Source organism: Caretta caretta, chromosome 7 (genome assembly GCF_965140235.1).
Source record: "Caretta caretta isolate rCarCar2 chromosome 7, rCarCar1.hap1, whole genome shotgun sequence".
Lineage (NCBI taxonomy): Eukaryota > Metazoa > Chordata > Testudines > Cheloniidae > Caretta > Caretta caretta.
In genome coordinates, this window is record NC_134212.1 from 52,776,311 (window position 1) to 52,908,910 (window position 132,600).

Sequence of the window (132,600 nt, forward strand, 5' to 3'; positions counted from 1 at the left end):
AAGTGGCAGGACCTCCTGCCACCTCTAGAGGGTGAGGAGCCCCGGTGGGCCAGCCTATACTCCACCCTGGTCCTGAAGCCCTCCGGGAATATCAGGCTCCTTCATGGGGCTGTGAGCACGGACATGTACTTGGCGTGGTTTACCCCTGTCCCGGACACCTGCCCCTTCTGTTTACTTGGACTGCACCAGGTTCTGGCTCCTCACAAATATTTTGTTAAGTTCCCCTCACCTCCTTATCTATGCACTCCCTATCCGAGGCCCCACAAAGCCATGGGACCTCCTGGTCAACCTCCTCCTGGACCTGGCTAAAATGGCCATCTATAAAACCAGGGAGAGGAGATTGGCCGATGGAGTCTCCTGTGACTGTAAAGCCTATTTCTGATCCTCCGTCCATTCACGCATCCAGGCAGAGTTCCTCTGGGTGGTGTCCACTGACTCCCTTGACGCTTTCGAGGAGCAGTGGGTGCTGTCGAGGGTTCTCTGCTCGGTGTCCCTTTGTTTGACCCTTTGACTGCACTCCAGTTTCTGTTATTTTATTAGTTGTGTCCCCCCCCAAAATCAGTTGGCTTCCAGGTCCTGTGGATCCCCCCATTAGGCTGGTGGGGGGATCCTTTAGCAGTGAGCAAGCTTTCACCCGACCACTTCGTGGATCCCAATGGGAACGCTCTTCTGTAGCCATCTGGCCTTACCCTGTCACAGTGGATAGAAAGCTGGCTAGGTTGTCTGGCTCAATGGGTAGTGATTAATGGCTCAATGTCTAGTTGGGAGCTGGTATCAAGCGGAGTGCCCCAGGGGTCAGTCCTGGGGCTGGTTTTGTTCAACATCTTTATTAATGATCTGGATGATGGGATTAATTGCACCCTCAGCAAGTTCACAGATGACACTTAGCTATGGGGAGAGGTAGATACGCTGGAGGGTAAGGATAGGGTCCAGAGTGACCTAGACAATTTGGAGGATTGGGCCAAAAGAAATCTGATGAGGTTCAACAAGGACAAGTGCAGAGTTCTGCACTTAGGAAGGAAGAATCCCATGCACCGCGACAGGCTGGGAACCGTCTGGCTAAGCAGCAGTTCTGCAGAAAAGAACCTGGAGATTACAGTGGACAAGAAGCTGGATATGAGTCAGCAGTGTGCCCTTTTTGCCAAGAAGGCCAATGGCATATTGGGCTGTATTAGTAGGAGCATTGCCAGCAGACTAAGGGAAGTGATTATTCTTCTCTATTTGGCACTGGTGAGGCCACACCTGGAGTATTGCTTCCAGTTTTGGTCTCTCCCCCCCCCCCCCCCCCCCCCCCCCCGGCCACTGCAGAAGGGATGTGAGCAAATTGGAGTCCAGCGGAGGGCTATAAAAATGATTAGGGGGCTGGGGCACATGACTTACAAGGAGAGGCTGAGGGAACTGGGGTTATTTAGTCTGCAGAAGAGAAGAGTGAGGGGGGATTTGATAGCAGCCTTCGATTACCTGAAGTGGGGTTCCAAAGAGGATGGAGCTAGGCTGTTCTCAGTGGTGGCAGATTACAGAATAAGAAGCAATGGTCTCAAGTTGCAGTGGGGGAGGTCTAGGTTGGATATGAGTAAAGACTATTTCACTAGGAGGGTGGTGAAGCACTGGAATGCGTTACCTAGGGAGGTGGTGGAATCTCCATCCTTAGAGGTTTTTAAGGTCAGGCTTGACAAAAGCCTTGGCTGGGATGATTTAGTTGGGGTTGATCCTGCTTTGAGCAGGGGGTTGGACTAGATGACCTCCTGAGGTCTCTTCCAACCCTGATGTTCTATGAAAGCTGCCACCAGCTCCCATTGTTTGCAGGGCATGTGAAGCCAGCTCGTGCCATGGGAAGAGGGGGGACAGAGGGGAGTGGGAGCTGTTGTGTAGTGTAACACACTCGCATGATCTGAGCATGCTCCATAACATCTGCTGAAGCCAATGCCCTTACCTGGCACCAGATTCTACTGACTGCTTTTAACTGGGATTAAAAAGGGGCAAAGGGGGCAAATGGGAGGAGGGGGTGGCCAGGGTCTGAGTGGGGGGTGGAAAATGACTGGCCAGGGCTTCAGGCAGCTAGAGGCAGGGTAAGGATAGGGGGTGAGGGGCAAAATCAGGGACAGGGTGGGGGAGAGAGGAGCCAGGGTTAGGCCCAGGGTTAGGTGGTGACAGAGGGCAAAATTCTGGCACAGGCAGGGGCAGAGGGGGTAACAGTTACCCCGGTGGACTGAGACATGAGTGCTTGCAAAAATGGGGGGGGGGGGGGGCAGAAGGACTTTTTTATTTCCCACAGGACAGGCTTCCCATACTCTCAGCATGCACTGGGCTTCCCAGGGTTGGGTTCTTAAAGGCACAGGCATTCCAATGCCTAATCACCGCAGCTCCTCTCTGTCTGATACCTACTGAGATGCTACAGGAGACTTGATTCAGTGAAATGGCTCATCCGTAAGGCTGTGATTTTGTCATGGGTATTTTTAGTAAAAGTCATGGACAGGTCACGGGCAATAAACAAAAAATCACGGAAGCTGTGACCTGTCCCTGACTTTTTCTAAAAACATCCCTGACAAAATGGGGAAGGAGGAGGATCCAGCACCCTGCCCTCTCCCGCTGCCTGCAGCAGCTAGGAGCTGCAGGGTCCCCATTGACCTGCAGGGCTGGAGCTGGGGCAGGGGGGCTGCCGGCTGTTGGGGAGCTGTGGGTGGCCCCTTCTAGCAGCTGCTGAGCAGCTCTGGGGTTCCTCTGCCACCGTCGGAGGCGCCTGGGAGATGCTGGGGCATGGGGGGGCGGCTGCATTCAGAGACTAAGCAGCTGCGGGGGGGGGGGGGTCCTGCTGGTGGTGGTGGCTGGAGAGCTCAGGAGTCTCCACCAGTGTCAGTGGCCAGTCAGTTGCAGGGTGTCCCACCGCCTGCAGGTCCACCATGGCCTGCAGAGGCTGGGCTGCTGCAGAAGTCCCCCACTGCTGGCTTCAGCATATGTTACTGAGCATGTTCAATTTGTATGAGCATACTCAGTACACCTTATGTAGCAAATTTAGTCAGGTAGCAGTTTTTCACTCTACAGGTTGGCTGGTCAGCTGCGGGGGTCCCCATTGTCATGGAGGTCACTGGAAGCAATGGATTCCGTGACTTTCGTGACATAATCGTAGTGCTTACTCATCTGCATTTGGCAGAGCACATGATGGAATTGGGGGTTGTCAGGGTTCCCTCCCCACTCTGAACTCTAGGGTACAGATGTGGGGACCCACATGAAAGACCCCCTAAGCTTATTTTTACCACCTTAGGTTAAAAACTTTCCCAAGGCACAAACTTTGCCTTGTTCTTGAACAGTATGCTGCCACCACCAAGTGATTTGGATATAGAACAGGGAAGGGACCACTTGGAGTTCCTATTTCCCCAAAATATTCCCCGAAGCCCTTACACCCCCTTTCCTGGGGAGGCTTGAGAATAAACAAGATAAGCACAAACCAGCCTTGGATTTTTAAGACCCCAAAAATCCAATCAGATTCTTAAAAATCAGAACTTTATTAGAAGAACAAAAAAAGAAAAGAGAACAACTCTGTAAGATCAGAATGGAAGATAATCTTACAGGCAGTCAGATTCAAAACATAGAGAATCGCTCTAGGCAAAACCTTAAGTTACAAAAAGACACAAAAACAGGAATACACATTTCCTTCAGCACAGCAAATTTCACAAGCCAAAACAAAGAAAACCTAATGCATTTTCTAGCTAGATTACTTACTAACTTTACAGGAGTTGGAGGGCTTGCATCCTTGATCTGTTCTGGACAAAGGTATCACAAAGACAGAGAAAAGCCTTTTCCCCCTCCTCCAGATTTGAAAGTATCTTGTCCCCTCATTGGTCATTTTGGGTCAGGTGCCAGCCAGGTTAACTGAGCTTCTTAACCCTTTACAGGCAAAAGGGCTTTGCCTCTGGCCAGGAGGGATTTTATAGCACTGTATACAGAAAAGTGGTTACCCTTCCCCTTATATTTATAACAGGGGCCTAATAATGAGAGCATTGTAAATGAAGCTGCATAATAAACGATGTTTACATGACCTCACTCTGTGAAGAGGTGATTGATACATATGTACACCAGGCAGGGTTGTTTGGAAGCTGAAGGCTTTATACTTCTATCACACAACAGTGTCAAGTTTTTTCTTTAGACACACTTTGTTGCATATAAAGGAGAGTTAGTTCAGCCCATTATGGCCAAAGTAGAGCCCATGGGCCAAATGCAATCCATAGAGTCCTACAAGGTGAGAGGTAGCAACTTTATGACAGATGCCCCATCTGTCACAATATACTACCCCGTACCAGAAGCCAGGAAAGGTGAGATGTAGCAAATTGTGATAGATGTAATTCCCCCATAGGTCACAATTAGCTATCCTGGACCAGGTGATGCTAAAGGTGAGAGGTAGCAAATTAGGACAAATCCGCAAATAACAACCTTATGTATCAGTAACTGCTACTGGTAGCAAATTATGCCTCGGCAGAAGTTCCTATCTAGGTTGCATTGAGCATGCTCAGTAACATCTGCTGAAGTTGTTGCCCTCATTCTGCCCTTACTTGGACTCGGACTCTGCTGGCTGCTCTTTAGAGGGCTTAAAAAGGGGCAAAGGGAGCAAATTGGAGTGGGGGATGGTCAGGGTCAGAGCAGGGGGTGGAAATTTACTGGCCTTAGGGGTCAAGCAGCTGTAGGTAGTGGCAGGCAGGGGCGGTAGGTTTGTATAATTTTTTATGGTGTCCAGAGAAGGTCCGAGTCCTCTCCCACACACACACCTGCCTTGTAAGCTGATATATGTTTTTTAAAATAACGTAAAAATGTGAGGGCCCTGGGGTGCGGCTGGGGATGAGGGGTGTGGGAGGGGCTTGGGCAGAGGGTTGGGTGCAGGAGTGAAGGCTGCAGGGTGGGGCTGGGGATGAGGGGTTTATGGTGCAGGAGGGGGGCTCAGGGCTGGGGCAGAGGATTGGGGGGAGCTGAGGGCTCTGGCCGGGGGTGTGGTTTCTGGGGTGGGTCAGGGCCGGGGATTAGGAGTTTGGGGTGCAGGCAGTCTGTCCCCAGCTGGGGCCAGAGAGGAGGACTCCCCCCAGCCCTCCTCCCACCGGCAGCTCTGGGGGAGGGCTCCCTCTCCACCCTGGCAGCACACTCACCCCACACCACTGACCCTGCATGTGCTCCTAGGGCCCCTCTCAGGTCCAAGAAGCCCCCTCGCCTCCCCTGTGGTGGGTGCAGGGGGTGGGCTGCCCTCATATATGTGCCTCCTCCCCTGCTGCTGCCCCTCACTATAGCCTCCCCTATGGGGGTGGGGAATGGAGCTGCCCCTTGCCCAGCGTGGGGCAGGAGTGGTGACTGCGGGCAGGGAGGCCCTCTGTGCTGGTGGAGGGTCCTGCCGGAAAAGGGAAGGGTCCATCTGAGGCGGAAGGGCAGGGTCAGGGTCAGCCTGCCCTGGCATTAGTGGTTGGGGGTTGCTAGGACCCTGTGGCAGCAGTTGATGCCAGGAGCCACAGAACGCAGCAGCGTGGATCTGCAGGGGGCCCTCTGCCCAGGGAGCAGGCAGGGATGCTTGGGGGAGGCGCATGAGGGCAGCAGGTGGAGCTGGGAGAGAGACGAGGCCCTGAACATTGGTGGAGCTAGGCCCCCGGGCCCTGAATATTGCTGGAGCATGGGCACCACGGGCCCATATAACTTGCCGCCCCTGGTAGCAGCAGAGCGGCTGAGGGGCAAAATCAGGGAGCGGGGGTAGGAGATGGGGTTAAGCCCAGTGGGAGATGCTGCCAGACGGTGGCAGAGCGCAAAACCCCCACACAGGGAGGGACAGAGGAGGTAACAGTTACCCCAGTGGGGTGAGCCACCTGTCATGTTTGCAAAAATAGGGATAGGGGGCAGAGGGGCTTTTTTACTTCCCCTCTCACAGGACACTATTTCTCAGCAGGGCCACTCTACAGTTTTTGCCACCCCAAGCAGTGAAAAAAACTGCTGCTGCAGATGGCAAAGGGGAGAAGCTGCTGCTGATTTGCTGCTGCAGACGGCGGAACAGAGAAGCTGCCGCCGAACCGCCGCCGTGGCCGGCAGGACTGAGGGGCTGCGGGCTGCTGCCAAATTGCTGCTGCCGCGGAAACACTGCCGCCCCTTGCTCACTGCCGCCCCAAGCACCTGTTTGGAATGCTGGGGCCTGGAGCCGGCCCTGCTTCTCAGCACAAGCTTTCCAGAGCACAGGCTTGCCAGGGCTGGGCTCTCAAAGGCACAGGCATCCCAATTCCTAGACTGTCAGTGCCTAGACAGAGCAGCTCCTCTCTGTCTGATATAACTTGCAGAGGTGCTACAGGAGACTTGATGCAGTGAAATATTTTACATATACCCCCTCAAAAACTATGTATCACACATTTTGAGTATTTAAAAGACTATCTTATCACTTAATGTTGACATGAAGACTCACAACAGTTCACAAATTTGTCTTATCTCCTGCTGTGATTCCCTGAGTTGTGCTCCCTTCCTTGTAATCCATTTTAATTATAGTTTTGCTCCTATTAAAAGGTTGTTTCTATTACTCTTATTACTCTGATCACGTCACCATTTATCTTTGTTATCACTGTGCAGATGCATGTCATTGTGCTATTTATTTTTATTTTAATAGCTAATGCTCATCAAAAATGTTTATAAGTAAATAGTTGCTAGTAGTTTTAGCAATTCCATCTGTGTTTCTAGCAGAGCACTTGCTATGGTTTTGACTGTGATTTATAATTTGGAGTTTTTAATTCTAACTTTTTTTCTTTTTTTTTTATAGCACACTTTTATTCTGTTGGGTCATGTGACTTCCAGTATGACTGATTTCCTTGCCTGTTGTCAAAACTTTGTTTGCATTTGATCCACCAATGGGGATTGCCTTTTGCTACAGTTATCTTGCCTCTCAATCCAGACCTTAGTGCTTTTTCACATGTCATTGCTTGTGTGTAGAACTTGATTCTCAAATATCTAATAAGAGCATTATACTGTCTCATGTTACATCCTTCCCAAGGGCAAAAATCTTCTACAACTTTTGCTGAACATAACAACGGCGATAGTGGATAAGACCAATGGTCCATCTAGCCCAGTATCCTGTCTTCCTACAGTGGCCATTGCCAGGTGCCCCAGAGGGAATGACCAGAACAGGCAATCATTGGGTGATTAGGAACATCCAGAGAATGGGGTTGCATCCCTCATCATCTTGGCTAATAACCATTGATGGACCTAGTGTGAGGAACTGATCTAATTCTTTTTTGAACCCAGTTACAGTTTTGGTCCTCGTAACATAATGAACACACATCTATAACCCCAAGATAGCTTGACAACCACAAGAATTTGAAAATCATGAGTTATACACCCACAAGTCATTAAATTATATATATATATATAAAAAGAAATAAATGATATTGGGTTCTTTTTATGTGCCTCTTTGTTCCTGAGCCTTTAGGTGTAGTAGGCCCAGTTCCACAAAAGCAGGAGCCTAAACATCTGAGTGAATCTTGGACTATCCTCATACTTTTCCTGTTACCTCTCCCAAATATTTCATATAGCTAAGACCATATCCAAACTACAAACTTACTTACATCACTATAGAATCACCACAGTTAGTATGTCACATGTGTGCATGCCTACTTGACTCCTAGTGTCAGCGCTGAGCATACTCACCAGAAATGTTTGTATCAATCCACAGTGTGGTGCATAGTGTAAGTATCCCACTGTGCAACTCGTCACCATACTGTATTTTTTGAGATTTGGCAATGCATGCTGGGGCCAAAATGGGTCACAAAGGGATCAACTTTACATAGTGCAATGTTCACCATCCCCTAATTTTATACGTATCACATACGTACAATTATACATAATTTTTGCACCTTTTTTCCTAAATCCCACAAACCCATGTGGCCCTCCTCATGCTCTGCCATCTCTGACAGAAGCATGCAACCTGCATGGCTCTGCACTATTGTCATGAGCATTGCAAGCCCAGGGTGCAGGATCCTGCAGTATTTACTGAGCCGCAAGAATATACATGGTGGAGATATTTCCATCCAGAACAGATTGCTGTGGGATATAGCAACAACCAATTCAAAATTGTTGGTGGCATTCACGGAGCAGCTGCAGATGGTGGATCTCCAGTTCTGGGTCTGAGAAACCAGTACCAACTGATGGGATCACATTGTAATGCAGGTTTGGGATGATGAGCAGTGGCTGCAGAACTTTTGGATGGACAAGGCCACATTCCTGGATCTGTGTGCCAAACTTGCCAAAATGAAAGCTGCACTGACAGTGGAGAAGCGAATATAGATTGCACTATGGGAACTTGCAACACCAGATTGCTATCGGTCAGTCGGAGGTCTCTCTACTAAACACAAGGTAGAATGGATTTCTTTATTGTAAATAAGTAGTTAGCACATATTGTAACAGGTTTCAGAGTAACAGCCGTGTTAGTCTGTATTCGCAAAAAGAAAAGGAGTACTTGTGGCACCTTAGAGACTAACCAATTTATTTGAGCATGAGCTTTCGTGAGCTACAGCTCACTTCATCGGATGCATACCGTGGAAACTGCAGAAGACATTATATACACACAGAGACCATGAAACAATACCTCCTCCCACCCCACTGTCCTGCTGGTAATAGCTTATCTAAAGTGATCATCAAGTTGGGCCATTTCCAGCACAAATCCAGGTTTTCTCACCCTCCACCCCCCCACACACAAACTCACTCTCCTGCTGGTAATAGCCCATCCAAAGTGACCACTCTCTTCACAATGTGTATGATAATCAAGGTGGGCCATTTCCTTCAGGAGGAGTCCACCTAGAATCCTTCTTTTTGTAGTGTTGGTAGGGAGGCCTCTGTGGATTAGTATGTTGTTCAGAGGTATTTTGGAAATATTCCTTGAGTCGGAGACGTCGAAAATAGGATTCTAGGTCACCACAGAACTGTATCATGTTCGTGGGGGTGGAGGGGCAGAAGGAGAGGCCCCGAGATAGGACAGCTGCTTCTGCTGGGCTGAGAGTATAGTTGGAAACAGCAGACTGGACTTCTACATAGAGTGCTTCTGCCGACATGCACGGGCTGAAATTGTGGAAAAGCAGCATCACTTGCCCCATAACCTCAGACGTGCGGAACACAATGCCATCCACAGCCTCAGAAACAACTCTGACATCATAATCAAAAAGACTGACAAAGGAGGTGCTGTTGTCATCATGAATAGGTCAGAATATGAACAAGAGGCTGCTCGGCAGCTCTCCAACACAAGTTTCTACAAGCCATTACCCTCTGATCCCACTGAGAGTTACCAAAAGCAACTACAGCATTTGCTCAAGAAACTTCCTGAAAAAGCACAAGATCAAATCCGCACAGACACACCCCTGGAACCCCGACCTGGGATATTCTATCTACTACACAAGATCCATAAACCTGGAAATCCTGGGCGCCCCATCATCTCAGGCATTGGCACCCTGACAGCAGGATTGTCTGGCTATGTAGACTCCCTCCTCAGGCCCTACGCTACCAGCACTCCCAGCTACCTTCGAGACACCACTGACTTCCTGAGGAAACTTCAATCCATCGGTGATCTTCCTGATAACACCATCCTGGCCACTATGGATGTAGAAGCCCTCTACACCAACATTCCACACAAAGATGGACTACAAGCCGTCAAGAACGCTATCCCCGATAATGTCACAGCTAACCTCGTGGCTGAACTTTGTGACTTTATCCTTACCCATAACTATTTTACATTTGGGGACAATGTATACCTTCAGATCAGCGGCACTGCTATGGGTACCCGCATGGCCCTACAGTATGCCAACATTTTTATGGCTGATTTAGAACAACACTTCCTCAGTTCTCGTCCCCTAAAGCCCCTATTCTACTTGCGCTATATTGATGACATCTTCATCATCTGGACCCATGGAAAAGAAGCCCTTGAGGAATTCCACCATGATTTCAACAATTTCCATCCCACCATCAACCTCAGCCTGGTCCAGTCCACACAAGAGATCCACTTCCTGGACACTACAGTGCTAATAAACAATGGTCACATAAACACCACCCTATACCGAAAACCTACTGACCGCTATTCCTACCTACATGCCTCCAGCTTTCACCCTGACTACACCACACGATCCATCGTCTACAGCCAAGCTCTGTGATACAACCACATTTGCTCCAACCCCTCAGACAGAGACAAACACCTACAAGATCTCTGTCAAGCTTTCTTACAACTACAATACCCACCTGCAGAAGTGAAGAAACAGATTGATAGAGCCAGAAGAGTTCCCAGAAGTCACCTACTACAGGACAGGCCCAACAAAGAAAATAACAGAACGCCACTAGCCGTCACCTTCAGCCCCCAACTAAAACCCCTCCAACGCATTATTAAGGATCTACAACCTATCCTGAAGGATGACCCAACACTCTCACAAATCTTGGGAGACAGGCCAGTCCTTGCTTACAGACAGCCCCGCAACCTAAAGCAAATACTCACCAACAACCACATACCACACAACAGAACCACTAACCCAGGAACCTATCCTTGCAACAAAGCCCGTTGCCAACTGTGCCCACATATCTATTCCGGGGACACCATCACAGGGCCTAATAACATCAGCCACACTATCAGAGGCTCGTTCACCTGCACATCCACCAATGTGATATATGCCATCATGTGCCAGCAATGCCCCTCTGCCATTTACATTGGTCAAACTGGACAGTCTCTACGTAAAAGAATAAATGGACACAAATCAGATGTCAAGAATTGTAACATTCATAAACCAGTCGGAGAACACTTCAATCTCTCTGGTCACGCAATCACAGACATGAAGGTCGCTATCTTACAATAAAAAAACTTCAAATCCAGACTCCAGCGAGAAACTGCTGAATTGGAATTCATTTGCAAATTGGATACTATTAATTTAGGCTTAAATAGAGACAGGGAGTGGCTAAGTCATTATGCAAGGTAGCCTATTTCCCCTTGTTTTCTCCTAACCCCCCCTCCCCCAGACTTTCTGGTTAAACTTGGATTTAAACTTGGAGAGTGGTCAGTTTGGATGAGCTATTGCCAGCAGGAGAGTGAGTTTGTGTGTGTGTGTGTGTGTGTTTCCGGGGGGGGGGGGGGTGAGAAGGCCTGGATTTGTGCTGGAAATGGCCCACCTTGATTATCATGCACATTGTAGGGAGAGTGGTCACTTTGGATGAGCTATTACCAGCAGGAGAGTGAGTTTGTGTGTGTATGGGGGTGGGGGGGTGAGAAAACCTGGATTTGTGCTGGAAATGGCCCACCTTGATTATCATGCACATTGTAGGGAGAGTGGTCACTTTGGATAAGCTATTACCAGCAGGAGAGTGAGTTTGTGTGTGTGGTTTTTGGAGGGGGGTGAGGGAGTGAGAGAACCTGGATTTGTGCAGGAAATGGCCCACCTTGATTATCATACACATTATGAAGAGAGTGGTCACTTTGGATGGGCTATTACCAGCAGGAGAGTGAGTTTGGGGCGGGGGGGGGGGGGGGGGCGGAGGGTGAGAAAACCTGGATTTGTGCTGGAAATGGCCCAACTTGATGATCACTTTAGATACGCTATTACCAGCAGGACAGTGGGGTGGGAGGAGGTATTGTTTCATGGTCTCTGTGTGTATATAATGTCTTCTGCAGTTTCCACGGTATGCATCGATGAAGTGAGCTGTAGCTCACGAAAGCTCATGCTCAAATAAATTGGTTAGTCTCTAAGGTGCCACAAGTACTCCTTTTCTTTTTGCACATATTGTAAGAGACCCTTTCATGTTCAGTGGCCTGTTAACACTTCTTCAGTCACAGAACAACAAAGCACTGTTAGTGGGTTTCAAACTATTGTCTCTTACAACTTTCTTAAGTTTCCTTAGCAATATTTATGAGTTGATGATTGTGATAGCCTCAAAGGTTGGAGGACACATTCTAAAAGGCTGCAAGAAAGATGTTTGCAACTCATAACTCTGTGATGCTGTGTGTCTGCACATGTGCAGAGCTATCAGTTTTCCAGAAACTGTAGGGTGATGGCAGTTAATACTCATGCCTTTCTTTTTTTTTTTTTTTTTGCATAGGCAGTTCTTGTTGTGGGCAATCCATCTTCCAGATCATTCCTGTGTAGTCATTTGATAGCTGAGCCAACCAGGTTGCAAGGCAGGGAAATGTAAGAAATCAGTCATCTTAACACAGCCAGCTCACCCAGTGGCTCTTCTTCCCTGCAGGAATAAGCACGTGTCTGCTGAGAAGGCTTAATTTGGTGACAACACTGCTGTATTTTGCAAAGAAGGAGGAGCTGATGTTGTTATAACAACTGAAGAAGCCAGGTGTGTACAGTATATTATGTCCACATTATACTGTAAGGGTGAGACCTTTTCCTGCAGCCGTATTAGGAGAGCACCAGCCATGACCGAAGAAGCACAAAGTCATATCCTCACGTTCCATCTAAAATACAGTAAAACAATGTAATATCGGGCTGTTAAGAAGGTGATCCTGTCCTAATAGCACCCACCATCACCAGATAAAAAAACAGATCTTAAGATGGTTAAAGAAAACATTGTTTGATGGCATTCTGTCTGGCAAGGAATCACTTATCAATAGTTGTGGGTGTGAAATCTTTATTGTTTTGTCTTTATGGTCCCCACTTCTCTATTGATGAGCAGTGCAAATTTATTAATTGGTTCACCACTTCATCAGTCGAAAGTCGATATACACTAGACTTTGCAAACTTGAGCAGATTTATCACACACTTCAGGCAAACTCACTGGTAAAGATAAACAGTAAAACAAATGTATTGACTACAAAAGATAGATTTTAAGTGATTATAAAATCACTTTTTATAAAAAAGGGGGGAGGGATAGCTCAGTGGTTTGAGCATTGGCCTACTAAACCCAAAGTTGTGAGTTCAATCCTTGAGGGGGGCATTTAGGGATCTGGGGCAAAAATTGGGGATTGGTCCTGCTTTGAGCAGGGGGTTGGACTAGATGACCTCCTGAGGTCCCTTCCAACCATGATATTCTATGATTCTATGATAAGTGATAGGCAAAAAGTCAGAGTTTGGGCACGTCTACACTTGCCATTTAAAGCAGAAAAAGTCCCTTTTTTTGTCCAAAAACCATGGGAGCATCTACACTTGGCAATGACCACCTCCATGAGAGGCGTACAGCTCTTACCAGTGATGCTTTTGCGGTGATGTATAAGTGAAGACACGTTCTTCCTGTTTACACAGCTTTCAGCCTCCTGAGGATATCCTACAGTGCCTAGGTGACCACTCTGACTAGCAATTCTACTGCTCTGATGCCAGGTAAACAGACATCTGCCCCTCCCCCTGTAAAGCCTCAGGAACTTTGAAATTCCCCTTCCTGTTTTCTTGGCAAGTGCTCATTTATCATCTGGCCAGGTGACAATGCCTGTTCCACAGAGCAAACGATCCCCTGCTTGGAGCAATGCTGAGCTACTGGAGCTGATCAGTGTTTGGGGAGAGGAGGCTGTGCAGGGGCCCAGGATGCCCTGCAATCACACATCCACCTTCCCACAAGACCATCAAAATGGAAAGAGCTGCACTGTGGGATAGCTGCCTTAGAGCGCCGCTTTCATCGGGGATAGAAGTGCTGCTAATGTAAACACTCTCTGACACCTGAGGAATTAAGTGAGTACACAAACCAGCGCTTTACTTTCACCGGTTCCCTATCACCAGTGAAACTTACAGTGCAAAAACTCTGCAAGTGTAGACATACCCTTAGTTACCAAAATAAAATAAAATATAAAGCATGGAATCTAAACTCTCAACCCTATTAGACTGGGCAACATCTAGATTAAGCAGTTTTTCTCACCCCACTGAATTTTGCAGTCCTTAATATACAGGTTTGTCCCTTAAACCTGGGCCAGTCTCCTCTGTTGGAGTCTTCAGTCTTCTGAGTGTCTTTGTTGCTTGCAACACAGGTGGGGGCAGGAGAAAGACCAAGCATAGACAGGGCCGGATTAACCTTTTGTCGGCCCACCTCCAAACATATTTGTGGACCCCAATGGAGCATGGCACGGGGAAGTCAGTCCCCGGAGCGAGGGGCCAGCCAGAGACAATGAGGCATGGCATGGGAGGGGCGGCCCTGCTCCACCCAATGTGAGGGCACTGTTTACAAACTGGCAGTTGCCAGACGCACAGTGGCCTCCCAGGCCCTGTGCTGCAAGGATGCCCCTTCCCCTCAGGGACAGGCCCACGCAATGCAGCCCCCCCACCCAACACTCCCCAACTGCCTATGGCCAGAGGCCTCCCAGACCCACTATGCCCAGTGCTCCCCCAGAGCCACCCACAAATGCACAGCACCATGCACAACACCACCCCTGCCCACAGCCCCACCACAACTGCCCAGCATCCCCTACAGAACCCCCACTCCCTAGTGCCCCAACACACACAGATCCTCCTCAGCCCTTCACAACCCAGCACGCCCCCATAGTCCCCACAGACCCTATCCCCCAAGCCCTGTCTTCTGGCCACACTCACTGGCCTTGCTGGGAGGTGACTGTGTATGCAGGGCTGAGCTGGCAGCACAGCCGGGGCTGGTCCTAGGGCCTGGAATCGCTCTGGCCCCTCTGGAGTGGCACGATCAGCCAGACCAGGGCCAGCCCCGGCCGGGCTCCCTCAAGACGCACTTGCCTGGAGGCGCCCAGCCAAGCCCTCTGCACTGTCTCCCCCCACACCTGGCCAAGACTGGCCAGGCTTCTGCACCAGTGCCAGGTGGCTCAGCTCCAGGGAGACAGGTGGGGCCCCACAGGTGGTGGGAAGCAGAGACTGCCCAGAGCCGGAGGTGCTGGAGTCCAGCCAGGGGGCTGAGAGGAGCAGGGGGTGGAGCAGTTAGGGGGCAGAGATGAGTTCTCAGCCAGCCGGCAGGCAGGCCAAGAGGAAAAAGTGGGGCGTGGGGGGAGCCAGCGGGGTCTCAGGGTGCAGTGCAAGCGGAGCAGGCCAGGGCCCCTTCTCAGCATGGGCCCAGCTCCCTGGAGCCACTGGAGCCATTGTAAACCCAGCATGGAGCATGGGGCCCCTGTGTTCTGTTTTATACCCTCAGTCCCATGTGCTTGGAGAACACAAGTCTAGGCATGTCTGGTGGGCATTGCTGAGTCCCCAGGCAAGGTTGAGCAATTCCCCTGGTGTGGCCTTGTGCAAGTGAGTCATTGTGTTGGGGACACTGGGGCATGGCCACTGGGTAACTCGAGGGGATGGAAGACCACGAGTGTCGATGAAGCCCCCTCGCACTAGGCCCAGGTGTCCTTGGCGCCCCCCCCCCCCCCCCGCCTGGAGGCACTCGCAGCAGCTCTGCATACTCGGCCCAAGTGTCCTTGGCCCCCCCTCACACACAGCAGTTATGCTGAGAATCTGCAACACTATGTTGCAGAGTCAAACTGCCTAAAACTAAGCAAGGCCACACAGAAAAAATATAAAAAAACAATGCTGAATAAAGCAGCTTTGTGTATAGTTTAACAAATAATACAAAAAACCAGGGAACTAGCTGGGAACTGGATTGGCTAGCTATATGGATACTTAGGGCAGCTTGCTATTAAATAAGTATGCTAAAAAAAAGAATGTATAAAAGCCTGTGTAACTTCCTGCTCTGGGTACAGGATTTGAGATTCAAATCTCCCTGAACCTTTTTGAAGCTTCAAATAAACTTTTCTGCTTCTCCACCCTGTTGTGATTATTGGGTGTAGCACACCGGGTAGCAAACCAACTCAAGCTGTTGTTCAGCCTCTCGGCACTGGGTGCTGGCAACAGCTTTTGGCGTCCCTGGGTGGGCAGAGGCTGCAATTTAGCCTTGCCCAGACCCCTCCTGGAGGTCAAGAATTGCGGCGAGAACCAACGCCCAGCGCGCACTGGTGAGTTCATCGGGGGCCTCGGAGGAGACGTGATTTGATCGACCCCGGAGGGCACAACAGTGCAACGCACTCATATAGTGGAGAAGCAGTTGTGGTGGACGACAGTAAAGAACTGGTCCCTTGCAGTTGTGGACGCCGGTGAAGAACTGGTCCCTTGAATAAGGTAGGAATCTTTTGAAATCCGGATTGTATGCTCTGTTGGAACCTGGGGACGCCCAGAGTTACCCTGTAGGTATGGGACAGGGACAGAGCTCAGGGGTTAGGGCACGGTGTACGCCCCTAGAGTGCATTCTAGCAAACTGGAAGGTATTTGGTGCGGATCCAATGACTAAAAGCCAATTAAAACAATTCTGTACAGTTGACTGGCCTCAATATCAACTAGAGGACCAGGAGTTTAGGGGAGTTTGGGGGAGGTTTAGATTGGATATTAGGAAAAACTTTTTCACTATGAGGGTGGTGAAACACTGGAATGCGTTACCTAGGGAGGTGGTAGAATCTCCTTCCTTAGAGGTTTTTAAGGTCAGGCTTGACAAAGCCCTGGCTGGGATGATTTAACTGGGAATTGGTCCTGCTTCGAGCAGGGGGTTGGACTAAATGAACTTCTGAGGTCCCTTCCAACCCTGATATTCTATGATTCTATGAGTGGTGGCCACCAGGAGGGTCAATTAATTACAACATGATCCTTCAGTTACTCCTGTCAAAAAACAAAAAAATGGAATGAACATATGTGTGCGCATTTGTTTCTGACTTTATGTACTCAACCAGATATTTTACAGCACTGTATTCTGACTCTGACTGGTTCGGTAGCAGCTAATGTTAGTCCCCAGACCCCCACCCCCACTGTAATGGCAGAGCCGGAGTCCCCTTTGGCCCCCACACCCCCACCTTATAAGGGTAGGATGCCTTGGGTTACAGAAATTGCCCCCTCGGTGGGACTCTATCCTTTGCTTACCGAGACTGTTGTGGCTTGCCCAGGGGCAGACAGACGTCAGGCTACCACTATGCAAGTTTACACCCATGTGCCATTCAATCCAATAGACTTAGCAGCTTTTAAAACACAGGCTGGGGGATTCTCAACGAACCCAAGCAGGTTTATATCAGTCTTTGAGGAGTGCCTCAATAGTCACAAGCCGGATCGGGACAACTGTAATATCCTCCTGAAAACTCCGTTGTCTAAGGTAAAGGAATCAAGTTACCGCTAAGGCAAGGGGAGTGTCAGCTTTCAAGCAAAAGAAAGGAAGCTATCTGTCAAGTTCCTACCCTAAGTAATCATAAGCGGCTCAGGGCATTTCTGGGTATGGCAGGCTTTTGCAGGATCTGGATCCCAGAGTTTGGACTGTGGGCTAAACCCCTGTATGACTGTGTAAAAGGAGAAGATCATGACCCCTTCTATTGGACCCCAGAGGCTGACAGGGCATTTAAAATCCTGAAAAGAAAACTGATGGAAGCCCCGGCTCTGGGCCTGCCGGATCTCTCTAAGCCGTTTCAGTTGTACATGAACGAAGGGCGGTGGCCCTAGGAGTGCTTACACAGCTGTTAGGAGCATGGAGACATCCCGTGGCTTATTTTTCTAAGCAATTGGATCAGGTTGCAAAGGGTTGGCCGGCATGTTTACAGGCGGTCGCAGCTACTGCCCTCGTGCTTGAGGAAGCCGAGAAGCTAACATTAGGAGGGGTTATGCAAATCTATACTCCCCATATGGTCTGAGCCTTATTGAATGCGAAGGGAGGGCTTTGGCTCACCCAGGCTTGAATTGCTCGGTACCAGGCTAAGCTGTTAGAGAACTCTGAAGTCACCTTACAGCCTTGCCCCTCCCTTAACCCAGCCACTCTCTTGCCAGAAGCAGAGGAACAGAAACATAACTGTTTAGAAATCATAAATGTCCAGTACTCCAGCCGTCCGGATTTAAAGGATGTACCCCTCCCAAATGCAGATTATGAGTGGTACACTAATGGTAGCAGTACTGTAATAGATGGACAAAGGAGGGCGGGTTATGCTGTTGTGACCCTCCATGACACTGTGGAAGCTGAAGGTTTGCCTGCTGGGACCTCTGCCCAGCTTGCCGAACTGATAGCCCTGACCCGTGCACTCGAAGTGTCAAAAGAAAAGTGGGTCAACATTTTTACTGATTCAAACTATGCTTTTGGTGTGCTGCATGCTCATGCTGGCCTATGGAAGCAAAGGGGAATGCTGACAGCCCAAGGCTCCCCAGTCAAATACGGGCCCCAAATCCTCCGGCTCCTAGAAGCCATACAACTTCCCTTGGAAGTGGCGGTGGTACACTGTAAAGCCCATCAAAGGGAGGATCAAGATGTGGCCAGAGGTAATGCCCGGGCAGATAGAGAGGCTAAGCATGCTGCCACCCTGCCATCCCCTCAGACTGAGAACGCCCATATGCATGCCCTTATCCCATCAGTAGGGGAGCTTCCAACCCCTCAGTACTCTGGGGAGGAGAGACAGCTAACTGACAAACTCGGTCTCCGGGAAAAGAAGGGATGGCTCCATTCCCCAGAAGGGAAGGTCCTCTTACCAAAGGGCCTAATCCGGCCAGTGCTGCAGAAACTACATCAAACCACTCATGTTGGCAGGGAAGCACTTATCCAACTAATGGGAAAATACTTTATCACTTCCGGACTCCGACCCCTGGCTGCCCAGGTACAAGCAGACTGCTTAGTCTGCCAAAAGAATAACCCCCGACCGGGACATCCTGTGCCACCAGCTGCCCTAGAACCCACTCCGGGCCCCGGACAAGTGTGGCAAATAGACTTTACTGAGTTTCCCCGGACCCAAGGGTTCAAATATCTCCTTGTCATAGTGGATCGGTTCAGCGGATGGCCAGAAGCCTTCCCATGCCATAACTGCACTGCCAGAACAGTGGCCCTCAAGTTTGTTAAGGAGATCAGTCCTCGCTTTGGACTCCCCCTGTGGATGGAATCTGACAATGGGACACACTTCACGTCAAAAATCATTCAAAGCATCTCACATGCCTTACAGATCCCCTGGAAACTCCATACACCCTGGAGACCGCAAGCCAGTGGTGTAGAGGAGCATATCAATCAGACCCTTAAACGGCATCTCTGAAAAGTTTGCCAAGAAGCCTCACTGCGATGGCCTGATGCTTTGCCCTTCATCCTACTCCGTATCCACGTTCTCCCAAAGGGTAAATTAGGACTCAGTCCCTTTAAAATTATGTTTAGAAGGGCATGGCCTATGAATGGAACCCCGGTTCTGTCAGGGGAATGGGAGTTGGGTAATGTTTTTTTGTCACAGTATATGTGTTCCCTGTCTGCTGTTCTCTTGTCTCTTCACAGGTATACCAAGGATTCCCAGCCTCTCCCCTTGGACACTTCCGTCCACTCCTTACAGCCTGGTGACTCTGTGCTTGTTCGCACCTGGAAAGACGAGCCTCTCCAGGAAAAGTGAAAAGGACCCTATACCGTCCTGCTGATCTCCCATACAGCGGCAAAGATCAAGGGACACAAAAACTGAATCCATCACTCTCGTCTGAAGGCAGTACCCACCCCCTCGTCAGCAGAACAGTGGACCATCCAACCTGCTGACTCCTCATCTAGTGACGATCTCGGGCTAAAGCTACTGTTTAAAAGACACAAATAGCAGGCACCTTAATGCTAAAATGGGCCCACCCAGGTACTGGAGGCCCTGGGTTAAAAAAACTCTGGTAATAATTAATTGGGTAACATTGTTATTCTCTGTATTAGTATTTCCAAATTGTGCATATCGGGAGCATAACTCCTTTGTTTCGCTTGCGCACCATGTTGCTACTTTAACAAACCAGATTGATTGCTGGGTATGTGCTCCAACTCCACTGTCCCCCAAAACGGGAATGCCCCTTGACATGCTGCCCCTGACCCTAGCAGAATTAGCCGCCACCAAAGAGCAGGAAAGAACGGACTCGCCGTTCTGGAATAAGACCTCTTTACAGCAAGCCACCTATCAGGACCGGGAGTATTCAGTTGCAGTACTCACTGAGAGAGTGCTATGTTTTACCCGAAACCAATCTGATCACTATGGGCGTCCTGTGGGAAAAAGCTCCTGTGTTATTACACAGTGGGCTAATAAGTATTAAATAAAGACCAACAGGGGAGGCCAACAGTGTGGGTGTAATGATTCCTCCCCTTTTAGAAAAATTCTTACAAATAATCTTACCATAAAAGAGGGGTTTGGAAATATAACTTGCCGTCCAGTTAATATCTCCAATGTAACAAGCCAATGGTGGGTTTGTAGTGGTCCCTATGGCGAGTGTAATTTGAACGGCACAATTAAAAACGCCCCCACTTGTACCCAATCAGGAGGATAAGATGTCCCCTTAGGGGCATAAAAACTGTTTAAAAAAGCAGCCTTAAATATCCCAGGAATCCCCTTAAGAAACAGTCCTTACTGGGCCCTACAGGGTCACTATTTTGTATGTGGCCGAGAGGCTTACAAGGTGCTGCCAGCCAACTGGACAGGTAGCTGTTATATAGCTCATGGAGTTCCTCATCTTTCCATAACTGCCACACTGCCCAAAAAAAAAATTAGAAATGCCCAAGACACCTCTGTTGAGTCACAAAAAAAGACCCTGCGGCGACTGACTACAGCATTGGAGGGCAATATGAAAAATTCCCTCACAACCGAGAAGCTTGTAGGGTGCTCTGTACTGGGAATAGCGCCACTGTTTTCTGGGCCAGCCATGGCATGCATAGGCCGCTATACTGTAAGGCTGCAAATGGTACGTAAAAAAGTAGCCTTAAAATTAAAGAACTCGGTTAGTAATTTAAAAGTCAGCAATAAAAACATTAAATAAAAAGGTACAACAGCTCAGGACGTTTTCCCTCCAAAACAGGCTGGCTTTGGACTATCTCTTGGCATCCCAAGGAGGGGTTTGTGCTCTCGTCGGGCCCCAATGTTATATATATGTAAATAATAGCAGTTATAAAATCTATAAAAAGGTGGTACAGGCTGAGGCCCATGCCCGAGCCGGAGCACAGGTTGCCTATACTGCCCCCGAGAGCGATTGGTTGCAAACCTTGTTTTCAGGCTAGGGTTTGTCGTCTTGGCTTGGTGGTTTATTTAGCCTGCTATTAAGATTTCTCTTTCCTGTATTGCTTGTATTACTGGTATTATGCTGTGCAGTATCATGTGTTAGGGCCCTTTTGCAGAAATTAATAAGTCATTCTCTTCAGGGCTATCACAAAGTGCTTATGCAAAGTCCTATTATAAAAAAATAAGTAGCCCAAATAAAAAAACTCAAAGCCAAGGTTGTTAAGTGTTCTCAAAGGGGGAAGTTGTTGGGGACACTGGGGTATGGCCACTGGGTAACTCGAGGGAATGGGAAGACCACGAGTGTCGATGAAGCCCCATCGCACTAGGCCCAGGTGTCCTTGCCCCCCCCGCCCCGGCCTGGAGGCACTCGCAGCAGTTATGCTGAGAATCTGCAACACTATGTTGCAGAGTAAGACTGCCTAAAACTAAGCAAGGCCACACAGAAAAAATATAAAAAAACAATGCTGAATAAAGCAGCTTTATGTATAGTTTAACAAATAATACAAAAAACCAGGGAACTAGCTGGGAACTGGATTGGCTAGCTATATGGATACTTAGGGCAGCTTGCTATTAAATAAGTATGCTAAAAAAAACAATGTATAAAAGCCTGTGTAACTTCCTGCTCTGGGTACAGGATTTGCGATTCAAATCTCCCTGTACCTTTTTGAAGCTTCAAATAAACTTTTCTGCTTCTCCACCCCGTTGTGATTATTGGGTGTAGCACACCGGGTAGCGAACCCACTCAAGCTGTTGTTCAGCCTCTCGGCACTGGGTGCCGGCAACAATTGCATTGTAATTCCTCTGCTGGACAATGGCTGTTGATGTCTGTTTAGCACCCACCCAGGTGTTGGTTACCTCCCTTGTCATTGTCTCTGGAGAGCTAGTATCTGGGAGCCTCCCAAGGCCACAGTATATTTTAATGACAACCATACAACACATTCTCATAACTTCATATGCATTCATGATATACATATTTAAATAGAAAAATAACTTTCAGCAGATCATAACCTTTCCCCTGATACCTCACACGGCCTGCTTTATATGCAATATCACAATTATATATAAATGAGGAATATGGGGGTTACAGGATGCTCCCCCTGTAACCCCCATATTCCTCATTTTATAGCATGTCAGAGGGGGTTCTGAACCTTTTTCTTTCTGAGGCACCCCCCAACATGCTATAAAATCTCCAAGGCCCAGTGGGGGCGGGGGGCCTCAGGGCAAGGCCCTTGGGCATAGTCATAGTTTTACTTCTATTTTGGGGGAGCAGGGGCCTGCAGGGCTCTAGCCAGCTCTACACGGCAGGGTCCAGGGAGGGAGTGCCACCTCCACCCCCTGACTCACTCAGGAGGCCACACAGCCTGTCTTGGTTAGGGGGGAGGCACAACCAAAAATTATAACTCAAAGGTGGGGGGCTCAACTCAAAAAGGTTGAAAACAGCTTAGAGTGCAGGCAGGAGTTTAGCTAGGGGCTATGCATGGGCAGGGGGTAGCTCAGGTTGTAGGGAGGAGGTAGCTAGGGGCTGTGTGTGGACACGGAAATAGCTCAGGGTGCAGGGAGGGGGCAGCACAGGGTGTAGGGAGGGGGCTACTAGGGCTGTAGTGCAGAGAGAAACTGCTACCTGTAGGAATTTGCTACTTACGGTGTACTGAGCATGCTCACAAGAACTGAGTACGTTCAGTAACATCTGCTGAAGCCACTGCCCTTCACCTTGCCCTTACTAGGCATAAAATTCTGCTGACTTCTTTTTACACGGATTAAAAAGGGGCAAAGGGGGCAAATCAGAGGAGAAGTGTGGCCAGGGTCTGAGCGGGGGGGTGGGAGGGTAATTGATTGGCCTTGGGGGTGAAGCAGCTGGAGGCAGATTTAGGATAGGGGCTGAGGGGCAAAATCAGGAATTGTGGGGGGAAGGAGCTTGAGTTAAGCCTAGGGGCGAGGCGCTGCCAGAGGGCAAAACCCTGGCACAGGCAGGGGCAGAGGGGGTAACAGTCCCTGTGGACTGAGACACCAGTGTTTGCAAAAGATTGTGGGTGGGGTGAGGGAGGCAGAGGAGCTTTTTTATTTCCCCTCTCACAGACAGTACCTCTCAGCATGGCCTTCCCAGGGCTGGGTTCTTAAAGGCACAGGCATCCCAGTGCCTAGCCACTGCAGCTCCTCTTTGTCTGATGTGACCTACTGAGGTGCTACACGAGACTTAATTCAGTGAAATATTTTACATATACCCCCTCAGAAACAAAGAATCTCTTATCAGTGTATCTGACTGCATAAAGTCTCATAGCAGTTCACAAATTTGTCGTATCTGCTGCTAGGATTCCCTGAATTCCCTCATTCCCTGAATTACTTTTAGCACTTCATCATTTAGCTTTGTTATTGTGCAGCTGCATGTCATTGTGCTATTTAATTTATATATTTTAACAGCAAATACTCATTGACAATACATATAAGTAAGTAGTTTTAGCAATGACATCTGCGTTTCTCATATGGCACTTGCTATGTTTTTTACTGTGATTTCTAATTTGGAATTTTTAATTCAAACTTTTTCTTCTTATTTTTAGAGGAGAAGTTTATTCTGTTGGATCATCTGACTTCCAGACTGACTGAATTTCTGGCCTGGTCTCAAAACTTTGTTTTCATTCAATCCACCAATGGTGATTGCCTTTTGCAACTGTTATTTTGCCTCTCAATCCAATCCTTAGTGTTTTTCTGCGTGCCATTGTGTAGAACTTGATTCTCAAATATTCAATAAAGGCAGTATACTATCTCATGTAACATCCTTCTCAAAGGCAAAAATCTATTGTAATTTTTTTGAACATTAGAACTGCCATAGCAGGTCAGACCAATAGTCCGTCTAGTCCAGTATCCTGCCTTCTGACAGTGGCCAGTGCCAGGTCCTTCAGAGTGAATGAACAGAACAGGCAATCACTTAGTGAACCATCCCACTGTCCACTCTCCAAGCCTTCAAAACATAATGAATACACATCTGCAGCCCCAAGATAGCTTGACAACCACAAGAATTCTAAAAACATGAGTTATACACCCTGAAGTCAAGAAATTTTAATAGATACATGATATTTTGTTCTTATGTGCCTCTTTGTTCCTGAGCCTTTAGGATGCAGTAAGGCCAGTTCCACAAAACCTGGAGCCTAAACACCTGAATGAATCGTTTGGTCTACCCTAACACTTTTCCTGTTACCTTTCCCAAACATTTCATATACCTAAGGCTATATCTACACTACAAGCTTACGTTAACTCAAGTTATGTCAGCATAGGCTCGCTACAGCTACTGTATCACCTGTGCGCATGCCTAACTGGACTCCTTGTCTTGGCAGTGAGGGTACTCACCAGAAGCACTTGTATCGATTCAGAGTGAGGTGCACCATGAATAGATATCCACTGTGCAATTCATCACTGTCCACTGCACTATATTTTGTGAAGCTTTGGTTTGGCATTGTATGCTGGGGCCCAAACAGATCGCACAGGGGTGATTGTGATCATGGGATCAACTTCCTATAATGCATTGTTAACCATCCCCTAATTTTATATGTATGCCATATGTAAACTTATACATAACTTTGCATGTTCTTTTCTAAACCCACAAAGCTGCCTGGCCCGCCTCACTGTCTGCCATCTCACACAGAAATATGCTATATTTCATACAAAGAATGTCAGGATCTGCTGAAACCCATTGTTCTGTCAGAGTATGTGTATCATTAGTGCGTATGAAGTTGTTAGAATATAGATATTCAGGCCTGTCTGTAAAGGCTTATAATTTAAAAATGTAGGTGTATTTTTATCACTTAGCTAGTTATAGGGTATAAAACAAAGAATCAAAGTCACAAGTCCGCTTGTGTATGGGCCTTCTCTCACTAGGAGGCCTGGTTCTTAGGCTAAGGCCTTTGGCCAAGCAGCAGGGGCAGCCATAAGCTGGGAAGCGTATGGTCACATCCTCACATCCAAAACCATTCACATTGAAATAAGGTGGTATTGGGCTGCTAGGAAGACAATCCTGTCCTGATAGTGCCCATCACCACCAGCTAAAGAAACAGATCTTAAGATGGTTAAAGAAAACTTAGTTTGATAGCATCCTATCTGGCAAGAAATCACTTATCTATGGTTGTGGTTGTGAAACCCTCATTTGTGTATTGTTTTATCTTTATGGCCCCCACTTTTCTATTGTTAATCTGTCTGGTTCTCTAATTGTTTCTGTCTGCTGTATAATTAATTTTGCTAGGTGTAAGTTAATTAGGGTAGTGGGATATAATTGGTTAGAGAATTATGTTACAATATGTTAGGATTGGTTAGTTAAATTTCAGTTAAATGATTGGTTATGGTATAGCTGAGTTTCAGAGTAACAGCCGTGTTAGTCTGTATTCGCAAAAAGAAAAGGAGTACTTGTGGCACCTTAGAGACTAACCAATTTATTTGAGCATAAGCTTTCGTGAGTTACAGCTCACTGAGAATATTACTATATAAACTGGGGTCAAACTGGAAGTGGAAGGGAAATTGGAATCATGCTTGCTAAGCTGGGGAGAGGGGACGGGAACAGTGAATAGGGAACAGGGACACAGGCAAGGCTCTGCGGCGTCAGAGCTGGGAAGGGGGACATGGAGTAAACGCTCTGCGGCGTCAGAGCTGGGAATGGAACACTGAGGAACAGACTATACTGGCATACAGAGATAAGCCTTACGGGCTTCAGAATATGCCTGCTTGGAAACTGTCGCAAAGTGGGGGTTTTTCTTGTTTTTTTCAATGGTTTGCATGCAGAGGACGTGGGACTGTTTCCCTGGGTGTTACTGGTTTAACGATGGGAGAGGGAGTTTGTTGTTACAGAGGACTAGCAAGGGAACTTGGGACCCCAGCCAATGGCCTGGAGAATGGATACCCCAGCGACTGGTGACCTGGTGACCAGGAGACTCAGCTTGGGAGTCACAGCCGGTTCTGGCCAGTGGAAAGACAATGCACTGCGGAGAGAGGATCCCGGTGACCTGACTAGCTGGTTCCAGCCAGAGGGGGTCAGAGGGCAGCTGAGAGGAGAGAAGGCCCAGCCAACCCTGTTGTGACAGAAACTAACCCCAATAAACATCGCATTGCCTGCGCTTCGGACTTCTGGTCTTTTGCTGCTTACTGTCTGCATGACAAAAATCAGGGAAGTGAGAGGGTGAAGGGAAAGCCCTCTAACAGAAGTTATGAAATTTTGCTGCATGTTTGTTACTGAAATATGGTTGTTACTGAAGTAAGTTTGGGAATTGCTCTCCAGTGACAACAAAAGAGGAAATGTACAGACGGGTGGGCACTGAATGATCGTTGCCAGCAATTACTTGTCAATGGGAGTTGTAATCAGTGGATTTCCAATTCAATGACAGACCATACCAGGGGTATTTATGAATAATTTCACTCTGCAAATCCAATCAGCACCTGTCTGGGCAAGTATTTTCCAGGCATATGTACTTAAGCTCATGCATTTCCTCAATATCTTCACCTACGTTTGCTGGAAGCAACCTGGACACTGGGAAGACAAACACTTCAGATCAGAGGGGTAGCCATGTTAGTCTAGATCTGTAAAAGCATCAAAGAGTCCTGTGGCACCTTATATACTAACAGATGTATTGGAGCATAAGCTTTCGTGGGTGAATACCCACTTCGTCGGATGCATGTAGGAGAAATTTCCAGAGGCAGGTATAAATATGCAAGCAAGAATCAGGCTAGGATAACGAGGTTAGTTCAGTCAGGAAGGATGAGGCCCTCTTCTAGCAGTTGAGGTGTGAACACCAAGGGAGGAGAAGCTGCTTTTGTAGTTGGCTAGCCATTCACAGTCTTCATTTAATCCTGAGCTGATGGTGTCAAATTTGCAAATGAATAGAAGCTCAGCAGTTTCTCTTTGAAGTCTGGTCCTGAAGTTTTTTTGCTGCAGGATAGCTACCTTTAAATCTGCTATTGTGTGTCCAGGGACGTTGAAGTGTTCTCCAACAGGTTTTTGTATATTGCCATTCCTAATATCTGATTTGTGTCCATTTATCCTTTTACATAGGGACTTTCCGGTCTGGCCAATGTACATAGCAGAGGGGCATTGCTGGCACATGATGGCGTATATTACATTGGTGGACGTGCAGGTGAATGAACCGGTGATGGTGTGGCTGATCTGGTTAGGTCCTGTGATGGTGTCACTGGTGTAGATATGTGGGCAGAGTTGGCATCAAGGTTTGTTGCATGGATTGGTTCCTGAGTTAGAGTTACTATGGTTCGGTGTGTAGTTGCTGGTGAGAATATGCTTCAGGTTGGCGGATTGTCTGTGGGCGAGGACTGGCCTGCCTCCCAAGGCCTGTGAAAGTGAGGAATCGTTGTCCAGGATGGGTTGTATATCACTGATGATGCGTTGGAGAAGTTTTAGCTGAGGACTGTATGTGATGGCCAGTGGAGTTCTGTTGGTTTCTTTGTTGGGCTTGTCTTGCAGCAGGAGGCTTCTGGGTACACATCTGACTCTGTTGATCTGTTTCCTTACTTCCTCGTGTGGGTATCGTAGTTTTGAGAATGCTTGGTGAAGATCTTGTAGGTATTGGTCTCTGTCTGAGGGGTTGGAGCAAATGAGATTGTACCTCAGCACTTGGCTGTAGACAATGGATCGTGTGGTGTGTCCGGGATGGAAGTTGGAGGCATGAAGGTAGGCATAGCGGTCGGTGGGTTTTTGGTATAGGATGGTGTTAATGTGACCGTCACTTATTGGCACTGTGGTGTCTAGGAAATGGACCTCCCGTGCCAAGGCTGAGGTTGATGGTGAGGTGGAAGCTATTGAAATCGTGGTGGAATTCTTCCAGGGTTTCCTTCCCATGGGTCCAGATGATGAAGATGTCATCAATGTAGTGTAGGTAGAGAAGGGGCGTGAGTGGACAAGAGCTGAGGAAGTGTTGTTCCAGGTCAGCCATAAAAATGTTGGCATATGGTGGGGCCATGCGGGTGCCCATAGCAGTGCCACTGGTCTGAAGGTATATATTGTCACCAAATTTGAAATAATTGTGTGTGAGGATGAAGTCACAGAGCTCAGCAACCAGTTGTGCTGTGGCATCATCAGGGATACTATTCCTGACAGCTTGTATTCCGTCTGTGTAGGATGTTTGTGTAGAGAGCCTCTAAATCCATGGTGGCTAGGATGGTGTTTTCTGGAAGATCACCAATGCATTGTAGTTTTCTCAGGAAATCAGTGGTGTCACGGAGATAGCTGGGAGTGCTGGTGGCGTAAGGTCTGAGTAGAGAGTCCACATATCCAGACAGTCCTTCAGTGAGAGTGCCAATGCCTGAGATGATGGGGCATCCAGGATTTCCGGGTTTGTGGATCTTGGGTAGTTGATAGAATAACCCTGGTCGGGGTTTTAAGGGTATGTTGATTTGTTCCTGTGTTAGTGTAGAGAGTGTCCTGAGTAAATGGTGCAGTTTCTTAGTGTATTCCTCAGTGGGATCTGAGGAAAGTGGCATGTAGAATTTGGTATTGGAGAGTTGTCTGGCATCCTCCTTTCGGTTTTCAGACCTGTTCATAATGACAACAGCACCTCCTTTATCAGCCTCTTTGATTATAATGTCAGGGTTGTTTCTGAGGCCGTGGATGGCATTGCGTTCTTCATGACTTAGGTTATGAGGCAAGCGATGTTGTTTTTCCACAATTTCTGCCTGTGCACGTTGGCAGAAGCATCCTATGTATAGGTCCAGACTGTCATTTCGACCCTCAGGAGGAGGCCATGTGGAGTTCTTCTTCTTGTGCTGTTGGTGGGAGGGTATCTGTGTATCAGTGTTCTGATCAGTGTTATCTTGAAAGTATTCTTTGAGTCAGGTGAAAGTGAGCTTCCAGATCACCACAGAACTGTATCATGTTTGTGGGGGTGGCAGGGCAGAAAGAGAGTCCTCAAGATAGGACAGACTCTTCTGCCGGGCTGAGTGTGTAGCTGGATAGATTGACGATATTGCTGGGTGAGTTAGGGGTACCACTGTTGTGATACAGATCAGGATACTGAGAAGGAGAAGGATCTGACATTATCAATCACTGAAGAATCTAGGTATGTACAGTATATGTTATGTCTACATTATGTAGACACAGGCCTTTTCCTCACTGATAAAAAACTATTGAAAACAAGACAAGAGAAATTAAGTTTTAACAGTGAGGGAAAAGGCTCAAGAAAATGCCTCAAAAATTAAATCAGACAGCAGTGAGGCGGCATGTGAGCACCATGGTTCTGAGTGTAATTTTTATGGTGCTACCTTGTTGCTCCATATATGTGTAACAGTGGCAAAAGTGGAAGTCTGTATAAAACACAATGGCAGATTTTCTGCCTATAAGCTTGCTTTCAAAAAGGAATTCATAAGTATTTCAAGTACTATTTATAATGCTTTTCACTACTCTCAATGTTTTGTGTGCATTCAATTTTTCTTTACTAATAGACTATGACTTACTATGCAGTGGAAAGGGACTAATAAAAGATTTCTTTTTAAATGCTCAGACTTTCATTAAGGGTTTTTCATGCAATAGCTATGAAATTCCACTTGCAAAATGTGTTTTAAACAGTCCTGAAAAGATAGGAATGTGGGCTCTATTCCAAAAATTTGATTGGTATCAAGTGTTATCTAATAGGTACTGTGAGAATGTTGCCTAAGCATCTTCTCATACAGATAAAGTGTCACTTATGATTTCTTGAGTAATAAACATCATGCACATAAGGCTGTGACACTCTGATCCTCAACCCCCCTGTCAAGGTTCCTTCCCCACTCTGAACTCTAGGGTACAGATGTGGGGACCTGCATGAAAACCTCCTAAGCTTACTTTTACCATCTTAGGTTAAAACTTCCCCAAGGTACAAACTATTTTACCCTTTGCCCTTGGACTTCCACTGCCACCACCAAACGTTTAGCTAGGTTTATTCATTAGGAAAGTGTTGTTTGGAAACATCTTTCCCCCCAAAATCCTCCCAACCCTTGCACCCCACTTCCTGGGGAAGGTTTGGTAAAAATCCTCACCAATTTGCATAGGTGACCACAGACCCAAACCTTTGGATCTTAAGAACAATGAAAAAGCATTCAGTTTCTGAAAAGAAGGATTTTAATAGAAGTAAAAAGTAAAAAAGAATCACCTCTGTAAAATCAGGATGGTAAATACCTTACAGGGTAATTAGATTCAAAACATAGAGAATCCCTCTAGGCAAAACCTTAAGTTACAAAAAGACACACAGACAGGAATATCCATTCTATTCAGCACAGCTTAATTACTCAGCCATTTAAAGAAATCATAATCTAACGCATATCTAGCTAGATTACTTACTAAATTCTAAGACTCCATTCCTGTTCTGTTCCCGCAAAAGCATCACACAGACAGACAGAGACCCTTTGTTTTTCTCCCTCCTCCCAGCTTTTGAAAGTATCTTGTCTCCTCATTGGTCATTTTGGTCAGGTGCCAGCGAGGTTATCCTAGCTTCTTAACCCTTTACAGGTGAAAGGATTTTTCCTCTGGCCAGGAGGGATTTTAAAGGTGTTTACCCTTTCCTTTATATTTATGACACCCCTAATTAAGAATTCTCATATGATTGAGATTTTTTTGTACAAATGCTTACTTTTGCTTTTTAAAGGTTTCTCATGCCTGTTATCATCATGATACATAGATGTGTGTGTTATATGGGTTTATATATTTCAGATTCTTCAGAATTTCAGAAAACTGATTTTTCAAAAAAAACCTTGAATAGGAAAGAAACTCCCTGTAATAAACATAAGTATGCCATATAAGGCAGGTAAGAAGAGGGTTTCCATATACATATTCTGTTGATTTCTGAACATATTAAACAGTGTCTGCAAACACCCCTGCTTGTGCTTTTTTTTAAATTCACATTCTTGTGCAGTTATATTTCTTATCCTGAGTTACTATGATTTTACTTTGTTAAAATGTTACAGGTGATCTCATTATTTCAAATGAAATGTGATTTCCATGGATCAAATAGTGCCAGACTTTGTAATCCAGAAATACTTGGAACTTATGCACATAGCTCAAATGTATTTATTTAGCCCTTGCAAAAAGAAAAGGAGTACTTGTGGCACCTTAGAGACTAACCAATTTATTTGAGCATAAGCATATTTAGCCCTTGTGATTGGCCGATGAATGATGCGGCATTGTGGAGTTTGTGGAGTTTGGCTTTCCCTGCTTATATGTCTGCAATTTTCATGTCATACCTACAACATAAACGCTGATTATTATAAGCATAGATATTTTATGTCTGTAATTTTGTGAATGTTAACAGTGTGTAAAGTTCTCTTCTGTGATCAATGCTTAGTGAAATCTTCTGAGGAAAAAATTGCAAAGGTCTGACATATAAGAGGAGCAACACATATCCTGAAGGAATGAATAAAGCAGGCAGACTTAACCTGAGTTGATTTGCTGCCAACTTTTCTTTGGAAGGTAAGCAATTCTTTTTCTCACGTAATAAAGACACAGAACACAATGGAATCTTCAGCATATATATGATGATCCTGATCCCCCAACACTGGGATTATTTTAAGTGTTAAATTTACCTTCACTGGGACCAGGATTCATTTTCTTCACATGTCCAAGAAAATCTCCTTTGCCTACATATGTAGGCACTGTAACAATGTATTTCTCAGTTACATGACAAAAGAGTATGAACTATAAATATTACCAAAAAAGCGTAACATTTATCTTTATTTCTCAAGCACATTATCCACTGTATCCTACAAACAACAACAGTCCTTAAGCAATGACTTCTAGTTTATTTTATTTTTTTTAACATCTACTTAGAGTCATATATTGAACCCTTCCCTTCTCCCTCCCCCTTACCAAAGGCTGGACGACCCATTCTGTATTCAGATATCTTGTAAACGTGTATGCCTTATAATGAGTCTATGACTTTGAAAATATTTGATAATTGCTTAAGCATAACAGTTGATGTCATCACCACATCTCCATCTTCTCTGATTATCAGAGGGGACACTTTTCCATTCTGTGCTTTCCCATTCTGCCAAAGGAAGAAAGATTGTTGTTGTGCACACCATGAAACAAGCCCTATAATTCTTTGAACAGTACCATGACAGTCCACGGGGTGGACATCAAGGAATAATCAAAAATCCCACTCCCTGAGCTCCTTTGTGGGTGGGGGGCAAATTCGTCAACTTTCTGGCCAAGCCACTTGACACATCCTATCATGTTCCAATTTAGGCAGGCTTGGATGCCATTTTGAGGCTAACCCAGTGAAAGACCAGTATGTCGCCAACAAAATGGGCAAAGTATGGAAAAATACAGAAAAGCATGGGAAAAAGAAAAGGGGGGATCTGGGCACATCATGCAGACCTTATGCAGGAACTGACAAACCTTAAAGAAATACAACGCCATTTTCTTCTATGCACCTGACAGATGTTGGTTTTACAGTACCGAAACCGTCAATCATGATGCACCAAGTGGAGCTAAAACTGGCCTGCTACATTGCCTGCCACTCAGCGGTTAGTTCCGTGAATCACCTCGGGGAACTTCTTGGATCAGCTTTCAAGAGAGCTGTTAGTCTGCATCACACAAAATGCACAGCGTTAATAAACAATCTTAGTGCTCCCTGCATGTTCTCTGACCTCATCAAAGACAGTTGTGAGTCTCAGTATTCACTGGTTATAGATGAGAGCACAGATGTTGCTGCAGTAAAGGAGCATTGCGCTACTTCAGCTCCTCCTTAAAGAAAATTGAGTCTACATTTTTGGGACTAGTCATTTTGGAAAGTGAAACAGCAGAAGCAATTGCTACAGCACTGATTCAGTTTCTTGACAGTGTTGGTCTGGATTTCAGCAAGTGTATTGAGATTGGGACTGATGGCTGTAACATCATGGTTGGGAAGGAAAATTCCATCTACATACATCTCCTCCAAAGGAATGAGAATCTTAGGCTGATCAAATGTGTATGTCACACAAACCAGGTGTGTGCCAGTAAAGCTGTAGAAACACTGTCATGCAATCTAGAGCTTTTAGCCTCCCATTCCTAAAGCTGTTTTTTTCACAGGCCTCTGAGACAGCGTGAATATGCAAAGATAAATCACAGTAACATGCCACTGAAGCTCGTTCAGCTATCAGCCACTAGATGGCTCTCCATTTATGATTGTCGTGTGCACATACTAGATCAGCGTTTTTCAACATTCAGGTTACGACTCAATACTCGGTCACTGCATGTAAGGCACTGGGTCGCTCTGGTCAACACCGCTGACTGGGACGTTAAAAGTCCCGTTGTCGGTGCTGCCCAGCTAAGGCAGGCTAGTGCCTACCTGCTCCGATACTGTGCTGTGCCCCGTAAGCGGCCAGCAGCAGATCCAGCTTCTAGGCAGGCGGGCAACGAGGCTCCATGCACTGCTCCTGCCCTGAGCACCGGCTCTGCACTCTGAGGGTGGTGCCTGCGGGTAAGAGCTGTGCAGAGGTGCTTGCTTGCCTCCGCCTAGGAGCCGGACCTGGTGCTGGCAATTCTGGGGCACATCATGGTCTGTGGTGCCAGGACAGGTGGGAAGCCTGCCTCTGCACCCCAGCTGTGCCACTGACCAGGAGCCATGAGAGGTAAGTTCGCACCCCAACCCTGCAACCCAATCTCCTGCCCTAGCCCTGAGCCCCTCCCAAACCCAGAACCCCTTCCTGCACCCCACATCTCTCAGCCCCACCCCCACACCAGAGCCTGCATCCCCAGCCCAGAGCCCTGACCCCCTCTCACACCCCAACCCTCTGCCCCAGCCCCGAGTCCCCCACCCCCAACCTGAAGTCCTTCCTGCATCCCACACCCCTCATCCCCGGCCCCAGCCCAGAGCCCTGACCCCCTCCTGCACCCCAACCCCTTGCCCCAGCCCAGAGCCCCCTCCTACATCCTGAAACCCTCATTCCTGGCCCCGCCCCACAGCCCTTACCGCCGCATCCCAACCCTCTGCCCCAGCCCTGAGCCCCTCCCACACCTCAAACCCCGCATCCCCAGCTTTGTTGGGTCATGGGCATCAACAATTTTCTTCAGCTGGGTCCCCAGAAAAAAAGTTTGAAAACCACTGTACTAGATCATTGGGACAAGTTAAAGTTGCATTTTCAAGTGAACAAAGATGAACAACAATGCTATGATGCAGAAGTTCTGTATCAGATGTATTGTGACCCTGCTAATAAACTGTATTAACAGTTTCTAACACCAGTTCTGCAGAAATTTGCCAGAATCAATAAACTGTTCCAACTCGAATCTGGTGGTAATGCCTTCAAAATGCTGGACTGCCTCCAGTCTTTCTTTCGTACTCTTACATCAAGAGTGTCACTTTCAGAAAGGATCACTTTTGCTGATGGTAAACTCCTTGAAGTCAATTTGTGTGACCCATGGAGCCACTTGCCACTGTGTGCTGTTAATTTTGGCATACTGTTTACTGTTGCTTTAAGAGATGCAAAGCTTGACAATGCTGTTGAAGCTAATCTAAAGAATAGATGCTGAGACTTCCTTCTTGAAGCTGCTAAACAAGTGCAGTCAAGATTTTCAGCAAATATTAATCTGTGGAAATCTAGGTCAGTGTTCAGTCCGTCAGCGGTTCTCGCTCAGCTAATGACCATCTCCATGCTGAAAATTTTCAAAGGTTACTTGGGGGCCTTGGATGCACAGTATCAAGCCATCAACTTCCGGTAATGGAAGAGCATGGATGACAAAAATGCAGAGCAGTTCTGGGTGGAAGTATACAAATTTCAAGACAGTAGCGGTGAACGGTTCTTTAAAGAACTAGCCCACTTTCCCTACTCGCCATGCCTCTGAGTAATGCTGATGTGGAACAAGTGTTCTCTCAGATGAACAATGTGAAGTCCAAGCACTGGAAAAGGGTGGATCACCAGACTCTGAGCAGTTTACTGCATGTTTGCTATGGGTTAAGAAGACTGGGAATTTGTTGTAAGGATTTTGTCCTGCACAGAGAGAAGCTTCATTAGGGGAAAAAGAAAAGGAGTACTTGTGGCACCTTAGAGACTAACAAATTTATTTGAGTGTAAGCTTTCGTGAGCTACAGCTCACTTCCATCTGATGAAGTGAGCTGTAGCTCACAAAAGCTTATGCTCAAATAAATTTGTTAGTCTCTAAGGTGCCACAAGTACTTCTTTTCTTTTTGCGAATACAGACTAACATGGCTGCTACTCTGAAACCTTTCAGTAGGGGAATGTACCACACTGAGGCTACCGAGACCACGGAGAATGGGGAGAGCAAGGATGACCTTTTTTGTTCTAGTTCTAGTTTTTGCTGCACACAACATTTAGCTACATATTAAAAATATGAAAATAATACATTTGTGCGTACTTACATTATTACTAAAAAAATGGAATTTGTATCAACACCCCCACTCCACTCCCTGTGGAAAGGGCTGGGCTTGTTTTTGGCTTGCTTGAAAGGGGTTGGGCTTGTTCTGGGCTAATTTTGAAAGGCACTGCCATTTTTTATTCTCGTGAGACTTGGCAACATTTCCTTTGAGTGCACCCATTGACATGTTGGCTTCAATGCACAATTCCCCCTTAATGCTGAGAGAAGCTGCCCGCGCCCAGGGGACATGGGGCCCCCAGGAGGCAGGGTCTGGGGCAGAGGACTGCAGTGCAACCAGTTGATCGTTGGGACCCAGGAGCAACTGGGATGTGGCTCTGGGAGCGATGGCTGGGGTCACTCAGTCCCAGCAGCAGGAAGTCAATCTCATTCCCTACAGTGTCTGTGGGATGCTGTGGGGATGCCATATTTCTTGCAAGATGCCCGAGTCCCGGGGGCTGCTGCTGGGGATCCTGAAGCCCTGGCTGCTGCCAGGAGTGGTGAGCAGTAACATTCCCGCTGCTTCAGTGCAGAGACCCCAGCCTGGCCAAGATGCCCCTTCCTGGGCCCCAGCCCCTGCTCCTTCGGAGGCCACTACTTGGACAAAAGGCAAGAGAGACCTTTCCATTCCCTCACCCCCGAGCGGTGCCCCCCTGGCTGCAGGGGGAGGGTTTGGCTGGCTTGGCCGGCTGCTCCCAGCTGAGCTGGTGGCAATTCCCTGCCCTGTGCCCAGGAAAGCTGCCGCCAGCTCCCATTCTTTGCAGGGCGTGTGAAGCCAGCCTGCACGAGCCATCCCACACACTAATCAACCCATGCACCCTCCACCACCAGTACACCATTTCACCTTTCCCCACTCATACACAAATACACCCTTCCCCCCTCCCCAACCTATCCACCTTCTCCACACATTGACCCATCCAACCGCCCCACACATTCACATATTTACCCAGCCCCACACATACACCCATAGACCTCACCTACCTATCCACCTTCCCTCACTCATCCACCCATCCGCCAATCCAACTTCCCCACCCATCCACCCTCCCCCACACATCCATCCATCCATCCACCCATGCATCCTTCCACACCCATCCACTCCTCCACCAATTTACCCTCCCCAAGTCATACTACCATACACCCTCCCTCACCCACCCCACCCATACAGCCATGGAGCCTCCTCCACCCATTACATTCATCCACCATCGCCATACATCCACCCATCCACCTATCCCCCACCATTCACCCTCCTCAATACACATACACTTTGCCCCAACCATCATCACCCACCCTCCCCCACATCCCAATACACATTCCTCACCAATCCTCCCAGCCCTATACACTCTTCCCCATGAATACACCTGCCCACACCCATACACCACCCCATACACCCTCCCTCATTATCCCATCAATCCCCATCAACACTCTTCACTCATCCTCCCATTCCCAATACACCCTTCCCCACCCAGCCACCCTGCTCCTTACACCATCCCTGATGTATGTACCTTCCCCTTCCACCCATCAATCCCCATACACCCTATCAAACCCATCCACTCTTCCACCTAGCCACCCTCTCCCACCATCCACCATATACCCATCGACCCAAAGATCCTCATCCACCCATGCACCAATATTCTCTCCCACAACCATACACCCTCCCCTACCCATACACACTCCCTCACCTATCCACATCTCCTCCCACCCACCCATCCACACCCATCCACTCATACACCAATAAAGCCATCAAAATATACACCCTCCCCCACCCATCTACCAACCCACCAATCCATGCTCCCCCACCCATTGACCTATCCACCAACTCCCAACGCAACCATCCATCCACCCTTCCCCACCCGTCCACTTAGTCACCTATGCATACTCCCCGCCCTTTCACCAAGCCACCCTCACCCAGCCATCCACACATCCACCAGCACCAATATGTACCCACCCATGCATGCTCTGCTACCCATCTACCCACCTTCCCCAGGCATACACCCATAACCCCTCCCCAACCCATCCGCTCATCCGCATCCATCCACCCTCCCCACTGATCCCCCAAACCACCCTTCCCCATCAATCCATCCAACCACTCATCCGCAATCCCCGACCCTTACCCTCATACTCAGATTTTCCAGCAACTTTGTCATCCTAAACTATCAGTAGTGCTTGGTTGAAGTAAAGAATTTTGAAGAGAGATCACCCCTGAATAGTCAGGAGAGATTCCTAACTGATTTGCAATGTAGGTTCGCTGAGGACTTTTTGGCCCTCAATGGTTGCTTAGTTGCAATGAAGAACTTTCATGAACCAATATCCACTGAAATATCAGGAGAGCATCTTAATGCTTTGCAATAAAGATTGAGAGCATTTCAAATGGGTGATCACCAGCGAAAGATTGCTTGGTTGCAATGAAGAGCTTTCACGACAGACATAATCTGAATTGTCAGGAGAGATTCCTAATTGCTTTGCAATGAGTTCTCTTAGAACTTTGCTGCCCTGAAGGATCAGCAGGGATTTCTTTTTTGTTTTTAATGAAGAATTTTCACGAATCTATCATGTCTGTATTGTCAGGAGAGATGGCTAAATAATTTCCAATGATGAATATCTGAGAAATTTGTCCCCCTGACAATCAGGAGTGACTTGTGGCTTGGTTATAATGAAGCATTTTCATGAACTGGTGGTGAAGGGATAAATGGAAATATGGCTGGATGGGTGGATGAGGGTGAATGGGTAAAAGTGGAGAAGGTGTATTGGTGGATGAGGGAAGCGGCCTTCATGTAACCCATGTATCAACATGGGTTGAAGTGAGCTGTAGCCCACGAAAGCTTATGCTCAAATAAATTTGTTAGTCTCTAAGGTGCCACAAGTCCTCCTTTTTTTATAACTCAGAAAGGGTATTGTGACATCAGTCAACAGAAAATGAGACTATTGGTTCTTGTCTCATCTCTTGCTGTAAAAGGCTGTTCCGTAGCTGAGCAATAGCATCAAAACTTTCAAAAGTAGCTTTTAATTTTGAGCGTCTGCATTTCTGGGTTCCCCTGTAAGATGTCTTGAGCCTTGTTTTCAGAAATGTGCAGCTGCATCCATCATTCCCATTGGAACTATGGATGTTTCATATTTTTGAAAAGCATGTCCAAGGTGGGTGTCTCAGATGAGGTTCAGAATTAGAAAATGTATCCTTCAGCTTCCCAACCCTTTCACCCTGTTCCTATTTGTCTCTCTTAAAAATGCTATGATCAAATGTATTCCATAATAGTGATGCTTTTATTAAGCTCCTTACGTTTGCATCCTAGGATGGGGAAATACACAGTATGTTGCAGGGAATAAATATATTTATTGCTGAAAATGTAGGAATATATTTCATATAACATCATAACAAAAGAGTGATAATTCATTTTATAAAAACTATACATAAAGTTATTTAAGTGTAAAAATACCAGTTCATGATACTGTTTATCATAACACGTATGGCCCAATTCTGCCTGGAGTCAATGAGATTACAGAGGCTGTAAATTAATGTAGGATTTGGCCCACTGCATTAATGAAGACACAATGATTATTCACAGAATAATCAAGATAAAACCTCCCCAGCTCTGGATAAAGCTGGCAGGACATACACTGACTTAACTGAAAACCAGAGTGGCAGCCGAGTTTGTTGCTGAAAGATCTATCAGAGCACCTTTTTTGGGGTGCTTTCATTTTTGGATGCTCAATCTGAGACAGTTTGGGCCCAATTTTCAGAGGTACTGAGCTTCCCATAGCTTCATATGAGTTCCTTTGGAGTTGTAGGTGCTCAGCACCTTTGAAGGTGTCTCAAGATGCTCCTCTCCTCGCACCCCCCCAAATTAGAGAACATTCTTGGTATTTTTGGCCTGTATGTCCAAAGAGGTTCTGATAAATAACAGCTGTTTCATCTCAGGTCATTGTCTGTCATGAGAACAAAATTCTTTATAAAATATTCTCAAGTGTTTGTATTAGAAATGGGCCAAAACCAGCCAAAAATGTGGAGTAAGTTTGGATCCAGATCTGAATTTTGTTACAGGGTTCTAAAGCTGCCTGGATTTAACATCCTCTTCCTCCCCAAGTCTGGATCCTGCTCTGACTTTTGCAGTTTGGGTCCAGCTCTAGCTTGGCTAGCCTACTTTATTTACACTTTTGGCTCTGCACTTGGGCAGCAATACTGGCGGTATCCTGAGAGATCCTGTCCTCCAGAGAGTTCTAACCCGGTTCTGTAGAACCAATAGGTTCCTGATAGCCCAGATGAGCAGAGGAAATTCACTTAAGGTTTTGGAGAGTTATTCAAACTCTGAATCTTTTGAAGTTTGCCTGTTAGTTTCTGAGAGTGTCCTAGGGTTCCGGATATATGTGAAGTTAAGGCTTTAGACAGCAGTAACTTGAGTCTGTGGACTTTGTTAGCTAAACAGCTCAGCTGTCTCATTCCAATTTAACAGACAGAATTCCCTTCCCCCAATAGGCAAAGGCTAGTTTTCACTCCATGTGGGTGAGTCCTTGGATTCTGAGCTTGTAGCAAAAAAAAAAAAAGAAGAAGAAGAAGTGGGCTTATGGCACATGCACAGAGATGCTGCTGTAGTCATGGCTTCAGTGGGACCTTTTTAACCATGGTCTGTGTCCTCTGAATCTGTTAAAGATGGGCAATGGATGAGTGGCAACAGTGCAGCCTCCAAACAGCTGGGCATAGCTTTAAAGCTATCTAGTAGATAACAGAGGGCAGGCCTATAGACCTGAGCTGGAAAAAGAACTACCCTGGCTTGTAATAGAGACTTAAAACTTTCCTTTCCATCCCCAATCTCCCTATTATTTTAACTTTCCCAGCAGAGGGAGCCCCAATCCAGCACTTGATCCACAGCCATAGGTTTAAGTTCATCTGGCTTTTTTTCCTCTTAAATCCTATGGCACATGGTGACGGACAGGCAGCCAAACAGCAGAACAGGAGCCTTCACCCAACGTTGCCATAAACTTTAAAAACAGGAGCCTGCGTTTTGCTCCTAATAAAGTGGCCTGGCTTCCAAAGTCCTGAGTGCCCGGTGAAACCAAGGACCTGGGTGGGCAGCTCACTCAGCACTTTTAAAAATCAGGCCACTTATTAGGTGCTGAACAGCTGAAGGCCCCAGTATCCTGCAATAATCTCTGCATGGCTATAACCCTCTGTCTGCATGGGGACCCACTGAGGTCAGTGAAGCTACAGATGGGCAAAGGGGGACAACCACACAAGGCTGGGACCTAACCATGCACTTACAAATCCAGCTTTAGAAAATCTTGGCAGGTGGCTTTGATTGGCAGGGGGGAGGGATAGCTCAGTGGTTTGAGCATTGGCCTGCTAAACCCAGGGTTGTGAGTTCCCTCCTTGAGGGGGCTATTTAGGGATCTGAGCCAAAAATTGGGGATTGGTCCTGCTTTGAGCAGGGGGTTGGACTAGATGACCTCCTGAGGTCCCTTCAAACCCTGATATTCCATGACTTGGCCATTGCATGGGAGCTCAGTAAAACTCCCCAGCCAGGCACTGGTGGGTGGAGACATCTTCAAAATGTGCAGACTTGTTTGTAATACCCACAAGTGGAGATATCAAAAATCCCTTGAGTCTTGCACTGCTGCCCACACCCAGCAATGTCTACTACATGTAGTCTTCCAGTCTTTGTTTTTCATTAAGGCACTGGTGTTCCATTAGGGTCTAGCCTATTTCTGCTGAATAAAGCCCGGGAGATCAATAATACTTCATAAGCAGGAGGGCTTAAGGTAGCTTGTTTATGAAATTGTATCAAACCTGCTTGGTTATTATTGCTGAGATGGTAACTATATTCCTGGTATATAGCAGTATTTTAAGTTCACTTTTACATTCATGTCAAAAGTAAACTCTAGTACAGGTGAGCACCCCACCCTTCAGCAAATCTTTCTTTTACCTCTCCTCCCTCCCCACTGCCTTGATGTTGATCCTGCTGTAGAGCGTAGTATGCACAATGTAGCCTCATGGTTTTCAATTTCATGACCAGGAGCGCCCCAGCTTATTTATCTCTGAAACAAGAACGTAGGCTGTGGAATGAGGGAGGCACTCTTCTCCCTTACACAGTCAATTGCTTTTCCATCACAGACCTACCTAGAGGATGGGCTGAATCTGTTTCTATTCAGATTTGATTATGGGATGCTCTCAAGTGCTGAGGGATGGGGTGGATTCTCCATCACTTGGAATCTTTCAAGCAAGACTGGATGTCACTCTAAAATATATGCTCTAGATCAATGGCAAGTTAGTGCATTTAATGCAAGGATTGCTGGGTGAGTATCTCAGGCCTGAGTTGTACAGGAGGGCAGACAATATGATCAGAATGTACATAGAATCATAGAAGATTAGGGTTGGAAGAGACCTCAGGAGGTCATCTACTCCAACCCCCTGCTCAAAGCAGGACCAACCCCAACTAAATCATCCCAGCAAGGGCTTTGTCAAGCCGGGCCTTAAAAACCTCTAAGGATGGAGATTCCACCACCTTCCCAGGTAACCCGTTCCAGTGCTTCACTACCCTCCTAGTGAAATACTGTTTCCTAATATCCAACCTAGACCTCCCCCACTGCAACTTGAGACCATTGCTCCTTGTTCTGTCATCTGCCACCACTGAGAACAGCCAAGCTCCATCTTCTTTGGAACTCCCCTTCAGGTAGTTGAAGGCTGCTCTCAAATTCCCCCTCACTCTTCTCTTCTGCAGACTAAATAAGTAAAGTTCCCTCAGCCTCTCCTCATAAGTCATGTGTCCCAGCACCCTAATTATTTTTGTTGCCCTCTGCTGGACTCTCTCCAATTTGTCCACATTCTTTCGGTAGTGGGGGGCCCAAAATTGGACAAAATACTCCAGATTTGGCCTCATCAGTACCAAATAGAGGGGAATAATCACTTCCCTTAATCTCCTGGCAAAGCTCCTACTAATGCAGCCCAGTATGCCATTACCCTTCTTGGCAACAAGGGCACACTGTTGACTCATATCCAGCTTCTCGTCCACTGTAATTCCCAGGTCCTGTTCTTCAGAACTGCCGCTTAGCCAGTTGGTCCCCAGCCTGTAGCAGTGCATGGGATTCTTCTGTCCTAAGTGCAGGACTCTGCACTTGTCCTTGTTGAACCTCATCAGATTTCTTTTAGCCCAGTCCTCCAATTTGTCTAGGTCGCTCTGGACCCTATCCCTATCCTCCAGCAAATCTACCACTCCTCACAGCTTAGTGTCATCTGCAAACTTGCTGAAGTGCAATCCATCCCATCATCCAGATCATTAATGAAGATGTTGAACAAAACCATCCCTAGGACCGATTCCTGGGGCACTCCTCTTGATACCGGCTGCCAACTAGACATTGAGGCATTGATCACTACCTGTTGTTTCTTTCTGGCCTTAAAAATCTAGGTAGTTTTACCCCAAATTAGTCTTCATTTTAAAACAAATATACATGGGCCAGATCCTCAGCTCTTGTAAATGACAGTAGTTCTGTGGGCTTAGTTACTGGGGCTACTTACAGCAATCAGACCTTACCCAAGTCTTTGCCCATGGAAACATAGCTTGGTAATGGGATGCAAAATCATTTCTCTGCTGGAGGAAGGAAAAACCTCCTCCCTGATAAGTCTTTTACCTTGGTCCATTGGATTCAGATGCTCAGAAAGACCAGATTTTTTCATTCTTTGTGCTTTGTCCCAGAACAATCATGGAGTTCCTCTCCGTCTTCTTCTGATCCGAAGTCATAACATCTGGCCTAAACCAATGGGAAAATGCTATCAATGTTTATAGGACTCAGAACACAGGTTGTGTTTTTGCACATATTTCACTGGGCCTGCATGCACACATCTGAGCTGCATCCAGATCTGTTATTTTCTCCAGCTCCAGCCTAAATTTCCAAAATACATGCCATCAAAATATTTGTGGCAGCATCCAAAAATGGAGGCTATAAAACATTTTTGCTTGGCAGTGAGTCCCAGCATAACAAACAGGCTGGCACACATACTATCTGCAGGAAAATATGCAGTATGTCCCCACATGGGGGGTGGGGAATGACAGACAGAAAATATCAAATCAACCCTATTACTGGGAAGTTTCACCTTTAAAAATCCAGTTCTTTTGGTGGGCAGAAAAATGCTGTTTGGATGAGTCTTGGCTTCAGATTTTTTGATGTGTGTACAGCCAGATTGAAGGGCCCATTGAAGTCATCATAAAGATTCCCTTTGATTTTGATGGGCTTTGGATCAGGCACAGTGGGCTGGTGAAAGATCGAAGCTGAGCCAGCTGAAATTTTTTGAACTTTTTTTAAAGCCTTTTTGGAAATTGAAAATGTTCATGAAATTTTTTGACATAAATATGACTTTTTAACTCAAAATAATTATCAAAGTGGTTATAGACATTTTTTGTTACCCAAAGCCACCATTTTGGTACAATTTTGCTTTAAAATGATGAACAGTTATGTAAAATGAATCATAGAATCATAGAATATCAGGGTTGGAAGGGACCCCAGAAGGTCATCTAGTCCAACCCCCTGCTCGAAGCAGGACCAATTCCCAGTTAAATCATCCCAGCCAGGGCTTTGTCAAGCCTGACCTTAAAAACCTCTAAGGAAGGAGATTCTACCACCTCCCTAGGTAACGCATTCCAGTGTTTCACCACCCTCTTAGTGAAAAAGTTTTTCCTAATATCCAATCTAAACCTCCCCCTCTGCAACTTGAGACCATTACTCCTCGTTCTGTCATCTGCTACCATTGAGAACAGTCTAGAGCCATCCTCTTTGGAACCCCCTTTCAGGTAGTTGAAAGCAGCTATCAAATCCCCCCTCATTCTTCTCTTCTGCAGGCTAAACAATCCCAGCTCCCTCAGCCTCTCCTCATAAGTCATGTGTTCCAGACCCCTAATCATTTTTGTTGCCCTTCGCTGGACTCTCTCCAATTTATCCACATCCTTCTTGTAGTGTGGGGCCCAAAACTGGACACAGTACTCCAGATGAGGCCTCACCAATGTCGAATAGAGGGGAACGATCACGTCCCTCGAGCTGCTCGCTATGCCCCTACTTGTACATCCCAAAATGCCATTGGCCTTCTTGGCAACAAGGGCACACTGCTGACTCATATCCAGCTTCTCGTCCACTGTCACCCCTAGGTCCTTTTCCGCAGAACTGCTGCCTAGCCATTCGGTCCCTAGTCTGTAGCTGTGCATTGGGTTCTTCCGTCCTAAGTGCAGGACCCTGCACTTATCCTTATTGAACCTCATCAGATTTCTTTTGGCCCAATCCTCCAATTTGTCTAGGTCCTTCTGTATCCTATCCCTCCCCTCCAGCGTATCTACCACTCCTCCCAGTTTAGTATCATCCGCAAATTTGCTGAGAGTGCAATCCACACCTCCAGATCATTTATGAAGATATTGAACAAAACCGGCCCCGGGACCGACCCTTGGGGCACTCCACTTGATACCGGCTGCTAACTAGACATGGAGCCATTGATCACTACCCGTTGAGCCCGACAATCTAGCCAGCTTTCTACCCACCTTATAGTGCATTCATCCAGCCCATACTTCCTTAACTTGCTGACAAGAATACTGTGGGAGACCGTGTCAAAAGCTTTGCTAAAGTCAAGAAACAATACATCCACTGCTTTCCCTTCATCCACAGAACCAGTAATCTCATCATAGAAGGCGATTAGATTAGTCAGGCATGACCTTCCCTTGGTGAATCCATGCTGGCTGTTCCTGATCACTTTCCTCTCATGCAAGTGCTTCAGGATTGATTCTTTGAGGACCTGCTCCATGATTTTTCCACGGACTGAGGTGAGGCTGACCGGCCTGTAGTTCCCAGGATCCTCCTTCTTCCCTTTTTTAAAGATTGGCACTACATTAGCCTTTTTCCAGTCATCCGGGACTTCCCCCGTTCGCCACGAGTTTTCAAAGATAATGGCCAATGGCTCTGCAATCACAGCCGCCAATTCCTTCAGCACTCTCGGATGCAACTCGTCCGGCCCCATGGACTTGTGCACGTCCAGCTTTTCTAAATAGTCCCTAACCACCTCTATCTCCACAGAGGGCTGGCCATCTCTTCCCCATTTTGTGATGCCCAGTGCAGCAGTCTGGGAGCTGACCTTGTTAGTGAAAACAGTCACTCAATCAGTTTCAAACTCTTCAAAATGAAAGCAATGGAATCTCTTCCCAAATGTGGGTATTTTTAATGTAGTAACCAATTGCTGCTCTGGGGCATGGAGTGCTCTCAGGATATGCCTGTAGTGCAGTCACGGGGTGTGCTCATGCAGACATCCCTGAGCTACTTTTAATACTGCTATCTTGGGTCCTAGAGCAGAGAAGCTGTGGCAGCTTAAGCTGTATAAACCCACCCAACCCCCTGAAGTCACACAGCTAACCCATGCTGAAGTGCCTGCAGCCGCAGCTTCGCTGCTCCAATACTAAAGCTAGCTGAGGTATGTCTGCCTGAGCTCCAGTCATACTCTGTGACAGCAGCATAGACATACCCTCCCAGAACAGTACCACATGAGCAGCGCATAGATCCTGCTCTGCAGGCAAAAAGGTTCTGGCTCCAGGACTCTTTCTATCCTTGGGCTTTGTGTCAACACAGGCCCCAGTTAGAAGAATTGCTTTTGTGATGTGGTCACCCATTTATTAGGAACTGAACTGATACCAGGCCCCACAACAAATCTTATTGGCCACAGAACAGCTATCAAGTAGTAGCAACTTTCAGTTGCTATCAACCTGCGCTGAATTCAGACTGACATCCTAGCAATGAAAGAAGGCCTAACAACCCCCTGGACAGCTTACTCCTACCCAACTCCATTAATGCTACCTTTCTATACGTACATAGACAGAAAAATCAATAGTGAGTGGGGTCCCGTCCCTCCCCAAAACGTCACAGCTCAGATCCAGCTCTAGACAGGATTAGTGAGGAGTGCACCTCTAAAGGCTTGTGGGCTTGCTTCAGAAAAACTTGGATGCCCCTGAAAATAGCTAGGAGGATTCCATTGCTTTCAATTTTCATGGCTGCTTCTGGGCTCTAGCCCTGAGAGAAGCTGCTCTTGCTGTATTTGTAGCTCTCCCAGAAGCAGGAAGTATTTGGCAATGCTGTGAGAGCCTATTCTGCCACTCTGCCTATCCTCAGTAGGCTAAGAAAGATCAGGATAGAAAGCAGTCGTGCTATGGAACCATACTTGCCCCTGGAGTGGGGGAAGAGGTTAGGGTGACCAGATGTCCTGATTTTGTCAGAACAATCCAGATATTCGGGGCTTTGTCTTATATAGGTGCCTATTACCTCCCACCCCCTGTCCCCATATTTCACACTTGCTGTCTGGTCACCCTAGAAGAGGTGACTATTCAGATCAAATCATAGACTACTCCTACGGGCTTTATGGTATTATATGGTGCTCAGATACCTTGGTGATGGGTGCAGTAAAAATACCAAGGCAGATTTCCAGTCCAGCTTTCCACGCCTAAGATTGGATTCTCCCCAAAATGTTGGAAGAAGCACCAATGTTTAGCTATTTGTCTGGAGCAAATATTTGATTGTGTGAAGTTCACACATTACTTTAGAACATCTTAAATCCAATAAACCAGCCAAAGAGAAAGGGATGAGGAAGGATCTCTCCTCTCAGGGGGCACCTGGGCTCGAATAAGTTGCTCTCCTTGACTGGATGGACCACTAAGTTATCCCTTCATTCCTTTGCTGAGGACCAGACCCAGGTCTGTGCACCACTTGAGTTCCCTAGTGACGGATAAGTTATGTGCACAGGGGGGAATTTCGCCCTATGTGAGTAAAGAATCAATATGAGAACTGCAAATTCAAAAATTAGTCTGTTTTGGACATTTTGAGGCACACCACATTGCTCGTGGCCATGGGAGCCCATCTCTTGCTATATTAAGCAAAGGGTTCCTTTTCTAATAGGAGAATTGACACGGTCTCCCACAGTATTCTTGTCAGCAAGTTAAGGAAGTATGGGCTGGATGAATGCACCATAAGGTGGGTAGAAAGTTGGCTAGATTGTCGGGCTCAACGGGTAGTGATCAATGGCTCCATGTCTAGTTGGCAGCCGGTATCAAGTGGAGGAGTGGTAGATACGCTGGAAGGCAGGGATAGGATACAGAGGGACCTAGACAAATTGGAGGATTGGGCCAAAAGAAATCTGATGAGGTTCAGTAAGGATAAGTGCAGGGTCCTGCACTTAGGACGGAAGAACCCAATGCACAGCTACAGACTAGGGACCGAATGGCTAGGCAGCAGTTCTGTGGAAAAGGACCTAGGGGTGACAGTGGACGAGAAGCTGGATATGAGCCAGCAGTGTGCCCTTGTTGCCAAAAAGGCCAATGGCATTTTGGGATGTATCAGTAGGGGCATAGCGAGCAGATCGAGGGACGTGATCGTCCCCCTCTATTCGACATTGGTAAGGCCTCATCTGGAGTACTGTGTCCAGTTTTGGGCCCCACACTACAAGAAGGATGTGGATAAATTGGAGAGAGTCCAGCGAAGGGCAACAAAAATGATTAGGGGTCTGGAACACATGACTTATGAGGAGAGGCTGAGGGAACTGGGATTGTTTAGTCTGCAGAAGAGAAGAATGAGGGGGGATTTGATAGCTGCTTTCAACTACCTGAGAGGTAGTTCCAGAGAGGATGGTTCTAGACTATTCTCAGTGGTGGAAGAGGACAAGACAAGGAGTAATGGTCTCAAGTGGCAGTGGGGGAGGTTCAGGTTGGATATTAGGAAAAACTTTTTCACTAGGAGGGTGGTGAAACACTGGAATGCGTTGCCTAGGGAGGTGGTGGAATCTCCTTCCTTAGAAGTTTTTAAGGTCAGGCTTGACAAAGCCCTGGCTGGGATGATTTAATTGGGTATGGGTCCTGCTTTTGAGCAGGGGGTTGGACTAGATGACCTCCTGAGGTCCCTTCCAACCCTGATATTCTATGATTCTATGATTCTATGAATTCTTCTGTGGATGTGAAAACACCTCAGAGCAGATCATACATCATAACCAGAATGGGCCCATGAAAGTGGATTTGCTTTGACCGAGGTGGAAAAACAAAAACAAAGTGACTTTCCCTATTTGCCTGAATAACTCAAGTGTGACTATGTGTAAAAAGCTACCAGTCTTCACTTCCCTGGGAGCTATCTGTTAGTAGAGGAAATTAAGGTCTAGCTCACTTCAGTTCAATATCACAGGGGACCTGACCCTATTTCAGATGCTGGGGAAGTTATGATAAGTGAAGATTAGATCATCACAGTTTCACATATTTACAAATGGAATAACGGTCTAATGCTCCATTTCCCATAGCTGTGGTCCCAGTGGAGACTGGGTTGAGGGCCAAACCCCAGGCATTTGTAAAAGAGCCATTGCCCCCAGATTTTAAAAATATAAAAAGACTTGTGTTGTTCGTAAATGCTGGTCAGGCATAACCCCTGCACTTCCACCAGCAGGGGGTGCTCTACCTTTGCTGCTGAATCTAGCCAAGCCATCTCTTCTTGCTGTGCCATGTCACCACCTCCATCAGTGGCTGCAGGGAGTGCATCCCCAAAGAGCACAGGAGAGTTGTGTGAGTACAGTGAGGGGAGGTGGGGGTGAAGGTCTGAGAGTGGAGAGGGAGCTGGAAATGGGAAGGAAAGGGGTCGACAGTGGGCTTGGAGTGGGGAGAGGGATTTAATGGAAGGAAAGTCAAAAAGGGTTACAAGGTTTGGGAACAGGAGTGGAAAATCAACATATTTCTGGTGCTTCCCTGTTCCATCCAGATGAGACGTACTGTCTGTTCTTGGGGGATCCCAGCATTTCCATTGTGTCCCAGCTGGGACCAGTAAATATAGCAGTGATAAAACAATTGTATAAAGAGCTATGGGACCTAGTCCTCAGCTGGTCCCCTTGCCTTCAATGGAGCTATGCTGATGTACACCAGCATAATTCTTATTTATGGAGCACTGGTGATATTCTCAGCACTACACAGAGCAGGGCAAAGACCAGGTAGGATTTTACAGTCAGAAAGAGACAGATGTAGCCAGAAGTCTTTTGAACCCTAAATGCAGTTTGGGTCCAATTCAAGCTTGGAGCGAAGGTTCAGGATGGGTTGTGTTTTCTCCCTGGCTGATTTGCCCATGCCATATATTGTAGCTAAAGCTCTTTGATCTCCTTCTGCTTTGTATTTGTTTCAGTTTCCCAAACAATAGCAGGAAGCTTGCCTGTTGCGTGGATTTGGTCCCATACCAAGTTTTTTCCAGCTGGGAAAGCCATTCTGTGAACCATTAGAGGATTTTCCAGCTGTAACTACATGGAGCCTAATTCAAATGTGTCTTCATAATGTAGGTGCACCTTACCTCCCGGAACACTGGGACATTCCTGAATTAAACAGCTGTTCTGCCAGCTGAAAATTGAAAATAGCCTGCATTCTTTGCAGCAATTGCTGTCAATACTACTGAGTCCCCAGCTGAAAAAACACGGGAGGGTTGCACAGTGCCATGTAATCCTCCCGCTCTTGTGAGTAAGATATCCAGGCTTTTCCTGTTACCCAGTTACATACACAAATCAACAGAGATTTGTTGGAACAGATGAGAGAGCTTGGAAAACTAAAGGAATATCCACGCAGGGGATGACTGGCAGTGGTGTCATTGTATTTGACTCACCCATATAACATGATGATATGTAGAGATAGACCATGCAATATAAATGTGTTATTAGTGCCCATCCAAGTAACCAGCACAGGTTATCTAGCAGAGGTGGGATGCTCTGCTTTCTGCTCAATTACCCAACCATAACAATGAATAGAAACCATCCAAGTACACACACAATCAGCAAATGATTTTCTGCATCTCAGTTGAATGGAAATCTTTACACCAATTCTGATTTTTCCACCATGCATCTCCAAACTAGATTGGGTACAACATGGGGTTACCATTCCCCTTGAAGGGAAACACATTGGGGGATTGACGGCAGCATATAGCTCAAAAGGATTTGGAATAAAAATTGGTATATGAGCTGGATTTGAATTGGCCATGGCTAGTTACACGCTGTATGTCTCGGGTGAACTGTCCAGAAGTCTGAAGGTTCCTCTGCCATGCTAGGAAAATGGATCTGTTTTACAGCACTTCAATGTTATCCAATGGCATTCACCCAGCACAGCAGGAAATCTTTACAGGCCAGGTGGAAACTTAAATCGACTGGACAAGAGAAGACACAAATAGCTTGTACTTTTACCAGAACTAGCAGCAAACTGCAATGGCTAGAGATGAGGAGGGAGTTGTCTGGTTCAGAAAAGTACTCTCCTGCCAGAGCAGTCATAGAGAAATATTAATTAAGCCCCCTCACTGCATCCTCTCAATTACAAACCAAAGACTCCCATGAACATCCCAGTCCTGGCAGGTATTACCTGTAGAGTTGTGGACAGGACCTCTTCAGAGCTGCCGATGACAGCCCCAACTTGCTTTGGTTTCTCAGCCTGGTCTTCTTCATGAGATCCTTCATTCTGCCCCAAGCGTGGCTTTCACCCTGGGCAGTACAAACCAAGTCACAACTTAGGCTGATACCGAGAGAAAATTCCCTGTCTAGTGGGAAGTACTAAAGGGTGCTTCCAGGACGACTGATTTATAGGGGAGATTTCTGCTTAAAATACTAACTTAACCAGAACATCAGAGTTATTGTCCCTCTTGGTGCCAATACAGGACTGTTCTTTCTTCAGAAAAATTAGTTATCTAGTTTCAGGTCAAACAAATTGATTATAATAGTCCTTGGGAGATTATTCCACAGACTTTATAGTTAGCAATTTCCCCCCACCCTTGGTATTCAGTCTGCAGTTATGACCATTATGTAGTGTGGCTTGAACATGACATGGAAGCAGAGGTTCCTGTAGCCTCCAATAAATTTCTACTACTGCCATTTTCCCTCAGTTACATTGCTGTGCCCATGATAGAGCTTTCCAAGTTAATGTTTTAGAGAGTGAAAGGTATTTGGTGGTTGGTGGGTGGTGCTGGGGATCTGCCTTAGGGCACATTTCACCTCATTGTTTAACTCTATGAAGGACAAAATTAGTTCAACTGATTTGGTTCCTTGCCCACTTACACCTACCCAGGGAGGCTTTACAAAAAAATCATCCTAAAAATCACAGCCTGACTCCTGTATCATTTACACTAGTGTTGGTTACACTGGTGTAACTCAACTGGTTTCAGTAGAGCTGCTCTTGGTTTATCCTGATGTAAATGAGATGAGAATCAGGCCCAGATTTTTTTCCTTTCATATCAGCAACCAACACCAATTCAAAACGTCATTTCTAAATGCTAATTACAATCTGGTTTTATTTTTAACACATCAAGGCCTCTTGTTAACAGTTTTCTAATGTTCTGTCTGGGGCTGAACTTCTCTTAAGTTCATATGGGGTACTGCTTTTGTTATTCCAGTTTCAAAAGCCTTGATATCCAACACTACCTTGTTATAAAATTCCCAGAGCCATTGCTGGGAAACCTTTGGAACCGAAGAAAAATGTTTCCCATGTTAATTGAAAGGCTCCTGAAGTGGTTTAATATGCTACGTAATTGAGTGAAGAAAGCACTGAATTGCAGCCACCTCTGGAGTGGAATCAGACAACTATTCACCAGCACATCCCAGTGCTGCACAATAAGTTCAGGAGAGGAGACTTTATCACTGTTAATCTTATTCAGGGCCTACTAAGTTTCATACCATCTGTTGTAGGCTCAGATGAAGACTGAAATATTAATTTCACTGATACCAAATTAACTTTCCTTAAGTGAGGCCAGGATAATAGCTAAAATAGAAAATCACCATATTTATTATTATTTATTTATATTGCAGTAGGGTCTGAAGGCCTCAGCTAGGTTGGGGCCCATTGTATCAGGCGCTGTGCAAACATAGAGTATATGACAGCCTCTGCTCAGAAAAGCTTAAACTGTCTACATTAAAGAAAGTCCCAATACAAATTGTTCAATCTCTTTCCTTGTGAAGGATGCGTTGCACAATTGGGTTATCTGTAGTGAAGATGGAGGACAGCTGAGGCAACTCCAGTGAAGAACACTCAGAAGGGGTAACAATCAGCAGATGGGACTGTGGTATTATTGGCTCTATTACTCGGTTGTAAACTTTTGGGGACAAGGATCATCTTTTTTGTTCCGTGTGTGTACGGCACCTAGCACCATGGGCTCCTGGGCCATTACTGAGGCTGGTAGGCACTATGACTGATAACACACATAAATAGTATGTGGAAGGGAAATGCATGTAACGACGTCATTACTTACGGGGATACTCTTACCGAGGTCAGCCCCCTGAAAACAAAGGCAAAAGAAAAATCAGAATTAGCCGGAGCGAGGGCTGATCTTGTGGAAAGGGCACTAATCTGGGCTCAGTTCCCCAGCTCTGCCACACACTCCCTGCTTCACCATGGTCAAGTCAATCCATCTCTCTGTCCTCCATCAGTAAAATGGGGATCATACACCTTCCTTACTCCCACCCTTTGTCTTTCATGTCTATTAGGACTGTAAACTCACGTATACAGCGCCTAGCACATCTTGGTTGGCTCCACCAGGCCCTGCTGACATAACTACACTAATGTAAGTGTATCCTAGCTCGGATTTTTTGCTTTACTTTCACTTAGATTGAGGATGAAGTACTGACTGACTGACAAAGATCAGCATTTACCATCTTCAGTTACATTTAATGCTGCATTTCCTATTCTGATTGCTGGGTATCCCATGGAGACCATAGAAAGGTGAAATGCGATGGTGTGGAAAATGCTGATTGTGTTTTAATGGCATCCACATGTCAATAATAGTAGGATCTCCAAACAGTTCTGTTTCAATAGGCACCTAAATTGTGAGAGCTTGATCCTGCAGCCCACTGAAATCACAAGGGCTACTCATGTGCTTAATGTTAAGGTTGTGCTTAAATGCTTTGCTGGGTCAGGGCCAGAGCGCACAGCAGCTTTCAGGATCAAGCCTTGAATGTGTCTCTGAAGCTCATGCAAACAATCTGAACCACTTAGGTGTGCAACATTGGCTGGAAACTTCCTACAGGCAGACTTTTCTGTAAGATTCCCACTGCTTCCTCTCTCCTGTGAAGCGGTAACACTGTGATTACAGCCTCTCGCCCAGCATCCCAGCACTTCTGATCCCCACTGGAACCTGAAAGTGCAGAGATGGTGTAAACAATGGAAAAGTGCTGGAGAGGAAAAACACCCGCCCAGAGTTTCTTTGGCTTCACAAGGGCTTCACGTCAGCATGGGTTGGGTTTGCATTTGGGCTGGAGGCTTGTTGTTACACCACCACATTCCAAGCCTCACATCAAGTGTATTGATTTCAGGCCTGGCGCTGAGCACCTGGCCACAGCTCTTATTGACTCCCATTTCTCAGCAGATTTTTCTCGGTCCCTAATTTTGTAGTCTCCAAAACCCCACTTTGATCCCCTTGCATTTGGCTGATGGTTGCTTCCCTTGCTGTCTCAGCACTGTCATCACAGCTTTGTCAGTCTCTCTGAGTGTTAGCTTATCAGTCACCTTTTTCGTCGTTGGGTCCTTTAGCAGGAAAGCTTGGCCATCAGTCAGATTATAGGCATCTCTGAGGTCATTCTCCTCATTGCTCCTTTTATGCCAGGTCTTCCTGAGCCCCAGCACCAGCTGTCTATCTCCTGATTCCAGGTGTGTGTCACTTCCTGCAATTCAATGGTCAGATTTATTCGCACAAATGGCCCAGTAGGGTCCCTATGGGCAGTGTTATCAGCAGGCTGTGAACTACTAGCCTTGGAAAGAGAACGCTGGAGACATTCTTTCCCTCTTTAAGTGCCTGAGTTCCTTGTCTTACAAGAAACAAGAAATGTCCAAGCTTTGCTGCTGCAGCTCCCTATGGAACAAGGTACTGTTCTAAGGTAGGATAGATCTGGATAACTCCTCCCCACCCTCAGAGGATTTTGGAATTCACTTGGATATAAAGCATGAAATCCTGGCTCTGTTTAAATCAATGACAAAGCTCCCATTGACTTCAGTGTTCAGAAACCACAAGTGTGTGTGTGGGAGGGAGGGAAATACTGGAGCATTTCAGAACCTTAAAACTGGAGATGGGCTGGACCAAAACCGCAGATAAAACATCCCCTGGATCCACATGTTCTGTCTCGGGCCCATCCTGGCTTCAGAATGTTGAGTTCAAGTTTCGTTCTAGAAATAAGTCAGGGTTTGGGAGATTTCTCAGTTGTTTCCAAACTGATTCAAACCCCTGTGGTGTTAATCTAGACAAGCATCCTTCCAAACCAGGGGAGCAGAGCAGAGCTTGCTTAAAAGGGCTCTCCTCTCTGTCTGAATACATCTGAGAAGGCTCATGTCTGTTGTGTGCAGGGGATGACTGGCAGTGGTGTCATAGTCTGAGAGATGGGCCTGAGCCCAAACTTCACAGTGAAACCAAACAGCCTCAGAATTTGGGTTAGTTCAGATCCTCCTATGGATCCAAACTTCCCTGCTGGCTGTGTTCTTCATAACAGGCTGAGCCCAGTCCCTCCAAACCTGTGGGAAAGTTTGCATTGGAATCCAAATTGCACAGGTAGGGCTTAGCTCTGTCTCAGCTAGCATGTGCTTTGTGCCTGTTTGAGATGGTAGGATGCTCATAACTGGGGCACGGGGCTAAGGCTTCCCACATTAGGTCAAATCACATCTTGTTTTGGGTATCTTAAGGTGCCAGTGAAGAACTAACCTAACACACGGGCTAAGGAATGTTGAGTTCCTTGAAAGGACAGTTTAGTGAGTGCACTTCCCTTACCTTCTCTCACCATGTCTACAGGTTAGCTAACCCATATTAAAATCCTAGTGTAGACAAGGCAATTGTTTTAAAAATGTTAGCTGGTCAAGGTAACATCCTGGGTTACCCCATAGGATTGACCCCAACCAGCTAATATGGAAAAACTACACCGGGCCTTGTGTACACTAGGAGAGTGGTTCCCAAAGTGGGGTCCCCAGCCCCTGGGGATCTGCCAGGGGCTATGGGGTGGGGGGTCTGTCCAGTGATGAGCTGCCAAAATCTTAACAACCGGTTCCCTCCTCACCCTACGAGGGGGTCGTGGCCTGCCCCCAGGGACTCCTGCCCCATCCAACCCCCCGCGTTACTTGATGCCACCCCGCCCCATCCACCCCCCTCCCCTGTCCCCTGACTGCCCCTGGAACCAGGCAGAAGGGTCTCGTGGGCCACTGTAGTGGCCAGAGGGACCTGCTGGGGGGTGAGGTGGGGAGTCCCTGCGGAACTTACCTGAGGCGGCTCCCAGGAAGGATCCAGCAGGTCCTTCAGGCTCCTAGGGGCGGGGTAGCAAAGCTGGGGGGGAGCAGGGGGAGCAACCAACTCCATGGGTGCTCCGGGGCTGGAGCACCCACGGGGAAAATTTGGTGGGTGCACAGCACCCACCGGCAGCTCCCCGCCTGGCCCCAGCTCACCTCACCTCTGCTCCACCTCCGCCTCCTCCCCTGAACGCGCTGCCCCACTCTGCTTCTCCGTCCCCCGCCCTCCCGGCTTCCTGCGAATCAGCTGTTCGCCGGGAAGCCGGGGAGGGCTGAGAAGCAAGCGGCAGCTTCGCGCTCAGGCCCAGGGAGGCGGAGGTGAGCTGGGGCGGGGAGCGGTTCCCCTGCGCACTTCCCCCAACCCCCCCCACCCCCCCGGGTTACCTGCTGCGGCGCGGGCGGCCCTCCTTGCCCCCCCCCCCCCGCCTCCCTGGGCCTGAGCGCAAAACCACTGCTTGCTTCTCAGCCCTCCCAGGCTTCCCGCGCGAACAGCTCATTCGCGGGAAGCCAGGGGGGCAGAGAAGCAGAGCGGGGCAGCGGGTTCAGGGGAGGAGGCGGAGGCGGAGCGGAGGTGAGGTGAGCTGGGGCGGGGCAGGGAGCTGCTGGTGGGTGCTGTTCCTGCGAGGGACAACCGGTTCTAAAAGGGCTTCTAAATTTAACAACTGGTTCCAGTGAACTGGTGTGAACCGGCTCCAGCTTACCACTGGGTCTGTCCCTTGAGCCAGGACCAGAACATGTCAGAACAATGTTCTGGCACTTTTGCCCCATGGAGGCTCCATTTTGTTCTCAAAATGGCATCCTATATGCAGTTTGATTTCACATGTACTAGATGTAAGAGGTCAAGCTGGTAAGGGTATTCCCACATTGGCATGGGCATTTGGGTAGTACCAGAACTTGCCTATTCAAGACTACATGCTCTCTGTGAGGGGTTAGAAGGTGTCAAGACTCACAACACTTCTACAAGATAGGAAAGTAATGCCCCCATTTAGGAAAAAACAGAAGTACAGATAGTGACTAATAGAATAATAGTAACATGAAACTTGTTGGAGTCTGGGCCAATAAGTTAGATGCCAAAGGGGTCCTTGGCAGTAAAAGGTTTGGGAAGCACTGAACTAGGATTTTAATGTGGGATAACACAGGTAAAAATTAAACCATTTTGCCTAGTGAAAATAAAGCCACAGATTCAGGAACCTCTAACTTCTATAAATTTCAGATAATCCCATTTGAGCATGAAGGCAGGATTGAGCCCTTTGGGCCTGATTCTCCATTGTCTTGTGCAGTCATTTACACCTGTGCAAAAGCAGTGCAAAACCCCACTCACCTGATTTAGTAGCATTTTACCCCCACTTGGCACAGGTGTAGATGACAACACAAGTTGCAGGGTGGGAGTGAATCAGGGCCATGAGACATCAACACCAATACCGAAACCCACCTCTTTCTGGGATGATTGAAAGGTCGGACTGGTTTCCACTCTGAATCAAGAGACTGTGCGGTCTGCTCCTCCCAGTAAAAAATTTCTTCACCTCCTGGTACGAGTTGAGCAAGATGCTGGCAGCTCCACAGGAACAGTGCTGCAGAAAATACTCCTACACCAGACGAAGAGAAGGTATGCAGGCTGTTACAAGATAACTGGGGCAGGGAGATATTGCGGACAAATTGTAAGGATTCCAAACTAGAGATGTCCAGGATTATTCCATGTTTTCTCTAGCAGCTGATCCCTAAAGATTCTGAGTGCTTTGGAAATAGTGCTTTGTACTAACGGCCTGACAGGTGTAAGCGTAGATGTTAGCAATTAATATTTTGATCCCTGCATCAGCATCCTGCTGAAAACTTATAGACATTGACTGATAGTCAACATATTTTAACATCTCTTCCAAAAAGAAACTGAATTCACATTTCCATATTCACAGCTGCTCAACCAAGACACTGTGTGTGTAAATAAACACATCCCACTATAAAAGTGACTCACAATTTAAGATAATATTATTTCTGTAGGAAAATGCACAAACAATAGTATCTTGTGTTTTTATAGCCGGGATGCCAGAGTCAGATAAAATGTTGCTAAACAAATATGCTGTAGGTGGTATTCAGTTACTTGCCAAAGCAGTGACATCTTGATTGCTTGTAACTGACTCTGTGAAGAAGTTTCATGTATCAGCGTAAGGCCGTTTTGCACCTAAGTGAACTGTGATTTTAAATTCAATATCGTTTTCTCCATAATTTGTAGATTAATCTTGTCACGTGTGTGGAATGCGGTGGTTGTTTAACAATGCCCAGGAATGCTACACAAGAGTTTAGGACAAGACATGAAGAGTGCTTTATCTATTTGCAACTGCAGGGGAATGTAACTAGGTAGAAATAGATCCTTACTGGTGTTGGCATTTGACCAGGACACCAGGGTAAGCTCCTTTTAAGAACCACAAGCAGTCAAGTTAACCCTAAGTTAACCCTCTCGTCTGAAAGCTGTTTACCCAACAGTATAGTGCTCTATAATGCCTCCAGGCTGGGATGCAGCTTTGCAGAGCAGAGGGAAGAGTGCCACCTTCTTAGACTGGGATTTTTCACTGGGGCTTAAAGGAATCCCTTGCGAGTCAGTGGGAGTTGGGTGCCTAATTCCCTTAGCCCCCTTTGGAAATCCCAGCTCAAACAGCACCCCTGCAGCATCTGCTGTGGATATTCCTTGGACACATCTCCCCCAAGCACTGTTTGTGGCTACTCAGCTGAAGAGATCTGCTAGGATCCTAGGAGAAGGTGGTGCAGGTAGCATTCTGCCGCCCTTTGATACTGCACTGGGAGATACAGCTCTCTTTCTCCAGGAGTCCATGTGTCCTCTAACTGATGTTTTGCTTTTTCATCTCTTGGTACTTTCCAAAGGATTAAAGGACTCTCTGGGTAGGAAGAGCTTAGAAGCCTTATGATAAAAAGGGGGCTTTCCTGTCAGATCTCTTGTGCACTTAGGATCCAATGTTGTGAGCTGCTGAGCACCCTCAACTCCCAGCAGAACCTAATAAATCAGCAGAGTTCTGTTGACTTCAATAGGACATAGATTCCTAAATCACTTGGGTGCTTTTGAAAATGTTACCCTTAGTCTCCCTGGCCCAGATCCTCAAAGAGATGGGAGTTAGGCGTCTAAATACCTTTGAGGAGCTGGTCCTTTTGCAGTTGGGGATAACAGTATTTCCTACATCACAGAAGGGTTGTGAGGATTAATACATTGAGGATGGTGAGATGTTATGGTGTTGGGGAGGTCTCTTAAATACCAAGGGCAGGTAATTAGTTAGTGTTTGTAAAGTGCTTTGAAAATGCAAAGAGCATATTACTACTGTGAACTAGATACCCCAGTGGTGGGTGCATTACATTTGCAGATAGGGAGATTCTGCCAAGGGATCTTTAAAAATACAAAATGCATGTAGGTTAAAAATGTAGGGCCAGATCCTCAGCTGGTATAAATCAGGGTAGCTCCTTTAATGTCAATGGAGAGGCTATGCTGAAGATTTGGCCCTGGTAATGCAGATGGTAAGGGTTGCTGCAAACAATGATTCACAATTGTTAAGCTTTCAGGAAATGTGCTAACCATTCCCAGGCCCTGTGTAGGAGGCAGCATTGCTCTGAGGGAGAGAGCTGGGCACAAGGAGATTACTGGATGTGCCGTTTTGCTGACTCACAATGCCACATTGGCTTTGTTTCTGAAAGGGGGCAAGTCAACTATTCCAGTAGCAGCCCAAGCAGGTGGGTGAGAAGCACAGGGTGTGTGTGTGGGGCGGGGAGAATGTAGTCAAAAGAACAAAGGAATCCTCCTCCTCCCCTGCTCACCCCCACCCCCCAAAAAAACCAAATTGCTGAGCGCTGAGTCTCACAAACCCCTGCTATTGAGTTGATGGTGATAGATTAAAAAAAAAACGTGGAAGGATGATTGTATGGCTAAAGCATGAGACTGGAAGTCAGCGGATCTGGGGTCTGTTCCCAGTTCTGAATCTACCTTCCTGTGAGACCCTGGACAGGTCATGTCATCTCTGTACCTCAGTTTCCCTCTATTTAAAGTGGGGAAGATAATGCTAGCCTTCCTCACAGGGGAGTTGTGAAGCTTAATTTATTACCATTTGTAAATCACACTGAGATTCTCAGAGAGAAGCACCCAGTGATACAGCTGGTTGTGAAATAATGTTTCAACCCCCACCCCCTGGCCAAACAAACTGATGAAAAAGAACGTTTCATTTTTGTTTGGCAGCCAAACACCAAAAAAATCTTCAGTTTTCAGCAACTAAAAACAAAATGTTTAGGTTTAAAACCAAACATTTGGGAGTAGTAGGAGGGTGTTTTTGGGGTGGGGGCGGGGGTTGGATGACAACCCTAATATTTTTGACAAAAACAGAAATGTTTTCCAATTTCCACTAAGTCAAAAAGCCATACTTGCCACCCAAAAATAAAAGTTTCAACAAAATAATAATAATATTATATAATATTAATAATATTATTATCCTGAAGTAAATAAGGAAAAACCCCGGTAACTGCAGTTGGAATGCGGGGGCTATAAATCCTGCTTTGCGGTTTTGTACCCTCATGCTAGGGCTGAGGTTGGCAGCATTTTCCCATAACCCAGAGAGCACCTAATTACCTGTTCTTACCTCCTTTATCTGGCTCATCTTCCGCTCCTTCTGCAAACCACACACTTGCTTTTGGAGTCGCAGATTGTGTTCCTGCAGCTGCCCGATCTTCTCTATCAGCTGACAGATGTGTTCCAGATACCCAAGGCCAGAGCTGAGAGCCTTGGTGTTCCCTTGGTTCACCTGCAATGACAAAGCCATTCAGAGCACAGACCAACAGTGGCAAAATCATTCCGAGCAGCTATTGCCCTACCTCCCCTGTTACAGTTTCACAGGCCACCAAAAATACACCGGGCGAGCAGTGTGGTTAAAATGAGAACTAGCCCAGGCCTTTATCCCAACCCCAAACCTTATCTTTGAGGTTAGAAAAAGTCTGTTTCGTTCACTTTTTTCAGCCCACGCTGCACCCCCATCTGTCTCCAGTCAGAACCAGCAGTGCTAAAGTTTTCAGTGCAACCTAAGGAGTTCCAGTAAAATGAAATTTCACCTTATGATAGCCCCAAGATGCCCCAATGTCTTATGGCATTGCTGCATGAACTGGAAGAGCAGGGAGAGAGGCTATTTCCAGCCCAACCCTTCAGGCTCAAGATTCAGATGGAGCAGATTCCGGTGGGCAGCCAAACTACTAGGTGCTCATCTCCATATATTTCATTTACACCCACAGCTATCCTTCCAGAGTGGTGTAAAAGTCCCATAGCATAAGTGAGAATCTGGGCCTAGAACGTATGCGGTCACACTCCTGGGTCCAAATTCATCCCTGATGTAGCTCCACTGAAATCAATGGAGCTGCACCCTGGAGGAATTTAGCCCATTGACATCAATGTGAGTTGCATCTGTCTGCATCAGGGCTGATTTTGGGCCCCTCTAAATGTCTGATCATAGAATCATAGAATATTAGGGTTGGAAGAGACCTCAGGAGGTCATCTAGTCCAACCCCCTGCTCAAAGCAGGACCAATCCCAACTAAATCATCCCAGCCAGGGCTTTGTCAAGCCAGGCCTTAAAAACCTCTAAGGATCAAGATTCCACCACCTTCCTAGATAACCCATTCCAGTGCTTCACCACCCTCCGAGTGCAATAGTGTTTCCTAATATCCAACCTAGATCTCCCACACATCAACTTGAGACCATTGCTCCTTGTTCTGTCACCTGCCACCACTGAGAACAGCTGAGCTCCATCCTCTTTGAAACCCCCTTCAGGTAATTGAAGGCTGCTATCAAATCCCCCCTCACTCTTCTCTTCTGCAGACTAAACAAGCCCAGTTCCCTCAGCCTCTGCTCGTAAGGCATGTGCCCCAGCCCCCTGATCATTTTTGTTGCCCTCTGCTGGACTCTCTCCAGTTTGTCCACATTCTTTCTGTAGAGGGGGGCCCAAAACTGGACGCAGTACTCCAGATGTGGCCTTACTAGTGCCGAATAGAGGGGAATAATCACTTCCCTCGATCTGCTGGCAATGCTCCTACTAATGCAGCCCAATATGCCATTAGCCTTCTTGGCAACAAGGACACACTGCTGACTCATATCCAGCTTCTCACCCACTGTAATCCCCAGGTCCTTTTCTGAAGAATTACTGCTTAGCCAGTGCAAGCTACAGTGCTTTGCCACTCTGGGACTAACCTAGTCTGGGGCACAAGATCTCTGCTGCCTTTGCACCTTGCAGAGTCATTTGCAGCTATGCAGAGTGAGTGGAAGACACTACCCCAGTGTAAGTGAATAGGGAAGTCTGATTGGGTGGCATGGCATAGGTGTATGTACACAATGACACAAGGACACAATGTCGAAGGCGACAGAGAACCAGGCTCTAGGTGTGTAACCTATGCCACATCTACATCACTGCTGATTTAGCCTCATGTCACCAGTTAGGCAGTGAACTTCATTCTGGGCCTAACCCAAGCCACTGAAGTCAACGGGAGTCTTTCCATTGGCTCCAGCAGGCTTTGGATCAGGTCCCCTGAGCTCCTTACCCAGGTGGCGATGGGTGTTTGTCTTGAGGAAAGTATGCAGGATTAGGCCCCCTATATGGTTATGGCAAGAATTAGATGAGTCTATTCCACTGTCACAGGGTGACTGGCCCGTTTAATGGGGGTTGGAGGCAGTGCATCTGTGACTAATTACCTGCCACCCAACTGGGCTTAAGGGAAGGCACCTTGGCCTCATGAAGGGAAAGACAGCAGCTGTGGGAGCTGCTGAAGAGGGCTCCTGAAGGAAGCTGCTGGAGGAGTGGCTGAGAGTCCAGAAACACTGGCCCAAAGAGTCCTGTGCAACACCCTGACTGCAAAGAGGAGAGACTACAGTCTGGGAATGGATGCATCTAGGGTACGTTGAGGGATAGAGCCCTGAGATGACTCAAAAGTGTGCCTGGAGGAGAGGCTTGGAGCCAGCCAGACCTCAGGGAGAGGAAGGGGCTGTGCCCAGTGGAAGACTGTGAAAGGAATAGATGGAAGAGACTTTGCTTTGGGTTTACTTTACTTTATATGTTAACAAACCAGTCCCCAAGAAAGAGGTTTGTTATTGTATATAAATCTCTGTGGATTATTTCTGGGACTTTGAAAGAGAAACTGAGGCAATGGGCTGCAGAGCCACATTTGGCCAATAGGGGATCACTGCAGAGGAGGCACACCCTTTGACATACACATAGACTTACATGTTCCATTTCTTAGCATGAGAGTAAATGTTCAGTCTTTGGAAGAAATACTGTATTGTTGTTAGGTTTTGTTTTGCTGTTGTCCTTTGGGAGACACCATGACCAATAGCAAAGGTTTGCCCTCTGCTTTATTCTCTATATTTGGTGGCAATTCTTGGGACAGAGCAACTTGAAGCAAGCGCTGGTGGGTGAGCTGTAACTTCTGGAAGAGGGGATTGCCTGCATGCTGTTTGTGACTGCCTCTATTCCACACTACGTAGCAAAATAGACTCCGACTATAACCTGATTCTGCATTACTGATTTCTCTTCCACTGGGAAGCTGACTTGGAAGGCCCCACAATTCCACTGTCACTCAGCAGAGGGGCCACTCTGGTGCCAGCGTGAGAAGCTGGTGTCAGAAGAAAGGCAACAATTTTGTCCAGTTGCATTTTCTGCATCTGGCTGCCTTGTCTGGCAAACGCATTAGTCTTCTTTATTGTAATAATCTGTTGAACATCCCACTAACAAATACACACAGAAGCTCATTTACACATTGGCTCTGCCTGTCGATGGGCACGTGATATGAGTAAGTAAAATAAACCCAGATTTTTACAAAAGCCTCTGCTCTAAAGTTTATCTTACGTCAGAAAGTTAGTTGCCTCTACAAAAGTGGGAAGCTCACTCTGTGTCCTTTCTCACAGCAGTACACATTTTTGGGGGAAATACAAACCTCGGGTCTCTTCCTGTCTTTCCATTATGTCAAAAAGTTCTTGGTGGGTTCAAAAACTAATCAGCATCAGGATTATTTTTAAATAAACAATGATACAATGTTATTTATAAAATCTGTTCTTATGTTCAAATGGTTTTAGGTCTGAGTCCGTGACGTAAATCCTGTGAAATCGTATTAAATAATGTGACACTGCATAAATCAGGAACATTAGCTCACTTTCCTTATGATTGGTTGCACTCTTTTGTGGGCAGAACTATTAAAAAAGGAGTCAGGATGGATTTTGATCTAATATAGAAAATGTATGTTTAAAACATCAGTGTAGCAGAAGGGAGACAGGGATCCAGGAGCATTCAGAGAACAGAGAATCAATGTGTTCCTTTTAGAAAAAACTCTGTGTTCTATGAACTCTAGCCACAATTTTCAAAAATGACTAGTGATTTTTGGGTGCCCAACTTGAGACACCCAATTTTCAGAAAGTTCTGAGCACTCACCCTCTGAAATCAGTCCCCTTTAAGCTGCCTCAAGATGGGCTCCTCAAAATTGCTGGGCACTAGACCTGTTTGACACTTGAAATTTGTAGTTTGCACAAAATTTTAACATTCTGAAAACAGGTTTTGGTCTGAATCAGGACAAAACCAAATATAACTGAAATTTCCTGCAAATTGGAATTTCTGAAAAACTTCTTTGACTTTCCCCCCATTTTTATATTTATTTCCTACCATATCAGTAGTAGTGCATAATATGTCAGTTGAAATATTCTATTGGGTTTTTTTTGTTTGTAAAATCATTAAGGGAAAAAAAGAGGAAAGAAAACCCTGATGCTCACATACTGTGTGCTTGGGGCAGGAAGGGATCAGGAGTCATCTGGCTTAGATTCTCAGCTGGGGTAAATTGCCCTACCTCCATTGACCTACGGGGGTGTGGCTGGAGCACACTGCACTACAGCTAGTCTCTCCTTTCCTGGGCTTACGGGAAGCTGTGCATTTGTGCTCCTTATGCTATGGGGCAGCCAGGGGCCTACCTGGCCCTCAATGCAAGTCAGACCAACTGTCCCAGGGTGATTGCGCCCCTTTAAGGGAGAGGATCTCAGTCCTTCTGTGAATGAGCAGTTGTGCCCTGGCTAGGCCCAATTAGCAGGCAGGGTAGCACCTCGGCTCAAGAGTAGGTCTGCCAACTTTGGTTGGACGAATTCCTGGAGATTTCATCACATGACATAATCTTTAAGTAAAGATTAATCTTTAATTCCTGATGACTCCAGGACAATCCTGGAGTGTTGGCAACCCTACTCAAGAGATAGATAAAGGATCTTGGGAGCCAAGAAGGAGAAGAGTAGGCCAGGTGAAGGGAGGCCCGGATGATTGTCAGTGCCAGAGGAATGCCCAGGGAAATGGGGAGATATCCCAGGAGGGTTGTGATAATAACAATAAGCACAAGGTGGGTGGACGCTATTTATGTGGATCCTTCCTTTGGCCCATTTGAACTCTAGCAGGGGCTTCTGGGGCTGAGCCCTCCAGGCTGAAGGATGATTGAGACTCATGAAGAACCTGGAGTCACAGAAAGGGGAGGAGCCAGAATCTTTTGAGTTATGGCATTGAACTTTATTTTGTGATCTGAGATCTGCATATTAGTAGGTTTTCTTAGTCTAACGGAGCACTGGTAATGGGGAAGCCAAGGGGTGGGGGGCGCTCTGAGATGGTGACCTTATGGCAGCACCCTTAGGGTGCTAAAACTAACGCTCTGCTGCCTAGGAGCCCTCATTGGCCCTCGGAAGGAGAGAATACCTGCAGTGCAGTGTGCTCTAGCCATGCCCAAGAGGTCCATGGAGTTAGGGTGATAACCCAGCTGACGATCTAAATCAGATTAAAGATCTAACTGGGCTGGCATGCTGGCCACTCAGATTCCCAAACAATTCTTCAGAGTGCAGGTAATCTGAGTTATCCTCTTGGGTAATCTTCAATTTAAGTGATTAGCATCATCCTATAGCTATCCTAGCAAATGCAAATGAAGAAAAGATGATTTATATAATACCTAGTACACAGGGCCTGCTGCTCCCGCCAGCAAAAATTAAACATTCTGCTTTTATGGGTATTTAAGGTCTGAGCCAAAGCCCTTTGAAATCATTAGAAGGCTTTCTTTAAGGGGCTTTGAACAGGCCTTTACTTTTCAGTGCCTCTCTTTGCTAATAGCTCCCAGAGCTCCAAAACATTTGTTCATCATACTAGAGGAGAAAATGAGGACTGAAGGATTTTAAGCATCAGGCAAGTCCTAAAATGTACTGCAACTGCCCTGCAGTTACAATGCAAGTTCATTGCCTCTGTCCTTCAGCAGTGGGGGATATACCTGGAAATGGGTGCCTTCGCTGCACTGCTGTGCAATACATCTGATTTGGATTAGGGTTATGTCTCAGTTAATTTTTGATGTGCCTGAAACTGACAGAGCTGATGTCAAGCACAGAAAGTTTTTGATTCGGTAATAGAGCAAATTGCCTCCCTAATGATTGCTCAGCAAGAGACGCCATGTGGCCTTTCCAGGAATTTCTTTCAATAGACTGGAAATATTTAAGCAGCACTCCCTAAATATCATCATCTGGCTCATGCAGCATGCTGCTCGGAACCTGCTGTACGACGTCCTGGGGTCAATCTTTCTAAAGGCTAGAGAGAGAGCTAGGCTAGCTTGCTGTTGTGCCACTGTACAATTACAAAACAGATTCCATTGCAAGTCCCACTCCTTCCAATTCCATATGACTGTAGCTTCCTTGAAATGTTCATCATCAGAGCTGAAATTTTCCATTATTCCTACCTGAAGGTGATTATTTTTTAATAATGTTTGAGCAAAAGCCATTTTTGACATCATGATAAATATATAGCAGTAAAAAAATATATCCACTGCTGTTCTGGGGTGAGGAGACAGGGATGGACAGACAAGGAGCAAAATAAAAAACAGCTGAGTTTTGGGAATTTAGGGGGGACGAGATCCTGCTGTCAGATCCATTGGCTTAAATACTGAGTGGGCCAGATCCCATGCTGGTGTAAATCAACATGGCTCCATTGACTTCAGCAGAGCTATGCTGATTTACACCAGCTGAAGATCCAACCCAGCAACTCTATGGTGAATTCAAGGCATTACTCCAGATTGATATAACTGAGAACAGAAGCTGGCCTAGACCTCCTCACCGACCAAGCCCTAAACATTTGGGTGCCTGATCCTCAGCTAGTGTGAATCAGCATAGCCCTTTGGACCTGGCCCTTGTTTTTAAAATTATAAATATCTGAAAATGCAGGCCTGAGCATCCACAGGGGAAACGTTTAAAATTGTAGCTACAGTCTCTGGGCAAGATCTTCAGCGGGTTGGGTGCAACTCACCCTAGCTCTTTGGACATTGGTGGAGCTACACTAGCTGCAAATCTGTCCCTCAGTCTCTAGCTATTTGCCTACCACCTGTGGCTGGTATATAGGTGCTGCAAGAGGTTTAAGTGCAGTTGGTGCTGCCAGGGGACAAGGACCTCCCTTGCCTAACCTAGGTGTAATCAGGACTCGTGATTTTGAGCATCTCATCAATGCTCTGTCCTGCTCTGGGCTCACCATGGGCTGTTAGTTTGGTGCATACCCTGGGATTTTCTTCCATTATGGCTCTTTGGAGAGTGCTGTGGGGAAGAGCTGGATCTTATGGCATGATCTGAAGTTGGCATGGGGAGGCTTTTCCTGATCTCCAATGGGAGGATGTTCTGGAGTCCTGAGCCACACAAATAAAGTTCACACAAGGCTTAGGCTTATTAAAAGCTTCCCAGAAAAGGTGCTGAGTGCCCCGAGAGGCTTGGACCCCTTCACTCATTCACCTCCGAACTCCCACTGAACTCAGGATCAGACCATAATCTTGTAAACTTTGCACGGTGTGTTGCGTGTTAGGACGAATGTGAGTGAAGGATGCACTCATGGCTGCACACATGGATGCAAGCAAAGTCAAGTGCTAGGCACCATCCACTGGAGTGAGCTGTAGTGCTTCTGCTCTCTTACTTCCCAGAGAACAGAGTCAAATATGTGGGTGTGTCTGAAGATAGTAAAACCAATGAGTTTGTAGCCCCCTGGGAAAGCAGTTTGGGTACAGCAGATAGGGCGTTGAACTGCACGGGGAGTCAGGACACTTGGATTCTAATCCTGGCTCTGCCACCCATTGCCGTTCTTGTCTTTTGGGACTGTAAGCTCTTTGGGTATGGAATGTCCATCCTTGGGATCTGTACAGCACACAGTACAGTAGGGCCCCAATCAAGTTCAGGGTCATGAGGTACTAACGTAATAATAGGTGTCGTCTTGCTCCTACTCTCAGGCAGGATTAGCTTGGAGGCTGTGCTCTTACTACAGGCTTTGGTTCTCCTCTGCACCTTGCTCGGCTCACCCCTTTCTATTGCGTGTGGCTCTTTTACCCACAGCGCTCCAGGATCCCAAAGAATGTGCAAGGCAACATTTCAACAGCTCTGGAATGTTATTGCAAACAGCACATCCTGGGCTTGGAATACTCAATTAGTGATGTCATAGGCTGAGTGGAAAACACTTGTCAGTGGAAGCTGACGGCTTTGTTAAGACTCCTGAATAACAGGAAACAGAGGACTCATTCTGTACTTTTCTAATCTTCCCCACCCTGTATTTTACTTTGCTTTCCAGGAACAGCCATGCTCACTGATAGCCTGCAGCTTCCTCTGAGTGGCACACCCACACTATGGAAGTGGTACTTGACTGTGATGCCCTCCTGTGGCTTTCTCCTTCTGTCCTGTACCATACCAGTGTCTAAAGAGAAATATTCCAAGGGACTGGGTTGAGTCAGGGGATTGGTAACAATGTAAACAGCTTGAGTTGATGAGATGAATCCAGCCAAAGTCAAAATTTATCACCATCTGATATGGCTGTTTGATGGCTTGCAGCTCACTTCTCAGTGGACAAGTGTCCACATCACAAATGCTGCCACCACAGCTACCCCCTATCTTGGCAGTTGCAGTAGAAAGGCCATGAATGAACAGGCCATGGAGACAGGTGGCCCCTCCAAGGAAGATTTGCAGAAGAGAGGACGCTTGGGCTGCTGCTACCCAGACTATGTTTGTCCTGTAGCTACATGGAGGTGCAGGACTGTCATCCTGGCACTTTTCACCAGCATGAAATGGAAAAACCAAACCAACCCCCCCATTCTATTTAGAATTGGCTGGACAATAGGGGGCTCACTTTGCCAAGCTAGCCAAGCAGATCAGGATAGAAAGATACCACTAGGGGGCATTCCAGTGTAACAAGGAGATTGCATTTAAAGGACATTTGGGCCCTTAAGGTGAGTCTGGATCTAGAGTGGAGTTTGGATCCTGAGCTCCATGTTGTATCCAGGGTGCCTTGATCAACAAAACAGAGGTCGGGAGCCACAGGCTCAGTTGTTGTAAATATAATCACTTCAATGGGAGTACATTACTTACAGCAGCTGAACATCTGGGCCACGGCTTTTAAAAGGTTTTCAATCCATCCTCCATTTGTTGTACAAAACCTTCCTTATGGCCTAACATAGAGTCTTTATCTTGCATCATGCTAGTTCTAGTAGCAGCTGTTCTTGACATGCTGCATTATTTATCTACTCCATTAATATGCACTGTACCCTCTTCTAGCATAAATCACTGCTGCATTAGTACAGCTACAAAAAAATTAGCTTCTTGGCATTGACTTAGAGCTTCACAATTCAGCCAGTGAGGATATTAAAAAGGAAGAACAAACCACAGAGGCAGCTTCATTTCCTCTTAAGCCTCTTTAGAATTTACTCTTGGGTTTATGTCAATGCTCCCTTTAGTGGGAAACTGAGGCTCCATTTCACAAAGTACTTTTCAGGCAATAAATGTGGCTGTCTGATGGGGTCACCACCCCAGTTTCTGCAGAACTCTCCTGCTCTTGGAGCCGCCCCTCAACTCCTTGCCCCCAAGCTGGCCTGTGCCAGCCCCTTTTGAAAGGTCCACCCAACCAGTAAGCCTCTGTTACTTTAGAAAATATTGCTTAATGTGTTTTTATATTGGTGGCTTGTCAGAGAAGGCAGTTAGCTACAGGGAGCAAAGGGCTGTTCAGTCCTACAACATGGCATGTTTGCTGTGTACGTCAAAGAGGAGAACCTGTCTTGTACTGAGGACTGTTGGAATTGCAAGTTGTCACTTTAAAAGTGGGCAGGGGTGGGGGGCTGTTTCCTGATCTACCTGCCGGCTAGGGAGCTGAAGCAAGCAGGCAGTCAGCCTAGAATAAGATGGGGAGAGCTGTGCCTCTCTGCCTCAGGAAGCATCCAGCTTTGTTTCTCTGCTTTCGATTACTGTGTGTTGTTCTTCTGAATTCTAAAAAATAACGTAGTGTTACAGTGCAACCTCCCAGCCGCAGTATTTGATATTTTTATTTGCCTTCCCTGCAAGTATGCCATGAACATAGCTGGATCCTGTGGGTCAGTCTGTTATGAACTTCCTCAATGTTCAGGACTGTCTGGCTCATTATGGAGACAGGAGATAGCTAGGAGGTTTGAGTACAGATCTTAGCGATCAACAGACAATATCTTTATGAGGGTTCCAAATAAAGTATATTTATGATGTATGTGTACAGCGTGGTGGGGAAAGTGCGGGTGTAAGCTAAGGCCATGATCCATCACTACCTTTCATTTTAAATGTAGTCTGTTTATTGGAGGCCCCATTGTGCTAGGTTCTGCACACACACATCATGAGAAGACTGCCCCAAAGACTCACAATCTAAGTTTAAAGACTAAGATTCCCACAAATTGATTAGTGATTTAGGGTGCCCAACATGGGACACCTCCTGGGGCTGAATTTTGATAGAGTGGGTGCACAGCACTTTCTGTCTCAATTTGAACCCCCCAAAAATGGAGGCACCCAGAACCACTAGTCACACTTGAAAATCTTGGTGTGGGTGCTTAAACCCAGATCTCAAAGGGATTTAGAGACCCAACCCTCACTAGAATCAATGAGAATTAGGCAAATGGCAGGCCTTCGCACTGCTCCGCTGCTTGTCTAAAGCCATGTCTACAATATAAAATTGTCTACCTAACTTACAGCCACCGCAGTTATTAAATCACTTGTGTGTGTACACTTTGGCTTCTTGTGTTGGCGGTGCACGTCCTCACCAGGAACGCTTTTATCGATTGTATTGTCAATGTGGGACATTGCGGGACGGCTCCTGAAGGCTAGTAACAAGTCGACGTACAAAACGTAGTGTGTACACTGACACTGCATTGACCTAACTACATCAACTGTGACTCTATGCCGCTCGGGGAGGTGGTATTACTAAATCAGCGAGAGAGGCATGTAAGTCAGCAAGAGCCAAATTCAAGCGAAGACACTTCCACGGCTAGGCTGGCACAAGGCAGCATACATCAACCTAACCGCATAGTGTAGACCAGGCATAATAGATGAGCTATTGTCGGGGGAGAAGGGCATCAGTAGAAGAGTTTCACCATTGTGCATCTTTCAGCATGTTCAGTGTGTTTGCAGGATTGTTTGACAAGGCCGTATAGCTCCTTCCTTTTGATCACAGTACACTTTGGTCTCTCTCTCAAGAATTAATTACTTGATTATATTTTCTCATTGCTGGATCTTGAAAGCAGATGCATAAGGTAGCAAGTCAGTAGTCTGTCAGCACATGAAGCAAAGCACTAGAGCAAACTCATGCCAACAAAGAGCAGCAGCAGAAAAAGTCTTCTTATACTCAGTGACTGAAACACTTTTCTAGCTGCATTTCAGACTCAGCGGGTGCACATTCTACGCTGGGATGGAGAAGCAAATAAGTCCGTGAAACTGGCCAAGCTTTCGAGGAGGAGAATGCTCTATGCATATGCAGCACCTTCTACCTACTGATCTCAAAGCACTTAGGTTTCTGCTGCTCTTGTGTGATATTTGCTACTTAAAATGGGATCTTTGTCTTAAAGCATGAATGCAAGCAGCCCTGCAGTATTCCTCTCATGCATTTAGCCCGCGTTCACTCACTATACACTGTTTCCAGTAATAGGGATGACCTGGCCCTGAAGGTGCACTGTATTATCAAATTTCTAGACCTGTGACCTCCGCCTCATAGTAACCCAGGTGGTGCTATACCATGAGATGGGCTAGCATGCTCACCACTCCCCCACCCTTCAAAATGTGTGTGGTTTTAATAGTAGCAGCAACTCTACCCTTCAGCACAAGACTCTCTGAGCCAGAGCCTCAGCTGGTGTAAATTGGCCTAGCGCTATTCACTCTGTGTTGATCTTCACCAGCTGAGGCTCTGGCCCTTATGCTCATAAGTTCCTCAAAAATGTCATTTCATGTAAATTACAGGCCCTTAAAATCAACTGCAGTTCTCCGCAGACCATAATACTTTAGAGTGGGGGTTTACAAAGCACTCAGAGTTGGCCTAACTCTGCTCCCATTGAAGTCAATGGGATTTTTACTTATGCAGCTTAGACTAATTTGAAAATCCCACCTGTAGCATTCCAACTTGCATGTGTGGTTTCTTACCTCACTTAATCGACAGCACTCATCCATGTACTCATCCAGGCTGTCGCTTGTGGGATATTTTTTGAGCTGATGTCCATGGAGCTGAAGATCTTGCATGCTCCCAAAGGTCTCTTTGTAATGGTTGGTAGTTGGCCTTTGCTTTTCTATGGGGGCAGCAGCTGGAGGAGTGACTTTAATGGAAAGGTCTATCTCTTTCCTGGGTTTCTCTTCCAAATATTGTCCTTCACTTTGGCCAAAAAGTTTATTAGGACTTTCTCCCTCCTGACAGTCCCTGAAAACTTCCAGGGAAGCTGTAGGGATCTGCACCACGTCTGCTGCCTGGCTGTAATATTCAACTTGCTTTTCACTCTCTGAAGCACACTGGCTGGCTTCTCTGATGTCTTTACACTTTCTCATTGTGACATGGTCAGTTCCTGGAGAAGAAGAGGTGCTAAGCACTCCGGAGTCGCAAGATGAGTCTCTGGTGTGAAGCACAAAGCTCTTCTCAGAGCCCGTTGGTGTAGACGGAGAATTAGCTCCACTTGGCAATTCAACCCCAGAATCCTCTGATTCAAATTTGGAGAATCTGTGAAGCTGGCACTTAGACTCTAAGGTGCTGAGGTCAGACAGGGTGGCCACATATTCTGGTTTTGCAGAGGTGTCACTTGTGCCCAGATTTCCCTGGCATTCTAATAGGATGTCGACTTTGGGAAGCCTGGATTCCGCTGCAAAGTCCATGGCTGCAGGTGGCTCTCGTGTCAGCCCCTGGGTTTGACTCCCTTCGTTGCTCAGTATCTTCATGTTGGTCAGCACTACCTTGCCCTTGGATGGTGGGTTCATCTTGCCTGCTAAAACACAAGCAAGCTGACAGTCACAAAGAATTGCAAAATTCAGTCTGCTCCATAAAGCTTCCACTGTGGGGAAGAAATGGCAAATCATCTCCTTACACTCTTTCAAAACAAATCAATCGTGGGCAACACTTATTCTGGAAGTTACAGCTTCAGAATGTGGCACAGCTGCTTGTTACATTCATGGCTTGTGCAGGCGTTAGACAAACTTCAGATGCCTGAGAGTAAGTTTCAATAGATTGTGTGTGTGTGTGTGTGTGTGTGTGTGTGAGGGAGGGAAGGTGCCTTTTCCCAGCAAATTCTATTATATACAGAGAGAAAATGTCTCCTGCCACAAATACAGGTTATTAGTATGCAACGCAAAGGCTCTCCACAGCAACGCAGTATTAGGGGCAGCACAGGTCTGTGTACCTAGATCCTATAAGCAAGTCTCTTATAGACCTAGTACATCAGCAGTCTTGTGTTTTATGGACACAGTATCCTTCAGGGAGAGTCATAATTGCACATAATGTTCCCGAATGCTGAATTTTTCATGTGGGTATAGGACTTAGCTGACAGTTGTGAAAAAAAGACAAAAAGAAAAGGAGTACTTGTGGCACCTTAGAGACTAACCAATTTATTTGAGCATGAGCTTTCGTGAGCTACAGCTCACTTCATCGGATGCATACCGTGGAAACTGCAGCAGACTTTATATACACACAGAGATCATAAAACAATACCTCCTCCCACCCCACTGTCCTGCTGGTAATAGCTTATCTAAAGTGATCATCAAGTTGGGCCATTTCCAGCACAAATCCAGGTTTTCTCACCCTCCACCCCCCCACACACAAACTCACTCTCCTGCTGGTAATAGCCCATCCAAAGTGACAACTCTCTACACAATGTGCATGATAATCAAGGTGGGCCATTTCCTGCACAAATCCGGGTTCTCTCACCCCCTCACACCCCTCCAAAAAACACACACACAAACTCACTATCCTGCTGGTAATAGCTCATCCAAAGTGACCACTCTCCCTACAATGTGCATGATGACCAAGGTGGGCCATTTCCAGCACAAATCCAGGTTTTCTCACCCCCCCACCCCCATACACACACAAACTCACTCTCCTGCTGGTAATAGCTCATCTAAAGTGACCACTCTCCCTACAATGTGCATGGTAATCAAGGTGGGCCATGTCCAGCACAAATCCAGGCTTTCTCACCCCACCCCACCCTTTTTTTTTCCCGGGGACACACACACACACACACAAACTCACTCTCCTGCTGGCAATAGCTCATCCAAACTGACCACTCTCCAAGTTTAAATCCAAGTTTAACCAGAATGTCTGGGTGGTAGGGGGGGTAGGAAAAAACAAGGGGAAATAGGCTACCTTGCATAATGACTTAGCCACTCCCAGTCTCTATTTAAGCCTAAATTAATAGTATCCAATTTGCAAATGAATTCCAATTCAGCAGTTTCTCGCTGGAGTCTGGATTTGAAGTTTTTTTGTTGTAAGATAGCGACCTTCATGTCTGTGATTGCGTGACCAGAGAGATTGAAGTGTTCTCCGACTGGTTTATGAATGTTATAATTCTTGACATCTGATTTGTGTCCATTTATTCTTTTACGTAGAGACAACAACATACTAATCCACTGAACAACATACTAATCCACAGAGGCCTCCCTACCAACACTACAGAAATCTCTCTGGTCACGCAATCACAGACATGAAGGTCGCTATCTTACAACAAAAAAACTTCAAATCCAGACTCCAGCGAGAAACTGCTGAATTGGAATTCATTTGCAAATTGGATACTATTAATTTAGGCTTAAATAGAGACTGGGAGTGGCTAAGTCATTATGCAAGGTAGCCTATTTCCCCTTGTTTTTTCCTACCCCCCCTACCACCCAGACATTCTGGTTAAACTTGGATTTAAACTTGGAGAGTGGTCAGTTTGGATGAGCTATTGCCAGCAGGAGAGTGAGTTTGTGTGTGTGTGTGTCCCCAGGAAAAAAAAAGGGTGGGGTGGGGTGAGAAAGCCTGGATTTCTGCTGGACATGGCCCACCTTGATTACCATGCACATTGTAGGGAGAGTGGTCACTTTAGATGAGCTATTACCAGCAGGAGAGTGAGTTTGTGTGTGTATGGGGGTGGGGGGGTGAGAAAACCTGGATTTGTGCTGGAAATGGCCCACCTTGGTCATCATGCACATTGTAGGGAGAGTGGTCACTTTGGATGAGCTATTACCAGCAGGATAGTGAGTTTGTGTGTGTGTTTTTTGGAGGGGTGTGAGGGGGTGAGAGAACCCGGATTTGTGCAGGAAATGGCCCACCTTGATTATCATGCACATTGTGTAGAGAGTTGTCACTTTGGATGGGCTATTACCAGCAGGAGAGTGAGTTTGTGTGTGGGGGGGTGGAGGGTGAGAAAACCTGGATTTGTGCTGGAAATGGCCCAACTTGATGATCACTTTAGATAAGCTATTACCAGCAGGACAGTGGGGTGGGAGGAGGTATTGTTTTATGATCTCTGTGTGTATATAAAGTCTGCTGCAGTTTCCACGGTATGCATCCGATGAAGTGAGCTGTAGCTCACGAAAGCTCATGCTCAAATAAATTGATCAAATAAATAAATCCCTGTGTCTTTCCAGCTAACGTTAGTCTCTAAGGTGCCACAAGTACTCTTTTTCTTTTTGTGAATACAGACTAACACGGCTGTTACTCTGAAACCTGAAAAAAATTCATGTAATCAGACAATCCCTTAGTGATTATACACATGCAGATGATGAAGAGCCCAAGTAATTTAAGGTAAGATCAGCATTAACTTAAACTCAGAATTTTTCCTCCTATTCGCCTGTCTTTGTCACGCCCTAAAAGCAGGAATGAGCAAAACCAAATCTGGTTCTTCTGGCCACTCACATGTATTTTGGGTTAAAATGAATAATTTGCATTCCATTTGGGTTGCAGTATGGATAGCCATAGTAACAGGCAGTGACTTGGAATATGAACCATGCACTTTGGGTGCTTGCTACTCTCTGTATGGTTTAGGTATGAAGTTCTCCCCAGAAGTGAGAGTAGTTCATTTAAAGAGAAATGACATGGGAGCAGTCTTGACCATCAGTGTTTGCATATGAATGAAGAAGCTTTGCTTTCATGGAGAATGTTTCATAGAGTGAGAACATCCTAGCAGCAGGATTTATTGGATTGTGGAATTGTCTCCTGAGGGCCATGCTGGAAACCCATCACAGGAGTCATTTCAAAATAGACCAGGCCAAATGCTAGGAAATATACTGAAGAACACTATGCCAGTTTAGGCTCCCTTACATTCAGTTAAACCCATTTGTTGACATAAGGGATCCTAACTTTACATGCTTTTATACCCTCTCTGGGCATTGCACTGAAGCATGAACAGGTAAATGATCGCCAGCTATGTCTAGGGCAGTTTTCCAACCTCTCCAATGGCAGACCAGAAGTATTAACCCTTGGAGGATACTCAGAAGGATCCAGATAGAAGACAGTGTCTTTGGTGAATGGCCTCTGGCAATTGGCAATATCCATTTGCCTTTGATACCAGTTGCTGTTTTACAGTGGGAACAATACCTCTTAATGCCAGTCAGTGACATTCAGGGCTTGATTCTCCTCTCACTTTGCTCCAGATTTACCTCACTGTAAATGAGAAGGCAGTCAGGTCCCAAGTGTGTAATGAAGAGGTCACTAAGATAGTCCCTGCACCAAAGAGCTGACAATCTTTTATTCTGTGTTTGTACAGGGCCGAGAGCAATGGGATCTTGGGCCATGACTGGGGCTCCTTGTAGTACAATACCAATAATAAACAGTGATAACTATAGCAAACAGTGGCTGGAGGAGAAAATGAAATGTTTGTCACAGTCTAGAATTCGCTCACTTTTCACTTTCCCTCTGCACCAGGCCCCCGCTGGTGCAAATAGACATAGCTTTCCTGGGAGCCAGGCTGACTTGCACCAGCTGAGGATCTGAACCTCCATTTCTTTTGTGTCTTTCCAGCTAACGTTTTACAACCCAAAATGCCCATTTCAATCCAAGATGGATGCAAACTAAAGCCCCGGTCCAATCCCTGGTGAACTCTGCAAAAGCCCAGATCCTGCATCTGTCACTGAACTTTGCCTCTTGGGGCCATCACTCATTGAAATATAATGTTTAGGTCACTGTGACACAGCACAGAGAGGGGCTACAATACCCCAGGCCGCACATATATACACCTGACATTTTACATCCTGTTTCATTTCCTTCCATTCCCTGTACTCTCTTCCTTCCTTTTTTCACAAACTATCATCCACGTCAGACTGCTTTTCCTGATGATGTGATGGTTCTTCACTAGGAAGGAAGGGAAGAAAAAACTACAGCTAGAAGGAGGGGAGTTCAGTAGCATAGACACGTCTCAGAATGACCCAGAGACCCGTCTCAGCACCCTGCTCTCGTTTGTTCCTCCTCCTGCTGCTTTGTCCCATTGCTCCAGCTTTCCTTGCTAACAGAGTCACTGGGCCTCAATAAGGCCAAGCTGGATATTACAAAAACTTTTTTCAGTTTAACTGATGTGCCTTCCATCAGGATTCCCTGCTCCAGTTTAATATCATCTGATATTGTATATATAGTAGCAGGTTCGGTCACTTCAGACTGAGATTTTCAAAGGTGTTTTAGGGAGTATGGGGTCCAAAACCCATTGACATTCAGGAGAAATTGGGTACTTAACTCTAGTCCTCTGTGAAGATGTCGGTATTATCAACAAAGGAACTGAACCTATACCCATTGAAGGCAATGGAGGTTTTGCCACTTGTCCCTGTCTTTACAGGAATTTCTCTTACTTGCCACTGAAATGCAGCTAGCTCTGGGATGGAGCCTGGCACCTATGCAGCAATGTACAGCAACACTACACAGTGATTTAGGACAAGAGGAATGCCATATCCTATTGAAACTCCAGGGGAAACTTAACTAGGGAGCTACCTGAGCTGGGCTAACACCCTTACTCTTGTCACAAATGCCCCAAGAATGTAACTGACCACAAGGGATCAGGAACTAAGTTTTATATTTCACTCAAATAAAAGCACTTCCAGCAACAGAGTACCTCACACCGCTGAGCTGGGGAAGGTTGATTCACTGCTGAGTCGGAAGCATGCCACCTTCTCAACCACAACCTCCTCTTTACTGACCCAATGACATTGCACCATTATCGCATGTGAAATAAAAGGATAGTGGGCATAATTGATGGCAGCACTATGCCAAATGGCACCTGAAACCGCATATAAAAACCAAGTTAGAATCAGGAAGAGAGGAAAGTTAGTGCTGGGTTTTATTTTTAAGAACAAATTATGCAGCCATCAGCTTTCCACCAGAGAGAAAGAGTAATTATGGACAATAACATTCCTTTCCAATAGGCTTCTGAATTGCATCTGACTTTTAATCAGGCCATGATTTGCTTCACTGGAAAGTCCCTCATGGTCTTTCAATGTGTTCCTTATTTCTTGCTGAACTTTCCCCCTAGCCTACGCACAAACATTTTTGTCGGAAATGGGGACGCGCCATAATAAATTGAGATCTCCCTTGATACCAAAGTTGCTGTCAGATGAGCTGATTCGTAATGTTAAATGACTCTAAAAACACTGTGTAGTGTAGACAGGCTGGTGGTGGCAGAAGCAAATGAACAAATACAGAAGATGAAATCTGACCATCTAGGGTGCTTATGGGGCTCCTGTCACCATAGAACCTGAGCCTGAGCACCTCAAAATCTTGAATGGATTTTCCTTCAATACCCCTCAGAGCTAGGAGGATGCTATCCCCATTTTACAGATGCAGGACAGAGACTCAGGCTATAGCTGCAGGACAGAGCTTACAGCGGCGCAGCTGCAGCAATGCTAGTGCAGATGCTCTACACTGACGAGAGAGAGCTCTTCCATTGACGTAATTACTCCAGACCCCGTGAGCAGCAGTAGCTACATCAGCGGGAGAAGGTATCTGCTACCATAGCACTGTCCACACCAGCGCTTAGGACGGTGCAACTTACAACATGCATGAGGATAGCTTATTCACATCCCTGAGCAACATAACTTATACCGCCGTAAGCTGTGGTGTGTACATAGCCTCAGTAACATGCCCAAGGTCCCACAGGAAATCCCTCCATAGAGGCAGGAATTTACCCCAAGTCTCATGCATTCCAGGCTAGCACCTCAACCACAAGATCTTCCTGTTTCTCCTTTCTGAAGGAACAATTTCTTTTTCATTTTCACTTAATGGTTCTGAGCCTGAAAACCTCATCCTTCCAAGGAGCCACTCCAATTTGCCAAGAGTGAAGAGAGCCATGCAGACTTTTCTGCTTCTCAGAGCTTTTAAGCAATGATTACAAGAGTGGTACAATCACAGCTCATATGTCTGAATATTAGCAAAGGGCCAGATCTTCAGCTGGTGTAAATTAACATCATTCTATTGAAGTCAATGGAGCTGTGGTAGTTAACACCAGCTGATAATCTGGCCCACTACAACTCCAAAGTCAAGTAGAGAAGATGGATCATTACCTACCTCTGTAGCAATGCACCTCTGGGACAGAATAAAGCAACCACACTGCACAAAGGTTTTTAAACACAGACGTGAGGCATAACTTCTCCAGTTCATAGAATCATAGAATATCAGGGTTGGAAGGGACCTCAGGAGGTCATCTAGTCCAACCCCCTGCTCAAAGCAGCAATTAAATCATCCCCAATTAAATCATCCCAGCCAGGGCTTTGTCAAGCCTGACCTTAAAAACTTCTAAGGAAGGAGATTCTACCACCTCCCTAGGTAACGCATTCCAGTGTTTCACCACCCTCCTAGTGAAAAAGTTTTTCCTAATATCCAACCTGAACCTCCCCCACTGCAACTTGAGACCATTACTCCTTGTCCTGTCCTCTTCTACCACTCAGAATAGTCTAGAACCATCCTCTCTGGAACTACCTCTCAGGTAGTTGAAAGCAGCTATCAAATCCCCCCTCATTCTTCTCTTCTGCAGACTAAACAATCCCAGTTCCCTCAGCCTCTCCTCATAAGTCATGTGTTCCAGACCCCTAATCATTTTTGTTGCCCTTCGCTGGACTCTCTCAAATTTATCCACATCCTTCTTGTAGTGTGGGGCCCAAAACTGGACACAGTACTCCAGATGAGGCCTCACCAATGTTGAATAGAGGGGAATGATCACGTCCCTCGATCTGCTGGCTATGCCCCTACTTATACATCCCAAAATGCCATTGGCCTTCTTGGCAACAAGGGCACACTGTTGACTCATATCCAGCTTCTCGTCCACTGTCACCCCTAAGTCCTTTTCCGCAGAACTGCTGCCTAGCCATTCGGTCCCTAGTCTGTAGCGGTTTGCATTGGGTTCTTCCATCCTAAGTGCAGGACCCTGCACTTATCCTTGTTGAACCTCATCAGATTTCTTTTGGCCCAATCCTCTAATTTGTCTAGGTCCCTCTGTATCCTATCCCTGCCCTCCAGCGTATCTACGACTCCTCCTATGCAAATTTGCTGAGAGTGCAATCATAGATTCATAGATTCATAGATATTTAGGCCAGAAGGGACCATTATGATCATCTAGTCTGACCTCCTGCACAATGCAGGCCACAGAATTTCACCCACCACTCCTAAAAAAGACCTCACATCTATATCTGTGCTATTGAAGTCCCCAAATTGTAGTTTGAAGACCTCAAGGAGCAGAGAATCCTCCAGCAAGTGACCCGTGCCCCATGCTACAGAGGAAGGCGAAAAACCTCCAGGGCCTTCCAATCTGCCCTGGAGGAAAATTCCTTCCCGACCCCAAATATGGCGATCAGCTAAACCCTGAGCATATGGGCAAGATTCATCAGCCAGATACTACAGAAAATTCCTTCCCGGGTAACTTGGATCTTACCCCATCTAAAAACCCATCACAGGCCATTGGGCCTATTTACCATGAATATTTAATTACCAAAACCATGTTATCCCATCATACCATCTCCTCCATAAACTTATCGAGTTTAATCTTAAAGCAAGATAGATCTTTTGTCCCCACTACTTCCCTCGGAAGGCTATTCCAAAACTTCACTCCTCTGATGGTTAGAAACCTTCGTCTAATTTCTAATCTAAATTTCCTAGTGGCCAGTTTATATCCATTTGTTCTTGTGTCCACATTGGTACTGAGTTTAAATAATTCCTCTCCCTCTCTGGTATTTATCCCTCTGATATATTTATAGAGAGCAATCATATCTCCCCTCAACCTTCTTTTAGTTAGGCTAAACAAGCCAAGCTCCCTGAGTCTCCTTTCATAAGACAAGTTTTCCATTCCTCGGATCATCCTAGTAGCCCTTCTCTGTACCTGTTCCAGTTTGAATTCATCCTTCTTAAACATGGGAGACCAGAACTGCACACAGTATTCCAGGTGAGGTCTCACCAGTGCCTTATATAATGGTACTAAAACCTCCTTATCCCTACTGGAAATACCTCTCCTGATGCATCCCAAGATGACATTAGCTTTTTTCACAGCCATATCACATTGGCAGCTCATAGTCATCCTATGATCAACCAATACTCCAAGGTCCTTTTCCTCCTCCGTTACTTCTAGTTGATGCGTCCCTAGCTTATAACTAAAATTCTTGTTATTAATCCCTAAATGCATGACCTTACACTTCTCACTATTAAATTTCATCCTATTCCTATTACTCCAGTTTACAAGGTCATCCAGATCCTCCTGTAGGGTATCCCTGTCCTTCTCTAAATTAGCAATACCTCCCAGCTTTGTATCATCTGCAAACTTTATTAGCACATTCCCACTTTTTGTGCCAATCCACACCATCCTCCAGATCATTTATGAAGATATTGAACAAAACCGGCCCCAGGACCGACAGTTAGTGCTACAAAGCAAATTAACAGTGGTAGAACCCCTGTTGGATTTGGCCAGGCTACCACGATCAACACTCCCTGTGAAAGCTGCCAAGAGATCTTGGTTTCAGATCCCATCTGAGAGATGGCTTTGCCAGACACACACAGCCTTCTACCAGGAGGCTGTGGCATTGATTCGACACTGCTAGAGAGAATCCAACCAATAATGACAGAATATTGTCTGTACCTACTTAGTTACTGATACCACTTCTTGCAGGGATGACTTTCCTTGGGGAGCTCCTAGGCAAGTATTGTCTCAGTGTAACTTGTGCTCTCTCTCAGATAGACTATGGTGCCAGAGGCAGCATGGCCTAGTGAATAAAGCCTGGTGCTGGGGCATATGAACTCCTGAGTTCTGATACAGTGTCTGCTATGGATACATATGACCTTGGGCAACTCCCTGAAATGTCTGCATCTGCAAAATAAATGGGGGTAATGATACCTACCTCCCAGGGCTATTATGAGGGTTGATTAGTTAATAATTGACGCTATTAAGCATTACAGGCTCTGTGCAAACTGCAGTGAAAGGAACAGATACCTCTCAGGTGATTCACTAACTCTTTACCCCTTGCTGTCCGTTTCAGATAACTAAGTAGGATACCTACCTGTGGACTGTCATTTTGTAAACCCCTGGAAGATGATGTTAAGGCTTTTCAATGTATAGATCCTCATTACAACTCCAGCTTCAAGGCTTCTCCCTCCATTACGCCTTGTCTACACTACAGAGTTTTGTCAACAAAGCGCAACTTTTGTTGACAAAACAGTGAACGTGTACACACTCCGAGGTGACTTTTGGTGGCAAAAATGCCCTGTTTTGGCGACAAAATAAAACCACCCCAATGAAAGACATAAGGCTTTTTCCTCTAAATTTTTGTTGACAAAGTGCCAGTGTAGCCACCACGCTTGATTTTATCACTTTAATTGGCCTCCAGGAGGTGTCCCTCAATGTCCATCGTGACCACTTTGGTCAGCAGTTTGAACTCCATTGCCCTGCAGCCAAGTAAACAACTATCCACCCCTCCCCCTTGGAAGCCCCGGGAATTTTTAAAATTCCATTTCCTGTTTGCTCAGCATGGAGAGGTCTCATAGCATCTTCCCAAGTGACCATGGCAGGTTATCACACCAAAAACTCTCCCGCTTGGACCTACGGAGCTGCTGGATCTGCTCAGTATTTGGAAAGAGGAGGCTGTGCCGTCCCAGCTGCACTTGAGCCATAGGAATTTTGATACCTACGGGCAGATTTCTCAAGGCTTGTGTGAAAAGGGCTATGATTGAGACACACTACAGTCCAGAACAAAGATAAAGGAGCTGAGGCAGGTGAGGGAGGCAAACTGTCATTTCGGTGCTGCACCTAAGACCTGCCAGTTCTACAAGGAGCTGGACGCTATCCTTGGAGGCGACTCCACCTCCACCGCCAAGAGCCCCGTGGATACTTTGGCAGGCCTGGAGGTGGTGGAAAGAGCACCTAACCTGGAGGATGAAGAATTGATTAAAAAGTGGAGTTAGATGACAGTGTGGAGCTCTTGCGGGTAGTCGTCTGGTGGGGCAGGCAGCCAGGAACTGTTCACCACTCCAGAGGTGTCTAGCCAGTCTCAGCAGTTGCTCTCTGGTGAGCAAGAAGTAGGAGAGGAGACCCCTGGTAAGTGGCTGTGGTTTGTGTAGAGCGGAGGTGAGTTCAGGGTATAGAAATGTAGAGGCTGGCTATGTTTCTGTGTGCTGGACATTTCCCTGTGTAGCTAATTAGTACAGCAGAACAGGTGTTGATGTGTGCTGAGGTCTCACGGGAATCCTCCAGAGAGATCTCTAGGAAAGTCTCCTGGAGGTACTCAGCAACCCTCTGCTGAAGGTTCCTTGGCAGAGCAGCTTTGTTCTTCACCCCATTGTAGAAAACTTTCCTGCGCAGGGACCAAAGTGGCACACAGGTGAGCAGCATAGAGAGCAGGGAGGAAGCCACAAACATAGTAGATTTACCCTCGCTTCCCTGCTTACCCTTAGCAGTGAGATGTCTGCTAAAATGACCCCCACCTGTGGAAAAGTGTGGGATAATTTTAGATTTTTTTCACTAGTCAGCTCACCACAACCCTATCAGAGTGCTCTCTACCCCATGTGGAATGCCCCCTCCCCCACATCAACACTCACCATGCTTCAGGTGTAGCCAGAGATGTGTGCCTGCCAAGGTCAGTGACAAAGTGATTGTTATGTTACAAAAGGTGTATTTTACTGAAATGTTTCAATGCTGTGTATGAATTTAACAATCCCATTTCTGTGCATTGTCCCCTGTGCTTTGGCAGATGTGGTCTTCAGGAACAGCTTCCACACACCAGCCAACCATCTCCGCTAGATTAGAAAGCTCCCAAGATGGAGCAAAGAAGACATGTTCCGGGAGGTACTGCACTTCTCCAATGCTGAGAAAAGGGAATGCAAGGAGTGGTGGGAAGCTGAAACACAGGACAGAAAAGAAAATCAGAGTTTAAGGATGCTACTGAGCAGATGATTAAAGTAATGGAGGAGCAAATATAGATACTGAAATCCTTAATAATGCTGCAGACTGAGCAGATCCGTGCCTGCCCTCCCCTGCAGCACATTCAGAACTGTTGGTGATGGGTATCGTAGGCAAGAGGAGGCTTTGCCTCCCCAAACAGCCTACCGTAGCCCCGCCCCCCAGCCAGCATGCCTCCTGAAGGGACTCGGGGCTGCCGGGGTGGCTGGTGCTGGGCTGCACTGCCTGCCTGGCACTCCAGGGCTGGCTGCCTGAGCACTGGGGCTGGGGGGCACGGTGGCCACACCGCCCAGGGGCTGTGGGCACTGAGGCTGTGGGGGGCTGGGGCCTCGCCCCCCTGCCCCTGACTATCCGGCGCTGGAGTTGGGGGGCCACAGTGGGGGTGATTTGGGCTCCTGTTGGGGGGGGGAAGGGGAGAGGCAGGGTCTCGGGCAGAAGGGGAGCAGGTCACAGGCCACCCATGTTCAGAACTCTTTTCCGTGCCTCTCCCTCAACTCCACCCGCACAGTCCTTTCCACTTTCTGGGAATTCTCAGTTTCCCCTTCACTCCACCCCCTTGGACAACTTTCAAAATAATAAATGGACCTTGTGGCAGGGCAGAGGTAAAACCCCTTGAATGCCCTGCCAAAATGCTGGCTAAGCCCTGCTTTCTTTCAAGTGCAGGGGCCCAGGCAGCCAGCAGAGAGTCCAGCTGCAGCTCACAGCAATGACTTGAGCTAAGTAGTGGCAGCGGGGCTGAGGAAGGGAAGGGCTATAAAAGCCCTGGAGAAAGCTCAATCAGGAGGCTAGGAGAGGATAGGAGGTTTATAGCTCTGTCGCCTCACCAAAGGCAAGGAGCCTCACGGGCCAGGAGACCCTGGGCAGGATCTGAATGGGGATAGCTGTTGGGGGAATAAAAGGGACTACACAGTTGCACTATAAATAAAGACACAAGGGTGAAGCACTAAAGAAGGTGTTGGGACTCTTTATTTGGCCGGCCAACATAGGGCACAGGTATGAGAAGGTCGAAGCCTGTGTGTACCTTGTGACAGACCTACACATAGCTCTGAAAATCTGCCCTTCCCTGGTACCTCCTTACCTACAAACCATCTGTGTGTGTGTTGTTTCTTGTGCAATAAAAGCAAAGTTTTTGAATGGTAACTCATCTTCATTTGTTTCCTACAAATTCAGATAGCCGGTACTACCAATACATACACAGGCAGTTTAATAATTTGCTTACTGGAATGTAAGGCCCCAAATGTCACCATTACTTCTTAGGAAAACTACATGTAATATAACATTGCAGCACCAATCACAGAGATATACATTACTGGTTCTCATTTTCAAAGTGGTGTCTCAAAGCCTCCCTGATTCAAATTACCCCCTTCTGGGCTCCTGTGATAGCCCTGGTATCTGGCTGCTGAAAATCAGCAGCCAAGAGATCTGCCTCAACACTCCACCCCTGAGCAAACCTTTCACCCTTAGCTTCACAAATATTATGCAACATACAACACACAGGTATGACCATGGGATTATTATTCTCATTATGGTCTAACCTGCCATAAAGGCATCACCAGCGCACCTTTAATCTGCCAAAGGCGTATTCCACTGTCATCTGTCACCTACTCAGGCTGTTGTTGAACTGCTCCTTACTGCTGTCCAGGTTTCCCATGTAAGGTTTCATGAGCCATGGCTGTAAGGAGTACACAGGGTCTCCCAGGATCACTATGGGCATTTCAACATCTCCCACTGAAATCTTCTGGTTTGGAAAGGAAGTCCCCGCTTCTAGCTTTCTATATAAGCCAGTGTTCCTGAAGATGCGTTCATCATGCACCTTCCCAGACCACCCTGCGTTGATGTTAGTAAAACACCCATGGTCATCCACATGCGCCTGGAACACCATGGAGAAGTATCCCTTCCTATTGATGTACTCAGTCACAAGGTGATCTGGTGCCAAAATTGGAATATGTGTGCCATCTATTGACCCTCCACAGTTAGGGAAACTCATTTTTGCAAAGTCATCCACTATTTCATGCGCGATCCTTCGTAGCGGGATGCAATTAATTGCCCTGCACACTTTCATTAACGCATCCCCAGCAGTCTACTTCCCAACTCCAAATTGATTTGCGACCAACCAGTGGCAGTCTGGAGTCACTAGCTTCCAAACAGCAATCGCCACATGCTTCTACATCAATAGGGCAGCTCTCATTCTGGTGTCCTTGCACCGCAGTGCTGGGGCGAGCTCCACACAGTTCCAGGAAGGTGGCTTTCCGCATCTGAAAGTTCTGTAGCTACTGCTCATCATCCCACACCTGCATGTGGATACGATCCCACCATTCTGTGCTTGTTTCCTGAGCCCAAAAGCGACGGTCCACCCTATACACCTGCTCTGTGAATGCCAAAAGCAATCTAAAGTTGCTCCTATCCGGATCACACAGAATGTCAGGCACCTGGGAGTCTTCTTTAGTTAGGAACTTCGCGATTAACTGCACTGCCATCCACAGTGTCTTCATGAGAGTTAACAGAGCATAGGGGAGCAGGGCTGGATCCATCCCTTCACACAGAGATGCCAGGGTGCACAGCAAAGAAGGGCCATTGAAAAATGCCACAAAAGAAAGCCGACAACCCATGGAGTGCTGGGACAGAAAGCAATGCTGCGTGGGACATTGAGCCTGGTTCCAAGATGCGCCATGTACCATTCCACCTTCCCACAACACCTACCGACAGAAGGTGTTGAGCTGGACTGTGGGATGGGTAACCACAGTGCATTGCTCACACTGTCAATGATAGTGCCCCAACTGTGGACACACTCTGCTGACAGAGGGAGCAAGTGTGAACATGACATTCTGATTTTTATTATGCCAATTTTTATGTGTCGACATCACTTTTGTCGACAAAACTTGATAGTGTAGACAAGACCTTAGCCTCCTTTTCCAAGCACATTTTTCCCTCTTAAACAATAACTAGTGACAGTTGGGGCAGAGCCAAACCCAAGTGCATTGGGTGCAGTCTGAGAAAAGGAACAATGATATTCCTACACGTCTAAGTAGGCAATCACTATCAAGCTGTTTTCTTTGTTTCTTCAAACCTAGGGGGAAATGACTCCTGGGCCTGAACACCCTGCTCCTCCCCCTCCCTCCCCACCTCCCACCCCCAGTCTGCTGGCACCAAGGCACTCAGAATCCACATCCAGATCCAACTCTTGCAAATGGCCTCCAACTTTATTCTGGGCCAAGCCAGAACCCACATTGAAATCCACAAACTTGGGAGTGTTCATAAACCAGATCCAAAGTGTACACCTTCAGTCTGTCTCTAGAGGAAAAAAAATAAAGGCCAAATTCTGCGCCCAGTTACACCAGTGCAACCCCAGTAAAGCTAATGGGGTTCCACTAGGGGAGCTGAGAACAATATTTGGCCCCTGATGCAAAAACTCAGAGCTTATCTCACAAACTATAAAATCCCTCCACTATTTTTAAATGTCTGGATAGAGTAGGCATCTGTGTAGGGCTGGGGTCACCACATTAGAATCCATACACTTCAGCTTGATTTGGGTACTTCTTCTTTGGGACCCCAATATTTTTACCTTCCTTTAAGGTTCTGTTCTTCCTGAAATGTTGCCATCCTATATATGTAGAAATGACAGTACCGGAGTCTCACAGAGCTGAGTGTTCAGCACTCCACTTGGTATAGGTGTGCGTTCTGCCCTGGCGAAAGGTGCCCGACGGGCAGTCTGATAAGTACCATAAGCAGTGGTGGCAGCACACCAGTGGGTAGCCAACTGGTGTGCCGTGACCTGTGTTCATAATCATCTCCCTTGTGCCTTGTGCGCACCCCACCTGTTTGCTGTGTCCATCCGCTGTCTCTCATTACACCGCATGCAAGTGCTTTGGGACAGGGACCAGCTTTTCCTTGTGTGTGTACAGTGGCTAGCGCTCTAGGGGACCCAATCCCTGACTGGGTCCTGCAGGTGTTACCGTAATACAACTAAATAAATAGCACTAATAATCACCACCCTAGAGTGACGCACTCATCTTAGCTACAGAGCAAGGACGGCATTGCTAGCTTCCCACGTGCTGTCCTACTGTATGCCTCATACCTTTCCCGGAGGCACCTACCCTAGGAGTGAGGGGCTGCTTCAGTCCTTGGCCATGATGCTGATGCTGCCATCAAAGGCACATCCTGTGATGTGGCTGTTGCCTACTAAGACCCCTTAACTCCATCTATCACATCCAGTAGCACCCCCCAGCAGCCCCTGACCCCATCCCCAGCAGAAGCCCCAGGTGGGGGAAGCCCCAGAGCCCCCACCCATTCAAGACAGAAGCCACGGGGTGGCAGGGGAAACCCCCATGCCCAACCCCAATTGCCAGCAGAAACACTGCAGAGGCAGGGCAGGAAAAGCCCCAGCGTCCGACCCTGCTCCCCCGCAGAAGTGGAAGGAGCGGGGGAAGCCTCAACACCGGGACCCCTGCTGCATCCCTGGGACTGGAGGAGCTCTCACTTCCTGCTGTGTCCCAGGTCAAAACTCAGGGACAGAGCTTCTCCAGTCTTGGGGCTGCATTTTGGGTGGGAGAACGGAGCAAAAGGGGTTGTGGAGCTGGGATGGGGGGACCCTGGGTGGAACAGGGGCAGGCCCCAAGGAAGGGGCAGTGGGCTGGGCCACAGGCAGAAAGTGGCCCCCCACTTGCTCTGGCCCAGGACCCCAGGAAACCTTAATCTGCCTCTGATCACATCCCAGGTACCACAGTAAATAAATAATAATCATACCTAGCTTCCCCCTCAGCAGATTTCAAACTACTTCACAAGGGACCTCAGTATTAGTATCTCCATTTTACAAATAAGGATCCTGAATACTAAGAGAGAAAGTGATCCAGCAAAGTGGTGGCAGAGCTAAGACTAGAACCCAGGTCTCCCAAGTCCCCATCCAGGGTGCTCTTCACTAGGCCACACTGCCTCACTTGTGCACAGCTGTCTGCAGATGATGAGGATGTTAAGTCACTAGTGACTTAGATTCAGGCAGATGACCTAGAGGTGAAAGTTTCCATTTCCCATTCTCTCACCCATCCATTTCCCTTTCCTTTTAAACACACTTTATCCTTAGCTTCTTGTTCCCTGTCATGTGTTAGGTTTTCTTTAATTTCTCTGTCAGGATTTGGCACAGGTGGCATTTCCCTTCATTAAAAGCCCTTTCATCAGAAAAAAGGTGGAATCCCTCACCCACCCACCCACCCACCCACCCACCCCACCCCGGCCCCCAAACAATGAGATTTGCATTTCCTAGAATTTTTTTTAAAAGGGTCACTTCCTTTCTGAACCAAAAGGCATTTTTTGCCTCTGACTGCCTTTGCTGTATGTGCTGAGACAGGGAGCAGGTTTGAGAACCACTGTCCTAATAATGGTGTTTACTGCCACAGTGCATTTTAACCACATAGTGTAGTATGTTTGCAGGATGCAAATTACAGATTCATAATTGTGAACATTTACACCAGAAACCTGAGTGTGAGAGTTAGCTCATCTAATCAGGAAACCGAGATATACCATGTGACTGGTGTCCAGTCAAATTAGCTCAAACTTCAAATTCAGAATAAATCATTTTGAGAAGATGGTGATTGATTTATGGACCAGAGGTGAAGGATGAAATTCACTAAATGATTAATTCAGAGTGAATTTCAGATGAAATTCAGAGTGTTACAAGTTGGTCTCTCAGCAAAGGTAACAAAGCACTTTGGGGTGAAAGATGATCTCTGAATTGCAGATATTATTTCTTGTAGGTTCAGGGACATAATGATGCCGCTTGGTTCACAACAGAGACACACTCGGGGGGACAGTGTTAAACTCAATGTAAAATGGACATTGATAAATTAGAGGGGGAAACAGGGATTTCCCTACACTGCCCCTGAATTTCCCCAACAGCCTTCCAGTGGTCAACTAGCTACCTTTACAGTGTTGCCAGTTTAGTCATTGGTTGGAAATTTGAATTGAAATTGAAACATTAATACACACTTTAAAAGCATGTACAGTATATGATAAAATACTTGTACTTGAAAAAGCATAACAGGTTTGAAAAGTATGAACAAAGACTAGCTTCCTCACACAGCAGGTTTTTTTTTATGACAATGTCGGTGCATTCGTTTTTTGTGATGTTGACCAACCTAAGAATTTCAAATTATGATTTGTAAGCAAGGTCTGAATGAGCTCTCTCCTGACAGCAAGTAATGAGCTGGCGGGGGGGGGGGGGGGGGAGGGAGGAGGAGGGAGAGGTTTCAGGACCAGACTGTATTTAAATGAACATATCTATCTTGCCTTGGTATCCAGCAGACAGAGATGTGTTGCCCAAGAGATCAGTTTTGCCTGGTGTTGGGTTACAAATCACTTTAGTACTGAATGCAGGGGTAATGAAATGTTGTTACTGTATGAGTAAAGGGCAGCAAAACTGTACTTAGCATGTCCTGGTTGAGGGGGTCACCTTCAGTGCTTAATTTGTGCCAAGTCTGAGCCCTGGCACATCTAGGCTTGGTGTTCATAGCCCCAGGACCTCTGGACTTGCCACATCAGTTATAAAAGTAAAAAAACTTGCTTGAGCCCTGGCACCTCTTTCATTACAAATTAAGCATTGATCATGCTCAATTGAACTGCACTCCCTACTCAAGGGTTTTGGATAGCGGAGAGAGAGAGAGAGAGTGGAGACAGGTGTTTTTCTTGGTGGCGTGGGCTCAGCCTAAGAGTCACAGGCACTATTTGACCTGCCCCCATCCTTTGTTTAAAATTACAGATGATTAGGCACCATAAAGAGTCTTTTGTTTTTGAAGTGACCACTGGAGCTGAAATCACTGATAATCATCAGGTCAGTGCTTAGACCTGCTGTGTGACAACATTTCTGAGGAAGACCCTGCCCAGCTTGCACTAGCAGTGAGGTTCCCCCACTGAGAGCTGAAATCACTGAAAGCTGGGTAGAACCTCAATAGACCGACTCACCAAGGTCACAGTGGCAGGTGGCAGCAGAAGGTGATGGCACAGGGCCATCAGCGATGGAGCAGTGGAGTGAATGGTGGCATGATGAACAGTGGCCAGAGCAAGAGGCCAGAGTGAGTGGCAATCAGCGAGTGGCTGGAGGAACAAGCAAGGTGCCTTCATCCCTCCCCTTCCCCTCCCAGTGTGGGAGATGAACTCATGTGAAAGCACCTCTGAACTCTGAGTCTTCACTGACCCAGAACACCAACTATGAGTGGGGTGGGGTGGAGGGAGAAGGATAGGCATATTAAAGGAACATTTCATTGTTGGACTATGTTTTAGTGACTTTGGTCTAGAATGCTAGATTTGTGACTAGGAAACTTATATAAATATACATTCCTAGTGGGCCAAGATTTTTAAAATGTATTATTTGCCAAGGTCATTATCTCACATTGTCGCTATCTCGAGAGGTCATTATCTTGGGGAGTTTCTGTACTAAACATTTTTATTATATTATAATTACTTTTTACATAAGAACATAAGAACGGCCATACTGGGTCAGACCAAAGGTCCATCTAGCCCAGGATCCTGTCTTCTAACAGTGGCCAATGCCAGGTGCTTCAAAGGGAATGAACAGAAGAGGGCAATTATCAAGTGATCCATCCCCTGTTGTCCACTCCCAGCTTCTGGCAAACAGAGGCTATGGGCACTCAGAGTATTGCATTCCTGCCCATCCTGCTAATAGCCATTAATGGAGCTATCCTCCATGAACTTATCTAGTTCTTTTTTGAACCCTGTTATAGTTTTGGCCTTCACAACATCTTCTGGAAACGAGTTCCACAGGTTGACTGTGTGTTGTGTGAAGAAGTACTTCCTTTTGTTTGTTTTAAACTTGCTGCCTATTAATTTCATTGCATGACCCCTAGTCCTTGTGTTATCTGAAGGAGTAAATAAGTAAATAACACTTCCTTATTCACCTTCTCCACCTCTATAATATCCCCTCTTAGTTGTCTCTTTTCCAAGCTGAAAAGTCCCAGTCTTTTTAATCTCTCCTCATATTGAAGCTGTTCCATACCCCTAATCATTTTAGTTGCCGTTCTCTGTGTACCTTTTCCAACTCCAATATATCTTTTTTGAGATGGGGCAATCAGAACTGCACACAGCATTCAAGATGTGGGCATACCATGGATTTATACAATAAAAGTGGAGGAGTTTGGTTTGCCAGACTGATCAGCAAACGAATGCTGAAAACCAGTGAAAAGACTGCAAAACACCAAACCTTTGGACTGCATCAACATGCAGAAAACTTTATAAGCCAGTTACTGTCAAAGCCAATTTTAGAAGTACTTAATGAGGCTGTTAAGAATTCTAGAGACAAAACACAGTTTATGCAAACAAACATAGCTGTCACATCATACTTTCTATTTAAGCAAGAGATACCACATACTACAAACTGGAGGTCAATGTTGTTAAGTGCCTTGTCAGTTGTTAATCCTGAAGTTGGACACTGGTTCTGACCAAGACCAGCAAATGCTTACTATCTTTCTGCGAGAAACTCAACTGACTGGTTAGAAGCATATGGTGCAACAATGAAAGACTCAGCAGTTTAAAAAGTGAAGAACTCTCTCACTGCATTCAGAAAATTTGCGTACATGGCCAACGAATGCACCAATGTAAATGGGCATCAAGTATTAAGTCATTGTGTATGTTATCTTGATGTCAGTGGTAGGCCAGTAGATGCATTTCTAGATGTTCAGGTTATAGAAGACATATCAGCTGCATCTGTGACAACCTACGTCTTAGAAGAGTTAAATGTTTGCAGACTGAACCCTAAAGAGATGGCTGCTGTGCATTTGATGAAGTTGCAAACCTCTCTGGAAGGCAGTGGAGTACAAGCTTTGCTCAGAGAAAAGTGTAACCCTAATCTCTCCTATATGCACTGCAGAGGCCATCTATTCCATCTAGTACTCATAGAATCATAGAATATCAGAGTTGGAAGGGACCTCAGGAGGTCATCCAGTCCAACCCCCTGCTCAAAGCAGGACCAATCCCCAATTAAATCATCCCAGCCAGGGCTTTGTCAAGCCTGACCTTAAAAACTTCTAAGGAAGGAGATTCTACCACCTCCCTAGGTAACGCATTCCAGTGTTTCACCACCCTCCTAGTGAAAACGTTTTTCCTAATATCCAACCTGAACCTCCCCCACTGCCACTTGAGACCATTACTCCTTGTCCTGTCCTCTTCTATCACTGAGAATAGTCTAGAACCATCCTCTCTGGAACCACCTCTCAGGTAGTTGAAAGCAGCTATCAAATCCCCCCTCATTCTTCTCTTCTGCAGACTAAACAATCCCAGTTCCCTCAGCCTCTCCTCATAAGTCATGTGTTCCAGACCCCAAATCATTTTTGTTGCCCTTCGCTGGACTCTCTCAAATTTATCCACATCCTTCTTGTAGTGTGGGGCCCAAAACTGGACACAGTACTCCAGATGAGGCCTCACCAATGTCGAATAGAGGGGAATGATCACGTCCCTCGATCTGCTCGCTATGCCCCTACTTATACATCCCAAAATCCCATTGGCCTTCTTGGCAACAAGGGCACACTGCTGACTCATATCCAGCTTCTCGTCCACTGTCACCCCTAGGTCCTTTTCCGCAGAACTGCTGCCTAGCCATTCGGTCCCTAGTCTGTAGCGGTGCATTGGGTTCTTCCGTCCTAAGTGCAGGACCCTGCACTTATCCTTATTGAACCTCATCAGATTTCTTTTGGCCCAATCCTCCAATTTGTCTAGGTCCCTCTGCATCCTATCCCTGCCCTCCAGCGTATCTACCACTCCTCCCAGTTTAGTATCATCCGCAAATTTGCTGAGAGTGCAATCCACACCATCCTCCAGATCATTTATGAAGATATTGAACAAAACCAGGGGTCAGTCCTGGGGCACTCCACTTGACACCGGCTGCCAACTAGACATGGAGCCATTGATCACTACCCGTTGAGCCCAACAATCTAGCCAACTTTCAACCCACCTTATAGTCCATTCATCCAGCCCATACTTCTTTAACTTGCTGACAAGAATACTGTGGGAGACCGTGTCAAAAGCTTTGCTAAAGTCAAGAAACAATACATCCACTGCTTTCCCTTCATCCACAGAACCAGTAATCTCATCATAGAAGGCGATTAGATTAGTCAGGCATGACCTTCCCTTGGTGAATCCATGCTGACTGTTCCTGATCACTTTCCTCTCATGTAAGTGCTTCAGGATTGATTCTTTGAGGACCTGCTCCATGATTTTTCCGGGGACTGAGGTGAGGCTGACTGGCCTGTAGTTCCCAGGATCCTCCTTCTTCCCTTTTTTAAAGATTGGCACTACATTAGCCTTTTTCCAGTCATCCGGGACTTCCCCCGTTCGCCACGAGTTTTCAAAAATAATGGCCAATGGCTCTGCAATCACAGCCGCCAATTCCTTTAGCATTCTCGGATGCAGCTCGTCCGGCCCCATGGACTTGTGCACGTCCAGCTTTTCTAAATAGTCCCTAACCACCTCTTTCTCCACAGAGAGCTGGCCATCTATTCCCCATGTTGTGATGCCCAGCGCAGCAGTCTGGGAGCTGACCTTGTTCGTGAAGACAGAGTCAAAAAAAGCATTGAGTACATTAGGTTTTTCCACATCTTCTGTCACTAGGTTGCCTCCCTCATTCATTAAGGGGCCCACACTTTCCCTGGCTTTCTTCTTGTTGCCAACATACCTGAAGAAACCCTTCTTGTTACTCTTGACATCTCTCGCTAGCTGCAGCTCCAGGTGCGATTTGGCCCTCCTGATTTCATTCCTACATGCCCAAGCAATATTTTTATGCTCTTCCCTGGTCATATGTCCAACCTTCCACTTCTTGTAAGCTTCTTTTTTATGTTTAAGATCCGCTAGGATTTCACCGTTAAGCCAAGCTGGTCACCTGCCATATTTACTATTCTTTCAACACATCAGGATGGTTTGTCCCTGTAACCTCAACAGGGATTCCTTGAAATACAGCCAGCTCTCCTGGACTCCTTTCCCCTTCATGTTAGTCCCCCAGGGGATCCTACCCATCCGTTCCCTGAGGGAGTTGAAGTCTGCTTTCCTGAAGTCCAGGGTCCGTATCCTGCTGCTTACCTTTCTTCCCTGTGTCAGGATCCTGAACTCAACCAACTCATGGTCACTGCCTCCCAGATTGCCATCCACTTTTGCTTCCCCCACTAATTCTTCCCGGTTTGTGAGCAGCAGGTCAAGAAAAGCTCCCCCCCAGTTGGCTCCTCTATCACTTGCACCAGGAAATTGTCCCCTACGCTTTCCAAAAACTTCCTGGATTGTCTGTGCACCACTGTATTGCTCTCCCAGCAGATATCAGGAAAATTAAAGTCACCCATGAGAACCAGGGCGTGCGATCTAGTAGCTTCTGCGAGCTGCCGGAAGAAAGCTTCATCCACCTCATCCCCCTGGTCCGGTGGTCTATAGCAGACTCCCACCACTACATCACTCTTGTTGCTCACACTTCTAAACTTAATCCAGAGACAGTCAGGTTTTTCTGCTGTTTCGTACCGGAGCTCTGAGCAGTCATACTGCTCCCTTACATACAGTGCTACTCCCCCACCTTTTCTGCCCTGCCTGTCCTTCCTGAACAGTTTATAACCATCCATGACAGTACTCCAGTCATGTGAGTTATCCCACCAAGTCTCTGTTATTCCAAGTATGGGTACAAGCTGCAGAATCTTCAAAAGACATTTTAAAAGCCATAAATGTCATTTCTTCATTATAGTCTTTTTTTCAGCAAGAATCCAAAAGGGCTCAACATCTTAAAGTTAAAATGAGTCCAACCTGGGAAAAGCCACTGGCCTTCTTATAAACGACCCATGGCTGTTGTCTTAAAAATTACTGCAACCATTATTATTGGCTTTGGAAAGGATCTACCTAGATCGGATGGATCTAAGTAGTAATGCTGGTGGACTACTTTTGCTACTACATTCAGAGAAGACTATTGCCATTCTCTCTCGTAAGTCTACTGCTGAAACCACTTAGGTCATTAAACAATGCCGTCCAGGCATCAGTAGTAGATCTTTGTCCAGCAATAGAAGCTACACTTGGATCAAACAGAGAGATAGCCATTGAAAATGTACTGGAAGAAGCAAGGATTTCAGTTCAGAAGTTGACTAATTTAGGCACTTAATATTGACTCCTTAAGTGAAGAGAACAAATGCTACTTGTCAAGCCAGCTGAAAAAGTACACAGATTTGATTCTTACAAATCTACAACAGCAATTTTTGGATTATACTCAACCTTTACATAGCTTTTACAGATGCCTGTCTTATAAAACACCGACAGTTGAGTGGAGAATGAGGCACTACCAGCAATGGGGCTGCTATGTGATCAGGACAACCGTCACCCCTTCAGTATATTCAAACACCCCTCTATATTCAAACACCCCCCTAATTTCAATTAGTGAAGGATGACAAAAATGATAAGGGGATTTTACATATGAGGTGTTAAGTTAACAACATGTACAGCTTACAAGAGACTGAGAGAGTGAGCACTGTATACAAAAACTTGAGAGGCAGTGACACTGGGGAAAGGGAAATGAAAAGTTTATAGGCATAGATAGATAGTGGGATAAAAGAGGAAATGGCTTCCTGAGTGGAAAACCCACTTAAGGTTTTTCAGCTGGCCAACTAGTTTCTTGGAGCAGGGCAATGGGTCTGTTGAGTTACTGACCCTCTATCTGAAGCCATCAGTGCACACAGGAACCAACACTGCTCAGCTAGATTATCCTATTTATTACTGGAATAAATCCGAATATATGATTAATAGAGTCATCGCTTTTAAAGTCAGAAAGGCCTAGTCCGATCATCTAATCTGACCACCAGCATAGAACCTCACCCAATAACTTCTGCATCAAGCCCATCACTCATTTATTTATTTAGATCTAAATAATAATGAAAAAGACTCCTAGGTGCCCTAGCACATTGTTATCCCATACATGGAAATGCCAGCATCATGACAGCTTCAACCAGGGGCTCAGCCAACCAGCCAGTCACAAAAATTTCTTTCTTCCCATTCACTGTGGTGGGAAGCACGTACACAGACCTCTCCAACCATGGAGCCTAGTGGAATTTCCACTGGGGAGGGTTTGCTAATTTAAACAAAGGAAATGGGTAGAATGGACTGGGGGTGGGGACAGGGATTGTGATGCACAATGCAAAGTAATGCACATTGGAAAACGTAATCCTAACTATACATATAAAATGATGGGGTCTAAATGAACTTTTATCACTCAAGAAAGAGATCTTGGAGTCGTTGTGGATAGTTCTCTGAAAACATCCACTCAATGTGCAGCAGCAGTCAAAAAAGTGAACAGAATGTTGGGAATGATTAAAAAAGGGATAGATAATAAGACAGAAAATTTCATCTTGCCTCCATAGAAATCCATGGTACGCCCACATCTTGAATACTGCATACAGATGTGGTCACCCCATCTTAAAAAAGATATACTGGAATTGGAAAAGGGCAACTAAAATGATTAGGAGCATGGAACAGCTGCCATATGAGGAGAGATTAATAAGACTGGGACTCTTCAGCTTGGAAAAGAGACGACTAAGGGGGGATATGATAAAGGTCTATAAAATCATGACTGGCGTGGAGAAAGTAAATAAGGAAGTGTTATTAACTCCTTCTCATAACACAAGAACTAGGGGTCACCCAATGAAATGAATAGGTAGCAGGTTTAAAACAAACAAAAGGAAGTATTTTTTCACACAACATAGAGTCAACCTGGGGAACTCCTTGCCAGAGGATATTGTGAAGGCCAAGACTATAACAGGGTTCAAAAAAGCACTAGATAAATTCATGGAGGATAGGTCCATCAATGGCTATTAGCCAGGATGGGTAGGGATGGTGTCCCTAACCTCTGTTTGCCAGAAGCTGAAAATGGGCAACAGGGGATGGATCACTTGATGATTACCTGTTCATTCCCTCTGGGGCACCTGGCATTGGCCATTGTCGGACGACAGGATACTGGGCTGAATGGAACTTTGGTCTGATCCAGTATGGCCATTCTTAATTTCTTATGAAGGGGGGGCACTGGAATAATCTGCCCAGAGAGGTGGGTGGGGCACCATTGCCAGAGGAAGGTAGAGGGAGCACAAGAAGGACTAGGACAGATAAAACTCTTACTCTGTGCTTGGTGCCAGGGCTAGACAATCTGGAAGGTCTTTCTGATTTCCAGTCCTGTATGACTAGAGCTTCCTGAATTCACCATAAAATGAGACAGGGGAGCAGGGGCCTTTTCAAGGTAAAGAAATAGGAAATCAGTGCAAGCACACGTTCTGTCTCCTTAACTGGGCATGTCACAGGAACCCTACAACTCCCTCCTCACAGCGTCATGGTTACTCTACTTAAACATGCAGGTTAGCCATTAATGGACTCTGAAACTCCATCTCCTATTACCCACAAACCTTGCTGTGCAGTGAAATCAGCCTTGTGTGTCTGATGGACTAGACCTGTGGCAGGGCCGTTTGGAGTTTGGCTTCAGGTCAAGGAAGCACCGAAAAATTTGAATGTGGTTATACTGAGGTAAGTTAGTATAGACCGAACCTCAGCGTGGTGTCTTACTGCAGAGAAGAGACAGACCCTCAGCTGTCATGAGAACAAAGTGGATTGTTGCCCGAGGCTATTGGACACCTCCCTCACCTTGTCTCTTAATATCCTAGGACGACACAGCTACGTCACCACCGCAAATTGTCTTAAACTGCCTTCTGAGGGGCGTACCACCAGTATCACTACTGCCACCCCGCCTGCTTCCCTGGGTCTGTTCTTGAAAAGGGATGGTTGTGATGATGACTGAGAGTGAGACTGGTGTATGCTGGAGAGTAGCTGGATCTGTCCACGCTTTTCTTCACAGCTTTAAGGAGTTTGAGGGCTTAAGGCAGGGTGAGTCAGCAGGACTGCGGCCAAATCCAGACCTCCAGATGCTTTTGAATGGACCCCAAAATCTTTTTATTTCCTTATTATTATCATTATTGTTATTATTTTTTTATTATTTTCACTGGAGTCTGGACCTTGACTATACCTTGACCAAGAAATCTGGATCTTGATCAAAACTAACTGACTATCCCTGGCTTAAGCCTTTTACCTTCCTCCCTTCACTGTCATTCTCTGCTCCTCACACACCCGTTCACTTTTCTCTCCAAGTTCCTTGCTCACTTTCTCTTACCCAGCAGCATCTAGCTGCTGACAGGTGCACTAGACATGCAGAGATTTCACCAGCAGGCAGCAAAGGAGAGCTTTGGATTTCATTCTCTCTCCAAAGCTGCGCTCATAGATGTGGCTTTATAGCCCTGCCACAGAACTTCCAAGAAACACAGCAAATTCTTGGCTGCTCTTGGCAGAGATGGGGCCCAAATCAGGGCACTGAATCTAAATCACCACTATCCCCCAAGCCTTAGGGAAATTCACCCTGGGTGTGAGCTCCACACCTCAGGCCCCATCTGTAGCTCACAGAAATTCTGACCAGGTTTCTCTTTCAATGCCCTGTGTGAGGTGTCTGTTTTCCTCCCAGGATCTCCCCCCACTCATGCACTGGTGTCCATGTGGTGAGTGGCACTTCTTTGGGAATTAGTAATATTCTCTTCCTGCAGACTTTGCTGTTACGGTCACACTGTAGTTTGGGGAAAGAAAATCTGGTTTATGACCAAATTACCCCCAGGCAAAAAAGGTACAGCAAAAAAGACAGCACTGTAAGTGGCAACAATTCACACATTTTTCAGGTTTCTGGGTGGGACTTGGATCCCTCTCCCAGCAGCAACACCAGCATTTGCTTTAGAAGTTCTTCAAGACAGCTTTCTCTACCTCTAATGTACAGTGGCCTAGCAATGTGCTCCAGCAATCCTAGCTAGCAGAATTGCTCTAGGGAACTATTATCCGCCAGTGCTTATTAGAGCAGCAGTCCTGACCACCCATTGGGGTTCTAACTTGCATTAGGGTTGGAGAGGAATGGAGCCAGCTCTCAGAGAGTGTAAATCAGCCTGGGACTAGAGGTCACACTAGACTTACTAGCCTGCAAGTGCTTTTGCGCAACATATAACTTAAATGCAGGTAACCTATCTCCACAGCCACCTCTGCTTTTTCCACTTCCTCAAACAATTTCATTATCTTTCATCTTTATTTTTAACAAGAGGTGGCTTTTGGTGCTGGTGAAAAGCACCCAATGGGTGGGACTAAAGAAGTGTCGCCTTATCAGTGGAATAGGTCAGTTACTATCTGCCCAATCTATTGATTTCAATGGAGCTATGCAGGTTTAGCCCAGGGTTTCCCGGTAAATGAGGCTGGAATAAGAAAAGGAGTACTTGTGGCACCTTAGAGACTAACCAATTTATTCTCTAAGGTGCCACAAGTACTCCTTTTCTTTTTGCGAATACAGACTAACACGGCTGTTACTCTGAGGCTGGAATAGTATTTCTGTCCCTGGATCTTACTTGTAGATCTTGAAGATTACAAAATTCAGTAACAAATGTTGGGCAAACTCCATGCCACATCCATCACACCTGGACTCAGCCATGGCCATCTCACCTGAGTCCCAAAGCACTGTGAAATCCGGGTAACTGCACCTTTTTTGTGTGAAGGTGACATAAAGCAGTGTCATGGTACCACAACTGTCTCCCCCAGATTATGCCTGGCATATACTGAACAGAGGGGCTGAGAGAATAGACTCTTCTGGAATTCCCTGCAAGTATCACACAAGCAATCAGGCAGTGCCGCCCTGGAGAAATAGATAGTGTTAGCACCCAGTAGAGTAACTGGGGCCAGATTCGGATCAGAGTTACATTGCCACAAAATGGTGGTAAGTCAATATAGTTACACCAGCGTAAATCCAGAGGAAGACAGTTTGGATTCTAGTCCTTTATTTTTATCCCCCTAGGCCGCTGTTTGTTTGGGGTGGGGGTTCTTTAGTCAGCTGGAGTGATATAACCACCTTAATCACTTACTGCATTTTAGTTTTAACATTAGTTGCAAAACCCTTCCAGAGACAGAAAGTTATTTCAATTTGAGCTGCAAAGCCTCTGAACTCAACCATTTGCTTTTTTCTTTCTCCCCCCTGCTCCCTCGCAGTCCTATAATGGCCAATGGTTTTGGTTTTTTCCTGGGGAGGGGGAAAGGGGTGTCCACCAATTTTGTTCCGCAAGTTATTTTGTAAAGAAAAAAACTTCCCTCCAGTGCTCAGAGCTCACGTTCCTACGATTGCGTTGGAAACCCCTGAGCAAATGTTTGTCATGCAGGTGGTGCTGCGGCACCGGCCCATGCTTCACCTAGGCTGGGCCAAAGCCAGTCGCAAAGCCGCCGCCAGTGCAGCGTTTAATGGGGAAGCCAGAAGGTTTATTGTCATCAGCCACTAGCGGGCTGGGATCCTCTTTGTCACGACACGACTCTGTAGAAATGTGAGTGAAAGGCTGGTGCTGACTCTGGCAGTCAGCCTGACCCAACCCCCAGTGCAGTCAATGGCCAGGTTCGCCCTGGCCCCAGGGGCTGGTGCAAGCTCTGCGGGGAGGGGGCGGCTGGGGCGGGATGGGCGCCTCTGGACCCGCTCTCTGACTCAAGGACACGCGTGGAGTTCGCTTCTTTTCCGACCCAATTCGGCCAGGTGCTGAGCGCAACTGACCCGCGGGGTCGCAGGCGCTCAGACCCGCTCCCCAGTCTGTCTTTCACTGCCGCGTCGCTAGGCTAGACAGCCGCTGTCTCCGCCACAACAACCCCAGCCGGGCGCGCCCCGATCGGCTTTTCCTCCGACCTTCGGGGGCTGGTGCGGGCCAGACCGGGACTCACCTTTTCTCCAGGGAGCTCCCAGGGTGAAGCTCTTGTGCCAGCTGAACATCGCGGCCGCAGGAAGCTTCGCTCCTTCACTGGCAGCGGCTGGGAGCCGGGGCGCCAGCCCGAGGCATCCTGCCAGCGCTCTCGCCTCGCGTGGAGTCTCCACGGTTTGCTTTCAATTAAACCGGCCCCGCGCTCGCCCTGACTCCCATCGCTGGGCTGGCGCAGGAACCCCCTCGGGAGGGAGGGAGGGAGCGAAGAAACCCCTCCCCTTTGCAGAGCTCTGCAGGCTGCAGCTGAGCCCAGAGGAAATAACTCGAGTGGCAGCCGCAGCAGCAGCCAGGGGCTGTTCTCGCCGAGGCTGCTGAACTGTAAATGGGCGCGCAGCCAGCAGGGCCTGACATTCCACAGGCTGCTCCCTTTCCATCTCCCCGGGCTGATAAGCCAGTGCCTGGAGGGGTTGATACCTTCGCTATCCCAGAGCACTCCCGGGAAAGAAATGCCTGAGCCCTTGCATAAGGGCAACAAACAACTCACATCTCCGGTGGGTTCCGAAGAGGAGAGCAGGGAGGGAAAGCATGGAATGTGATTTGGTTTTTTTCTCCACAGTAAGTGTGTTCCTGAGTTATACAAATCCCTGCCTTGATTTAACATGGCTACAGGACACTATTAAAGGGGCAGAGGCAGCAAGAGCTAAATTAATTCCAGTTCCACTGGCTATGATTGGAGAGTTCACTGCAAACCTCAATGGTTTGGAATGGTTATAAAACTCCAAGCAGAGCTGAAGGGCTCAGGTCATAACCAAACAGTTACAGTGCTGACCTACAGCTTTCCTGGAGAACTGCATAGCTGGGAGCAGGGCCCTGTGATTTGTACCCAACCAAAGCTATATGTACAGGCCTGCTGTTGTCCATGTACATGCCTCAGAAACCAGGTTAAGACAGTGCAAAACAAACCACAAAGAAAGGAAACCCTAAAACCCACCTCAATCCAAACAAAGCCTCTCCTGTATATTTGCTAAGAGATTGCCCCAATCCACATCCCTCTCCGGCCAAACTCATATTGACTTCAAAGCCTTTGGGATGTATTCTGCCATTACACCAGTGTCAAATCGTAGCAACTCTACTGCCTTCCATGGGTGTTTTGCCTGAATGAAAATTGCCGGGGCCAGACCCAGACAAGATCTGTTGCTAGGTGTTGGTTTTCCAGTTGCTGAATTTGGGGTGGGTGTGGTTGGGGGACTCAGATGAATTAATAGTTGCAAATGAGTGGGAAAAAATCAAATAGGTGGGGAGGTGTTGGAAAAGATCCAGTCCAGCTTTCCCCCTTCTCCTTCCCAGGTGCCAAATTAGTCCAGCTTCCCCCAGTTCTCATGCCCCTCTCCTCCAGATGCCTTTCTTTATCCCTTTCCTTTGAAATAAACATCATGGGCCAGATCCTCTGCTAGTGGAAATCAGCTTATCTCCATTGAAATCAGTGGAGCTGTGTTGATTACACCAGCTACATTTTTGAAGAGGGCACTACATGAAATCAAAAATTGCTTTCCGTTGCAGAGACCAAAGAAAGTCTCATTTTAGTATTATTATTGCTCTGAAATCAATGTCACAGCTCCATTAATCAGCACCACCTTCTTCCTCACCCAGATACTAGGTTAGCCTCTCAGACCCGACTGCAGGGGGTCACTGGGAGCACTCGGCTAACACCAGGCCCTTTTAAAATCTGTGGCAACAAGATCTGTGCTCCATGGGATGGAAGGCAAGTGGTGTAGGTGCACCCAGCACTAATGGGCACATTCTCTTCTCATAACTATGGGAACATTCTACATAGGCGGGAGGGAAAGGGAGCAAATAACCTAGGCACAAGTCGTAGGTTATGTCTACACTGTGCAGCTTACAGTGCTACAGCTGTGCTACTAAAGCCTTGCAGTGTAAGGCACACAGTGTAGCAGCTCTTTGTCAGTAGGGAAGAGCTCTCTTGCCAACAAAATACCCACCCACCCCAGTGAGGGGTGGTAGCTTTGTTGGCAGGAGTCGCTCTCCCTCTGACAAAGCGCTGTCCACACTGGTGCTTTTTGTCATTAAAACTTTTGATAGTCAGGGGTGTGTTTTTATACACCCCTGACCAACAAAAGTTTTAACAACAAAAGTGCAGTATAGGCATAGCCTAGAGATTAGTTACAACAGTAAAGAATTTCCATGATCTGCACCTAGGGCAGCTCAAACAGAGCTAGGCTTGTCCCTTGGGCTCCTTCACTCTGTCTCTTAAGAATATAAGGATGACCATATTGGATCAGACTAATGGTCCATCCAGCTCAGTATCATAATCTTCCAATAGGGGCTAGTGCCAGGTGCTTCAGAGGGAATGAACAGAACAGGGCAACTATTGAATGATCCATCCCCTGTCATCCAGTCCCAGCTCCTGGAAGTCAGAGGTTTAGGGACACCCAGAGCACAGGGTTGCATCCCTGACCATCATGGCTAATTGCCATTGATGGACCTACCCTCCATGAACTTAGCTCATTCTTTTTTGAACCTGGTTATAGTTTCAGCCTTCACAACATCCCCTGGCAATGAGTTCAACAGGTTGACTTCGCGTCGTGTGAAGAAGTACTAACTTATGTTTGTTTTAAACCTGTTGCCTGTTAACTTCATCTGGTGATCCCTGGTTCTTGTGTTATGTGAATGGGTAAATAACACTTCCCTATTCACTTTCTAGAACATAAGAATGGCCATACTAGTCAGACCAAAGGTCCATCTAGCCCAGTATCCTGTCTTCCGACAGTGGCCAATGCCAAGTGCCCCAGAGGGAATGAACAGAACAGGTAATCATAGAATCATAGAATATCAGGGTTGGAAGGGACCCCTGAAGGTCATCTAGTCCAACCCCCTGCTCGAAGCAGGACCAATTCCCAGTTAAATCATCCCAGCCAGGGCTTTGTCAAGCCTGACCTTAAAAACCTCTAAGGAAGGAGATTCTACCACCTCCCTAGGTAACGCATTCCAGTGTTTCACCGCCCTCTTAGTGAAAAAGTTTTTCCTAATATCCAATCTAAACCTCCCCCACTGCAACTTGAGACCATTACTCCTCGTTCTGTCATCTGCTACCATTGAGAACAGTCTAGAGCCATCCTCTTTGGAACCCCCTTTCAGGTAGTTGAAAGCAGCTATCAAATCCCCCCTCATTCTTCTCTTCTGCAGGCTAAACAATCCCAGCTCCCTCAGCCTCTCCTCATAAGTCATGTGTTCTAGACCCCTAATCATTGTTGTTGCTCTTCGCTGGACTCTCTCCAATTTATCCACATCCTTCTTGTAGTGTGGGGCCCAAAACTGGACACAGTACTCCAGATGAGGCCTCACCAATGTTGAATAGAGGTGAACGATCACGTCCCTCGATCTGCTCGCTATGCCCCTACTTATACATCCCAAAATCCCATTGGCCTTCTTGACAACAAGGGCACACTGCTGACTCATCAAGTGATCCTTTTTCTCCATATCATTCATGATTTTATAGACCTCGATCATAGTCCTCTCTTTTCTAAGCTGAACAGTCCTCTTAGTCTCTCCCCATACAGAAGCCTTTCCATACCCCTAATCATTTTTGTTGCCCTTTTCTGCACTTGTTCTAATTCTAATATATATTTTGTGAGATGGGATGACCAGAACTGCATGCAGTATTCAAGATGTTGGCGTACCATAGATTTATGTAGTGGCTTTATGATATTTTCTGTCTTATTTTTCTCTCCCTTTCCTAATGGTTCCTAATATTCTGTTGGCTTTTTTGACTGCTTCTGCACATTGAGTGGATTTTTTCAGAGAACTATCCACAATGAGTGGTAACAGCCAATTTAGATCCCATCCATATGCGCGGGAAGTAGAGGAGTGGGGGCTGCTGCAGCATCTCCAGGTTTAATTCGGGGTCCTGGCTGCCGGCCCCGCACCTGGGGCTCCACTCCTGGCCCTACGCCCGCTCCCAGCTGTGGCCCCAGCCTCGGCCCCCGTACCTCTGTCTGGGTCCCTCCCTACCACAGACACGGCCCTGCTCCTGGCCCCAGCTTGGGAGGGGTGGGGGGTGGAGGGAGGGACAAAGGGACTGGCTTTCAGCACCCCCACTATTAAAAATGTTTCAGTACCACTGATCCCATCATTTTATATGTATAGTTGGGATTATATTTTCCAACCTGCATTACTTTGCATTTATCAACATTGAATTTCATCTGCCATTTTGTTGCCCAGTCACCCAGTTTTGTGAGAGCCCTTTGTAACTCTCCACAGTCTGCTTTGGACTTAACTATCTTGAGTAATTTTGTATCATCTATAAATGTTGCCTCTTCACTGTTTTCCCCTTTTTCTAGCTCACTTATGAATATGTTGAACAGCCCTGGTCCCAGTACAGATACTCGCTATTTACCTCTCTCTACTGTGAAAACTGACCATTTATTCCTCTGCTTTGTTTCCTAACTTTTAACCAGTTACCAATCCATGAGAGGACCTTCTATCTTATCCCATGACAACTTACTTTGCTTAATAGCCTTTGGTGAGGGACCTTGTCAAAGACTTTCTGCCAGTCCAAGTACACTGTATCCACCCTATCACCCTTGTCCACATGCCTGCTGACCTCCTCAAAGAATGCTAATAGATTGGTGACTCATCACGTCCCTTTACAAAAGACATCTCAAAGCTGCCTCCTTGGGGACCATCCCACTCTTGTCGGTTGGGAGAGTGTTAGGCCCTCAATCCCACAAGTGTATCCTCAGGTGTCATAGTGGTTGACTGGAGCCCGCTCTATGTTGTCTCCCTGTTGCCTTGCTCTGCTGTTAGTGCAGCCTCCCTCTTTGGACAGCTTCCCTTCCTCTGGGCGACAGGCTACACAGCCCTACAGAGTCTTTGGGGGAGACTCCTCCCACAAACTGCTGGGATCTGCCGCCCGTCCCATCCCTCCTGTTGACCTGCTTCTCATAAGGCGTATTTCTCCACTGCATTGTAAACCCAGCACTGAGGACCCAGGCTTGTGGACTAGGTGTTTGCAAGCCACGCTTGAGCATCCACACTGCATCATAAACCTGGGCTCACAATTGCTGGACCCAGGTCTCACAGCCATGCTAACATGTCCACACTGCACTACACAGGCTTTCTGTGGGACTCCATCATCTACACCACATTATGCAGGCCCAAGTTCAACCACCCATATCCCAAACTTTCTAATGTCCTCCCCAAATGTGGCCACTCTAGCCCTTTGTTTGTGGTGCAGTGTGGGAAAACTTGACTGGCAAACAAATTTGACTGGTCAGAGGACAAAGAAAGTTGGCTTGTGGAATAATTTTGGCAGACTCCCAGAGCATGATGAGTCCAGTGGGGCTGCATCTACACTGCAAAGCAACAGGGCTTGAATTCTAGTCCTGGCTTGACTCAGGATTGGACCCTCCAGCCCTGTGGGTCCTGGGATCATAGGTCTGAGCCCTAGGTTAGCACAGTTTGTGTGTAGACATAAGCGGGGCAGTAGGCTTGAGCCTGAGTTTGAACCCTGAGCGTACATTGCAGTGTACACACCCACAGGCTCCCTGCTAGAGTGGCTTGGAAATTTTTCATGAAAACATTTTTTTAACAAAAAATTGTTTTTGTCAAAATCCAAACATATCCATTTGGATGAAATTTTGTTTAGAACTCCTCCCCATCCCCCTGTCCCCAGAAATGAAGTATTTTGATCATGTCAGAATGCCCCATTTGGGCATTTTTGCAATGGAATGTCTTGAATTTTCATTTTGCAATGACAGTTTGAAATAAAATTTATTATTTTTATATTACAATTTTTTAAAATGTTAAAAGTTCAAAATTGGAACAAATTGTACTGAACTGAAATGTTTTGTTTCAGAGTAACAGCCGTGTTAGTCTGTATTCACAAAAAGAAAAGGAGTACTTGTGGCACCATAGAGACTAACCAATTTATTTGAGCATAAGCTTTCGTGAGCTACAGCTCACTTCATCGGATGCATACTGTATGTGAAGTGAGCTGTAGCTCACGAAAGCTTATGCTCAAATAAATTGGTTAGTCTCTAAGGTGCCACAAGTACTCCTTTTCTTTTTTTGAAATGTTTTGATAAGCCCAAAATGAAACTTTTTTTAAAATTGTGTTTCCTGGGAAAATTAGATTTTTTTTTTTTTGGATCTGTTTTGAAATGGAAACATTTTTGAAATCCCAGACTTTTCCACAAAACAGTAATCCGCTCCCCTCCTCTCACATCTATTCCTGACCTTCTCCCAACACAACATGTGAATGCAGAGCTGCCTCTCTACTGAGCTGCTCACATTGTTCTATGTCTGCCTCAGTACAGGGGCTGCTCCTCTTGACCCCAGCTCTTCTGGGTGCTCTCTGAGGCTGACCTTGGGCACAAACATGACCCAATGATCTGTGATTTGGCCGTTGCTGATGGTTCTCTGGAGGGGTGCAGGAGGGCTGGGTGTGGGGCTCAGTAATTTTCCTCTATTCCTGCCAAGGATCACATAATGCAGGGGAGTGTTGTTAGAATTGCCTGAGCAGTGAGTAGAGGTTATAATTTACCAAGCCAGATCCTCAGCTGGTGCAAATCAGCAGAGCTCAGCCAACATTGATGGAGCTACCCGGATTATGCCAGCTGAGGATCTGACCCATTGGATCCAGATAGAAGTTCGCAAGGGAAAACTTAGAAATAAACAAAAAGAAAAGGAGTACTTGTGGCACCTTAGAGACTAACCAATTTATCTGAGCATAAGCTTTCGTGAGCTACAGCTCACTTCATTGGATGCATACTGTGGAAAGTGTAGAAGATCTTTTTATACACACAAAGCATGAAAAAATACCTCCCCCCACCCCACTCTCCTGCTGTGTGTATAAAAAAATCTTCTACACTTTCCACAGTATGCATCCGATGAAGTGAGCTGTAGCTCACGAAAGTTTATGCTCAAATAAATTGGTTAGTCTCTAAGGTGCCACAAGTACTCCTTTTCTTTTTGCAAATACAGACTAACACGGCTGTTACTCTGAAACTTTAGAAATAAACAGTGGCTTATATGTGTTTTAAAAACTGGCCTGTGCTTTAATACATTACTAGCCAGTTCTCTGGCTCCAAACATGTTATGTTGATGCCAGACCCTCAGAATGGCACAGAGGGTTTAGAATGGTGCAGCCTACTGGGAACTCCATTGAGTAAGATGATGTATCTCTTCCGGGGGCAGCAGGGGGAGGGGAGGAGGGAAAGAAATGGTGGAATAGTGAGTTGTCTGAGCAGCTGAATGCTCATTCGCAGGTGCCTGAGAATGACATCACCAGCATTGTTTACTGCCAGCCAAGTTTTGGAAACAAAGACCCCCCATCACGGCACATAGCTCCCCTTTCCTCAACTCACTCACTCACTCTGTTTATATCTTCATAAAGCTCATTTGTTTCCTCCACAATGTGAACACCCTCGGGGCCTATTTTCAAAGTAATTAGCTTGAAAAATGAGCCGCAGTGCTGACATCTATTTGTGATTGTGATTCAAAGGGCTATGGGCAATAAGCACAGCAGGTGATTATGGTTCCACACCCTGGCATGGCATATTGCCTTTTTAATAATATTTAGGCTTGGTCTATGCTACCAACTTATGTCAGTACGTCGCTCAGTGGCATGGAAAGTCACCCCCCTGAGTGACATACTTGTACCAACCTAACCCCCGGTTTACACACACAGCTGTGTCAATGGGAGGGCTTCTCCCATCAACATAGCTACTCCTCTGGGTGAGGTGGAGTACCTGCACTGATAGGAAAGACTCTGCTTCACTGCATTGCTGTAAGTGAAGAAAAGCCCATAGGCTTTTCATCCCTTGCAAATGTTCTCCAAGCCACATCTGGCCCTTCTTAAAGAGACACTCTTTCAGGTCACATTTAGCCCCAAATTCAAGGCCAAATAGGAGAGGTGCTAAGAACCTCAGCCAAGATCCAAAAGTGACTCATGATTTGGGTGTCACAGTTGTTGGGTGCCCAGTTTGAGACCAATGTTCCTGATTGGCAGAGGGCAGGTGCTCAGCACTTTGTGGAAATCAGGCTCCTTTAAGATGTCTCAGGTTGGGAACCCAGAATCCCTAATCATCTTTGAAAATCTTGGCCCTGATGATTTGCCCCTTATGTCTAAGAAACTCATCACAATCAAGGGAAATTATTCCATTTTTTTCTAAATTCCAGTGGCACTAAGTTTTAAAAACCAAAACAACAATAAATATTTCTCTGCAGTGCTGACCACCCACACAATTCAGCATTAACCTAGTGCATAAGAACCTGAAAGTGAAAATGCGTAGACACTATCAGGAGTGTTTTATATCCAAGGTACATGCACAGTAGAACCTCACAGGTAGAAACACCTCAGGAATGGAGGTTGTTTGAAACTCTGAACAAAACGTTACGGTTGTTCTTTCAAAAGTTTACAACTGAACATTGATTTAATACAGCTTTGAAACTTTACTAGGCAGAAGAAAAATGCTGCTTTCCCTTTATTTTTTTAGTAGTTTATGTTTAACACAGTACTGTACTGTATTTGCTTTTTATTATTATTTTTTCTCTGCTGCTGCCTGATTGTGCATTTCCAGTTCCAAATGAGGTGTGTGGTTGACTGGTCAGTTTGTAACTCTGGTATTCATAACTCTGAGTCCTACTGTATGTGTAAATGAAGATCTTTAATATAAATAGCACCATCTATTGGCACATACTGTGCAATATTGGTCAAAGTAGGAGTGTGATTTTTTTTCTGGCATAGTTATACCTATAATAGACCTAATATAGTCATGGTTACACCAGTATAAAGGAGCTTTAAACTGATATAGCTACTTTTGGTTCCCAAACCAGAATAATCTATACCATTCTAAGCTTTATACTGGCACGACTGCATCCACACTAGGTTTAACCATGCTGGTACGACCAAAACTTTTAAGTGTAGAAGACAAGTCCTGAGTCCAGCTCTTAACTAAACAGCCTACAAACAAACTTGAAGGTGACTTGCCTCTTTTCAAAGTTGAGTAAAGTGCAAAAAAGAAAGATTATTAAAAATTCTTTCATTTTTAATCATTGTGGGTGTCCTTGACTTTGGGAAAGGTGCTTTCTGGTTTGTAATAAAATATATGGGGCCAGATTGTTGCTCAGTCTTTGCAAGGGAGTGGGAGGTGTGGTCCAACAACCTTGCAAAGATAGTATTGCCGAGTCCCACAATTTTTTATGACTTTTGCAATAATTGCTTGTTTTCTTAAAGCACAAGCTGCCAGACTCAAGAGATTGCATGAGAATCTGTTTTCATTTTTTTTAAAAGGCAAGTTCTGAGCCCTCCTGGCTGCAGAGAAAATCTGGAAATGTTGAAGCATATACAGGTGGTTGAAAAATTTCCATCAAAAAATGTTTTTCAGTAGAAAATTGGGTTTTTTGCAAAGCGTGTCTGCTTTCTGTAAAAAACCAAAAACCCTTCAATATTTCATCCAAAAAGTATCATTATTTGGCTGAAATATTTCACTTTTGGCCAACAAATACTGATGAAAACTCAAAATTTTCCCTGGAAAATGTTGAGGAAATTTTTTTTAAAAAGTTTATTTTCCTGTGGAAAATTTTGACAAGCAATTTTCCAACCAGCACTAGAGACAAGTTCACTTAAAGGCTTAAATCGCAGGAGGCAGATCAAAAGGAAACATTTATTATTTGAATGAAATCTCATAATTTTCAGGGCCTGCCTCATGATTTTCAAACACTTGAGTTTGGCAATACTGTAGAGGGAAGGCATAGTTGCAGTTCTTGCACTCTTCTTAGTCCAGGGCCCACTCCTTCCTACTGCCCCACTGGGTGCTGCTGTCCGATGCAAAAGGACTGGGATAGGCAGAGAAGGAGGTGGGGTCACAACATAACCATGTAGCTAAGTGGGGAAGACAATGTTCACCCCTCTAGGGCTGCAGAGGCACTGCATTTTCCAGGAGCTGGAGAGGTGTGTGTGCCTGAGGCACTGGTGCTGTCCCATAGCTCCCTGTGGGGCAGCTCCACCTCTCCTCCAATCCTAAGAAGCACAATCTGGTCCATTATTGTTTAGTCTCCCAACAGCATCTCTGTAACTAAACCTCTGATAACACAGATCCACATACAACATAGGGAAAGCTTCCCTCTCCAGGACAGTTCATTCAGCACCTTTAAGGAGCATGTTTAAGAGCTGCAGAAAACAGAGAGCACCTCAGCAATGCACATAATCAAGGCCTTGGAGCCAGTAGGCTAAAATGCCTGGTTCCATCCCCATACTTTGAGGCTACTTCATATAACAGAAGCACATTTCTCAAACGTAAGATAAGCCATGCCATCATAGCTGGGACAAGCTGGTGCTCTGAGTCACATAGTGTCATGATATGTGGAAGTTAAAAAAGTATGAATTGGATGAATGGACTATAAAGTGGATAGAAAGCTGGCTAGATTGTCGGGCTCAATGGGCAGTGATCAATGGCTTGATATCTAGTTGGCAGCCAGTATCAAGTGGAGTGCCCCAGGAGTCGGTCCTGGGGCCGGTTTTGTTTAACATCTTTATTAATGATCTGGATGATGGGATGAATTGCACCCTCAGCAAGTTCGCAGATGACACTAAGATGGGGGGAGAGGTACATATGCTGGAGGGTAAGAATAGGGTCCAGAGTGAACTAGAGAAATTGGAGGATTGGGCCAAAAGAAATCTGAGGAGGTTCAACAAGGACAAGTGCAGAGTCCTGCACTTAAGAAGGAAGAATCCCATGCACCGCTACAGGCTGGGACTAACTGGCTAAGCGGCAGTTCTGCAGAAAAGGACCTGGGGATTACAGTGGACAAGAAGCTGGATATGAGTCAACAGTGTGCCCTTGTTGCCAAGGCCAACGGCATATTGGGCTGTATTAGTAGGAGTATTGCCAGCAGATGGAGGGAAGTGATTATTCCCCTCTGTTCAGCACTGGTGTGGCCACACCTGGAGTATTGCTTCCAGTTTTGGGCCCCCCACTACAGAAGGGATGTGGACAAATTGGAGCAAATCCAGTGGAGGGCAACGGAAATGATTAGGAGGCTGGGGCACATGATTTATGAGGAGAGGCTGAGGGAACTGGGGTTATTTAGTCTGCAGAAGAGAAGAGTGAGGGGGGATTTGATAGCAGCCTTCAACTACCTGAAGAGGGGTTCCAAAGAGGATGGAGCTAGGCTGTTCTCAGTGGTGGCAGATGACAGAACAAGAAGCAATGGTCTCAAGTTGCAGTGGGGGAGGTCTAGGTTGTATATTAGTAAAGACTATTTCACTAGGAGGGTGGTGAAGCACTGGAATGTATTACCTAGGAAGGTGGTGGAATCTCCTTCCTTAGAAGTTTTTAAGGCCCAGCTTGACAAAGCCCTGTCTGGGATGATTTAGTTGGTGTTGGTCCTGCTTTGAGCAGGGGGTTGGACTGGATGACCTCCTGAGGTCTCTTCCAACCCTAATATTCCATGATTTTTTGAATCACAGATCTCCTGAAGCTTGAGGTGTTTATTAAGGGATACAGCTACAACTATATACACAAACAGGTTCCCACACATTTTGAGTCCCAGCTTTGTTTTCTTTGTTGCCCAGGCACCACACTGCGCCTGAAACTCTTCACAACACATATCGACATCTGGTGGTAGAGTAATACACTGCAAGTAAACATAACTTTACACATTGGTGTGCTAGGGTAAGAGAATGTAATGATTGCTCAAGAAAGAGCAATAAGGGGCACGAAGTTACCTGAGCTGATGGTCCCAAGAGGGTGACAACTGCTGGCTAAGGAACGTGGCCAGGTTTCCAAACACTTAGAGAGCATGCTGCAGTTACTAGAACATACTGGTGAGTAAACTCACTACTGTTTTTTCCCAGATCCCACTCCCAGTGAGCTCCTACTAGTAAGAGCAGGTCTTGAGCCTAAAATATTTTCCTTTCATAGCCTCTGGACTATAGCTGGCTGATGAATTCTGTGAATGCCACAGCAGGCAGGAAATTCACTCTTAGATCTCACAGGATGTAACAGGAAGAGGAAAAACCTTAGTCAGCTCCTGCTGCACTTCTGATGAATGCATCAGTTTCCTCTGCCATGGGAAAGCCCTCCACCCAGAGAGGCCACTGAACACGGAAGATTGTTGTGTTCCTGTATCCCCTGTGTATACAGCTGCATCCTCTTGTTCTCTTCACCTTTGTGTGACTTGGGGCAAGTACGGAGCAAGCACAAGAGCAGACATTCCTGAAGTCAAAACTTCCCTACTTAAATAAAACACCCTCTTTGGCAGGGATTCTCAGCCTGTACTCCTTGGAGCATTAGCTGGGGTTCTGCAAAGAGCTGGCAAGTCACATAGACCCAAGGTTTCCAAAGTCGGCTATAATATGGGGTGCCTTGGGTTTTGGGTGCCCAATTTGAAAATTTTGGGCCTCATTTTCAGAGGTGCAGGGAGCACTTGCAGCTTTGGCTGACTTTAATAGGCCTTTTGGGTGCTCAGCACACCTGAAAATCAGACTGTAACGTTATTGACAGAATCTGAAACCGTATAGATCATTGTTGCAACCAAAGTCCTGTAGTGGCACCAAATCTTGTATAAAGTGGGTCAAATAAGGTGTCTAAGACAAAATTATGGTTTTCTGGTTATGATTATGCTATCTGTATATGTGTATCATTTTTGTAGTTGAAGTTATGAATATTGGCTCTATACCGTCTGTATTTCAAACTTATGCTATGCTTCTGGGTGACACCCCAGACATGTTGGTGTCAGCTCTGCCTAGCCTGCTTGATGGCTCATTAAGGACCATCAGCTATACAACTAACCCATTGCGAGAAGGCAGACACACCTTGTGACTCAGCAAGGTATGCAAGGACATGCCTATGGACAGCTTGTCCTTGGGACAAAGAAAGCAGAGACCACATGGCAAGAGACTATAAAAAGCTGCTGCAGCTCCTCCATCTTGTCTTCAATCCTGCTTCTTACCTCTGGATGGACTTTGCTACAAAAGGGAAGCTCTACACAAAGGAAGGATGACCCATCCCATTTGTGGATGTACTCCAGAGACTTGATTTGAACCTGCAGCTTATTCCATCACTGCTACAAGCCTGAACCAAGAACTTTGCCATTACTGTATGTAATTGATTCCATTTAACCAATTTTAGCTCTCATCTATATCTTTTTCCTTTTATGAATAAACCTTTAGATTTTAGATTCTAAAGGATTGGCAACAGCATGATTTGTGGGTAAGATCTGATTTGTATATTGACCTGGATCTGGGGCTTGGTCCTCTGGGATCAAGAGAACCTTTTTTCTTTTACTGGGGTATTGCTTTTCATAACCATTCGTCCCCATAACGAGTGGCACTGGTGGTGATCCTGGGAAACTGGAGTGTCTAAGAGAATTGCTTGTGTGACTTGTGGTTAGCTAGGGGGGAAAACCAAAGTCCTCTCTGTTTGGTTGGTTTGGTTTGCCTTAGAGGTGGAAAAACCCGAGCCTTGGGCAGTAACTGCCCTGCTTTAAGCAATTGGTCCTGAACTGGCACTCTCAGCTGGGTCCCACCAGAACCAGCAATATTACACAGGCCCAAAGGTGGCTCAAGCTGGGCATCCAAAAAATGAAGCATCTAACTTTAGTGTCCACTTTGGAAAATGTAGGCCTTGCTGCAGGTTCCTCCTTATTCCCAGCTCCTACATAGAATCATACAAGATTAGGATTGGAAGAGACCTCAGGAGGTCATCTAGTCCAACACCCTGCTCAAAGCAGGACCAATCCCCAACTAAATCATCCCAGCCAGGGCTTTGTCAAGCCGGGTCTTAAAAACCTCTAAGGTTAGAGAGTCCACCACCTCCCTGGGTAACCCATTTCAGTGCTTCATCACCCTCCTAGTGAAATAGTGTTTCCTAATATCCAACCTAGACCGCCCCCGCCGCAACTTGAGACCATTGCTTCTTGTTCTGTCATCTGCCACCACTGAGAACAGTCGAGCTCCATCCTCTTTGGAACCCCCTTCAGGTAGTTGAAGGCTGCTTCTCATCCACTGTAATCCCCAGGTCCTTTTCTGCAGAACTGCTGCTTAGCCAGTCGGTCCCCAGCCTGTAGCGGTGCATGGGATTCTTCCGTCCTAAGTGCAGTACTCTGCACTTGTCCTTGTTGAACCTTGTCAGATTTCTTTTGGCCTGTAGCGGGGTGGTCACTCGCTCTAGCCCTGACGAGGTTAAAACAGCCCGGGGACAGGGCTGCCCCGGGGAAGTCAAAGGCTAGGCTGATGGGGAAGGCAGCCACAGCTGGGGCCATACCCCAATCAGGCCACAGCTGGTCTTATAAAAGGCTGTGAGCCAGGAGCTCAGGCAGTCTCTCTCTCTAACTGTGGAGAGAGACAGGCCTGGCTGCTTGGGAGCTCACCAGGGTACCTAGAGTGAAGCAGGGCTGGAGAAAGGCCAGAGGAGCTGGGGAGCTCCAGGCTGGAAAACCCCCAGCCTGCAGGCCTTGCTGAAGGCCTAAGGCAGGTACTGGGATTACAGAGGGGCAGCCCAAGATTAGGCAAAGGCAGCAGGTCCAAACTCTCCTTGAAGATGATGAGTGGTACAGACTGCAGTCTGCCCCAGTGTGCGGGGGCTAGATGAGGACTGGCAGTAGCTGCTGAGGCAAGGTGGGGATAGAGGGTGGGGATTCCCTGGGGCGGGGAGACCCAGAAACTGCGGGGAGACTGCAGAGGGCAGAACCCTGAGGGAAGGGGCACTGGGGTCCAGGAGGGATGTGCGGACCTCAGGCAAGTGGGACACTGGCCTGCAGAGGGTGCTCCAGAGGCTGGAGAGCCAATTCTCAGGACAACCAGCTGGAGGTGCCACGCCGCTGAGTCTCAGCCTTGCTCCATGGCCCAATCCTCCAATTTATCTAGGTCACTCTGGATCCTATCCCTACCCTCCAGCATATCTACCTCTCCCCCAAGCTTTGTGTCATCTGTGAATTTGCTGAAGGTGCAATCCATCCCATTGTCCAGATCATTAATGGTTTTGAACAAAACCAGCCCCAGGACCAACCCCTGGTGCACTCCACTTGATACCGGCTGCCATCTAGACATCGAGCCGTTGATCACTACCCATTGAGCCCAACAATCTAGCCAGCTTTCTATCCACCTTATAGTCCATTCATCCAGTCCATACTTTTTAACTTGCTGGCAAGAATACTGTGGGAGACCATACAAAAGCTTTGCTAAAGTCAAGATATATCACATCCACCACTTTCGCCATATCCACAGAGCCAGTTATCTCATCACAGAAAGCAATCAGGTTGGTCAGGCATGACTTGCCCTTGGTAAATCCATGTTGACTGTTCCTGATCATCTTCCTCTCCTCCAAGTGCTTCAAAATGGATTCCTTGAGGACCTGCTCCATGATTTTGCTGGGGACTGAGGTGAGGCTGACTGGTCTGTAGTTCCCCGGGTTCTCCTTCTTCCCTTTTTAAAAGATGGGCACTATATTTGCCTTTTTCCAATCATCTACGCTGCAGGAGGATGGCTAACTATTTCCTGAAGCTTTTCCATTCAGGCAATTGCTGTTTCCACAGGGCTGCTAGACAGTTGTAAACATGAGGGTGGGTGATCCAGGACAATCTCTGAATTAAAATGTGGTCTACACTTTGAAAAAGCCCCAGGGCCCTGTTGTATGGTAATGGTAGGAAAGCCACACTTATATAGCATTACTAGTGTGGGCTAAGGGCTTCTACCACTGTCGTGCGCTGTGCAAGTCACTTGGACAACTCACGTCACCTCTGCTTGCCACACTTTATCTCGTGGAACTGGATTTATGGGCAGCTTGCACAGCTGTACCCTTCTCTTGGTGGACTTACCACGGGGGGCCTTAGCACCTGGTTTGTACCTGTGCTGGAGCTGAGCTCTCTTGTGGGTGCCAGAGGATTTAGGCAGGAGCATTCCCCAAGAGCCATTTCTGCTGTTTTTTGTACTTCACCAGCATGTCATAAAGGAGCCTGAACACAATACACAACCAACCTATAATGGGGTATACTGGTCCTTTAAGGAAAAGAGGGGCGGGGGTCCAGGCTACCCTATTCCAAGTAGTCTGAGCAGAATGAGGACCCTGGGGACAGCAGGGGTGGGCAGGTGTGGGAGTGAGGAAATGGTCCCAGGAGAAGTCTTGTCTCAGAGAGAAGAGACAACCATTTCTTTAAGAGCCAGAAGCCTTGTAGTGTAGGGCTGGGACAGAGGGGAGCCTTGCCTATCAATCAATCAATAAAAATCCCTTGGGGGAAAAACAGCACAAAGATCTCCTTGCTCACACTCTGCAAGAAGAGAGGGAAATAGCAAAGGACGTTTGTCAGTGGGCCCTGGGACCAAAGGGCTGACTGGGAGGCCCCTTCCCAGGCTTCAGCAGAGGAATGGAACACCCCCACTTCCTAGAAGAATACTGGCCGAAAAGACTTTCACTATCAAGATTTCGTGTTTGAAGTAATTTTATTTTGAAAGTTTTGTGGCCAGCCCAGGGGGTGATGGGTCAGAGCAATGTAAAGGTCTGGCTGAGAGAGTGACTCAGAGCAATATGTCTGTCACATAGCCACTCAACTTGTACGCTGAGCCATTCTGCTCAAAAACCTCTTCCCGAGGCAAAGCTGCCTTCTGTATGAGACTGTTAAATTTGGATCAGTATGATGCCTGACATGAGAGAAGGCAGAGACAACATCACGTTATGGATTAACCTGCCACAGGACTGGGAATGGACAGCAGTGGACAGACACGGGAGATCAAACATTGTGTAACTCCATTGTGGGCCAGCTGTACCTGCCTCTGACAAATACCCGATGGGGTCAGTCTCTTACATGTTGACAACATCTGTACAGTTTGTCATGCCAATAATGGCTCATTGATTTCTGTGGGGAATGCAGTAGTGGCAGGTCATTGAAATCATAGAAATGTAGGAATGGAAGGGAAAGGTCACCTAGTCCAGCCCCCTGCACTGAGGCAGGACCAAGGAACCTGAGACCATCCCTGACTGGTGTTTGTCCAACCTCTTCTTAAAAATGGGGGGTCTTACAACCTCATTTGGAAGCCTGTTCCAGAGCTTAACTACTGTTAGTTAGAAAGTTTTTCCTAATGCCTAACCTATTGCTCCCTTGCTGCAGATTAAGCCAATTGCTTCTTGTTCTACCTTCAGTGGACATAGAGAACAATTAATCATCCTCAGCCTCATTATAACAGCCCTTAACATATCTGAAGACTATTCTCAGGTCTTCCCTCAGTCTCCTTTTCTCAAGGCTAAAAATACCGGGTTTTTTTTAACCTTCCTCCAAGGTCAAGTTTTCTAACCCTTTTATCATTTTTATTGCTCTCCTCTGGATTCTCTCCAATATGTGCATGTCTTTCCTAAAGTGTGGTGTCCAGAACCGACACAGTACTCTGGCTGAGGCCTCACCAGTGCCAAGTACAGCAGGACAATTACCCTCCATGTCTTACACACAACACTCCTCTTCATATACTCCAGAATGGTATCCGCCTTTTTTCACAACTGCTTCATATTATTGGCTCGTATTCAATTTGTGATCCACTATAACCCCGGATTCTTTTCAGCAGTACCACCATCTAGCCAGTTATTCCTCATTTTGTAAATGTACATTTGATTTTTCCTGCCTAAGTATAATACTTTACACCTGTCTTTATTTAATTTCAGTGTTGATTTCAAACCACCTTCTCCCATCTTAGTGTAATCTGCAGATTCTGTAAGCATACTCTACACTCCATTATCCAAGTCATTAATGGAAATATTGAATAGTACCAGAGGCAGCACCAGACCAGATTCCACTAGATATGCCTTTCCAGTTTGACAGTGAAACACTGGTAACTACTCTTTGAGCACATTCAGTGTGAAGCATGTATGATAGATCTAGAGATGCAGTATAGTCCGATGGATGGAGCACTGAAGTGGGATGTAAAAGACTTTGTTTCATTTGCTTGCTCTGCCACTGAACTGCTGTGTGACCTTGGGCAAGTCTCTTCCCCTCTCTGTGCCCATATCCACTCCACCCTTTGTCTGTCTTGTCTATTTAGATGGTGATCTCTCTGGGGCAGGGACTGTCTCTCGCTATGTGTACGTACAGTGCCCAGTGCAGTGGAGCTGCAATCTCCATTGGGCATCTAGGAAAAAAAGCTCAGGATGACTGTAAATATCTTCAGCTAACAATTGAGCTTGGCAGAGCTGTGACATGTGGCCTCTCTCAAAGATCAACTTCCAAAAAAAATTGTAGAGGAAATAAAATGAGGATTCATTCCTGTAAACAAAAGGTTTCCAGAAGACATTGGTTTCCTGTGGACTAATTCTCTTGCTAACTTGGCAGTGGCTCACAACTGTAAAGTATGCCTAGGTGAAGGTTTGTTCTATTACAAACCACTTACAGTGCAAAAAATAGAGCACTGGGATTTCTGTGAGTATCTCAGGTCTGGTAGCTGTAAAGCATTAACCCCTTCATTTCTACATGTCTCAATCAATGTATGGTGTCTTTTGCTATTTATATAAGGGATCCAAATAACCATTCTTACCAAATATATACAACAGACAAGACTTAACGATAGACACACACTGCTGCTCTGGCTGGTTTCTGGAACAAAGAACATAGTAAGCACCATTAGAGGACTCACAAACAACATAGAGCGGAGGTGGGCAAACTATGGCCTGTGGGCCGCATCCGGCCCATCAGAACTTTTAATCCAGCTCTCAAGCTCCCACTGGGCAGCGGGGTCAGGGGCTTTCAGCACAGCTCCCGGAATCAGCGGCATGCCTCCCCTCCGGCTCCTATGCATAGGGGCAGCCAGGGGGCTCCGCACGCTGCCCCCTCCCCAAGTGCCACCCCCCACAGCTCCCATTGGCTGGGAACCATGACCAATGGGAGCTGCAGGGCCGGCACCTGCAGACAGGGCAGCGTGCAGAACTGCCTGGCTGGTGCCGCACCTCTGTGTAGGAGCCGGAGGGGGGACATGCTGCTGCTTCCGGGAGCTGCTTGAGGTTCAGCAACTCTTGGAGCCTGCACCCCTGAGCCCCCATCCCCTGCACCCCAACCACCTACCCCAGCCCTGATCTCCCTCCCCCACTTGGAACCCCTTGGTCCCAGCCCAGAGCACCCTCTCACACCTCAAACCCCTCATCCCCACCCCAGAGCTTGCTTCCCCAGCTGGAGCCCTCAACTCCCCCTACACCCCAGCCCCCTGCCCCAGCCCTGATCCCCCCTCTCGCCTTCCAAACCCCTCCATCCCAGCCTGGAGCACCTTTCTGCACCCTAAATCCCTCATCCCAAGCCCCGACCCAGAGCTCACTCCCCCAGCTGGAGCCCTCACCCCCCCACACACCCCGACCCCCAATTTTGTGAGCATTCAAATATTGCTCGGGCATGTAGGAATGATATCAGGAGGGCCAAATCGCACCTAGAGCTGCAGCTAGCCAGAGATGTCAAGAGTAACAAGAAGGGTTTCTTCAGGTATGTTGGCAACAAGAAGAAAGCCAAGGAAAGTGTGGGCCCCTTACTGAATGAGGGAGGCAACCTAGTGACAGAGGATGTGGAAAAAGCTAATGTACTCAATGCTTTTTTTGCCTCTGTTTTCACTAACAAGGTCAGCTCCCAGACTGCTGCGCTGGGCATCGCAAAATGGGGAAGAGATGGCCAGCCCTCTGTGGAGAAAGAGGTGGTTAGGGACTATTTAGAAAAGCTGGACGTGCACAAGTCCATGGGGCCGGACGAGTTGCATCCGAGAGTGCTGAAGGAATTGGCGGCTGTGATTGCAGAGCCATTGGCCATTATCTTTGAAAACTCGTGGCGAACGGGGGAAGTCCCGGATGACTGGAAAAAGGCTAATATAGTGCCAATCTTTAAAAAAGGGAAGAAGGAGGATCCTGGGAACTACAGGCCAGTCAGCCTCACCTCAGTCCCTGGAAAAATCTTGGAGCAGGTCCTCAAAGAATCAATCCTGAAGCACTTGCATGAGAGGAAAGTGATCAGGAACAGCCAGCATGGATTCACCAAGGGAAGGTCATGCCTGACTAATCTAATCGCCTTTTATGATGAGATTACTGGTTCTGTGGATGAAGGGAAAGCAGGGGATGTATTGTTTCTTGACTTTAGCCAAGCTTTTGACACGGTCTCCCACAGTATTCTTGTCAGCAAGTTAAGGAAGTATGGGCTGGAAGAATGCACTATAAGGTGGGTAGAAAGCTGGCTAGATTGTCGGGCTCAACGGGTAGTGATCAATGGCTCCATGTCTAGTTGGCAGCCGGTATCAAGTGGAGTGCCCCAAGGGTCAGTCCTGGGGCCGGTTTTGTTCAATATCTTCATAAATGATCTGGAGGATGGTGTGGATTGCACTCTCAGCAAATTTGCGGATGATACTAAACTGGGAGGAGTGGTAGATACGCTGGAGGGGAGGGATAGGATACAGAAGGACCTAGACAAATTGGAGGATTGGGCCAAAAGAAATCTGATGAGGATAAGTGCAGGGTCCTGCAATAAGGATAAGTGCAGGGTCCTGCACTTAGGACGGAAGAACCCAATGCACAGCTACAGACTAGGGACCGAATGGCTAGGCAGCAGTTCTGCGGAAAAGGACCTAGGGGTGACAGTGGACGAGAAGCTGGATATGAGTCAGCAGTGTGCCCTTGTTGCCAAGAAGGCCAATGGCATTTTGGGATGTATAAGTAGGGGCATAGCGAGCAGATCGAGGGACGTGATCGTTCCCCTCTATTCGACATTGGTGAGGCCTCATCTGGAGTACTGTGTCCAGTTTTGGGCCCCACACTTCAAGAAGGATGTGGATAAATTGGAGAGAGTCCAGCGAAGGGCAACAAAAATGATTAGGGGTCTGGAACACATGACTTATGAGGAGAGGCTGAGGGAGCTGGGATTGTTTAGCCTGCAGAAGAGAAGAATGAGGGGGGATTTGATAGCTGCTTTCAACTACCTGAAAGGGGGTTCCAAAGAGGATGGCTCTAGACTGTTCTCAATGGTAGCAGATGACAGAACGAGGAGTAATGGTCTCAAGCTGCAGTGGGGGAGGTTTAGATTGGATATTAGGAAAAACTTTTTCACTAAGAGGGTGGTGAAACACTGGAATGCGTTACCTAGGGAGGTGGTAGAATCTCCTTCCTTAGAGGTTTTTAAGGTCAGGCTTGACAAAGCCCTGGCTGGGATGATTTAACTGGGAATTGGTCCTGCTTCGAGCAGGGGGTTGAACTAGATGACCTTCTGGGGTCCCTTCCAACCCTTATATTCTATGATTCTATGATTCATGGCCCACCATACGATTTCTATACCCAGATGTGGTCCTCAGGCCAAAAAGTTTGCCCACCCGTGACTTAGAGCAGTGATTCTCAAACTTTTGTACCGGTGACCCCTTTCACATAGCAAGCCTCTGATTGCGACCCCCCCACTTATGAATTAAAAACACTTTTTTATATATTTAACACCATTATAAATGCTGGAGGCAAAGCGGGGTTTGGGGTAGAAGCTGACAGCTCATGACCCCCCACATAATAACCTCTTGACTCCCTGAGGGGTCCCAACCCCCAGTTTGAGAACCCCTGCTTAGAGAAATACTTCCCTATTCCTAGTCACTATAATATATTTTGGCGGCGGCGATCTCTCGAGGTCGAGGATGATCTCTTTCACAGGTTTCATTTTTCATGGGTCCTTTGGTGACTGAAGAGTCCGATCCTTGAGCCAAAGGCTCATTGGCAGACATTGCAGGTGGTGTTGGAAGACAGGGTTGGGCCCCGATTGCTGCGTGACCATTGTCTTTTCTTTCTTTTCTGGCATTTTTCTGTGATCAGGGCAAGGCAGTTTTCCTCAAAAGTGGATGTTCCCTCTCTGACAAGTCTTGGCCCGTTATCCCTATCCTGGGCTGCTGTCTCCCAGTGTGCAGTGTCGATGCCACATCTCTCGATGTTTATCCTGAAGGTGTCTTTAAAGCGTTTCTTTTGGCCTCCCCGTTTCCTTTCTCCACTGGTGAGTGTTTGTGGCCACAAACATAGGTGTGTGCAGCACATTCCATGAGGGTGCGCATCCAGGGAATTTTTTTTTTCCAAAGGCGAACATTTACTGAGTACTCAGTCATAAAGGGCATTATTTTTATTCATCAAACAAATGAAAGAAACTAAAACTTAACTAAACTTTTTTTAAAATTAACAACTAAACTTTACTAAAAAATACAAACTTAAAAAATGAGACACAAAATACCAAACTTTTGTTGAGTGATAACCAGGCGTATACAAAGATACAGTCAATTTTCATGATCTTTATCTTTAACCAGATAATGAGATAACCCAAATTGACAAAAACAGATTTAGGTTTCTTCATCTTCCTGTCCTAGAGAATGAGACATTGCTCACCAGGTGTTACGGACTTAAATTCCTCAATCACATCATTGTAATTAAGTGACGAAGCCAATTCTTGTTCAATGTACAAAATCATGAGTGAGTCGAGGCGCTGTTGGGACATTGTACTTCTTAGTTTGTTTTTTACATGTGCTAGTTTCGAAAAGGCTCTTTCACATGAACAGCTTGTAACAGGTAAGACCGCAAAGCATTGCATAGATTTGTAAAAGGCCTGGAACATGGAAGACCGATCCGATTCCTTTAGCCAATCAAGCCACTCTCTGGTGGTGTTCGTAGTGCTACCTTTAGGAACGGATCCGTCATAACCCCGCAACAATCAGACTTCAGCTTCCAACTCATCCATGGACACTTTAAATTTGTTGGCAATGATTCTCATATCGTCCCTGCCAAGTCTAAGCTCAGCAGTTTTCCCATTGCAGTCACAATTTTACAAGTCTCCTGTTCAAATCGCTGGTCAATGCCAGTAATCATTGAGTCTAGGAGTGGTAAAATGAAGTTATTCTCTCCTGCTCCTCTTTTGTATCAAAGTGATGCTGGGACTCAAACATGTCATCAATACGAGTGGACGTTTTTCTCTTCTTAACTGGGGAAATCGATATATCATTCACTACACACATTTTCACACTGTCATTGAAAATAGATTGAAAATATTCTGGGCCACTTCTCATCACAGTCAAAGAGTTACACAAGCTTTTCACCCCTGTCATTGCAGTAAGTAAGTTGAGATCTGGAGCTTGAAGAGCCTTACTCACTTTTACCACCATCTGGAGAATAGGGTGCATCATGTGAAGGGCAAAGATTAACTTGAATGAATTTAGTTCATGGATAAGGCCCCTGGCTTTTATTTTAGCATCAGCAAGGCGAGTTGTTTTGATAATCTCTTGTAAAGCTTGTAAAATGATGGAATAGTTTTGTTTTACAGCAGCCACTGCTTCTGCTCTGCATGCCCATCTTACGTTTGACAGGGACTTCAAAGTCTTCAACTGGGATCCTACTTCTTGTGAAATCTTCTCCATTACTGCATGTCGCACAGGACTCTCCTCCATGAAGGCATAAAGAGCCTGAATAACACCAAAAATATCAAAAACAGTTCTGTTTTGTTTACTTGAAGTGCATGCATCTTCTAGGACGAGGTTCAAGCAATGCGCATAGCAGTGTACATAGAGTATTTCACTGTTTCTTTCTTTACATTTCATTTGAACTCCTGCAGTACATCCAGACATAGTAGATGCACCATCAAAACAGACAGACATCACTGATGACCAGTCAATTTTAAGAATGCCAAGGACGTCATTTAACTGGTCAAAAATAGACTGAGCATCAACTGTTAATAGTCTCTGAACAGACACAAAATGTTCAGCTGGACTATGTTTTTCATTGTCAAAATACCGCACCACAATGGATCTGTTCATGGTGTCCACAGTCAGTAGTGTCGTCGGCAATTATTGAGACCATTTTTCCGTTTAGTGAAGACACAATCTTTTGTTGCACAACGTTATGCAAGGCTACAATTAAATCATTTTGGATGCGATTACTCAGATAGGTAGTGTTTCGAGGAGATTGTCGCACATGCTTTGCCATTATGGGATCATATTTTTGGAGCATATTGACAAGATTTAGAAATAAACCTTTCTCAAAACTGTCAGCTTTTTCATTGTGACCCCTGAATGGTCTCCCACCTTTCGCCAAACTCAGAACAATGTCAATGAGTCGCTCCATTACACTTCAGTTATGGCACCGTTCTTCTTCTTGTTTAGACAGATAAGCCTGCTTGCCCTCATCCAACAATACATCAATAGGTTTCCCTTCATTAAAACTTGACCATGAAGAACAGCTCAACACATGAGATTTTGACGGTGGTTTTTAAAACATTTGTTAGCCCTATGCCAGTTTCTGAATCCCTTATCAATAAATGCTGTATCAGTGTGACCTTTGTTTGCTGCATCATTAGAGAAGAAGAAATGGCAGTAAAAGCAAAATGCTGCATCCTTTGATGGGCTATATTCTAACAACCTATACTTTTCATACCAATTGGACTGAAAACTTCTTTGTTTATTCCCTATTTTACTTCTAGGAAACATACTCAATCTAGGCTGATTAGGACCTCTAGATAATTGAGACTGGCGTTCTAATCTATTTTTTGGAATAGCACAGACCGGGTCATCAGATGGAATGTTTGATGGCTTTGAATAGGAACTACACTGACCTGAACTGAGGGTATGTCTACACTACGAAATTAGGTCGAATTTATAGAATTCGGTTTTTTAGAAATGGGTTTTATATATTCGAGTGTGTGTGTCCCCACAGAAAATGCTCTAAGTGCATTAACTCGGCAGAGTGCTTCCACAGTACCGAGGCTAGGGTCGACTTCTGGAGCGTTGCACTGTGGGTGGCTATCCCACAGTTCCTGCAGTCTCCGCTGCCCATTGGAATTCTGGGTTGAGATCCCAACGCCTGATGGGGCTAAAACATTGTCGCGGGTGGTTCTGGGTACATATCGTCAGGCCCCCGTTCCCTCCCTCCCTCCATGAAAGCAAGGGCAGACAATCGTTTCGCGCCTTTTTTCCTGAGTTACCTGTGCAGATGCCATACCACGGCAAGCATGGAGCCTGCTCAGGTAACCGTCACCGTATGTCTCCTGGGTGCTGACAGACGTGGTACTGCATTGCTACACAGCAGCAGCAACCCATTGCCTTGTGGCAGCAGATGGTGCAATATGACTGGTAGCCGTCATCATCATGTCCGAGGTGCTCCTGGTCGCCTGTGTGGGGTTGATCAGGAGTGGCTGCGCAGACATGGGCGCAGGGACTAAATTTGGAGTGACTTGATCAAGTCATTCTCTTTAGTCCTGCAGTCAGTCCTATTGAACCGTCTTATGGTGAGCAGGCAGGTGATACGGATTGTTAGCAGTCCTATTGCATCATCTTCTGCCGGGCAGGCAAGAGATGAGGATTGCTAGCAGTCGTATTGTACCATCTTCTGCAAGGCAGGCAAGAGATGAGGATGACTAACAGTCCTATTGTACCATCTTCTGCCGGGCAGCCATGAGATGTGGATGGCATGCAGTCCTTCTGCACCGTCTGCTGCCAGCCAAAGATGTAAAAGATAGATGGAGTGGATCAAAACAAGAAATAGACCAGATTTGTTTTGTACTCATTTGCAAACCCGCCCCCCATCTAGGGGACTCATTCCTCTAGGTCACACTGCAGTCACTCACAGAGAAGGTGCAGCGAGGTAAATCTAGCCATGTATCAATCAGAGGCCAGACTAACCTCCTTGTTCCAATAAGAACAATAACTTAGGTGCACCATTTCTTATTGGAACCCTCCGTGAAGTCCTGCCTGAAATACTCCTTGATGTAAAGCCACCCCCTTTGTTGATTTTAGCTCCCTGAAGCCAACCCTGTAAGCTGTGTCATCAGTCGCCCCTCCCTGCCTCAGAGCAACGGCAAACAATCGTGCATCTGAGTTGAGAGTGCTGTCCAGAGCAGTCACAATGGAGCACTCTGATGGGGCTAAAACATTGTCACGGGTGGTTCTGGGTACATATCGTCAGGCCCCCGTTCCCTCCCTCCCTCCGTGAAACCAAGGGTAGACAATTGTTTCGCGCCTTTTTTCCTGAATTACCTGTGCAGACGCCATACCACGGCAAGCATGGAGCCCGCTCAGGTAACCGTCACCGTATGTCTCCTGGGTGCTGGCAGACGTGGTACGGCATTGCTACACAGCAGCATCAACCCATTGCCTTGTGGCAGCAGACGGTACAGTATGACTGGTAGCCGTCATCGTCATGTCCGAGGTGCTCCTGGCCACGTCGGCCAGGAGCGCCTGGGCAGACATGGGCGCAGGGACTAAATTTGGAGTGACTTGACCAGGTCATTCTCTTTAGTCCTGCAGTCAGTCCTATTGAACCGTCTTATGGTGAGCAGGCAGGCGATATGGATTGCTAGCAGTCCTTCGGGGGGGTAGGGATAGCTCAGTGGTTTGAGCATTGGCCTGCTAAACCCAGGGTTGTGAGTTCAATCCTTGAGGGGGCCATTTAGGGATCTAGGGCAAAAATTGGGGATTGGTCCTGCTTTGAGCAGGGGGTTGGACTAGATGACCTCCTGAGGTCCCTTCCAACCCTGATAGTCTATGATTCTATGATTCTATTGCATCATCTTCTGCCGGGCAGCCATGAGATGTGGATGGCTTGCAGTCCTTCTGCACCGCCTACTGCCAGCCAAAGATGTAAAAGATAGATGGAGTGGATCAAAACAAGAAATAGACCAGATTTGTTTTGTACTCATTTGCTTCCCCTCCTTCCCCGTCTAGGATACTCATTCCTCTAGGTCACACTGCAGTCACTCACAGAGAAGGTGCAGCAAGGTAAATCTAGCCATGTATCAATCAGAGGCCAGACCAACCTGCTTGTTCCAATAAGAACAATTACTTAGGTGCACCATTTCTTATTGGAACCCTCCGTGAAGTCCTGCCTGAAATACTCATGGATGTAAAGCCACCCCCTTTGTTGATTTTAATTCCCTGTAAGCCAACCCTGTACGCCATGTCGTCAGTCGCCCCTCCCTCCGTCAGAGCAACGGCAGACAATCGTTCCGCGCCTTTTTTCTGTGCAGACACCATACCAAGGCAAGCATGGAGGCCGCTCAGCTCACTTTGGCAATGAGGAGCACATTAAACACCACACGCATTATCCAGCAGTATATGCAGCACCAGAACCTGGCAGAGCAATACCGGGTGAGGAGGCGATGTCAGCGCGGTCACGTGAGTGATCAGGACATGGACACAGATTTCTCTGAAAGCATGGGCCCTGCCAATGCATGCATCATAGAATCATAGAATCATAGAATATCAGGGTTGGAAGGGACCCCTGAAGGACATCTAGTCCAACCCCCGGCTCGAAGCAGGACCAATTCCCAGTTAAATCATCCCAGCCAGGGCTTTGTCAAGCCTGACCTTAAAAACCTCTAAGGAAGGAGATTCTACCACCTCCCTAGGTAACGCATTCCAGTGTTTCACCACCCTCTTAGTGAAAAAGTTTTTCCTAATATCCAATCTAAACCTCCCCCACTGCAACTTGAGACCATTACTCCTCGTTCTGTCATCTGCTACCATTGAGAACAGTCTAGAGCCATCCTCTTTGGAACCCCCTTTCAGGTAGTTGAAAGCAGCTATCAAATCCCCCCTCATTCTTCTCTTCTGCAGGCTAAACAATCCCAGCTCCCTCAGCCTCTCCTCATAAGTCATGTGTTCCAGACCCCTAATCATTTTTGTTGCCCTTCGCTGGACTCTCTCCAATTTATCCACATCCTTCTTGTAGTGTGGGGCCCAAAACTGGACACAGTACTCCAGATGAGGCCTCACCAATGTCGAATAGAGGGGAACGATCACGTCCCTCGATCTGCTCGCTATGCCCCTACTTATACATCCCAAAATGCCATTGGCCTTCTTGGCAACAAGGGCACGCTGCTGACTCATATCCAGCTTCTCGACCACTGTCACCCCTAGGTCCTTTTCCGCAGAACTGCTGCCTAGCCATTCGGTCCCTAGTCTGTAGCGGTGCATTGGATTCTTCCATCCTAAGTGCAGGACCCTGCACTTGTCCTTGTTGAACCTCATCAGATTTCTTTTGGCCCAATCCTCCAATTTGTCTAGGTCCTTCTGTATCCTATCCCTCCCCTCCAGCGTATCTACCACTCCTCCCAGTTTAGTATCATCCGCAAATTTGCTGAGAGTGCAATCCACACCATCCTCCAGATCATTTGTGAAGATATTGAACAAAACCGGCCCCGGGACCGACCCTTGGGGCACTCCACTTGATACCGGCTGCCAACTAGACATGGAGCCATTGATCACTACCCGTTGAGCCCGACAATCTAGCCAGCTTTCTACCCACCTTATAGTGCATTCATCCAGCCCATACTTCCTTAACTTGCTGACAAGAATACTGTGGGAGACCGTGTCAAAAGCTTTGCTAAAGTCAAGAAACAATACATCCACTGCTTTCCCTTCATCCACAGAACCAGTAATCTCATCATAAAAGGCGATTAGATTAGTCAGGCATGACCTTCCCTTGGTGAATCCATGCTGGTGCTAATGGGGCAGGTTCATGCTGTGGAACGCCGATTCTGGGCTCGGGAAACAAGTACAGACTGGTGGGACCACATAGTGTTGCAGGTCTGGGACAATTCTCAGTGGCTGCGAAACTTTCGCATGTGTAAGGGCACTTTCATGGAACTTTGTGACTTGCTTTCCCCTGCCCTGAAGCGCATGAATACCAAGATGAGAGCAGCTCTCACAGTTGAGAAGCGAGTGGCGATAGCCCTGTGGAAGCTTGCAACGCCAGACAGCTACCGGTCAGTTGGGAATCAATTTGGAGTGGGCAAATCTACTGTGGGGGCTGCTGTGATGCAAGTAGCCCACGCAATCAAAGATCTGCTGATATCAAGGGTAGTGACCCTGGGAAATGTGCAGGTCATAGTGGATGGCTTTGCTGCAATGGGATTCCCTAACTGTGGTGGGGCCATAGACGGAACCCATATCCCTATCTTGGCACCGGAGCACCAAGCCGGCGACTACATAAACCGCAAGGGGTACTTTTCAATAGTGCTGCAAGCTCTGGTGGATCACAACGGACGTTTCACCAACATCAACGTGGGATGGCCGGGAAAGGTACATGATGCTCGCATCTTCAGGAACTCTGGTCTGTTTCAAAAGCTGCAGGAAGGGACTTTCTTCCCAGACCAGAAAATAACTGTTGGGGACGTTGAAATGCCTATATGTATCCTTGGGGACCCAGCCTACCCCTTAATGCCATGGCTCATGAAGCCGTACACAGGCAGCCTGGACAGTAGTCAGGAGCTGTTCAACTACAGGCTGAGCAAGTGCAGAATGGTGGTAGAATGTGCATTTGGACGTTTAAAGGCGCGCTGGCGCAGTTTACTGACTCACTTAGACCTCAGCGAAACCAATATTCCCACTGTTATTACTGCTTGCTGTGTGCTCCACAATATCTGTGAGAGTAAGGGGGAGACGTTTATGGCGGGGTGGGAGGTTGAAGCAAATTGCCTGGCTGCTGGTTACGCGCAGCCAGACACCAGGGTGGTTAGAAGAGCACAGGAGGGCGTGGTATGCATCAGAGAAGCTTTGAAAACCAGTTTCATGACTGGCCAGGCTATGGTGTGAAACTTCTCTTTGTTTCTCCTTGATGAAACCCCCCACCCCTTGGTTCACTCTACTTCCCTGTAAGCTAACTACCCTCCCCTCCTCCCTTCGATCACTGCTTGCAGAGGCAATAAAGTCATTGTTGCTTCACATTCATGCATTCTTTATTAATTTGTCACACAAATAGGGGGATAACTACCAAGGTAGCCCAGGAGGGGTGGTGGAGGAGAAAAGCATCAGGAGGGGTGGTGGAGGAGGGAAGGACAAGGCCACACAGCACTTTAAAAGTTTACAACTTTAAAATTTATTGAATGCCAGCCTTCTTTTTTTTTGGGCAATCCTCTGTGGCAGAGCGGCTGGTTGGCTGGTGGCCCCCCCACCGCGTTCTTGGGCATCTGGGTGTGGAGGCTATGGAACTTGGGGAGGAGGGCAGTTGGTTACACAGGGGCTGTAGTGGCAGTCTGTGCTCCAGCTGCCTTTGCTGCAGCTCAGCCATACACTGGAGCATACTGGTTTGGTCCTCCAGCAGCCTCAGCATTGAATCCTGCCTCCTCTCATCACGCTGCCGCCACATTTGAGCTTCAGCCCTGTCTTCAGCCCGCCACTTACTCTCTTCAACCTGTCACCTCTCCTCCCGGTCATTTTGTGCTTTCCTACACTCTGACATAATTTGCCTCCACGCATTCGTGTGTGCTCTGTCAGTGTGGGTGGACAGCATGAGCTCAGAGAATATTTCATCACGAGTGCGTTTTTTTTTTCTTTCTAATCTTCACTAGCCTCTGGGAAGGAGAAGATCCTGTGATCATTGAAACACATGCAGCTGGTGGAGAAAAAAAAGGGACAGCAGTATTTAAAAAGACACATTTTATAAAACAGTGGCTACACTCTTTCAGGGTAAACCTTGCTGTTAACATTACATACATAGCACATGTGCTTTCGTTACAAGGTCGCATTTTGCCTCCCCACACCACGTGGCTACCCCCTCAACCCTCCCCCCTCCCCGTGGCTAACAGCGGGGAACATTTCTGTTAAGCCACAGGCAAACAGCCCAGCAGGAACGGGCTCCTCTGAGTGTCCCCTGAAGAAAATCACCCTATTTCAACCAGATGACCATGAATGATATCTCACTCTCCTGAGAATAACACAGAGAGATAAAGAATGGACGTTGTTTGAATGCCAGCAAACATA

At 46.6% G+C, this 132,600-nt stretch overlaps 1 protein-coding gene across 7 annotated transcripts; it reads right to left on the reverse strand.

The window, feature by feature from the left end:
* Positions 1–11,706: 11,706 nt before the first annotated feature.
* Positions 11,707–102,536, reverse strand: LOC125639862 (uncharacterized). 7 transcript variants are annotated; one of them, XR_007357603.1, is made up of 10 exons: positions 101,896–102,060; positions 71,903–72,729; positions 60,070–60,231; positions 56,877–57,030; positions 53,687–53,841; positions 52,434–52,460; positions 50,558–50,676; positions 42,813–42,932; positions 32,247–32,434; positions 31,554–31,893 (listed from the first exon to the last, which is right to left on the reverse strand). XR_007357603.1 is itself a non-coding variant. In XM_048857634.1 (9 exons), exons 1-8 carry the CDS (start codon positions 101,942–101,944, stop codon positions 42,836–42,838), a joined length of 1,590 nt encoding a protein of 529 aa, XP_048713591.1. In that variant the 5' UTR covers positions 101,945–102,060; the 3' UTR covers positions 11,707–12,430; positions 42,813–42,835. The 7 variants fall into 7 exon arrangements, 6 of the variants coding, with proteins under 6 accessions (XP_048713591.1, XP_048713593.1, XP_074986761.1 ...); XM_048857634.1 differs by lacking the exons at positions 31,554–31,893; positions 32,247–32,434 and adding an exon at positions 11,707–12,430; XM_048857636.1 differs by having other exon boundaries at positions 31,554–32,434; positions 71,903–72,726.
* Between the last annotated feature and the right edge of the window lie 30,064 nt (positions 102,537–132,600).

What these genes read in the sequence shown, in the direction of transcription:
- LOC125639862 (XM_048857634.1), bottom strand. Translation starts at nt 101,944, where the DNA reads ATGTTCAGCTGGCACAAGAGCTTCACCCTGGGAGCTCCCTGGAGAAAA. An exon ending in GGGAGCTCCCTGGAGAAAAG is followed by an intron (nt 72,730 to 101,895) that starts GTGAGTCCCGGT and finishes CTTGTGTTTTAG; the next exon opens with CAGGCAAGATGAACCCACCA. An exon ending in TCCTGTCCACAACTCTACAG is followed by an intron (nt 42,933 to 50,557) that starts GTAATACCTGCC and finishes CCATTGGTTTAG; the next exon opens with GCCAGATGTTATGACTTCGG.